Here is a 132309-nt window from a genome sequence, read left to right as displayed (position 1 = left end):
CTACAAGAGGAAAAACTTATTCCAATTCAAAATTTTAACTGGTAATATACAAATAACATCCACATTGGAATTAAACATTTGTTATATTTTACAACGTTGTGTACATAATGTGTACACATATTAGAAGGCTAAAAGAATAAAATGTACACAAATCCTCTTCCTGTCCTTGTTTCTTAGAACTCAGTTGCCAAAATAACACACCTTTCTGTGAGCCTATGAAATGGGTTAAAACTAACACAAAGGACACTAAAAACTAATGTCTTTATACTGACTGAAGAGTGACTTACCCCAAAATTTACTTACATGGTTTATTCAAATATCCTGTAAACATTTTTTAAATTTAATCCATGACTTAGAACAGGTTGAACTTGGTTTGAACAGCAGGGAATCCGGTGGTTGAATGTTAACACCAGAGGAGGAGCTAACCAGTGCTAATGCTAATCTTACTAGCAAACACCCCCTCCATGTCTGGCTTTGAAAACAATGCTAAGTAGTGGGAGATATGTCAGGATTAGTAGGAATTAGCCAGGGTTGTGCCATGAGTCTTTCCCCATTTAGATACTCATTCATACGAATACAAAAGCTGGTTAGTGGCACCAAAAATAAGGTGGAAGAGTGAGGTTCCATCTCACTCTTTTGGGAGACAAGACAATTGAAGTTTTACAGCATTTCCTCTCTTATTGGTTAATGTAAATCTAGGTCAATGTGTTATGCAATAAACTGTCCAGGCATCTTCTAAAACAGTGTTATCAAAACTTCATTATACAGCCATTACATTGTTTGCTACTTTTCTCCCTTATCTTTAAAAATGAATATGTCACTGTAACAAGATAACAATGCTCCAACCCCACTAACATATTATTAGGTCATTATACAGGACATTATCAGTGATTACCTATGCTGAGCAATTAGTCAGCCATGCAGTAGGGCCACACAGCAGGTAATTGAGCCCATGTTAGCTTAATGTACAGGATCTAAGTATCCTGCAGACGTGTTCAATAATGAATGGGACCTCTATATGTGAGAACACACCGTGACACAGCGACACAGGAGACAAGGGAGGGATACCCGTTAAATCCAAGCCCACCTCACAAACAAACCACAAGGGAATCACCCCTGGATGTGGTACTGTGTGGCTTTGTGTGTTTGTCTGTCAAAGGTTATCTAATCTGCTCTGTCTACGGCACTGACTGTCACTGCTTTTTAGGTGCACTGGGACATCTATTGAGGCCATATATTGGTCTCACTCTCTTTAGGCTAAGGCAGGAAATGATGCACTCATGTAAACAGCCAGAAAAACATAGCAAAACTAAATGTAAATAGAGCTTAAATATGAATTAGTCGTGACAGCAGCTTTCATTTGTATAAATATGGACATATACAGTGTATTAATGGATGACATATTTAGGTACATTTGTCATCAGTTGACGTAACTATAAATATTGTGTAGCACTTCTCTGCTCAATAATACAACACCAACAAAAGAAGCAGCGACAATAATGACGACGGCACTAAAACGCATCTCCATACCTTCTGTTGACAGAAGTCATCACTGTCCGCTGTAACTCCACTGATCAACTGCTACAAAATGCCAAAGGCTCTGTAGAAGTCAAAGGTAGTTCATTTGGGATTTTGCACCTCATTGAATCCTTCTCCTTATTTCTCTCTTTAGAGAACAAAAGTAAAAGCAACTCGAGCCTCCAGGAGAAACAGGAAACCCAACCACCAAGGAAAGAAAGGAGACCTGAGCTAATTTGCTGGACTAGTGAATGGGTTGAATTTTCAGTTTAACCTTAGCATGATAAAGCTTAGGGATGAAATGGATACAATGGTAAATTCTCTCAAAGAATGATATAAAAATCTATAGATCTCATCTTTCTCATCCCATTCTCTTTTGGGATAAGGATTACAGGGAGAGTTTTAACATTAGAAATGATCTTATAAATGCTAAAGATAAGTCTAGAAAAAGTGTACAAGAGTAGGTTCCTGGGCAGTTACTTTGATGATGTTTTGCAAATCCCAAACTACTGATATTTCACTATATTTCAAATGCAACAAAAGTATTTTTGATATTCAAGTAAAAAATGCATGAGATGAAATATAATAGCCTAATAGACACATTTGATAATGTAACCCATGCAGTAAAGTAGTACACATACAATCAGCATCAGAGTCTACCATGCAGTATATACCACTGACACCGTAAATGCAGTTAAAGACCTGTAATCAACTGACCTTTGATGGCAAATTCACCCGTTGTGTTGTAAAGCACTGACTTGATGAATTATGTCTGGTTTACCACACAGGCACATAAACCTAACCACATGAACCACTTTCATCAGCGCTGCCTGACACATACACCCAGTCACAGGTACACACACCACACCCAAAAACTTGTAAATCAGACATGAACAAAATAGCAAAGCTTGTGGCTGTATTTTGCTTACACAAATGTGCCTGAGTGGCCATCTAAGTCACAACAAATTAGTCAAAAAACAACCAAATTAGCACCAGTGCCGTCTCTGAAATTGTAGAGGCGGTCAAAAGCATGTTTGGTAATAATACTTATAAAATATTTAACTCTAACAGAAACCACAGCCTTGGACCCTCTATGAAACACAAAGACAAACCTTCCATTACACAATGCTTGCATCTAAGTTCTAGTCTGCAAACTTAACCAGTAACGTAGCATGGCATATAAAAGAGCAACAGTAAAATAAAATCATCCCTACTTACTGTGAGTGGCTGGATGCTCTACATGCTCAGATATTAATCCGTCATAACTGCAAGAGACAATGGAAGAGCACCGTGCATTCTGCTGCAGCCTGTCGTATCAACTCCCTTAACAATGTATAATTAATAAACAAATAGTAACACAATATTGCAGAATATGATACACTGATCAGTCCCTGACAATTACTTTAATGCTGTTGTAAATGTTTGACTTAGAGGTCTGGACAAAAACTTGGAAATATGAGTTGATGCTGATTGATTACAACAGGCTCATTCAGTGAGACCTGTTCAGGTGTAGGAGGGTGTGACTTTGTTGTTCTCATGCCAGACACAAGCTGATAGGGTGGTTTATTCTAGTATTGTGGTTTCCTCTTATGTTTAATTCTGGGAGAAAACAACTAAAAAAAAAAAAATCACAGAACAAGGGAAGTGGATTACTTATGAGAGAACCCTCACATCAAAAGTGCACCAGTTGCTCCTGCTATGGTGAATTGCTTGCTTGATGCTGCAGCTGAAGTTTTAATGACTATAGCAGTGCAACAGATGGTACAGTGATTGCACATACCACAAAGTTTTCTATACTGAAACTGCAACACATGTATCTATCTTAGAGAGACATCTAGTGACTCTATCTCCAGCACTGATAACATTATTTCCTCACACTATCCCATACATCAGTCACAGGTGAATCAATAAGGAGAAAGAAACATTTTTGTCCCTTGGTTACCTTTTTTCCCCACACTCTAATTTGTTTTACCGCTTTGATCTACAGCCATACAAAAGCTATGGAAACAGCAAGTTAAGCATTGATTTTGAGGTGATTGCACCCATTCCTAGTTTACATTGACTACATTTTAAAAACAGTGATTAAACGACCACTTAAGAAGACGTAAAAGGCAATTCATTGAAGCAGATTCCCCCAAAAAACACAAAAGTGATTTGGAAGACTCACTGATTCAGCGGCCTCTTGGGATGATCTGCGTAAGTCATTAATCTAAGTTTAATAGGTCAGCGGTTGTGTTGGTGGACTTATAACCACTCTTTGTTATAAACTTATCTAATTCCTAACTGCCCGATTCCTTTCCTTCTGGCTGAACAAGCAGTAAGTTACACCAGACAGCATCCACACCATCCTATTATTATATGATGGATTGAATGGGTATTTGGTTTCCTGTGAGTTGTGTCATGTCATCTTGTCAATCAATTTTCACAACTGTGTGGTTGGCAGTACCAAGTTCTATGTGTGTCTTGATCTGTTCCACCTGAGGAGATAGTGGTATACCTGAAGGTTTCTAGAAAGCTGAAATATTCATGGCTGCTTCTCCATTTCACTGGCTTATTATGAAGCTCCTGTGGTGCTCATTAATTCACAGCGCTTGCCCTGGGTTCAGTTTTCAAACCAGAGGAAACACAGCCATGTCACCCATTGCTGAACACATCAGTCGAACTCAACTGCCCCTCCAGAGTGTATTCTTTTTCCCTAATAGGGGTGGCTGAGGCAAACATCTTAACCCTAACAAGAGCCAAGAAGCAAGTGTCAGTGTTTTATCATTTGGAAAGAGAACCATGCGTCAGTGGGAAATGGGAGTATCACGGCCAGTCAATAATTCTGTATATGAAGTCATCGACGCCTTCGACCGCGAGGGGGGAATCCACGTCATGCATCATGATGACACACTCACCCCCCCCTACCCCATTCTAAAGACCTCTCTCCAGGGGGGTCGCATTTGATCGAACTCATGTCTTAAACACCGCTCCCTCAACTCCATCTCCTCGGCTTGGGTTACGGGGACTAAAGTGGTTAATTTCCTGCTCCGGTGATTTACAAATGGTGCAAGCCAGCCCATGGGCGGAGACACACACCGCTGTTCGTAATGAACCCATGATTAGTTTGCGCATTTCTCCATCAGCTGCCTAGACGTTTCAGTCTTAGACTTACTATTTGTACCTATTATTCTCCTTCCAGACAGGAACTAGCCAAACCTACCATGCCGCAAATCTGGAACCTTGCTGTATCATTTATTGCCTTACTTTGCAGTTATGCAGCCAATAGAAAAAAATACATAAAGTTATGACAGTGACCCTCAAATTCTCTCATTAACTTATGATGGCATCATGATACTCGAAAATTGGTATCCTACACATTACTTTGTCAGAGGTGACACCAAGGTGCTCTGAGTCATCTAAGAGGGTTATCAATAAAGCACAGTGTTTTCAGTCTGAAGCCCAAAATAGCTGCTGGTTGGAGAACGAAGTTAACATCACATACTGAACACTCAACATCAGATACAGTGTACTATCACCGAGTGCAACTCTGTACAAGAAGATTTACCTTGGCTGTAAATAAGCCTAATTCTTTAACAGGTGACCTACGTCCTGTGCTGTGTGTAATTAAAAGGAGCTCTCCCACCAACCTGGCCGTTAACCATGACCTGATAGAACTGTCTTAGCGTGAGTTAACAATATTTTAGAAGAGCATGTTATGCAGTTATGCAGATAATCACACAGATGATTAATGGACCATGATTAACTAATACCAAACATATAAATCTTAAACCCCTCAGCTAGAATGTGGGCTGTAGGAATATGTCCTTCAGCTTTATGACTCAAAATGTTGTGTCCTGTTTGCTTTTTCATCAAGGACTTGTGACAGTGTTGTGACTAGCAGTTAAAATGTGGGATGAAGCTTCTATAGAGAGGCGGCACATACTTTCATGCAAAATAACCCTATAATATTATGTTTTCACTTTCATTTTACAAACTTCAACACAAAAATTGTTCAGCTAAATGACATTTACTTCCAGGAGAAAATGGCAGTCAAAAAAACTGCAATCTAAATGTCTTTGCTCCAGTAGCCTATATCATTAGCCCAGATGCCAGATGACACATTCCCATCCTTGATTATTCCTTTCCACATTTGTGTGTGGGTTTTTTTTTTTTTTTTTGGTTTCTTTTCACAATCATGGCATCTCAGCCGGGGGCCTTTTCTATTTACATATGCTTCATGATTGTTTTCCATAAACACATGAGTGAAGTCTGTGGTGAGGCAGGTGTTTGATCTGAATGGTTCTCCCTTTGGGTAACAGCCATTTCATGCTCATCAAAGACCTCACCAGGAGCAGGGTGTCAGAGGTTAATTTAGTCACTTAAATGCCTATTTGACTTCTCTATTCATAAGACATAAAAAAAAATCATAAATAAAAGATTACATATCTGGGAGGTCTCTTATCTAAGAAAGTGAAGTCCCTTGCATCTCACACACAGACCATTTTGTCTATTGTGTGACATTAAAAAAGTAATCCAACTATCTCCTTGAAGATAAAAAAACACCTTGTTGAGGGAGATCATAACAATATAAATTTAATAATTATTTTTTAAAGACATAGAGGCCTAAGTTTGTGATTAATTTGCTCAAGCTCTGAGATGTGAAATGAATCCAGTGCATAATATCTATACAGTAAACATGTGAGCAGTCAGAATAGAACAGCAAGAAGACCATATAGGCTACACATTGCGTGATGGCTCTAATTGAATAATGCCTTTAGTACAGCTGAGACCTGGACTGGCCATCCCCGTCAAGACAGGATTAACACTCACATTTACCACCAGTCTGAGAAAATAAATATTTAAAAAAAAAGGTCTTTGACATGTCATTTGTATTCAGATTAAACAATTAATCTTTCAAAGTCACAGAATTCTGTCCAACTCAAGTTGAAAAAAAATGTTTATAATTTCAGCAGAAAATACTCATCACCAAAAATCAAAGTGCTCTTGAGGGAAAGGACTTTGTCTACTGAACATGCAAATATATTTCACTCCCACTTTTAATGACATAATAGGTATGTACACTATAACTGTTTCATGGATTTTCCTGAATACATATAAATAATCTCTGGGTAATCACTTGTGTTGCAAATTCATGCATACAATATAAAAAATGGACAAACATAGCACATTTACACATATTTTGCAATTAAAAATACACAGGGCCTAAGTAAATTTGAACTGAAGTTAATCTGAGATTTGTAAAATATACAACAATAAGAATATGTCCACAATCTCATATTTGTCACTGTAAATGCAATATTAAAACTTAATTTTAGCATTCACATTTAGAAATGTACAAGGATATATTTAAACTGTAGATCCATCGTGCAAAAATAAATTAATCATTTTACATGTTCAACAACACTACATAAACTAATTTACTGAGACAATATTAGTGATGATGATGTTGATGATATTAATGACTTAAATAATGATTTGATGATGATGATGATGATGATGATAAAACATTATGTGATATCAGTGGCAATAATGATTCATAAAGATTAAGTGATACAACAATGACTCTTACCAGAAGTCAGTTTGGCTGTGCCCAAATATGGAAATTTCTGGTGGATCAGTGTTCGGTGATTCAAATCTGTGAGGCTGCTTTTCACATAGTTATCCAACTGAGAATGTGAAAATGCAAGAAAAGTGAGAAAAGCGGCTGTGGTGGGAGAAACCTGCATGCTAGACATTGCATTATAGAGTCCTTAACCCACACACTGGATTTCTGGATCATTACAATAACAACTCACCTGTGTTTTTCCACCAGATTCAACCATGTTTTCTAACACTGAGTGAACCAGCTACAGTTTTGTGTGTACACTGTATTGTGCAGCTTTCACGTAGTTGTTCCTAGTGAGAGATGGCACGCAAACTTTGGAGACCTCTTTTGGTTCTTACTTGAAACTGGTACAGACAACTTAAATACTCTCTAGCAAAGGTTCAATACATGTGAACCTTCATGCCATTCTCTCAAGGACAAATGTGAGCACAATGGCTGATAGACCTGATGTAGGTTGTAGGCATGATAGGAGGGGGCACATACTGAGGGAAACAGTGTCGCCCTAAGATAAGATAAGATAGAACTTTATTCATCCTGAGGGAAATACTTGAATCACAATCAGCAGTACAAACCATCACTTCATTACCACGCTGTCAATAAAATCCAACATGTTATCCATTTAATTATAGTCCACCACAGGATACCAAGGGTCTAGATTAAAATATATTACTTCACTGATGACACAACAAAGTGAGGCCGATGAGGAAGCAATCGCTATGCCTGGAGGTGCTACACTTAAAAAGACCCAACCAAGGCCGCTCTCTGAAAACTGTCAGCAGTGCTGTCACAGCTGGTGCTTTGAAATGACATCGTATCCAGATTATGGCATGATTCACTGCTGATGTTGAGAAAAATCCAACAAAACAAATCAAAAATAAAAAAAAATATATACTTGAACAAAGATATCCTTTACAGAAACCTTCACCTTACAGACATACCTTGACCATTGTCTCTGTGAGACAGAGAGTGGGACACCACATGTCCACACAGATTTTCATTGACGGGTGAGACCGGCCACAGACGTTACGGCAGTGGGACGATGAGACCGCTGATGGGGGCATTGTGTTTAGGATACGTGGGCTGAATTTCCACTTGCTCTAGTGCACCCAGGGCTGGCCACCATTGTGAGAAGCTACTGAAGCATGACACTCCCAGCTGGAGCAGGCAGACACAGGGGGGGCGGCTGACTGTGCGTAGGCCACAGTCACACAAATGCTATCTTCATAAGAGCACAACCACAAATAAAAAAAAAGAAAAAAAGAAATGCCTTTAATATGCAAACTTTGCAATACTATATGCACCTAAAATTATGCAGTGTAACATATGAGATAATCACACCTGTATTTCCTTTTATTGGTTTTTCATTTTCAAAGCTGGTTTACATATTTCGGTACTACAGCTTATTGCATTTGATGTGGTTTGTTTGAAGTCATTCAGTGCCTTGATTGGATCTATATTTATAGACTGCTTTGATGTACAAATTGAATTTTCAATTTAATTTCCATATGAAGTGAAGTTCAGCTTCCACGGGAAATGATTACATTTTTAAATGACTTGATCAGACCTTTTCCTCCCACGAGTAAGGGTACAAAAAATGTTCATGTGAAACAGCACCGAACATTGCCAAGTCACTGTTAATGCATCCACAGAAAGACCAGTTTTGTGGTTTATGTTAAAGCCGGTGTTTAGGTTCATATTACCTAAGGAAGAAAAAACCTAAACAGTGAGAACATTATCCTTCTAGCATGTGCTCTACTCTGGAACGCTTTTGCTCTGGGCAGTGCTTTGTTAAACTCAGAAGTATTAATCTGATGTTTAAGTATATTAACAAGAAACTAATTGTACAGCTACCTCCAATTCATGTTGCTCCCCCACATTTAATGAAAAGCATTAGAGGCATGCTTTATATGATGGCTAGTGGCCCTCGGTAGGCAAATTAAATGTGTTATCCTGAAAGGAAAGGAAAGGAAAGGAAAGGAAAGGAAAGGAAAGGAAAGGAATGGAAAGGAAAGGAAAGGAAAGGAAAGGAAAGGAAAGGAAAGGAAAGGAAAGGAAAGGAAGAAGGCTTGCATACCATGCATAACAGTTTGGTTTGTTTTATCAGCCCACAGCAAATAAATGATCTTTATTTGCTGCCATACACTTGTATAAGGAATTAAATAAGAAAAAAAGATAATATAGGTGCTTTGGTAATGACAGTGGAGGGAGTAATAACTCCTTTTATATTCCCTTCCCTTACTCAGCTAAAATTCCACAATAATGCTTGGTGAGACGTGAGCCATTTTCCTGGGCTTTGAGCTGAACTAAAAGAGGGAAGGCTGTTGTTGTGTGTGTGTGTGTGTGTGTGTGTGTGTGTGTGGGTTACTGGCTGGCTGCTTTGTTGTGGCTGTACAGGCCTGGAGGGTAGGCTTTTCCAGCCGTCACATCCAGTGTTTGCCTGAGATGATGGGCTGACTGCGTCACCTCGCCTGAGCGCTGACTGCTGGTCCTACAGACACGCGCTTACGAAATTAATGCTCAACTTCAAATAAAGGGACCACGCTAAAGTTACGCACACAGGAAATTATTATCAGAAGACCGATGACACATAGTCATCACTGAAATTATTGATGTTGGAAAGGTAGTCTTAATTAGATTCATTTATGTTTCCATTACGTTTTATTTTAACAGGAGACAATGTATAGTGCTCTCTTAAAAATACAGGTGATCAACATTTCCTCTCAGTGGTCTCAGATGATAAGAGCAAATAGCGCTATCCACACAACTCCCTCTGTCTGGAAGAAGGATATGCTCTAACAATTCAGTCTGGCTCAGCTAAACACCTTCTCTGCTGATCGCCGGAGAATGCACCACTAAGTAATTAACATCTGCTACAATAACAGAGGTCAAAAAGAGCAGAAAAATATACACCATGGACTAATCTCTCCAAAAGTAAGACAAAACTGAAGGTGAAAAAACTCAAGCTGAAATCAGCACCAGTTACCCACTCTATCAAAGCCTTCTCAACTGTAGACCCTTACCAGAATATCTGTATCCTTACACAGCAAATCAACCAATTTTATATCTTATTTCTCAAACCTGAGACCCATCTTCTGTTTCTGGAAGGGCATTACGTCTCTGGATACTAGCAGTATCTCAGCACAAAGCCGCCACGTCTCCCTTGGATACAGCCATACCACCCATTTATCTGTGCTTGCTGATAGCATGACAGCTCTGATTGGCTGCTAATGGCAAACAATGTTTATCATTTTGGCCCCACTCTAATTTTCTCAGTCATTAACTCCTAAGAGATAGAGCAGGGGTCACACCCCAGGAGATATTCCATGGTACAGATCTCTCTCTCACAGAGGAGAGAGAGAAAAAGATTAGGTGATGTTGGGGGGGTGGGGCGGTACCCTTACACAAGATATTCAAATCAGAAGTGAACGGACAAATGCCTGATTCATACCGTGTGCATGTCCTGGCGTTTGTGCCTAGTAGGACGGGCAGAGTTTGGACGTGATGAGACTGAAAAATATGTCCACTCGTTTTATAAACTCCTCTTACATTCGTTTTCCTTTTTTTCTGTTTTGCTGACGTTTCTTTGCCCCCCCCGCCACCCTCCCGTCATGGCACTGGTAGCCAACAGGGTGGATGAAACAGAGGGGGTGTTTCATTCCCATCTTTGCGTGATGTGCATTGCATACCATCAGCTTTTCTTTGTCCTGTGGACTGCTGAGCATGGCTGTCTCGCTCATTCTCTGTTTCTCTCTCTCCATTTCTCTGTCTGTCATACTCATCACTCTCTTTCTGGCAAGAGTTTCCATTTTTTCATCATCCCACCATATCTCTGCACCATCTGGAAGGCAAAGAAAAGATCTAAGCATTGTGTCTTTGTCTAAAGTATAGTCATACATGGGACCACTGTAGAAGTTTGGGAATATGGCAGCTGATTTCGTGCCCATCTTCGCCAATTTGTATGCAGTTCTGTATCCCATCATGCACTTCTGCTAAGAAAGTTGCACCTGGGGCGTGAATAGGATCTCACAACCCTGAAAATAGAGGTTGTGTCATCTTTATATATCCCATAAGCCCCAGAGAACAGAAGCAGAACATAGAGAAGGGGTACACCCAAGGGTTCCACCCAGAGCAGAGATATGAGGCCACCAGCAAGATCCCATATCTAACAGTGTGCTTGAGCTATCCCAGTAAGACCAGATAAATTCCATAAATGGATTCTGCACATTTTTGCAGCTTCGTGTCAGAATATTTTAGTCTTTGCAAAACAAGTGATAATCACATTATTCAAAGTGAAATCTACTCAATATCTCATTAAACATAAAGAGGATTTATTCGCAAGCATGAAATAGATTTTTCACCCATTCTCCACCTCTGAGGAATCTAAGTCAGAATCAGCAGCGACTCTCTCAGGCTGCCTGTCTTCGCTTCACTGCTCTGCTTTTCCCTGAGAGAGGCCATTTTGGGTTTTATTTTCCCGCTGACTGAAATGGGAGCACAGTGTGAATCATCGGTCTCTGGCAGAAAAGGCCTTTCTGACGGCCCTCAGTGTCTGAGGCTGATTGTAGCGGGTGCTCAGCGGTGGTAGCCTGGCAGGGCCTCTCCCCCAGAATACATTATGCTAGCGCTTTTAAACTGGTGAAACTATTACCCAGCATCCCCTTGGAAGTTCTTATCAGTGGCAGCCAGATGGGAAACACGCAAGCAAAGTCAATACCTCCCGACTTGTTGATCGAGCGCCACAGCCAGGAATCTGTCACTGAAGAGAAAGATTTTGCTGCTGCAGATGCAGATTGGTATCTAAGTCAGTGTCTTAGTAAATCTTGTTAATGGCGAAGCAGTATATCATTAATATGCATGTTTGGGGGTGTAGCAGGGTAAACGCTTGTGAAGATGGGGGCCACACAGCTGTGGGTTTGGTAAATCATTGTTTGATTCATGAAAGCACCTTCTTATGTATGATGAATATTTGCAAGTGTGTGGGAGGGCTTGAGAACACAGCATTAAATTTGTACGTGTTTTTGATCTGCTCATCTCCATCTTGCCCTCCTACAGACTAAAAACTAAAAATGGGCACAACAAGCAGGTGTGCCTCTGTGCGTCATAGGTGCTTTTATTTAACGGATCACCACGAAGGATACAAGGACGCCCTCTAGTGTCCAGGACTCACTATGGACAATATATGTATCTCTCAAACCAGACAGACACCAGCAGTGTAGAAAACAACATGAGAATGGAAGGGTGAGAGTAAGTAATTGATAGGAAATAGCTATAATAGTGTTCACAGTCTGACTGCCGCAAAGCGCTCAAAGGATTTTGATCCACTTAAGAGCTTAGTCGGATCTCATGATAATAATTGGATAGTTTACATAAACACTATGGTAACACAGCATTTCAGCAACTTTTAATCACGTTGTGCAAACAATTTGTCCTTCCCTGCACTTACCGTGGATTGAATCGCCCATAATGCAACATTTGGCACTTCTGTAATCCTCTGGCATCAACTCCTGGCTCTGACCCATTAAGCAAGCAGGTTACATTAAGGCACTGGCCAGGTTCCCTGAGGTGGAACCACACAGGGTTCACTGCAGGACTTCTGTGAGTGAAGAGGCTGTCCACTGACATAGCAGGTAATTTAAGCATTCCTGACGCAATAACAAGACAATTCACCTAAATTCAACAACGCCTTAGCTCCACCAATTCAGTAATCTGTTGTAATGATACTGTGACATTAGTGTCTGACTTGCATAAAAAATAAGAGGAAATTCAATGAATATTTACAATAACCAACCACAGCATGTGAAAAAACAAATGAAAAAAAAAAAAAAACATTCTGTCTTTGCAAGGCTCCCATGGCAGGACCCCCCAAAACATACCCTGTAACATGCAGATGGATGTCATTCTGAAATCACACTTGTTTTTCACCTGAAAAATATGCAAATTTGAAAAAAAGAGAACCCTAACTCTAGAAAATATATGATTCTATGTTTAAACTGGCTTTCTTCATCGTGTGAACCTCCACATTCCTTTACTGATATGATCAAATGGAATTCCAATAAGACTTCTCTTTCATGCATTTAATTGCAGCTGCAGATGAGTTTGAGACCTTTGGGAATCAATACTGTAATGAGGATGGTCCCTTTTGAAAGTCCTAGGAGTCGCTGCTGGTTAGCTGTCTACTGCATGGAGCCAAATATCAGCTGTAAGGCTGGATTGATCACCTGTTCACCTCAGAGTGTAATACTCTCCTCAAAACTGTAAATATCTGGCAGCTTGTGTATTGAAACCGGTCGTAATGAAAAGTCTAATTATAACAAACGTAAAAATGAATTTTATTCATATTTGATGTCACTGGCCTAACTTCATCTAAGGTCTTAAGTTAGTGTAAAGTTATCAAACAAGGATTAAGTAACTTAATATCTGTGGGAGCATTAAGTTTACACACACACACACACACACACACACACACACACACACACACTACATATATATGTCACAGTTTGTGAATGACAATATATGTTTGAGTCACTATATACATACACACACGTCACTGACATACTGAATAAAATGCTGTCTTATGACAGACACGCAGCACCAAGATCAATTCGGCTTCCTGTTACACAGCAAACTAAACATTACAGAAAATAGTGTTTTATGGTAGGTCTAGCGGAGCAGGTACTTAAGTTGGCAGTGTTTATTTGTGACAGAGCATACCAAGTAAAACAAGAATATTTAAAGCAAGCTGGTATTACTCTGCTTACGCATGTCATCTCTTTCTTACATGACACGTGTTCTGTTTTTAAGTACATATGCAAACATGTCCAACATAACTGTTTATTAATAGGAACGAATAAAACCTAATTTAACTCATGACGTCTCTTGTCCTGAGACAAGTAAATCGCGCCAACAGAAATTAATAATTTCTTCAGTCTAGCCACCGGCTGCATGTGCTCTGGATTTAGCTGCCATTTAGAAAATTGTTCCGAGAGGAAAGACGTCTACGTTAAGACGCTACGGGCACACAGACTCAGGAGAGTGCCACTGCAGCTGTCACATAATCAAGTGCCCAAAAAAGATATCTGAGCAGCCACCATTTCCCGGCATCGTCAGTGCAGCTGGCCGCACACGAGTCACGTTGCTGGGGACGCTTCAGGCACCATTAGGCCCACACTATGGCTCCAGCTAATGTTGCTCGCGCCTTCATTGAACCCGCAGCGACTCACGGTCATTACTGCCAGCGCCACAGCTGCAGCTGTGAAGTGACAGCAGGTGGACACGCTATCTAACCCTCACACCATTTATTCCATTTTCCCTGAAGTCATACCACAGGAAATGGGCTAATTAGTATGACATGACGGATTTTTTTTTTTTTATATATAAATACCATAATCATACCCATTTGTTTTTAAGAGAGAGTGTAAGGTCCAAGAAATGAACGAATATATATATATATATATATATATATATATATATATAGCTGTCATCATACAGTGATGTTTCATATCTGAGAGGACACGTGTGCGAGAGAGAGAGAGAGAGAGAGAGAGAGAGAGAGAGAGAGAGAGGGGGGGGGGGCAATTGGTTCAAACATGGCTGTGTTTAGCAATTCATAGTTATACATTCACAAACTGATGAGTGTTATGACTTTACATATTTTCCATGTGCCAATGGACATAAATAACCAGAGAGACATTTTAGTGGCTGGAATTTTAGTTTACTGTAGTAGCCTGTCAGTTGTGGTAGCTGTGTTGTGGTTTAAATTGATTTTAGTTGTTTTAGGCCTGCTTTCTTCAGCTGAGTTTAGACTTGTGGTCAGTTTAAGTTCTAGAATTTTCGTACAATAAAATGCAGTTGGCCAAGGATTCAGGGGCTCAGGTTTTTTAGCGTGAGGATTTGTTCATTCTCTGGTATTATATATCCACTGTCATTTAATTCCCAAGAGCATTTGTTGTTATTGTTATTGTCTAGTTCATTTGCATTGTCAGTTGTGTAGCTCCCCGCGACCCTGATCAGGATAAGCGGCTTAGATAATGAGTGAGATGAGATGAGTTGTGTAGCTGAACATTCCAATGCCAATACATGTCCATTGGGGGTTAAGGAGGCTAAGTAAGAATTCCACCCCATCTAAAGACAAACAGCCACAGTGCATCCCTGTAATGGTTTGGCACCAGTAATTTGTCACTCCCCTTGAACAGCAAACAGCAGGGAAAGCAAGGGAGACACTTCACACTGTCACTAAACATCGCTCAAGGATGTCCTAGCAAGCAATCCCATCTGTCTCTGAAAGTGCTGCCTACTCCTCTTATCAAAGCGGCAACTAAAAATAGGCCTCTGCATTGAGAAGTTTGGGCCAAAAAAGCAGCATGACAATGAAGTCTGTGTTGTACTATTGCACAACGTAAAAGTTCCCTAGATTGTCTTAAAACAGTTCTCAGTGTTGTGTAATCTCAGTGTTCAGAGGATTCAGTGAGCAAAGCAGATGGCATTGGGTGATTCGTTTGTTGCATGCAATGCCTTGCTACCTCATGCAAATAACTAGCAGGTGAGACTTTGAAAACAAGAGTATCTGGATAATGGGAACCTCATACATTTTAAGACTTAAAGTCACAAATCCTTAATTTATTTCAGCAATTTTATTTAGTTTCCCAAAACAGTCATACATTTTGTTGTAGAGCTGAAATGGCAAAAAATAACCAACAATTATAATCATAAATCTACTATGATATTTTTACTAAATATAAAGATATATATAAAGATACAGTATACATAAAGTGACAGATCATTTAAAAGATTGTGGGGAAAAAGAAAAAAAATCCCTAAACTGTATCACCACGGAATTATTCCAGTTTCCAATACCATATACCAGAGTACGTGATCATACAGTGATATAAATCAGCATTTACTCAGTAAAAAGAAAAACTTACAAACTAACACAACAGTTGCTGTTTAAATAATTTCAAATATATTACTTTAAGTCATTCAAGCACAGTGCTACTTCATGAAGATAAAATAGTTTAGGATATATGTTAGCATGTAGTACATTCATGAATACAGTCATATTAGCAGACAGTTTAATATTAAACTAAATATGTAAATGTACAGTTTATAAAAGTCTACTATATTGCCTACATTAAAAATCTGTATCTGCAGACAAGGTAATATATGGAAGATATTTAAATAAGTCAGTTGGTTTGAATAACTTTTTCATCTTGGCATTTTATGCTACGACTTGTGCACTTTTAAGCAATGATCACAGTTCTATGACCCAGAGTACCTCAGACAAAAACTTTACCAAAAATTCAAGAGAGAAGACAAATATGCACAATGTAGGCATTTAAAGCAAAAGTAAACTGGCACAAGGGAAGTGAGTAAATACTATGGGAGAAAACAGTCCATGGATGATCTATAGCCAAACTATGAATGCCCATTCTGAATTTCACATAGCTCATTCAGAGCTCATTCATATTCTGATGCCTTAGTTAAAAGGTTTCTTTACGAATGAATGTGTTCAGACTCTGTTTCTTTCATAATGTAGTTTTCAAATATTATCTATACAGCACTTATTCTGAGAAATCCATTTAACAATGAAGTATGTTACATGTTATAGTCAAACTGTTACTGTTACATATCATTTTTCATCAATATTTATCATTATTTATTCGTGATAAATAAAACTGTGAAAACCAGACAAAACAATTTCTAAAAAAAAAAAAATCAAGAATTGAGCGTCAGAAAAGTACTGCCTCTATGCTAAACCAAAAAGAGAAGTGACAATGAACAGCATTAAGTCCATTAAAGATCTCATAGGAATATACAGCACCACCGTGTGGACACAGCACCTGGTTACATATTATCATTACCTATACATTTCTTTGTTGTACATGTAGGATCAAATGCTGTAACCAAAAGCAAATGATTTTCTCCTGAATGATTCTCACAAAACTTTGTCAGTGCTGGCCTACAGAAAATATGTATACTGTTAATGCTTAATGGTGTTGTCTGATGTGTTTATATTAACATACTTATATTACCATTGTAAAACAAGAAATTACAGTAATAAAACTGTAAAACTAGGGTTGGTGATTAAAGGACACTGAACACCAAGTTATAAAGCGTGTAATTAAAACAGGGCGCAAAGTCACAGATGCATATAAAACATCTGCAATTGCCTGTCTGACCAAATATGTAGTGTGATGCCCCCTAGTGGCCCATTAAAGAATGTACTCTGGCCCGTTTAGCTGTTATTGGCAACAGTTCACCGGCAGCCTTCATCTGCTCTATCTTCTTGGAAAGCCCTTCATCCCCCTCGATGGCCAGGGCACAGCGCTGTGCATAACTGACCAGTGTCTCTTCCCGCGGCCTGAAGAGTCCCACCAGGGGCACCATCTCTTTAGCAGCCAGGTGGAGTTCAGCAATAGGCGCTGTGTTGGCAATGGTGTTACGGTCGATGCCATAGTGACGGAAGGCCCCACTCATGCTCTTCTTCTTGTTGAAAGCAGAAAGTACCTGCTTGTAGCGATGGATGACGTACTGTACTCCAGTGGCTATGAGACAGAGAGAGGGACAAGGGCAAATTAGTGTCTGAGGCGTTGTCCAGAAACACAGAATTATTTTTGATGAGGTGGTGACATAAAAGACCTTATCATCATTTCAAGGAGTTATTCCATTTAATGAATTACAATAATAATAATAATAATAATAATAATAATAATAATAAATCAATATTTTAAAGATTGCATAACTTAATATGGATTGTGGGCTGTTTGTTTAGATTTCTAACTGGAGGCACTAACTTAAGTTTGAGATTAGAATACAGAAGAACAACAGATGTTCTTAGTAATGTTCAGATGTTAAAATTTACTGGACTTGAGAAAACGATGAAGGAAAAGTTTGAAGACCCGTATCTATGTGCCAGGCTGTTCTAAGACTAAACATGCATAGTTCTGCACCTCTCTTTCTGCTATAGTCTTTCCCTTTCCGTCCTCTCCTCTTCTCTGTGTGATGTCTCTTTTTCCTCACTTCACTGGATGCTTGTGAAGACGCGGTGGAGACTGAGCCTTCAGAGCCGCTGTCATTGCTGAGGCAGGAGCTGGAGGATGCAGTCCTCTGCCTCTTGCGTTGTTTAGGTTCTGAGTACATCGACTTGCTTGGTTTAGGACCTGAATATATGAATTGTTGTTATACACCCAACGTTTAAAAACACAGTAAATTTTAAGGAATTCCACCAAAAAACAAAAAGCACTGCTGGTTTGGGGTTTTGCGCATACCGTTTACTCCAACGGTGCATATTTCCCTCGTAATACACAAACAAGAATCTAAATGAAACACCTACATTCAAATATATACACTAAACACCATCTGGGGCCAAAAAAAAACTCATTAGTTACAAGAGGGAAGAGGACAATGATCAGATTAAGAGAAACAGTTAAACCTCAAACAATTTTCTAAACCCAGCAACCTGAATTTCTCTCTCATGCACTCTGCCATTCAAACAGGACTCCTCCACCCACCTTCAGCCATGGGGGCAAAACGAGAGCTGGTGAGATTCTCAATCTGCGTGCGGAGGAATTTGCGGTCCTGCTGTAGGTCCTCCACCTGTCTCTCCAGGGCCTGGATCCTCTCTTGCTTACTCTCCAGTAGGCACTGCAGCTTGGTAATAGTCAGCATGACACTGGGAGGTAAGCCTTCCATTGGGGTCACAGCTGAAATAAAGCAAAGTTTTCAGACCTCTACAAACATGTTTTAATATCTTTATATATGGTGACTCGTGTTATCACACATAATGTATTGCTTATGCAACTGTACTCGTACTTTTTCACTGATTAAACATTACTGTACAATGGACTGTAATGTAAGGACCTTCAGTGTGGTTGTGCAATATTCATATTCACGATGATCAGATCTGACGCTGGTGAAAGTGCTTGAAAGTCTCAGAGAGCAGGTGATCAGATGAATTCTTACTAGAGACGGCACTGCTCAGAGTGTTGTCTTGCTCAGCATCACTTGCAGCCCCAGACGTCATCGCCTCCCACTGAATCACCTCTGGCTCTCGCTCCTGCTTCAGCCAAGCCTGAGAGCTCACTCTAGCCTTCCTCCTCATGGAGCTGGAGTCGATTTCTACACTGGGAGAATACTGGGTGTGCTCCTGCTGCCACAAGGTGGACATCTCTTCCTGGGTGGACCACCTGAGGACAGAGTCTTTAAAGACAACGCACATTCCTTTTTGTATCAGTTTGTAGTAGTTCTCCTCAGTTAGGCAATAAAAGGGAAGAAGAAAAGAAAAAAGAAAGAAAGAAAAGTGTTTAACTAACCAAAGCCAATTTGCTGATTGAATACCATAGACCGTGCTGACAATTAGAAAAAAATGAATATATCTGTATGTAAGAGTATATCTGAATCTATCAGAAAGTATCCTCAGTGCCTATGATGGCAACATTTGAGTGTGATGGCATGTATCCAAGGGCCACATTCAAAGGGAAGAAGAGGGAAAATAAGGCTTAAATGCAGTAATTGCAGTCAGTGATGTCATCTTTTCCATTGAAACCCTAACCTGTTTAAACATTCTAAAAGAGTTAAATTATCTCCACAAATCATTTCACTTTCACATTTCACTTTTTGCTCAATGAGAAAATTAATGTTTAGCTAAATTAGCGCTCAAATAATTTGGTTGTAATAATTTAAGGCGTTTTCGTGAATAAATACATATATTCACAAGAGAAAACCTGGGCCAAAAAAAAAAAGAGAAGAAAGCATCAGTAGCATTACAGTTCTAAAAGCCACTATAATTAATCCAAGATGGATGCAAATGTATTTAAACTCGGCAGTGCACTCATCTACTCTGCATCCCTCTAAAAAGTCTCGTATACATACCTTCGCAGTTTTCAGCGCACAGACGCAAGGCTTTTACCGTTGCTCAACATTTGTGCTCCAGATTGAACAGTGTTCCGTCCAGCTCCAAAACGCGTGAATGTATATAAACCCGTACAGTCTACGACCATTTTTCTACACAATGCCGTGATCGTACGCTACTTTCTTTGTGGCTGGCTTAGGATGGAGAGGCCAGTGACAGCGAGGGTGTGCAATCACTTACAACACAGTATTGTACCAATCGCAAGCCTTTTTGATAACGGGGACATGCACAAGGCACACCGGGACTTTGAGTACCTTTCAGTTGGACCAGTGGATCCTTACTCGTGGTGCTAATACTGAGGAGTTAGCCTCTTAATACATACTAACATGAGATGAGAACGACGAACAGCGTGAAATCTTTAATTAAAACACGACTCATTAATTTTGCATGATTCACGCTTTATTTCAACATGTAACAAGTTATTTGGTTTTTCAGAGGCAACGTACTGATCCTTTTTCCATGTCTTTTCAAAAGATGGAGTCTGGTCCCACATATTGAATACCTTTACTGGTACAGTATCCTAATACTGAATAATTAAAACAGCAGCTAACACGCTAACGTGTTAATTGACACCAATCAATTACACAAAGTTATGTGGTTAAAAATGTCTTTTTTTGAGACTGGGTTAAAAATCAATTTCAGGTGGTTGAAAATCCAGCTGCCACAAGACAAGAATTTGTGTCAGGACGCTCAGACCATTTTTTTTTTCGTGTGTTTTACTAACACGTATACCTTTCATAGAAACTTCTAACACATATTGTAAATATAGGTCACTCTACAATATATAGTACTTTGTAAGTACATTTAGAACATATGATTCAGGTTAGTATTAGTTCACTAAAAAATATAAATAATTGACCAAGAGTGTGAAATCTGCCAAAGCATTTCTATATGTTCTGTGTGTACTGACATACAGTAAAGCTGATGAACTTCACGCACCATGTATTACACTGCGGTGTCAACAAGGAATTTTGGTACTGGCAGGAAAAAAAAATGGTTTGAAATGATCACAGTATTATTTCAAGAAATTTTCTCCGCATTATAAAAATATGTGATGCATCAGCCAACTTAAACAACATTCCTTCATATGCTGAATCACGCCTTCATTTTTTTTCTTTTTCGATTATATGCTAACACAAACACAACTGCATAGTCTGCAATTTTTTGCCAGAAACACAGGGAACATTCCTGTGGTTTAAAAGGCAACTACAAGAGAAGTCAGAGACAAACCCAAAACTCATGATTTTGAGACTCTATCATGGAAAATGATCTAGCTTTTTTTTTTTTTTTTACTGGATTTCTGTTTTGAATAGCAGCTCTGGTAATGTTATATGAACATCAAACTATATCAGGGCCCAACCTTGCACATACTGAGAATCTGACAACTTCAGATGCCCCACAAAAATGCCCTTTGTTTACGGCCTTGACTGGCTCAAAACCACAAGATTCTGTTTAACTGAAACTCTGCTGGGCCAAAGACCAAACTGGCCACAGAGCAGTCACTGTTTAGAGTTTAAGATCTATTCGCTCCATGAAGCACTGCCCAGTCGTTCCTATTACTGTGTAAAGCTAAATGAGAGATATGCCTTTGAATTACCACGATGCATCAGTGTTACTCATAACTGTGCTAAATACAAAATTATAAATACTGGACATTTTATTTAGGTTGGTAGTGTTAACCTACCCCTTTCTGTCTATAGCTTGTTGAGTGTTTCTGGACAGTAGGACCAGTTTGTTAGTACTGTTAGTTCATCCTGTCCATTAAGAGCACCCCTGGTCCTGTGTGGGCACTCCTGTGAGCTCTCTTCTTTCTCAATGGCAGATGGCCAGTAGGAGACGCTTGAAATCTCCACTGCATTCAGAGCTCAGAGCATCCTTCAGTGATACATCATACTTCTCCAAATACATGTCCTTAATGGTCTCCAAATCAATCTGGGAATTCAAAACATACATCCCTTTCAGAACATCGGCAAGAAGTATTTCATACTTTTGTGTGAGCACTTAAAAAAAAAGCTTGTAACCTTTAACGGCATGCATAGCAAAACACCTGTGCATCCTGAACGTCTAAAAACCTGACTATAATAATGCATATAAGGAGAGCAACAAAATGAGTTTTACCTCAGAGCGACACACAATGATGCGGATCAGTGTGTCCTCATCAGTACCTGCACCCTTCATAGCCGCATTCAGCCGGCGAGCAAAGAACAACTGGGGGTTCTTAGCAACTCTAACTGTGATGGTGTCAAAAGAGGAAGTCAGTCACATGGATACATGTTTCTTTTCTAAAGCAAACATCTTTTCTCATAGAATAAGGGACCAACATAACACAGCTTACAGGATTCTGTATACAATATATTCCTTTTTCAATTTAATCAGTTGTTTCTTTTTAATGAAAGACTCTACAATTTACTACAGTGTCATACAAACCAAGAGTGATGTAGCAGTCTTTCAGTGTTCCTGAGGTTTCGTTCTCAATCGCATCCAAGATCTCAGTTCCAGAAATCTACAGAAAACAAACAGATAACACCATAAAAGGTTCCATGTTATCTTTATAAAGTTGCCAGCATTAACTGTACTGTTAAGACTTAAGACAACACGATAAAAGAATTTAAAAAAAGGATTTACTCACCGCCTCATAGGCCTTGAAAGTGGCCTGCAGCTGGAGGTAGTTCCTGTTAGCCAGGATATAGCTGAAAGTTGACTCATCTGTGCCAAAGCGGCCCTCTCCAGCCTGCAGGAAGCCAAAACAGTTATGGACAAATAAGACACATGTGTAAAAAAGCAACAACACTCGCTAGCATTTAGACTGAATAAAGCATCATACCTCAAACAGAGAGACAGCATCCTGCTCAGCCAGGGCCTCATCCACGTCTTCACTTTCATCTCTGGTGCCCTGCAGGAGAGAAAGAGAAAGAGAATTTTTACTGTCCACACAGAGAAGGGAAACATACCCAAATGACTTACTCATGTTATTACATCCAGCCTGTACTTAGCTAGTTAAACAAGAGTCCTCTGAAAGCCTGTGGTGACTGTTGCTGAGTCCAAAGGGAAAGGGGAGGAGCATCAGATACAAACAGGCAGTCTGACCTTGATTTCACTCAAGATATTACAAGATGTCTAGAGTCTATATGAAGTTTGACTAAGGAGGGGTTTTTTTTTACCTGAAGGAGCATGATGAGCAGCCTCTTCACATCCCCACTTGTGTCTCCTTCAATGTCTGCCTCCAGATCCCTCTCATGGACTAAAACCCAAAGAGTTTAGATGCAAAGCAGAGGAAAGAACAGACAGAAACAGAGAGATGACCAGTATTATTGGAATTCAAACTGCATACTGTTACAGATATTTTGTCATATACAAAGTTACACAGACATGCAAATCTCCATGGACTGGCGAATTTGTCAAATATTTCCAGAATCTGGGCAGTAGCAGAATTTTTCATAGTGATTAGTCAGAGAGAAAGGTCACCAAAGCTGAAACATAATCACAAGCCAGCTGGCTTCCTGATTTTGTTTTTGAAGGAAGATGTCTCAAGGGCAAGGGAGTTCCCTTTAAACACTGATATAAGCCAATGGACAAAAGTTCGGAAAGCGTCATCTTTCAATGTTAATCACTGTTTCTTGCAATCAAGGCTGGGAGGAAACACCACACAAAGTCCAGGAACTTTTGAAATACAAGTTTTGAAATTCTGAAATTTGTGATAAAGGGTCAGTGAGAACAATAAATCGTTGATAAAATCGTTACCTTGGAGGTAAGTTTCTTTGTAAGTAACAATCTCCTGTATAAAAAAGAATGACAGACCACTGTAAATGCAGGACAATAATGTGGACTACACATAAACAGCACAGTGTCATATAAGTGTAACCATCCAACAACCTATGTGTCTGGTTGGCTGAATACGGACTGTAGGGGGTTTTGTATTTATGTTAAATAAGCACATACAGCATTGGTGGCTGTGCAGAGTATTTCCACAAGAACAGCTTCATCAGTGCCTGCTCCTTTCATGGCCTTTCTGAGCTCTTTCACAGCAAAAATGTGAGGGGGATCCAACATGGCAATGATGGCCTTTTCAAAGTTCCCTGACAGCTCACTCTTTAGCACCTCCACTAGCTCCTGTAGTGAACACACAGAGGATACAAACCTTTCAAAATAAGACTCAATTTATAGTGTGTCTGAAGTAGTTATTATGCATCAGTAAACAAAATGAATGATATGAGGTGAGGTTTTAGTTTGCTGTTTAGCTTCAAGTTTAGTATCAAACTTCACTCTGAGAAAATAAAATACTGACAAAAACATCAATTTTCAATATCAAACAGGATCGTGCATTAACATGATGAATGCTTACATCATCATATTTCTCAAAGTATGCTTGTTTTATCTCCATGCGCTGATCGGCGGAGCGGTTAGCCAATATGTCAATGATCGCTTGTTCATCAGTTCCTGGAAAAATAACACATGACATGACATAAACTGTCTCGTACAGTGACAACATCCATAGATATCAACTTCTTTACGGCTCCCTTTGGCATTTCAGAGTACTTCCATGGGACGAAAAAAACCCAACACATTTATTTGCCTGTGTGTGAAACGGTAAACGAAAACATGATGTACAATAAAACTGAACAACTCACCAAGCCCTTTGCAGGCTTTACGGATAGCTTTGATGTCGGCTACAACATCAAAATCATCGTATGGAACAATTGTAGGCTGTATTGGGAGAGGTTCATATGGTTAGATTAATATATGAATAAAATTCCAGTACTTATTATAAATATGCATGCTGCAAATTGGATTTGTAATACGTTGCTTATATTTTACTGGCACTGGTCTTTACAACATTCTTATAGAAGAATAGCTGAATTACATAGAATGGAGAGAGGCGTAGCGTGTATAAAATGACATGGCTGTCTTTGCATTCCGCGCAGCTACGGCACTAACCAAACTAGAGCATGGGTGCAGTCTCTGATGGAAGCCCCTCTATTGACAAAACAGAAACAAATCTGCGCAGCTCCCACCCCCATCCTGAAACAGCCTTACTCCGTTCCTCTGTTTAGCCTGGACTCATTCATCGTTTACACTCAGCTAACGGGATTGTGACGAATTCCGCAGAGGAGTGGCCGCTTCCTCCTGTCTTGAACTTACAATGTCACATGCATTGCATGAATTAGAAAGTATACTAAATTGAGACGGTTTTTTAAATTCCTAACGTGCGATGTTGCGCAAAATGAGATCGTTCGCTTTAGAGAAAAAAAGAACGAAAGAAAAACTAGAGCAAAGTAAAAGTCGTGTGTTAACCTGGGTAACGTTTTATTTCTCATCCGAGAGATATATTTAGTAGAGAAAACAGGAATCTGCTGTATGTCTATTTTTTTCTTGTCACACCATCAAAATCCATCTACTCTATCTTCCCGTTAAAATGAATGGTATTTTTTTATTCTCTCGAAGATGGACTACTGGCAACGTCATCCATAGGCTATAGCGTGTCAGTGATTACACAACAACGAAACAACAAGAATAAGTGTTTTCGTAATCTCCTTCATAATAGACTGAAAAAAGCACCCACTTGACAGTTTCCCATTTTGTTAGATTTGGCGGTTGTCCGTGAAAAGTTGTCTAGCCGAGTCTGCTGCGCAGCTCCTCACTAATGTCCGAAGTGCAAAGGGCCCAGCTGGGAGACACAGTATAGGTTTGACGTCATTACGTAACCAGTTAACGGAATGCGAATTAACCTTTAAATCACCATATTGAGAGACTTACTCGTTTCTTGGGGCAGATATGTTGGCAAAATAGAAAGAGTAAACTTGAAAATAAGTCGACGTGGCACATGGCACGCAACTTCGTAATGTATGATTGCAGTATATCGGCAGTAATCCAGTGTTTTTCAAGACACTGGTTAGCCTTGATACTCAGTATTGATGAAATACCAACTTATTAACAATGAAATGTGCATCCACACAGTTATATAAGGGAAAGTTGAAAGTTTACAACGTTTGTGTGTATGCATCCATCCACGATCAACCCCCAAATCCTACTGTGACATGGGACATTACCTCTGGATACATTTCTTCAGGCAAGTATTACTGTACAGAGATTGAGTGAATCTATTATATTCATGAGAGGATAGACTAGTTTTAGTTAGCAATTGATTATAATGCATTTACAGTCACAATTATATAGTCGGGCATCTTGCTTTTTAATCATAGTGTTTGGCATGCACTTTCAAACTCCAGCTGCACTAATTACTAGCTTCTTGGACAAGACAGCATGGCAGTTCTCTAAAACTGGGCCCACGCTGATGATAAAAGCACTGAATCTGTCTCAATTAAATACACCAACAGCATAGCAATTCAGCCATACAATTACAGTGTCTGACTCAGTCCTCCTCTGCATTGATGTCAGATGGTCCCTTTTGCCTTGCACAACTAACAATGATCCTTCTGCATAGTCAGCATGCCTTTGATAGTTTTTTAAAGAAAAACATTTGCTTTAAATGCGTGTTTTCTTACACACTGAAATAACTTACGTACTATTGCATCAATATAATAAATTAACTGCAAAAACTTTACAGTTTGAAATGTTTTATTCTTTTATTTTGTATTGGTCTATCCTGAATCGCGTTTACCCAGACTTAACTTCAGCCATGCCAAGGTTTTCAAACATGACATCATTTCACATCAGTGCATACGACAGCTTTGACATTTTACTTTTTCAAAAAAAAAATTGTCCTCCCACAAGATCCATCTTAAAAAAGGGTGTTTTCATTTTAGAGCGAGAGTGACCATGCTGAATGCGATTAAAGTGTGACTCATCATGGATGGCTGGCTGTTAAAAAGGCCAAGTGATAAATGAAATGTCTCAGTTTTTGTACATGACAGGGTCCTTATCTCAGTCCTACCAGTGGTGCCTGTATACATGTTCTGAAGCTAACCTTTATTTGATATGACATTCTTTGAACCAATCAATGCACCCTTCCATTCTTTACATATCAATTACTCCACCATTATCAGGCTAAATTAACAGGCAGATGGTCACAACATTAATACTCCACTGTATTAAAACTGTGTGTGTGTGTGTGTGTGTGTGTGGGTGTGTGTACATGTTGGCTGTTCAATGTGGCTGTTTCAAAGTGTTTTCTGTGCTAGTTGCAGATCCTCCTGCAGCACTGAATACAGATACACAGAATATCTTATGAAAATCTTAAACCGCTGACATTAAAAGGTCCTCAAAGGACTTTGTTATGTAAAGCACATTAATAATATGCACTTATTCATTTGATAATCAGGTCTGTACTATAAAAATATTTTTCTAATACATATAAGTGTAAATCAATAAAAATCACATGAACATCCACTGTGTGCTAAATCTTAATTTTAGAGCATAAGACTATGACTGCATTAGGAATAGCTCGGCTACAAAATGAATCGAAACCAAATGTTATGTTCGCACTGCTCACTGATTTAATTGGAGCTAAAATGCCCGGAGGGACATCCAAAAGCGATCTTCATTTGACTCGTAGACGAAATGGAACGCCAGAAAAACCTTTATACCGAAGCTGTGAAAAGGGGAGGAGAACTGTCAAGCGTTCGGTTAAGAGAAGCCTACGCTGATTTTATACTTAATGTTTGTACAGGTGAGATGAGCCGAATTATATTAACAAGTTATAACTCCGTCTGAAAGGTCATTTCAAAGGCACTAATGTGCCATTTGTTAGTGAAACAGTTCCATGGACAGAAAGAGTACAGTGTATGTTTTACTGAGAGCTCCAACCTGCTCCTGAGGCACAATTCCTGCAGAATTGAACTTTGCCCTTCTCACAGTGCCAAGGTGAAAATTAGGAGCTCCACCTCCTGGCTTCCCCCAGATACAATACTGCATTGTCTCATTATGCTACAAACACAAAAAAGACTTCACAATGACGAGTATGCACACACAATATACATGCCAATCAAATTCACCTCACTAAAGATGTTAACATGGCGCACACAGAAATTTCACTCTTTAGAACGATGCATGTATGCAGGAAGGATACATTATTTATATCATGCTTTCATTTGCCAGATTGTGTAGGTGACTCACTATCTGTTCGGCAATGGTGTCTTGCTTCCTATCCCGCACAGTTCGCTGTCTCCTTTCCTCCACCTGCTGACTCAGCTCCTCATAGTAACGCCTCTTCCTCTCCTGTTTGATAAAGTTAGGTAGACAACCTTTTCACATGACATTAATCTGTCCTCTGTTATGGAAGAGCTTTAAGTATGAGTCCTGTATAGTTAAACGGTGAGAAAAGAAAGGAATCAACAGGGCCTGTCTTCCCAGACTGACCTCTCTGATAATAGTAGAGCTCTTTCTGCAAACTGGAGGTCCACTCTTGTCAGCATCCCTCTGTGGCATGGGAAATGAGGAGTTCTAGAGATTTAAGACAGGTCAGAAAAGTTCATTTCACTCTTTGAAACTGTGGCAAAGTCATAAAGAAGTCAAAAAGTACTCCAGACACTTACTTGCCCTAATCAAGCCCCAGTCTGCAACATTACTATCTGTATTTTTATATTCACAATGAGAGCTATTCAGTCACCAAAATATGGCCTTTTATTTAACTTTTTAATACCCTAACTGTAATGCATAGAACACTGAGGAAAGTAACAACAGATGGTGCTACACTGCCCCCTTGTGACAATATTTGTAGCCTATGTCATGACTAGCGGATGATTCTAAAACTTCCCCTCAGTGCTTTCTGACTGAGATTCAGAGTTCTCACTGATTACACGCCTCTTTTACTCTGAGCATGTGAGAGAGTGAATCGCTGCTATTGCCACCATCACTGCTTATCAGGCCTCCAGTGATCTTCGTCTGGAATAAAGGCTGATGTCCTACACAACGAAATAGTATGCATGACTTTACAAAAATTGCTTGTTGCGTCTGTCACTGACCTGTAATGGTTATGAGAACGGAAAAATACGCTAATAAACTCACCCCCATCTTTCCTGAACTCTGTGGTCTCCATGAGTGAACGCTCTTGTCTCTATATGGAAAAAAAACTGGGTTATCATCTGTGAGTGTATGTGCGCATATGTGTGTGTGTGTGTGTATGTGTGTGCATATGCATGTGCATGTGTTGTAGGTGTGTGTGTGTTCCTCTTACATCATGATGTTATGTTTTATTCCTTACCTTTACGTAGCTTATTGGGGGTAGGTATGAACTGTAGCACATAACAGGTGATGTTCTCACATGCTGAGAATGATTGTAGGCAGCTGAAGTAGATCAGTAATATTGTTCAGTACAGTTTAATAAAATCAAAGGGATTTCACAGCATTCCCTGCACAATACCACATTTCTCACATAAATATAAACAGCAGCAGGGTGGTGATTCCAAAGCACACTGGTGACAAATTCTGACTAGATCAAAAATGACTAGAGGTTGTGTTCACTGTGCAGGAGATGACAGACACATTTTGAGAGATGCTAGCTGAGTATTGGACCTGTTCGCTTGTTTGCTTGTGGTCCGCCTAAGTGATCATTTAATACTGTGAAAATGACTCACCGGGTGGTTTCTTTTTCAAGTCTGTCAATGTATAATCCAAAACATGTTTTGTTTTCTGGTAAAGCACATCTCTCAGGTTTTCTGCAGGCGAGGTCAATGAAGGTGGACCTGACCTTTTCTCAGTATCTTTCACTGAAATAATGAGCAAAGCGAGACACTGATACAAGCCAGAGAGGGTCACTGTATAGACCCATTTTACATTACATGTTACTTCATTATGCTTAATTATCTTTGAAACTGGGATGGAACACTCTTAAGGGATTTGAGGGAAGGTTTTAAGATTTAATGGCCAGTTGATTAGATGTTTTGCATGGTTAACTGAAGTATAAACAGATCACAAATGGAGCTTACTGCATCTGTTTCTGAGAAAAGCTGCTTCATATCCTTCACTGAACTGCCTTGATGGAAGCTGAAAACAGGAAAAAAATGTATCAACTTCTTAGATGCGGTAGAGACTTTGCAGAGAGACACAGAGTCATTTATCTACCACATCCAATCTCTTATATGTGACCAACATTACTAAGGTAATGGAGGAATTGCATATTTGTAGTCATCTTTAAACACTCCTCCTGATGACACATCTCCTGACATTCAGTAAAATATCATGAAGATATGCAGTGAATAGAGAAAGGCAGGTGCATAACTCAGGAGAACCATAGTCACTTGATTACAATTCAGGACTTGACAATGGATAGTGACTCACCATACTCCTGTCCTTGTCTTTTAACTTCGTGATGTGGGGACCTGACACACTCGTTCCTTATCAAAGCAGAGGTTACAAACTTTGACAAATCGTACGTCACATCAGTAGATTTACGCAGACATGCTGCACTTACGTTGTACGTTCTATTTATAATTCCCAGTAGACATTACACAAATGCTGTGCAAGGATAAAGCGCAATAAGCATATAAATGACATTGTAAGTCACTATGTTTTTTATCTTTTCAAAAGTTTTACAAAAAAAAAAAAAGATTAGGGGTGATGACTACATGATGCAAGCATTTTGTGACTAACTTCTGCATCGTCAATAATCTTGTTGAGTTCAGAATACATATTAGTAAAATAAGATATATATGTTAATGCATTTACATGTAGATAGCCTTCACCTTGGAGATGAACGGATGTGATATTTTTCTGGGTCGGTTTAAAAGTCTGGAAAATAAACAAACAAATAAATAAATAAACAGAGATTGATGTTTTACTAGATATGTCACGAAATGAAAACATCATTACAAAATACCAATATTATAAAGTTCACTCATGACATGACTCACCACCTCAGACTCCTCCTCTGTACTGCGTGTATACACTGTCAACTGTGGTGACCCTGATATCACACCATTCACTCTGTCTAAACAAGGGATAAGTGGATGATAGAACGAATGACTAACTGACTCGATGAGCAAATTTCAAAGCTTTATTGTTACACATCAGATTATGAGTTTGAATTGAAATTCTGTCAATCTGTGTACCATCTGTGGTCCTGTTCTCAGGTGAGCAGACTTGACCATCCTCTTCATTATTTATAAAACCCCTGAAATGATTAATATTATCACAATGTTTAACTGTAACAAGAAATTTCAAAATACCACACACTATAGCATAGACAGGAGGTCATCAGTCTCACCTACACCTAATGCATTGTGTCTGACCAGAGGGGCCAGGATTTCGGCTGCTCTTCACGCTGCCCCCACGACATCTATTCTCACTTTCCTTCTCTTGTCTCTCATCCACAGGAAAAAAGAACTCCTCTGACACCTGCGTGACCTCCACATTCCTCCTGCCCTACAAACATGGCTGTTTTAGGTCCTCTCACTTATTTCTCACCATTTGAGAGATTTCACTGGATTTTCAGACCATTTGTAATAGGATTTTGTTTGGTTTAAAAAGAGACACAGAAGTATACCACTGCTGATCCTTGTGTGTTCTTCTCTTCTTGGGCAGGACTGAGAGGGAGACACTCATTTTCTGGTGTTACCATTCTTTATTTTTTGTGGTGGTTTGATGACTTCTGTTGTTGTTCTGTAGAAAGAAAAAAAAACAATGAGATGAGTGTATTGGGCAGTGTATTCTGGTGATTGTGAATATGCGAGTAATTCATGGTGATATTTGGAATTCTTAAAGCACAGAACAGTTATTTAGTGATTTTCCTATTAAGGGTTGCAGTACATACTAAGCGTGATTTTATATGTTCCCTATTTTTGTCAACAGATGTTTCATTAATGAGACCTACCTGGCGACACACGATGGATCGGCAGCACTGACTGAAAGAGCCGCAGTGCAATAACGAAGAAGGAATTATTGGTGCCCCTCAGCTTCTATTGACTTGCGTCACAAACATCGATTGTCATACATGACTAAGACGTGAGTGCAAGCCATGTCAACGATAATAAGATCCGTTGGACAAGATACATTAAGTCAATATTGCATATACCCACTAGGGAGCAGTGTACTGTCACTTGTACGTGCCTATCCGCCCGAGGAAATATTGAGAGATTTGCTCTTCGGCGTGCCCACTTGTGCCCATTTATTTTTATATCTCGATTTTTATCAATTATTAAAGGACAAGCAGAAATTAACTGCAGTGTCTTGAGAACTATATCTTGAGATTTTGCCCGATTAAGTGGCTTTCTCACAAAGCGTCAAGAGCATTTGTATGCTGTTAAGCGACGCAAATGTTACAAATTTTATTTCAAATTTGATCACATATTTTCTAGTATCTACGGTATTTAGTAACACATTGAAAACACCTAAGGGTGGAACCTTACGTTGAACTCTGTGACTAAGAAATATACTATGATTTACTGATACTTGTAGGCTGCGTTATGATGAATCAATGCACTAGATATTTGAAATAAAAAATGTAGCCGTTAATTGTACAGCATACCACAGAGCCAACCCTCAGCTCCGGTGGGTGTAATGGGGGAGGTGTTCTCTTGCACACGAGAGTATTTCCTGACAGCCACGCGAAAAGGAATAGCTCGCGGAAATGATGTTACGTGCAGACAGGAGGCAGAGGTCCTCTTTAATTGGGAAAGATATGTCATAAGGGCTCATATTTAATCACACCAACGAGACAGGGAAAGACTATGAAGAAGTAAGAGTCGTTTGAAATATTGCCTCAATTCAGCGTCAAATACAGACTATATAGAAGACTTTTGGAAATATGTTCTCTGTACTCTCAAGTGTGAACCTAATTGGTTTCTGAATGTGCTGTTAAGATAATTGGTCCTCCTGTGGGTGATATGGCTAACATTAAAAACCCCACTTAATGTCTGGCGTGTTCCAAAAAACTTGAGTTGGATCAGCCAGACAATTATCTCAGTTTCGGACTTAGTTCATCGTAAATCATTAGATTATTTTCTGACCAATAACTTGACCGAGGTATGTCAAAGATGGACTTTCACTAAAAGACCAGTGACATGTTTGGACAATCTTTGCAAGAGTCTCAAAACGGAAAAATCTAATTTAGATGTGCTAAGGGCAACTGAATGAGCCGATAGAGCATAACGGCGTTCATCATACGGGAGCAGACAACGGCTGATAACGTCCTCTTTGTTTATAAACTGATGTAGAATGATTAAATTTCACCCCTGAATTTCACTCAGAAGTATTACTATAGAAATGCATCGTGAGTAAGGAGTTGAACAAAATTATCAGCTGTCCTCACAAAACATGGCAGGTCACATCATAAAGGACTGCTTGCGTTCGGATCCTCCGGTTAAGGATTTATCACAGTTATGTCAACTGAAAAGTGAGAGCACGACATGATGGGAAATAAATTAAACGTTCATTCTATTCACAATACGTTGTCCTTTTCTTATTGCCGTCAATCGCGTTCCAATCTATGACGAGACGGAGGCGGTGGAGCGCAACGGAACACCTCGATGAGTCATGAACCCACCCCTACGCAACAGCGAGGCCCAGCAACAATGCTGCCAGTGGGGATGAAAGAGCAGTGTGGGTGTCCAGCCCAGGATTTAGATCCATTGCACAGTCAGAGCTACCAGGGATTTACCCACTCATGAGCTCAGTGGGCGCCAGCCCACTAACTGTGACGGTTAAAACTACATTCAAAAGCGCTCTTAAATTATTTATTCAGATAAGCCATCAAAACCTTAACAATGTCCGGCACATTGCATGAGGCACCCATTTTATGTAACTGTGGGAGAGACACTTAAAGGCTGGAGGCCAACACTTTTCTTTTCTTTTCTTTTCTTTTCTTTCTGTTGACATACTATTCAACTCAGTGGGGAAAAAAGTTTTAATCTGAAATGTAGTTAGAACGTGGGGATTGAGGTATCCTCAAATAAGTTATTGTGACACTCCAGTTCAGAACCTTGGAGAGTGAATTACTTTAACAAATGGCAAATACAGTTGCTTCGTCTAGTTGTCCTACATCTTTGTGTGGCAAATGAGTTCTATTCTTTGCTAGTGTGTAGTTAAGGATATATCTGCACTTAACATGTGACTCACAATAATTCAATAATTGTGATGTAGGATGTAGGATGGCCTCTCTGTTAACCAGTGACACCCTTGCACAACTTTTGAAAATTCACAAAAATGGAATGACCTCTAAAATGACCTATCAGTCATTGATTTGATATCTAATACCCTCAGACAGTCATGGGTCATTTTTCATGCAGTAGTTTGCTATTCCTTGAAGATATCTTTCTCCATTTAGCCCACAGTAGAGGGAGAGCAGTCTCAAAGTATTGATCGCTTGTTCATTACACTCACAAAGTGCTCTTGAAAACAGAAATCAATGTTAAAATGATTTGTTTATACTCTTTCACTGTGCTTTTACATTACATTATGGCTTGTCGTCATTCCAGATCCAGAAAAACAGAATACTGCTACACTAGCTCTGATTTAATTTACCTGTTCAGAATGGGAGAGGTGAAAAGCATTCATATCCAAAAGAAACTTTGGTACACAGTATGAAGTGATAATAAATGGCCAGATTCCCATAAACTAGTATTCAATTATATCATCAGAAATGTCCAATTTAAAATCATTATGATAGCAATAAACAGTGTTGCTCTTTGTTCCAAATGAATCTGGTGTAACTTAATAATAGCTACAGAGTAGAGATGTGTTGATATTTAAGTCTAAAACCGTTACAATGAAATGAGCTATGTAAACTAAATGATTTTAATCGCCAGCCTAAACTAACATTAGTTATGCCCTTTTAGATTAAATTCATGAGGAAATCTCCTAACATTTCTACTACACTACTTTCTAGCAGCTCTGTGATTGATGGAAGGTAGAGTCAGATATCATCTTATCCACTTTACCAAAGCCGTGCCAGGGTCCTATTGATCTTCGTCAGAAAGACTACAGCAACCTCGTAAAAGCGTTTCAGGAGCTGAGCCAAAACATGCATATGAATATCCTACTGCGGTCAGGATTCAGAGGGCTTTTAAAGGCTTTTATTTTTCTTGCTTTAGGTTGAGAGGATATTTCCACTCAGAACTGAAGATATCCTGAAAGTGTGCCTTGTCCATTTACACTGGTGCCAGAGAGCTACACTGTGCAGACAATCTTACTTTTTTTTTCTTTAATGTAAAAAAAGCAAAACAAATAATGCTGGCGAAGTTATATAATCATTAGGGTTTACCTTAATTTTATTCTGATCATGCTCTCAGATTTCTGATAATGCTCTCAGGTTTCAGGAGGAGGATTATAATAGGTTGCTAAGATGCAAATGTACAACATATTTGGGTTACACAAATATAAAGGTCCTTCTTTCAAAGTGCTTATTATGAACTGTGAAAAGTAATGTATAGGAATTTGTGATTTAAAAACAACTCAAAGTGTTCTGCAAGTTTTAAATTTGTACTGCATTTGCATATAGCAGCAACCTATTCATGCTTGTATAGTTTGGTAAACTTCTCTTCAGAAGGCAATAATAAATTCCTTTGAAGATTTGCATTTGAAGACAGCTTAAAATGACTATTTTCTCCTAATTGTTTCACATGAAAGTTAAATATATAATTTACTAGAAGTGTTAAAGGCAGGCAAGAATGATCTGATTTCAGCTGTCTCAGTCTTCTTAAAACCAACCCAATTAGCATTTTCTTTGCGCTGTCAATCAAGTCTCCAGAAAAAATTAGCATCTCTGGAAAATATTAGTATAATTATGTCAGAAGTGAAAGATATCTTGAGGACATGTTATAACTACACTACAGAACATTCAGATAGCCTACAGAACACTGCATATGGCAAAAAATGTATAAAAATGTTTCTTGATGTTGAATTTACTAAGAATCATAACAGATGATGAGTTTTATATAAATATTTATTGCAGAGGAGGTATTTGTATTTACATGCTATCACAATATAACACAATATAAATCTACCAAATTTTTTCCATATGTGTATGCTATAAGCTTGTCATAGAGCATTTATTATAACAAGCACATAATACAGTGGGTAAAGTACAGTTTCACTCACTATACAACTTGTAACAGTCCATAAAAGATCAAAGGTTATTTTTTTTTTCTATCAAGGGCAGTGAAACATCAGTCCTACTAATTTCTTGATATCATGCAGAAGCCACGAGAGCAATAGTTAAGACATTATAGCATTAAGTAGTAGTAGTAGTAGTAGTAGTAGTATTCCCATCTGGTGACAATGATTGGTCACAAGACTGGTCAAATTAAAATGAACAAGCTAAAGAATGGAGTTCACTTCCGAAAACTCCTACAACAAAAAATCTAACTGTTGCACTAGGACAATGGTGTAATCAAGGTTACCAGTAACAACGGATTGTGAGTCAAATGCTCAAGTCATATTACATAGAAACCAAACTGAAGTCCTGCAGATTCATGGACAGACTTGAAAACTAGGTAGATGCACTACAATACGACGACCATTCCCAGAAACATTCTCTATGTGACAAAGATGGCAAGAGTTTACATATCCACGTAGCAATATTTAAGGAACAGCTACAACTCATTAGCAGAAACTGTTTTTATCAGATGACTTTGAGGAAAACATGTGGGTGTTGGGGGTCTCTATTTATGGCAGTTGGGTTTAAAATTCTATGGTAGATGACAGATTATAACCTATGTTGGTAAATATAGTAGGATTTAAAGAGCCATTACAATAAATAAAAGACAATATCATTATCAGACCAATTTCAACTTGCCAATAAAGCAATAGCTCTGACACATCTGGTTCTTTGAAACTGTGAATTTAACATATCTCAGATGAGACCTAACAGTCACTGGTAGATACATCTTGTTCTCTGAGACAGAAGTGAAGAACATAATGTGTTTCTTTTCTGAAAGATCAATGCAACTTGTCTTAGCACATTATCTATCTCTTTGGTGCATAAAAATATCACAAATATTTTTGTAATTAAAAATAATATTTTGGATTTGTTTTAGGAAAGATATTTTTGTTGCTCGACATAACATAAAACGAGCGTTTACAGTATTGGTACTATTCCATCAGTCATGACAGCCAAGCAACTTATAAATGCAAATATGAACTTATATTCAAACTGAGACCCCTTATTGGCACCCAAGACCAAAATCTATAACATTCTTAGAAGCGCTTAGAGTCAAGTGTTATAAGTACTAGGCATCATACTGTTCAGCAAGTCATGCCAAATGCATCACAAAACCATAGTATGATCCTTTACTAATCTCCACACATAGATGAGGTGCAACAGGACCTAAGATACTTTAACATTCCAACAGCAATTTTCGACACATAATTTGTATACACATCAAAGGTCACTGGGGATCATCAGGAGCAAGTATTGATTAAAAGATAAATGCATTCTCAAGGAAATACCAAGCAGCAATACAATAAAATGTTGCTACTTGGTTCTAATCACTTTAAACATCAATAATACACTAAAATGTGCCAGGATGCTAATGATATTAAACTTAATGAGGCAGTGTCTCATCTTTAAACTGAGCAGTATTATCATGTGGGAGGCTGACTATAAAGAAACATTAACATAAAAACAAAATTCTGAAAATTAAAACTCTGTAAGAAACATAAATATGGTAAATTAAAGCTCTTTGTGGATATAGTTCATTAGACAATCTCCTCATCTGAAACAGAAAGATTGAAAAGTTCATATTTTGTATGTTAATGAAACTCCACTCCCTCTGCCAGGACATCACAAGGATATCCACCATATCTTACTAAAACTGAATGGCAGGATTTTATTTTGATAGTATGTCCAGCATATCAAGCATCTTCCTCAGTTTGGAAATATATTGATTTAAATGTTAATTATTTGTTTTGCTCACTGTAAAACATCAACTCTGTATATGTCTCCTTAATGTGTGGAATGTGATACAAGTCTCCTTTTTCAAAAGACAATGTTGGACTGGTACACAACTATTTAGGCACATACATGAATACATATCTGCAAACATGGAAGCATTAGAACAAAAAGAACACTAAAATGTCAGAACCTTTGGGGTCTAAACTGTGTGGCAATTAGGCACAAGTGATTTATGCCAGGACTCAAAGACAATGCAAAAGAAATTCCAAAACAAATAAGAGTGAAAATAAATTTCTTATAAATCATTGTCTTGGTGAAATATGCTATGGACTAAAGTGCTACCAGCTAATTTCCATACAAAAGAAACATACAATTTTATCTCACAACAAAACTGTAGTGTTTCGTTGTGGGCTTAACTTATTTATGTGTTATCTCCTTAAGAAATCCATCTGTCTTTGGCATTTGCTTAATGTTAGCTCCTACCCAACCCAGGTCTAAAATAGACATATTTGTTGTTCATGCACATGCTGTGCAAGTTTTGTATCAGTTTCTTAAGAGATTCCAGGTTCCTCCTGTATTACTGGGGACATGTAGTTGCACTATGTTCAATGTATGATATTTGACTTATACAGATGGCGTGAAGATGGAATTCATAAATTGCAAATATAAAAAAGATACATGTGATGAATACAGGCATGTCATCTACATTGCACATAAAGAGTTGCATAATTGTAAAACTACCATTTAATTATCTTTGACAATTCAAGAAATATTTTGTAAGAATCTGGAATGCTTGATGAGTTTGTTGCATTTCTGTACTTTTTTTCTTTCTTTTTCATTTCTTTTGTTTGTTTTGTTTTTTTTTCAAAAGCACAAACAGAAAAAAAATATTGGAAAGAAAGGCAACTTGTGTAACTTAATATTTTCCCCAAGTCACCAAAATTCATTAAAAATTTATATATCAGGATCTTTTTACGATGGAAAAAATGCACATACAATGAGAACTACATTTCATGTTCAAATGTCTCAGTTCAAATGTCATGCCTTTTTCCCTGATGTTTGGTCCTCAAAGTCCCATGGGCAAACATCTGCCATTTTGATATTACCAGAGGCTCCTACTTTGGAAACGGGACTTCTCTGTTTGCTTGTAGAGGAACCTTTACTTCTATCCATTTCTTTGCAAGACCCCGAATCCTCAAAATCCCATGGACACACATCAGCTTGCTTGCTTTTTGCTGTCACCAGATTGGCACCTCTCTGATTTTCAACTTTTACCATCTCCTGACTGCTGTCCACGTCCCAAGGACAAACCTCAGCCAATTTGGTTTGACTGACGGGTTTTTCTGTTGGTTTTCCTTGGAGAAGTTTGTCCTTGGCCTTTGTTTTTCCTTTCTCCTCATCTGTATCATTTACTTTTTCTTTTGCTTTGTCTAATGTTCTTGAAGAAGGAGTACCCTTCTTCACTAAAGAGGACTCCTTTATTTTGGTGACCTGAGTAGGACTGTGTGTCTTTTCAGTAGTAGGGGATGTTGTGAGAGCTTCATAATCCCAGGGACAGATGTCTGCCTTTGCGATGGGTGGTTGTGGTGAACTGCCTGCAGGTTTGGAGGACTCTGAGACTACACTTTTTGCTTTGCTCTCGGTAGGTGTACTCCCCTTCCCTTTCAGGTCAAGTTTAGTAGTGCCTTTCTTTGTCTTGCCTTTGTCAGGGGAGTGAGTAGAGTCTCCTGATTTGGTTGGCACCTCCTCATAATCCCATGGGCAGACCTCAGCCTTCTGGGCTTTGGCATTTTCTCCAGATGGCTGAGACTGCGCAGGTTGACTAGTTGCCTGGGACTTTGATCCTTCTGTCTGACTGCTGCTCCCATTTCCCTCCTCCCAGGGACATATGTCAGCTCTGTCAACTGGCTTCTGATTTGGACGTTGACTCACAGAGAGCGACTGATCTATCCCTTTTTGCTTCTGTGGTTTTGTCCCTTTGCTGTTGCTACCACAGACCGTAGTGGTTTCTTCTGGAGCAATGGATACATGCTTCTGAACTTTGTTTTCCGAGGGAGTGGGCAGATCCTCTACCTCCCAGGGGCATACCTCTGATAGGTTGTACAGGTCCTTGTTCTTCCCCGTCTCAGAGCAGATAGAGGGTTGGCTCCCACTCACCTGGTGTTTCATTATCCCAGTCTTGGCAGCCGTCTGCTTGTACTCTACTGACTGGCTAACAATCATCTTTGGATATCCCTCCTTATCATCTGTCTCAACTGGTGTCTTAGCTTCTTTGCTCTTTTGATTGCCCTTCCTTCCAGAGTCCTCTGCATTCTGATTCTTTCCTGTGAGGCCCAATGTTTTTTCTTTAGCACTTGCAATTACACTGAGAGATTTCTGCAGCATGGAGGTTCTTGGATGGATGGGTTTCTTGTCAGCAGTCAGGTTGTGAGCACTGGCTGACTTGCAGACCAAAGGAACAGATTCTGTTGACTCGCTAGCAGTGTCAATCTTCTCTGAGGACTTCTTCTTAACCAGTTTCTTACCCATCAGGGTATCAAGAAGTGATCCCTCAGCATTGGCAACCTCCATTTTGTCTGTTGCTGAGCTGCTGGAGTCCTCACTCTGGTCACGTACATGGTCGTAGCTGCTATGTGACTTCTTCAGAGAAAAGACTTTGCTCTTCAGAGACTCCTCCTTGGCTGGTTTTGTGGAATGTGTTGGGTCAAAGGGGTTCTTTCTGAGGCCACAGATGCTGTTACGGTTACTACCATGTTCAGTCTGATCTTTGTCCTCACGGCTGCACTGACGGCCCATGGTCTCTGGGATCTCAGTGATGCGTCTCATGAGGGAACGGCCAAGGCCCTTTTTGGAGCTGCGTTTCTTCTGTAAGTGAGGGTTGTTGGCCAGCATCTTCTTCCTTTTATAGATCTCAAGCTGGGAGTAAAGCTTCTTCAGCTCCTCCTAAGGGTTTAGAAAACACAAAAAAGCAACAAAGATGAAGCAGAAATTCATAAGCAAACCATGTATACAATTTAAGAGATGGAAACTGAAGGATTTGGAGTTACAAAAAGCAGACGTTCTATTGCACAGAGAACATGCAATACCAGTTATTACACGCAACTACAGACACTGCTTCAAAGACATTTTCACATGCTGGTTGACAAATAGTATAGACAGGACAGTCTGGGACAGTATCAAATGCGGAAACTTGTATGTTTTATTGTTAGGTCTGAAACAGCCTCTGAAGAATTGTGCTGCATTTGATGAATTTTTGACTGGGTTGTTGTCTGCACTTATTCTCCCAAAAGTAAAACATTGATTCTATCTAGCCCTTTGTTAAATTGACCTTGCCAAAGACAAGGTATTCAAGTCTTCAGCGACAGACTTCTTCAGCTCTAACAAACAAACAGAAACCTCTGCTCACGTTGGTACGTTTTTCCCAAAGACTGTCGCAAGACCTTACGCCACAGCCATTAATAGAACTGAGCTGGCCCATTTCCTCTGGTGTCTGCAATAAAAAACTGCCACCACTCAGTATTTTCGTCACATTCATAGGACAAAGAGTCGAAAGATTAGAGCAGGTTATGAAAAATGAATTTACAGATTGAGTAAAGAGCGAGGGAGAGACGGACAGTGGCTGACACTAACCCGTATGTCCTCTGGGTCAAGACTGTGTTCACTCCAGGCTGAGGTGATGCTGCTGTTCAGGTAGGATCCGGATCGTCCCATGTCCAGTTCATCTTCATAGGCCTCAGTGGCAATGTCATCTCTCATATGGGTCCCCGCAAACAAGAACTGAAAGTAACACATAATATTCATTAAACCCTAATTGGGTGACCGTTAAAAGAAAACAATGCTCTGAGTGAAATGAAAATCTAGATGTTTTACCTTTGGAACAAGCAACAGTCCAAGAGTGACAGTCACTGTCAAGTGTGTGTGAGCGAAGAAAAGCATAAGCATCCAGTCAGGGTGAAGCTCATGGGCCAGAGTAAACCTGCAGTGGGACATACAGTGGAGAAATTCAGAACCCCACACTTAAACTCACCTGAAACACACTGAGCACACTAAAGGGCAACTACACACCAAGTGCCAATAACAATCAACCCATATTTTTCTATGATCTACAGATTGTTATCATAGTTGCCCTACAAGATACCAGCAGATGCAATAAGAAGCTAGCATTTACACAGTATTCCCCAAAGAGGGCATGAAATACGATCATTTCAGACCAAACCTATGGGATATTTCTGGTGGGATTTTTTTTTTATCTTGGGTACTTCACTTTGTCTGATTTGAATAATGTCATGCAGGGTAATTAATCATACCATTCATACCTAAAGCATATTCAGGCGCAGCTTTTAGCAACAGTAAATAGGGCTTATGCTTCTAAGGATATACAATCTATTGTCATCAGTTATAGAATAACTCATACATGGCAGTAGTTTGTCAACGAAGCATTTTACATATCGCGTATGGCAATGCTTTTATAATATTATGCATCAACTGTCACTGAGTCACTGACTCGTCTACCAGAGTGACAGTGACTCAGTAGATCGTTCTGAACACATAGCACATGCTGTGTGGATTAGAGTGAATGATATTGGTAGTCTGCTGAATGAATAAGGAATGACTTAGCGAGGACAGTAAACCTCCCAGACACTGTCGACAGTGAGAGAGACAGAAACAGGATATAGCACGTTTATTTTAAGCCACTGTAGATTTATGCACTGTCTGTCTGAGCATGAACATATTTTATTCCTTGAGCTATGCGTACTGGTCTGATCGCATCGGCCTGCTAAGAGTCTTCACCTGGAAATGTGTTTACAGTGCAGAACAGTTTCACATCACATGCTACACACTATTTTTTTTCTATTGTCTTAATAAAGACTGCTGCACTGCGCCCTCTTTCTGATATTACTGATATTTGTAAGGGGGTAAAAAGGATTCTGTGACTTAGCATTAAATGCCATAAATTCAAGTGTGGATCCTACATGCAGTAAGTCAATGTTATTCTCTAACCATTATTAAACATGTATGGTTTCATACAAGGATCCAAATACTCAGTGAATGTCTGCCACAAGGATTTGCAAGGATTTGGAGTTGCTGTCTCAATGGGCTGTTCATAACTGCAACATTTCCCAACAGGGTGCAACGGATACTTGGTAATGCATGTTGACTCAACACTACACTTAAGGTCACCAATACTGTATCAAACCATACTCTTTACCCCAGTAGCGGGTTGTGGAGTAGGAGTGGAGAACTGTGGAGAATACGTTAAAAATAATCATATATATAGTGATACACACACACACACACACACACACACACACACACACATATATATGTATATATATATATATATATATATATATATATACCACCAATGCGCTAATGATTTAAGTAGGCAATTTTACTCACTTCTTTCTCAGGAATATATTATTTGCATTACACTGATCTTAATGAGGCACATGTATTGTGAGATATATATTTGGTTACACTTCCTGTCACGAGTCTCTTCTCACAGTCATATGGGTGGGAGTGCTGCAAGAACCCATAGATTTTTAGCTTGCTTTTGCATAAAGTCCTGATTGCCAGTCTAAACATTAACTGTGGTATAGACTGCGCCTGAACTGGTTGCCTTGGGAACCAGGTGCATGCTGTGACATGCAGAAGCAAGACCCTCTTAGCAACTTTTCAGTGACTTCAAGAGAAGGCCTGAAACAGGTCTGTGGTTCTGCGGGGTTGTGTTGGACTATGAGTTCATTCCAGCCCTGTCTAGAGGACAGATCCTAGGAGGTCTGGGCTTAATTGACCAAGATCAACAGCCTTAGTGGAAATCTGAACTGTTATACTGCATCAGCAGAATTATCTCTCCACAGGGCCTGAAGAAACCAATTTAAGGGAACTTTGGAGAGACACTCAGTTATCACAGCAGTGAATGTTTAATTGAAACAATGCTGCCAGTTGCCTCATATATGGACAAGGTGTCAAAATTCAAATCATAATGATGGTACTAATTTCAAAACAATGCAAATCTGATAATGAAATGTTTTCAGTTAACACTCCAACTGAGAATGTGTTTGTTGGCGTTGGCTAAAATATAAAATCTAGCGTTTTTTTAATCTCTATTAGTCAGATTTCTATAATATATGCTTAATGCTTAGAAGAAAGAATCTTTTTAAGGTATTGTGCATCATGTAAACCCAGCATCACATTTATCATTAAAAACACCCAGAGCAATTTGTAATAATAAAGCATTGGTTGTATTTTGACAAAAGCATAAATTATATGTATATTAGACTAAATGTATAAATTACATTTTCATATTAATATTAAGATTAATAAATATCACAATATTGGTAATATAATCTTCGACCAAATAAGTGAGTATAAAGTATGTGTGTTAATAATATATGTACAGTATATAGAAATGTAATGGCATTAGGCTGCTTACCTAATGACATGGAATATGGCAGAGAGGATGAGCTCATTGTGGACTGCAATTGCCATGTAACGTGGCTCATGGAAGGCTGAGGGCACTGTCCTCACACCATAACAAAGATAAACGCTCCACAGCAGGAAGAGGAACTCAGCTGTGCGTGTGTGAGAGAGAGAGAACCCAAAGAGTTAAAAGCATGACTGGAGTCAGCTCCCATAGTCCCAAAGCCCATCATCAAATGATGTGCCTGTCAAAAGCTGTCCTGCGTCCAGACCAATATAGCAGCAGACTGAAAAACACCAGCATGTTCAAAAAAATGACACATTCAATAATGCAATGAAAGCCACCTAGATTGCCTGTATTCTCTGGATGCTGCTTGACAGACAATTGTGGATGAAGCTGTAGAAGCCAGTCCAAGATTTTATAGATCTTCTCTCCCCATTGGCATCTCCTATGCAATGTTGCCCAGGCAGCCAGCCTGACAGCAATAAACATCTGCTCTTCCCATGAAAATCTGTCACCATTATGTGGATGTTTACTGGTTCTGCCCCTGTGATTGGTGAGTGTTTGCCCAGGGTAAGATCAGCATAAGTGGTAGCCCTATCCCTCATAGACATGGAAATCATTTGTCATATACAGCTGCTACAAGGTCTCTCACAATGCTCCAAAGATCCATCACTAGTCAGCCATGGGCCACTGATAAGCGCATTATGTGTATGAACAAAGAGCTGAATATAAATCAGTGGTTGGCACATACTCCACATACGATCAGATTGTGTAACCAATCACTATGTGTACACACTGATGTGTTCAGAGCTTGATTCTGTTTTACTGACTTATCGTAACATAGACTCACTCAATGTCAACACAATCGATGCTCACAAGTTGAGACTTTTACTTCACAATTATAACAATACAGTGCACTGTCTTAAGCACAGACTGCAAAGGGGTCACTTACCCACGGCCATCATATAGTCCCATCGGTCCAGCAGACACATGCTGAACTGCAGGCCCTCAGGGGTGAAACCCACACTGATGAGAGCCAAATGTTTGTTCAGATTCTGGCAAACGGCTGCAGTCCAGGCCACTAAGAACCAACAGACAATGAGAAGGATGATGCCCAGCAGGCGCAGAACCTTCCAACTTGTCATGTAAGGGATCCTCTGGGCGGTACGAGACAGGAACACCTTCAGAACCCTTGAGGGGACAAGAAGTGGCACATACTGTAGTCTGTGGTGATTTGGAGGTAGTCATAGTTATGATGATTTTACACAATATATTCGTCAACATCATTCTCATCTTAATAAATGAACAAAGAGTATAAAAAACATATACAACAGTGGTGTTTTCTTCAGCCTAATTCATTCAGGTAATGTAATACATGCTGTATTTGGTTTAGGTATTGGAGTAGACAAAGAACAGACAATAGTCTCATCAGGGGAGCTAGACTTTCTGCAGTTGGATATCACGTGCTGCCTGCAGTCATTATTACACATCCTCTTAAGTCACAATGATAAAGTGTCCTCTGCACTCTATTAATGAGAGCCATCAAAAATTGATCTCTGCAATGTGTTAACTTTCACCTCGGCAGGCGAGCTGTGCTTCTGTCCAGATTAGCCATGTAGCAATTCATCTCCATCCGCTTAATTAAGAATTTCATTAGCCCTTTTTGACATATCCACCTGACACGAACTCCACTGGAGTGATCTGAGACCATCGTTTTTTACACAGCCTTAAATACAGCTGTAAAGACCTCATTATCTCTTATTCATCATACTGATTCCCTCACTCTATCTCTATCCTCCTGCACAGTCCGCCTCTCAGAGCTAGACTCCCCTGGCTCCGCATGCAACCGCTCTCCCCATTTGTTTCCTGTCTCCCCTTGTCCCCGTCATTCGATAAAAAGTAATAAATGGAGGCCGTTTTGGCCTAAGTGCCTCTTTTTACTTGTTTTTTTTTTCCTCCCCAACAATTTAAGCAAGCATTTTTTATGTCTGGTTTAACAAGGTTCTGAATCTTTTTAAAGCATACTTTACCTCTGATGGACTAGCCAAAACAGCTATGGAAGGACCGTTACAACAATTTACAGGATGCTTACATTAAAAGTGAATGAAAAGTAATGGAAACTTTAACCGTGCTTACAGTGATCACAATCACTCAGTATGGAAATATTCTTCCAATAAATAAAACTGAAATTACTTTGGCGGGGTTGGGTTATACAGGGTATTAAACTGTAACTGTAACTGTAACTTAAACTGCAAAAGTGCATTAAAAGGTCGTTTAAATTACACTGATTTGGTTTAATTACACAAGAGTTGCTCCTGAGTTAAAAAACAAAACCTAACCAGACACATGATGAAATCAATGTCTATGGCACCAGAACCTATTCTAATAACATTCATCTACACGTAACCTGAGCAGCGACTATTTAGTATGTGAAGTGGATGTGATTAATTATGAATACAGATTCCAATGCTGAAAAAACATTTTTCCAAAGCCAACGAGACCAAATCCTGAGCAGGCTACAAAGGTCTTTTGTATAAACAGATTGGAATAGGCTATTTTGTCTCTAATGGCACTGAGACCTAGCTTTGTCCCTCTCCAACACTGACCAGTCTGTTGGCTGACATTTCCCTCTCTCCTCCCCTGCTATTGGTTTGCAGGCTTGTTCCAAGAGAAGGCTCTGAAATGGCAAAACCCAATGCAGAAACAGCCTCACAGCCCATATTAGGAAAGTGCAAGTTCTGACATTTAATAACATGACCACCCGTGAGATGCCTATGAGTCATCTAGTGTGTATGTGTGTGTATATGAATGTGTGTATGTATATTTGTGTGTATGTTTGTCTGTGTGTGTGTGTGTGTGTGTGTGTGTGTGCGTGTGTGTGTGTGCATGCGCGCGCGCCCTTGTGTGTGTGTGTGTGTGAGCAGCTGTATGTGGGCATATGCATGAGACTGTGCTTCTGTGTGTATGTGTGAGTCTGGATATCCTATTAAAGGCAAAATCAAGATAAAATTCAATTTTTATGCTCCAGATTATTTATGTTATTCCTCATTGGACTGAAAGTTCAGCCAAGTTTTGAGCTTATCTATGCATCACTCTGCAAGGTTTCAACAAGAGAGAAAAAAGAGGAGGCGAGAGGAGGGGAGAGGAGGGGAGAGCGGAAGCCAAGGCAGGCAGAGGAAAAAAAAATGCTTCAGTAAGCTCTACTTCTGATTTTTTACAGTGCTACTATGACAACCTCCCTGCTATCTGATATATTCCCTGACATACGGCCATTATTAAGTCTGGCCTGAAGGGAGTTTGCTGGAAAAGTACCTGTACAGTTTAAGCGTGACTGTTCCGTAGACCGTGGCAAAGCCAAGCAGACGGACCCATCTCAACAGGATACAGCGGAACACACTTGGCTGGAAGTACAGGATGACCACCTGGGAAAACACGGGAGAAACGGATTTAAATATATGTTCATTTTAAGACCTATATAGACCATACAACAAGTTGTTGAGCTTGAAAAAAAAAGTTGTATGACAGAGTCCGCTCGGTTCTGTCTTTGACCTTCATTCTTACAAGCACAAAAGGCTTTTTCAATTATAGTCAAAGGACAAATTGAGACATGAAGTCATCCTACATGTCATGAGCAAATTTAATGGCAATTTATAGTAAAAAGAACATAGTGTTCACTCTCAAAGGCTGACCACAATACATTTACAGCCTTGTACCTTTAGTCATCTACAGTTATCTCCAAAGTTACTGAAATCCTTTATAATGGTGAACGAAAAAGACAAAAACCAAATAAATAAGATTATGAATGATCAATACTGTAATTTTCTATCAAATGGTGTATCTGTATATTGTTCATTTATTTCAGTGGAAATAAAGACACAAAAACCAAAATACACATTTATACAATGATTCATTTGTTTATTTTCACAAAAATAATAAATGTTAGAGTAACTGGAGTGGAATAACAATTGTTTTCAGTAAATTATGCTGCATCCCTTTAGGTGGAGCAATCTTTTTTTTTCAGCAAGACTGAATTCCAGAGAAAAGATGGCCACTGTAAAATGTTGATTTTCTGGTCATCTACCCATTCATTGTTTATGTGAATATGTGCTTGCACACGGTCTTATTGAAAAAATCATCATGCAGTAATTATTTTGCAATCATACTAAAATCAGAGGGATATCACTAAAAAAAAAAAAGTGAAATGTTATCTGTGGTAGCTCGAGCTTATGCAATAGGAGAAGCAGTAGGCACTAGGCAGGAGACACTGGCTTTAATTGAAAAGGAGGAGCACAGCTGGGCCGTCCCCTCCCGCTGTGGACCTGAGCATCTGCTGCAGCCCTATGCACTCTCTCTATGTGCAAACAGGCCAGATACTCACTCTGTATAATCCAATCAATCCCGTGTGCTCACTTCGCAAGATGCAAGAATATTGGATTGATTAGGGAAAAATGTCTCTGTGCAGATGAATTGCTCCGGCACTGACTGTTCCGTCATAATTAAGTTCTGAGACACTAATGACAGACATTGAGATGCACCCCAGCAGAGCCCCCCCACCCCACCCAGCGGATCTCATACAAACCCCGTAATACATATTTTAACAGAGGAAGATGCTGGATACATTAGCACAGAAGTCTGAGATACAGAGAATTCCTTTAGGGATTCATCTGGGAAAAAAAAAAAAAATTCTGCCTGTCAGCACAACCTGCACAAAACTGCATGACTTAATTCACCAACAAAACAACAATGTTGCTGTAATATTATCAAATATTACCATGTTAACTATGCTTAGTTGGGTCTGATTGTAACTGCTTGCAAAATGTCATCATTTAAGTCTGAATATAAATCTGCATCCAAAGTATTACTTTTATTATTCTAGTTTGGAACCTTGTACCGCCAGTGTGTGTGTGTGTGTGTGTACACAGCAGCTGTAAACAGGGCAGTCTAAGGTTTAGTCACATGAGTGTACAGTTTTGATCAGGGGAACAGTAAGACAGTTGGCTTTTAACGAGAGCAGGGAGTAGAAAAGGGTCTCCAGTCCACAACTTCTATAAGCCACTGACCAAAGAAGCAGGATAATCCCTCTGAAGTTCTCACATGCTTCAGCTGTAGTCTAAGCACTATGGACTACTCATGCCAAAATGGATCTCTTAAAGCATAGCAACCAATCCTAGTACTGTCACAGTGATATTGATTGAAAAGTAATAGTGTTCTTTCAGTTGATACATCAGACACCTTATCGCTCAATTATCTCTAAGATCATTTAACTCACTGCATGAGTAATGACCCTTTACATATGCTTGCATGTTTAAGCCAAAAGAACAGATGCATCGGGGTCAGGCAAAGCATGCAAACCATGCCCAGTCAGAGAAACAACAGGGCCAGTCCCAAACATGCAAGACATGAAGAACAAACATCTGAGGCTTCATAATTATCAGTGCATTGCAGATGTGCCACGATTTCCCCTGTGGGATTGTTAATGTTAATGCGATTAGCAGAGGCATTAATAGTTTTCCCATGGCTGCAGAAAAAGATGTAGGCATGTGAGTGTTTTTCGCTTGGTAGGTTTGAGTCAGTCTGGGGACTGTGTTGTTCCATGGGGGAGTTTGAGGGCCTGAGGAACTCCATGCTGTCAGGAGCTAAGAGGCAAAACCCAGACTCCGCAAGCTCTACCGAATGAAAGATCTACAGAGTTTTACTACATGTGATACTGATCCAATGGTTGGAGAAGCCTAAAGAGCACAAACAATATCCATTTGCTCTTTCGAGTGTCAACCAGGGAACTCGAACATTACCAAACTGTAACTTTTCTGAACCTCATAGAACTGTCTAATGCAAGATCTCATCCATTGCTTTCTGCATGGATGCATTTTAGGAGAACAAGAATAAAAAGAAAACCCATAACACGGGCGATGCATAAAAGAGAATGAGGCGGAAATAATCTCAGCATGAAGCAGAAAACATTAAGCTAAAGGACAGGACAGTGGAAACTGAAATGAAAAAGCGATTGCCAAAGAGATATAGTTTTGATGTACTTTTTCAGATCTGCCTAAAGCCCTATCTTCTCTAAACATTAGTGATGAAAGGAGCATCTTAATGATGAAAGTTCCCTCCCTCAGAGAAAAAGTGAATCTTTAACTAGAAAGGCACAGAGCAGCAGTGTGACGCATGAGTGAGTCCATGGGGGAAAGACTGGGGCACATGTCGATCAGTAACACACAGGAGGAGGCCATTCTTCCTCTAACACCATGCAAAAAGTGAGAACAGGAGGAGATAACACTCATTAATGCCTCCATTGTGATACTGAGTGAGCCTAATATCTAACCATAAACACGTTAATGTACTACAGTTTGTGTTCAGTTCAGTGCAGCATGTGGAAATTTCTTCATACAATAAAAGTTCTTTATGTAAGAATGCATTGACCGTATAGGTTCACTTTTTTTTTCAGTAAATAGAGCAATAAATGCAGCATGTTTAGCTTTTCTGTCGAATGTGGATTATGACAACACATACAAATGTATGCGCATACTGCGCGAGCACGCCTACACGTACACACATGCGCTCTCACACACACACACGCATGTAGGCATGCACACCAAAGGTCTGTGTACCCCTAAGGCTTGTCTACAGTTCTGCAGAAAGCCATTAGACTGGCTGTGCAGCCTTGGCTAGCACTTCCTACAGAATCATTACTGGGAAAAAGAGGGGTGCACTGACAAGAGAAAGCAAATGCCAGCATGCATAAAGAGGAGCAGGAAGCAGTGCATCTCTCTCTCTCTCTTTCTCTCTCTATCTATCTCTCTCTTTATCTTTTTAAATACTGCATTAATAATCAATGCTAAGTGCTGTGAATCTTTGAGTGATCCCTATGAAGAAAAGAGACACTGGTGGGAAAGGCATGGTATCATGTATCATCCAAAAGGACAGCTTTGAGGACACCCGCACCCTTTCCTAATGTCCACCTTGTCCTTTCTGTTTAAACTGCAGAGAGCCCTTAGTGGGATGGCTGTATCAAAAGAGCACACAGGTCCACAGTCATATCACAAGGCTCTGCCACTGAACTGAGTGTGAAAGATGGAAACAATGATACGAGATACAAGAGCTTTGTGTTACTATGGCAACATCTAATTACCACACCACATTTTGACATCTGACTTCTGGTTCTGTCCATAAAAGCTTGTCAGGGCAATTCTTTTAAAAAAAAAAAACGCAAATTTTTCTAAAGGTTTGTTCACAATCAACAACAAACTTAAGGGCTGACATCTCCACGGTGAGAATGCGGTTGCATTTTTTTTTTCAATATTATTTAAAAAAAAAAAATATTCGACAAGATCCCATGAGTGTGGCTGCCCTGCTGCCCAGCTCATCTGTTGTCCTGTAATTCAGGTCACCTGAGGCTTCCCAATGCTCTATTCTCTCAAGTGTAAACCTCAGAGAACAGCATGTTCCTCAAACAGCAGGAGGACGTACCTCACAACCCCTCAGGAGCTCCAGCCACTCAGAAGCAACAGCTTCACAAAAGCAGTCTCTATTTACTTTTACATAATAGTCCAGGACGACTCAGCCGAACAGTTCTCTTTTCCCTCACTCTCCTTTCATGCTAGTTTTGTATACTGACAATCCTTGTTTGTTTCTTTCAAAGATGACATCCAATTACGTAATCTGTCTTTTTTTTTTTTTTTTGTCTGCGCACATTTGCGTGAATCTTTGTGCAAAAAAAAGAAAAAAGAAAAAAGAAAGGGATGGGGGAGAAGTATCAGAAGATGGGTGTTTCTGTCATTTCAACATATACACACAAATGGTAGCCAGGCAGAGTTTGAAGGCAACACAGCAGTCAATCACAGTGTATGAACATTCTCGGAGAGCCAGCACTAGCCAACTCCTCAGTGAATTGAAAAAATGGCAGGATCACCCTTTTAGTTCTGTCTTCCAATTCTCTACCACCCGCATCCAAAGACATGACTGGCAGTGGAGAGAAGACAGAACCAGAGAGGGGGGAGAGGAGAAAGACGATAATCAAACTATGGAAACCAAAAATGAACCGGTTTCCATAGTTTGATTTTCATCAGGTTAAAAAGGAACACCTATCAAGTATTTCTTTTTCAAGTAAGGAAAATATATTTGGCTTAAGCAACTGCAATGCAGACACGGGCAGTACTATAATCAATTTATTTTTAGATGTTTGTGAAGGAACATGAACATACTATAACAACAGTTTTCATGGCATATACTTGCATTATATGCACAAAAGCACCAAAAGTCTCCAAATAGAGAATCTTATAGTGTCATAAGGCCTGAGGAGAAGTGATAAAAAATTCGAAAACCTTACACACGGGTTCATCCTCTGGACCACCAGCAGAAATAAAAATGACCTGGGATAGGACGGAGCTAACCCATCTGTCAAGACCATTAAAAGCAGTCCCTTACCTACCATTTCATAACAGCCTGCTAACTGTAACAAAAAAAAAAACCCCATCCCGCTAAAAAATAAATCTTAAAGGTTGAAATCTGTTTCTTTCTTTTTTTTTAAACCTTATCTGCCCATCTCTCATCTTTTGGATTTTAATCTGCACAGGGGGACTTTTGGTCAAGGTAACTTGACTCTGTCCCTTGAGGCCGGCGCGCTCTCTCTCTTGCAGCCAGTGTTGTCGTAATGTGCTTCAGTGGAGTACATCCCTCTTGACAGAGGAGTGATGCTGTCAGCACAGCTGTGCTGTGAAAGCTCTGGGAGCGGGGATGACGTTGGTGGCCCCGGGCACAGCTGAATGGTCTTATTCATTACAGCCCTACGTACTTATTAGGTCTCACAAGCACCCCCTCCCTCCAGTCTCAATCCACTCACTATCAAAGACCACGTTAAGTCAAGTTTGGCCATGAGAGCTGCATAGAGCGCATGGAGAGAAGCCTTCAGTTATAAGAACAAGAACAAGTCACCTGTCTGAACCTCAGGAGAACAGGAATATGAGTTGAGGCTATAAGACATGGTTAGAGTTGGTTAATATAACACTGGTTAAATATTACGGTGGTTAATTAGTGGTCAAATATTACAAAAGCATAAAAGTTACACAGTGGACCACTCAAGAATACTCTTGCTCTAGGAGTATGGGTTGGGGAGCTACAGGACATGGGTAGAGTTGGTTAATATAACAGGTTCAATATTACAATGGCATACGAGTTCTACAGTGGCACAGTCAAGAATAATCACCATATTATGTGAACACAACAAACATGTAAATGTGATGAGGTTTAGTCAATAGAGTAAACAGTTTATAGAATCAGAGCAAGGATCAATAGGAAAACAAGGCTGCTTCAGCCAAGGTCAGGGCACAGACCGCCTTGGTATTGATCCATAGTTTGTTCTCTAAGATTCCACCTTATATTCTGTGAAATTACCTCAGTGGGCATTGGATAGGGCAAAAAGTGTAGGATGTGAGAGTTTGTTCAGAAAGTGTCAGATCTTGTTAAATAATTCATGATACCCTGTCCTTCAATCAAAAGGCTATTACAACAGTTTTGATCCATTAATGTAAAGGTGTAAAAAATGTTATTGTACTATTACAAATATGCTGTTCTCCAAACAAGAGTGAAAATAAGAGTAAAATACAAATCCTATCTTAATTAAAATGTTACCTCATTGTGCCTGTACTTCCTTGCTGAACTTAAATTTACGCTTGACCCTTAGGGCTTTTCTGTGATCAAATAACTGACAGACAAACACTCAGCCACCTGGGGTCATGCCTCTGTGGCATTATGGTCAAGAATTAGAGAGAGGGAACTTTTTTCAGCGACACCATAAATAATTGACTGCTGGAGGCATTTGGAGGTCTTGAGTTAGTCCTTGGGCAGCTCTAATCATAGACATGACCACTGAGGGAAGATAGGTGCCAATGGACAAAATGGGAAAAATTAACAAAATGTACTGGCTAACTGTTAGATGACACAGAAAACTATGTCCACAAGCTAAACAAGAAATCTCTCCGCTTAATGCATTAGCTGTGTACTGTACACTTCAGAAACAAGCAAAATTTAGCATCTCCCGCAATCTATTCAATCGACTCTTTGTTTACCCTTGCATATGGAAGTCACAATATATCATAATAGCTAATACAAGGGGCTCTTAACTGAAAGGTAAAGAATAAAGTTAAATTCCATGATTACATTCAAAATCATACTTTTTTTTATGTGTACGTGCGTGGACCCCCTACACACCCCCGTCTAATTCTGCCCACCTCAAGCCCTTCACAGTGTATCACACTAAATTACACCACTGTCTCTAATTAAAGGAAGAGGGGGTGATTGGAGCAGTGTGGCCTTCGGCCCGTGAAGGGCAAATTTGTGCTATGCTGTCTGAGTTCATTATAACTCACAAATCTCCAACCCAGGTGCAGTGTTCATGTATTAATGGGATTTATGTGTTTATCAGTTGTAGTTAAGGCTAACAAACCTTTTCTGGACAATTGCCTCTCCAGAAATATAAGAGTCTCATATGAAAATGATTCATGAGCTCCTATTGATTTTAGTGTATTGTTAAACTGTATTAAGGAAAACCAATGATTTTATGAGCTGTTGTTACTATACTCCTAAAATAATGTTTTTGTTTTTTTTTTTTAAATGTCAGTGCTGTGGATACCACCATAAGCTGGAGCACAAGGTGAACTATGCTTTATTGCTTGTTGCTTTTGGTTAGAAACCCTATGCAATCAGAAACAGAGCACAGTCAAAACAGAAACCAGATAACTAATTGGTCAAACAGCTGTGACAAATTTTTAATGTAAAATGCTGCTAAATCTCACAATGTATCAAATCTGTTCCATAGTTCAGGATGAGAGGGTTTTACTAGATGATCTTTAAAGGGTCAAGAGAAAAGCAATTTTTTGTTGTCTTGTCAAATAATAACTGACAACTTGTCTCAGCAGTGAAAAGAGCAAAGTACTTTTCGGCAGTAATAACACATTTCCAGTTCAGCCAGTGATAATGTGAATATTCAGTCTGCGTATACCCAATGTCATAACAATACCATCTTCACTACTCTATTATGACTGCACCCCTTCTGTTCTCTCCCTCTCTCAGCCCGAGCCCTACGTTCAGGAATGTGAAAAAAAATCAGCATGAGGATGGGCTGTGGTTGGAAGCAGAGATAACTTCAGTTTGGTCGACACCTTCTCCCCATAGACAGTGGCAGAAGTGGGAGGTAATGGCTTGGTTGTTCTGTCCCCTGAGCCTTTGCACAGTGTAAATTACATCTACTTTGGTTTTCACAGATCCAAAAACTCTCTCCATCAGAACAATGCACCACCATGACCCACAATTCCCCTCTCAGTCATCATTCAGTCCTGAGAGAGATTTCAGCCAAACGCACAGGGGAACAGTAAGTTAATAGAGATGAGACCTGTGCGTGTGTGTGTGTGTGTGTGTGTGTATGTGTCTGTGTGTGTGCATGCGTGTGTGTGTGTGTGTGTGTGTATGTGTCTGTTTGTGTGTGTGTGTGTGTGTGTGTGTGCATGCAAGTGTGCGAGCAAAATCACAACTATGTCTGTGTGTGTGCCTGTGCACATGTGTGAGTGAGTGTGTGAGTGTCTGTGCGTGTGTGTTTGTGCGTGCGTACGTGTGTGAGTGTGTGTGTTTACGTCTATGCCTAAGAATAAAAAAACAAACAGGCTGAGAAAAAAAAAACATTACGTCACCGTTGTTGATGACACAGTCAGACTGAACTGGGGCAGTGGAAGGGACAAGCACGCAAGATCCAAATCATTTCTTAAATCTTTACAGAGATCCGCATGCTTCAGTTGCAGTTGTAAACCAAAGGTGAAAATTGACTTTCAGTGATCCCTACATCAATTACTCAGTAGGTGCCTTTATCACAGGACACCACAGCAACACTTGATGGACTCTTTAAATATGCAAACTCCAAGTGCATGAAACACGGACCCATGCACTCACTGAAGACTATTATGGAGCAGCCAAAAAGCACAGGAGGATTCTGGGTTTGACAGAGGCCTTTCTTTAATCACAGTTCCTACTCTGTCCATTTTAAAAGGGAGAAATTCAATTTGACAGCACAGATTTATAAGAACATTCTCTCATCTCCAGACTTTCAGACTCCATCGTGGCTCAGTCCCCTGTCTTTTCCAGCTCACAAAATCCTCCCCCTCTCCTCTCTGTTACCCTGAAACACGGGCACAAGAACAGATAGCACTGGACCCTGACAAACAGAGGATATGCACTCAGAGGAGGAAGACACTGGTCCTAGCTTTGGTGAGGCCTGCAGAAACGAAAGCACATTTAAGAAGATCAGTGGATGCCCTATGACCCAATTTATCCACAGTGAGGTTGGCAACGTAAATTGGACAGCAGTGAGAGAGGCATAAAAACAAAAGGCTGCCGGTAATCTTGGGCTGGTCAAGATACATTAGAGACATGACCATACTATTTCTCATTAGACTCCTGGTGTCTCTGCTCTCACTGCTTGGACGATGGAAGGACAAATGAGGCAAAAATGAGGAGAAGAGAAAAAAGGAGAGGCAACTGATAGAAGAAGGAGAAGAAGAAGAAGAAGAAAATAAAGGGGGGGATCAGTAAAGGAACAAGTCACAGGGAGGCAGCATTCCTTAGGTAGCTCATATACTCAGTGAGATTGTCCCATATGCATGGCAAATCAGCCTGTTAAAAAGCCTCACGACACACAGATGACACACACACACACACACGCACACACACACACACACATACATACACACACACACAAACACACACACACACACCATTTCACACGTACACAAATCGACAACTAAACAAAGTCACAAACCGTCTACATTTTCAATATGTCAGATGCTGAGGTTATGACTATACACACACACACTATAAAAAAAAAATAAAAGAACCATGTAAAATGACATAAACGTATGCATGATATTGCTCCACCAGAATGCTGTGGAACAGATAAATCAGAAGCTCAAAACCCATCGGTTAAGCTCTTCCAGCAGACATAGAAAGCAAATCAACAAATGTGGGCAGGGAAGCTAATCCATGGATCACAGTGAAATGCACCATTGTATGTCTCCACTCCCTGCTCTTTCAGTCTAGGGGGTTAGGCTGAAAGAAAAGGCTTGAGCTTGGCTGTAATTTAGTTTCCCCTTCTGCTCGCTCCACATCCCCTGCCTTATTTTTGGCTGGGAGTGAAGTTATTGCATGTGACACGCTTAGGAGAAGGAGAGGAGCAGGAAGAAAAAAAAAAAATTGCATTACTCCACAAAGCGGAATGCCGAGGGAACATGACTAGCTGTATCTCTGCTCCTTGATAACACTGGAATTATTTAAAGAAGAGGAGGAGAGAGCGGAGAATATTTTTGAATCTATATTTAGATTCAAAGTGACGGCTTCCGGAACAGGCACGCTCCTATCTGCCTCAGATGAAATACATGGCAGGCTGTGAGCGTACAGATTTATCTGCCCTCATATTGAGGCAGGTAAAACACACACACACACACTGACACACAGACACACACATGCACAAACACACACACACACACACACACACACAAACGCACACACACAAACACACTTTTAACTGCTGATCATTCAATCCATTTTCATACCATCTATTATTAAGGTTATTGACAAGGATCTGTATTGATGTTTTAATCTGGGGATTGCCAAAGTGGAGCTGTGATGGCATTCTGAAAAGACTCATTGTCCCATTAGTGATTGTGTGAGTGTTTGGCAGCACAGTTCTCTTCAATTTTGTTTTTCTGTTTTTGTTTTTTGTTTTTTTCTTTTAAATGATCCCTCCTGAGGTAATGCTCTTTTGAAAGATCATTGTGATGGATAAGCCCATTCACTGTCCAGACGCAGCCTCTCCTCCAGAACCAAGACGGATGTGTGAATGTTCTGGCCTGAATATCCACTGGTTCTGTTCTAAGAACCCTGCCACTGCTCCAGCACAATTCCAAAGATTATTACTTTCCAGGACCTTGTCACTACTAATTGCTTTGATTACCAGGCTCTAAATCAGTTCTCTTTAATTACATTTACCCTTCACTGTTACGCCAAGCTTATAGCTCCCAATGATTGCCACTAAATTGCAATTACCGAGTGCCCGGGGCAACAACCGAATAAGGCATAACATCCAATCTGTCTAAATCAATGTTATATGGATGATCTGTAGCTGGCTCATCTTTGAAAAGAAGTTGAAAATACATCATTACCTTTGCTAGTTATCTTCATGTGCCAAAACTCAAGACTATTCAGTTGAGTTAAACATGAACATAATTCTTACACATCTTCAAATAAGCATTCTAATTCAACCATCAAATATGTCAATCACAATTTTCAAGCTGTTAAATTTCTTTTCAAAGTGCCAGATTCTTTCTAATTATATAAAAAAACATTATGGACAACCGCACTAACAGCTTAACATGAGTTTCCTTGACAAAACTCACTGAACATGTGAGCAGCATATACGTTATATTAGTCGTGTTGTGAGAGAAGTCCAAGACTTACAGGGAAGTAGAGAAGCAGTGCTCCACACAAGATGGCCTCCAACAGTACCAATCCAGATGCTCTGATACTCTGAAACAGCAGGAAACAAACACATCACAAAGGAGTCCTGATCTTAAAGACACTTCCTAAACATCAGTATTTATTGATGACAAGGATGTGAGTCATTTAAGTGCTTCATTAAGCAAAACTTGATATCCAGAGGAGCCGTGACAATGATATTCCATATCATGACTCTGTAATATTCTGATTATAAATGAACGTGGACTCTTATGCAAGCCCACAATACCATCTTAATGTAGCTCGAACATTCAAAGAGCTGAATGACTCAGATGCCCTGCAGGCTAATGGAACCTTCTTTTTTTCCCCAGAGTGCTCGGTCTGTAAATATGACACCGAACAACACGACAGAGAAAAAATTACCACAGGTCACAGAGCAGTATTCTTCGATGGACACTGCATATCTCTGCTTTCACAGTCATACAAAACAAAGCTAGAAATACACTCAGACAAGCTGATTTTGTGTTACTGCTGTGGCCTGAGGTGTTTTGGGGTTTTTTTTTGAGGGTTTTTTTTTCTAAAGAAAGAAAGAAAAAGGACACTTTTTTATGCTGATTACGTGCGGGGTTTTTTTGTATGAGAAAGCTGGTTCTCCATTGCTCCTTCTCCCTTTAAAAAAAAAAAGAAAAGAAAATGAGAAGTTCTTCAGGAAGGAAGGAATGATTACTCTAGTGGATGGCCTGACATCAGCTTTGAAATCAAATGGTCTAGAGCCGCAGCACAGGCTCCAGCTGAAATTGAACCGAAATTCCAATCCAAACACCTGTCTGCTTCACTTAGACTTTCATCCTGTTTATATATTTGCTTCATATGTTGCCAAAATAAATTTTGAAATTGAGAAAAATCAAATGCCAACATAATCAAAACAAAACAAAACAAAAAACACCCCGACATATCGACTGACTTATGGGAATGTAAAAAGACGGGATCAATACAACTTCTTTGTAGTCACAACAAATAAAAAAAAAAACAACTCTATCATATCATGCATTTGCTGTGGATAAACACATCTCCAGGCAATTTCTTCTTCTGAGTGTATGGTTTGTGACTATGCACCTGTCCACTGAATACAGGCGTCGGACAGCGGATATGTCAAGAGAAAGTCCTCAATAAATCTAATTAAAGCAGAATCTCAGTGTAGGGTTTAACACAGCAGAGAGCTCGCAGGCTGTAGTTCAAAAGGGTGCTGACCTTAGCATCACGCAATCTGTTCAGAACCGTGTGCACAAATGGCCCTGGAGTGTTGTCAGGCATGTGATTTGCATTGCAGAGTTAATCAGCATTACGCATGTTTCATTTCATTTCGCTTCATTGTTTGTAATAAACGCGTAACATTTATTTAGATGTCAGAAATATACTGAGTTAACGAAACCGAATTTGATCCTCTCTGGATTCTAAAAATAGCATGTCTCCCTGGCAGGCTGGTGAACCGTGCACAACGGCCAAGGTGTGAGAAGCCTTGAGTACAGCTCAAACATTTCTACCCAGACCACGTCTATATGACTGTAACAGTAAAAATAAAGCTACCTCGGGTACACCAAAACATTGTGCCATTTGATGTACTCATGGCTGAGCAATAATTGGTATTTTTAATCATCAGTCATTGTAAGAGGAAGAACCGATTGCATTGCTTGTATTTACGGCCAAAGAACATCCACAAGGGAAAGACAGCACTTGAATAACCAGCTAGGCTAAAAGCGAATTTTATATCATAGAGAGAGCTTCCTTTCAAACACATTTGAAGGGATTTCTTTCCTTTTCTTCGGGAGCTTTAGAGTTTTATTGTGTGTGTGTGTCTGTGTGTGTGTGTGTGTGTGCGCGTGTGTGTGTTTGTGTGGGTAGAGGAGGAGGCTGCTCTGTTTATAAAGTCATGCATGGAGGGATGCCACAAAAACACCTTTATACTGCAGCTAAATAAGCTCTAAGATAGGCAGGCCTCAGTTGAACCACTCTCTCTCTCTCTCTCTCTCTCTCTCTCCACACTCTCTCCCCCTCTCTCGCCACACTCTCTCTCTTTCTCTCTCTCCCTCTCGCTCCACACTCTCTCTCTTTCTCGCTCTCTTCCCCCCCCACCCCACCTTGCTTTCCTTTCACCCCTTCAAAACATCATCAAACCACATCTCCGCATCTTGCAGCTATAGCTCCTACCAGTTCTTTAATACTCTTCAAAGCACCTCCTTTAATCCATCAGTGCACGTCTTGTCTAATCTGACTGAACCTAACAGAACGCAACACATATCATGTCCTTACTGCTAGTCCCCCAAGCAAATAAATGGCATCAAGTTTATTTACTCATTTTATTACTCTCCTCACTGTACACGGGTATAAGCGTGGATGTGTGTTTATGAACATGTGTGAGCAGTGTTGCTTGGTGACACCTCTCCCTCTTCATTAAGAGCAGGATGTATCTGGAAGAAACAAGCCCGGTCTTAATGAGTTCCCACCTGCAGTGCTAGCTCACCTTGTTCCTGCGGAAGTGATAGATCAGCACCATGCTGATGAAGTCCACCAGCATGCACAGGCCCTGGAAGGACAGCACCGTCATACGTAGGTACCCGTCGCCATGGGCGATGCAGGGTGTGTTGTCTTTGCAGAAGGTGCAACCCTCCTGGCAGGGGAGACAGTGACTGGAGCCTTCCAGCTCATCTTTACCGTATGGCTGTCCGTAAACAATCTTTCCTTGTCCGATCTTTCCTGTGATAGGAGACAGACAAAGCTTGTTCACAAAAAACCCCGTCATTTTATGACACATGTCAGGCTAACTCTTGATTTTGTATCAAGAACAGGTAACAGTTAGCTTCTGCAAAACAAATGCCCTTCTGCTCTCTTTCGTTGTCACTGGTGACAGACGGCTGTCTGGCTATTCCATCCACTGCCTTCATGTTTGGCTCTTCACACTGTTTCATGCGCTGGCTAGGCTGAGTGGGTGTGGATGCACCATCTGTGCCATTACTTTGATGCACCAGTTGTTCAAGCCTCAGTCTTCCATTCATATCGTTTTATCTCCTCACAGACCAACCTATAACCATGTCCTTTTGTTAGCTATTCAATAAAAAAAAGAAGCTCATGTTCAGCTTGTGATGCATACTGCTTTCTCTTTTAACTGATAATGACATGAAATCAGAAATGAAATGAAGAGAGACTATGAATGGGAAATGCAGGTGAATTGTTTTATGTTGGTTAACTGTTAGTTAGCGGAGATCACATTTGAGCTCCCTATATGTACTTGCCTTTATATTTTTTTCTTTGTCATTCTCACGTCAGAGTCTCAGAAATAATGTTTCAAATATAGAAAATCCTTGTATTATATGATCACCTGCGTGTACCTAAACCAGCATGACCAATGTCTTCATCTCATCATTTAAGCATGACTTGTCATGACTGAACATGAAGAGTCTACATCATATTCCTCAGGCAAGGATTGGCATAGACCACAGGGATAATGGCTTAAAAGAGAATCAAGTGGTTTTGACAGGAAACACACACAACCTTGTGATACTTTGACAAGGACAAACTCAGCGGAGGACTCAGGCGGGAGAGCCTTGGAGAGAAGCCAAGGAAAAGCAGTGAGAGATGGAGGGGGAAAAACCCAGAGTGTTGCCCAGTTGGCTGTCCCCCGCTCTCAATGTGAACAGTATGGAGGATCCAATCTACACCTCTCTTCTCTTCTGTCACACATTCTCCCCATTAATCTTCAGGCAGAATCCTTAACCACGGACAAGACCAGCATGTCCTAGCGTTACCTGCAGAGAATGATTCCTACCTTCTAAACAGTGAGTCACTCTGAAATGGCAATTTTTCTCCTTGGTGTTTTGAAAATTTGATGAAGATTCATCAGACGGAGCTTAACATCCAAATAAGGGCTTTGAAACTCCTTTAGCATATTGTTGTTAGGATGGGAAAACCTTTTACCCTGTAGGAGGACGAGTTGAAGTGAAATAAAACTCCTCAAAACAAGCAAAGGGAAAATAAGCGGTATGCGTCCCCTTCAAAGAGTGTCAAGGATGTCCCTGTGGGGATTACGTGGCTCGGCACCGGCCCCTGTGGTGGGGCAGACAGCGGCAGAGTGCTTCTGTAATGCATTGGCCCTCTATGCCTCTAATCATATTACTACCCCCTCTCTCTGTGTGAGACCAGGCATGCTTCTGTGTTTGGAGCTCTCGCTGCACTGTCATCTGCAAGCACGAATCAGAGCGGCACCAACGGAGACGGAGAACGAGGGAGCGAGGGAGTGAGGGAAGGAGAGAGGGAGGGAGAAAAAGCAGGCTTCCTGACTGACAAAAACCACAGGGTTCAGATCTCTGCAGGGCTGGTTCTAATGAATAAAACATGAGGGACAGTGTTGGGAGGATGAGAGAGGTGGAGAGGGTGGAATTCGGAATACCAGGTTCAGCCCAGACTAACTCCGACAAAGCGCGACGCATCACGCCACTGCCTAAGACCACTGTGGAAGATACACCGTATGTGGTGCCAGTCAGCTGCTGTTATTGTTCAAAAGAAAAGGGTCTTGAACAATAAAGAGTCATTATACAACGTGCTTTTAACTCTGTGACATGTAAAAGAGACACGTCATTTTTGAAACCTTAGAGAGATGACTTACTTTTAAAGCCATTGATGGCCACTCTGTTTGGGTGGTAGAAGCCTCTTTTGCAGTGGCATTTGTATTTGCCCAACACAAAGCCATGACCTGGGATAGGCAAACACTGTGGAAGGAAAAAGAAAGAGAAAAGAGGGAGAGAAGGAGGTTAAACATAACGCACGTAGACCATCAATCAGGAATAACAGTGGAGCGAGCTCTTGTATTACCATTGCACAGCAAAAAAAAAAAAGAAAAATTTTTGATTACCAAATTAAAATCATAAATTTGGATTAAACTAAAACATGTACACACACATACACTCACTCCCTCTCTCACTCGCATACACACACACACACACACACACACACACGCCTACACTTGAGTCTGCACAATTCTCTCACCAATTACTGAATCAAACAAACCCGCACAGCACAATTCTCTGAAGCTACTGTAAATCCATTCGCAGAATATGAAAACATTACAAAAACAAAAAATACTGCTGGGGAGGGTACAGATACTAAATATTTAACATTTGATGTCTTTTTAAACACATCTTTAAAATACTCATGTAAATCTTCTGCAACCTTTAATATTTCATGAACCTTTATGATTTCATGGCACATGTTTAAACACTGATCTCATACACAAATTATATATTCACACGTGTCATCTATGAAAAGCCTCAGCCACAATCCACTCAGCTCTTTTATAATGTACTTAATATCTAAATTAAAGAACTGCATTTTTGCTGAATTCAGAAAAGACTATTAATTCTGCTTCATGGGGAGTGCAGTTAAATTATTCTTCTCTAAAAATATTTCATGAGCCATGACTAGAATACTTTTAAGAACATTTCCCCCATGAAAAGTAGAAGGCATGTTTGCAGCTTCATCAATTCAAATTATTAATGTCAGAACAAAAAACAAAAAACAAGAAAACAAAACTTCAGAGAGTATTCAACATGCTCAAAGCTTGCGTGAGCTTAACCAGTTAGGAAGGGCAGTAGTAGTAGAGATTCCCTTGATGAAGCACCAAACTGTAGGATGCTTACAGGGATCCACTTTGTCTCAAGTGGGGCCTATTTCTGGCCCCTATTCATGCCACTCAAGATCCTTTGAGAGCAATGGCTGCATTTTCAGTCTGAGTGCTGGACCAGCCCAGAAAGAATAGCTTTCCATGAAGGCATTTAAGAGGTAATTTGGCTGGTTACTATTCGTGTCCCCTTCAAATGAAACCAGCTACAGAGAGTTGGTACAATTCTATTTTTGGTAACCAAATACAATTTTACACAGTGTTAATGAAATTACTGTCAGACAAATTACGAAGAAGTACTGAAAATGTATATGCACTGCAATTCAGACTATGCAATGATTTCTGAAATTAGTCACACAAATTGTTCATTACATGTATGTGTGTGTGTGTGTGTAAATATGTACACACACACACACACACACACACACACACACACACACACACACACACACACACACATGTAATGAACAATTTGTGTGTATGTATGTATGTATGTATATATATATATATTCAATCTGATTTCATACAGTAGTAACTCATACTAATTTAAAATACTTGAATGATCCAATGATTACTAATTGATTAGGATTAATAATTCCACTCAGTAGTGTATGGCACAACCATCCCTTATAATGAATCATATAAAATGAATGAGAATTTTTCTTGTTGTTTATCTATTCTTTTTATTCTGGTGTCCTTTCACATTTACTGGGAAAGAGAGTACTACACCTAAAGGAAGGGTAAGAGATGTATGAATGAAGCACTAGCCATGAGTGACGTCAATAAGGTATAAAGCCCTGTCATACTTTTCAGTATAAAACTACCAAAGTGTCCACAGCATCAGGGAAAGCCATACACCCTGCAATAAGTAAGCTGAATGTCCTATTTATGAATCTCTTAGAGCAAGCAATGACCTGCTGAACTTATGTGAATGTGTGCAACACAGCAAGGGTAGTCACTTGCAGATTGTTGCATTCATCTGATAACACTATATCCATGCAAAAAAAAAACAAAAAAAAAAACAACAACAACAAAAAAACAACTTCTGAATTTTTCCCTCCTTTTTCTTATCCGGCCTAGTATTGGTTTTGCAGATGATGTTGATCTAAAGGGCATGGATGCTGGCCAACAGGAGACATGTTCAGACTCCTCTACTCTAATTAAGTTTGAATAGACACACACACACACACACACACACACATACACAAACTTACACACACTCCTAATTTCCACACTGACAAAACTTTAACACAGCTGGGAGGTTGTAGGATGCTTTCAGAGGGCCAGTAGCCTGTCACTTTCAATCCATTCAGTTCTCATCAACTCAGGAACGGGGCACAGGGAGGCAAACAGAGAGGGAGCGATGAAGAGAGAGACTGACTAAGTAAGGGAGAGAGAGAGAGAGACAGAGAGAGAGAGCAGTATTTTGATAGATTGAGGCTGAACAGAGGGGTTATCCCACTCACAGTTTCAGCTCAGTAAGCAACTATCATTCAACTCTGATCTCTGCTGCATTGTGTGGTTGTTAGTGCAGCACATTCTAACAACCTGAACTGGGCATTGTGGAATACATTCTCCTTTATCACTATATTGACAGCTTAGACACTAATTTATTGTGACACCATTACAGAACCACTGGAGTGATGGCTTTATTTACTCCATTTGACCTTTATCACCTACAAAGAACCTGGAACATAATTAACATCACTTCATATGCTCTTAGTCTTGCATAAAGGAAAACTATTCATCTTCTTTAGTACAGTTGGAGAAAATGCAAACCATGAAACCACATCAGCAAAAACAATAATATAAAAAATACATTAAAGACACAGAAAAAACCACAAATCTTTACAATACTATACGACTCACGGTTTGGTCGGATCAATCCAAACTGTGAATAATGAGGATTCCTGGAGCCGACATGCTCTTTGCGCATGTTGAAATGGTCTATGTTTATGTTAAAATACCAGCTGTGGCAGCTGCCAGTCACTCTGTGGCTGACATGTTAATTGCCATGGTGACATGGCTGTGACTCAGGGAGAGAGCCTTTTAATGGAGGGTGTCACGCTGTCACACCAGCAGGCCCTTCCACATATGCCACGCTTGTGTCAGAGCACAGTCTTCACAAATAACAATGTGCCTTCTGACACTGGCTCTCTCTCTCTCTCTCTCTCTCTCTCTCTCTCCCTCTTCCTCTCCCTCTCTCCTAATCTATATTACACATGCTCACAAGCTTAATGTATACTCTTGGAATTGAAATTAAACAAAAGAGCATATGCATTTACCACCTCACATAGATCACAGTATTCGCTGTTTAACCAGAATGATCATAAATCACTGTTAAAACAAGTAACCACTATGACTGGGTAATGTAAGACAAAAACCACACTTCGGTGAGGAAGGCCAAAAGTTGATGGTGACAGGCATCCCTGCGGAACATCTGTAAAGGGAAGCTACTGAGGTGTCAGAAAAGTGTGTACTTTAGTCTCACGGATGTCATAACAACATGTTTTCCGTCCTCACATATGGCTATGTTACATGGCAGCTTTGTGTTTGAGAAAACATGTCAACACAAGCTGTGAAGCTCGCTCGAGGGAAATAAGACAATGAGCTAGTAGTGAGTCTATTTTTGAGGTGCCGTAAAAACAGCAGGGGGTTGCTTTGAAAGTGTAGCTGAATATAGCTGTGTACTGTAAAGGTTCACATTGTAATAACACTGTTCGCAATCTACTCATTAGAGTCATAAACCGAGGCATATTCTGGGATCTGGTCTGGCCTGGGGTGAGTAGCCTGCACAGTGGGACAAAACACTGGCCACAGTGACGGGTCAAACGTTGGACATGGTCAAGAAGAACATGCTCTGATTTCTGGACACAGCACAACCATTAAAATCGCACTGTAACAAACACAGGAGCCTCCAGTGAGCTTAACAGCTTCACGGCCTAGAGACTGTTTCACTGCTGCAGCCACACACAGATAAGCAGACAGTGGGAACTGGGGAGAAGGAGGGAGAGAGATAGTGAGAGAAAGAGAGAGAATTCAAGAGAGTGAGAGATAGACAGAAAAACAGCGAGAGAGAGAGAGAGAAACAGTTTCATGCTTGATAATAAAGCCGAGGCTTGTCATCACAACACGACAGATGTGTCCTCCTCCGACCTTCCTCTGTGTCTGTATCTCAGAATACCTCTCCCTCATTCTTTCTTTCCTATCTTCTAGTTGGGGTTATAGTAGAGGATGTAGTTTGAAAGTCTCATCTCTGAACCAATCAATGTGCCCTTTACATGACACAGAATGAGTTATATGCAGTGTGAAAGGTGAAGCTGACAGTTATAATTTTGCCTTAATGTTAGTCGTGACTGTTCTTATCAGTGATGTTGTCAGTGAACTCATTTTGTTGTCAGTGTTGCTGAGAAAAAAACCAATGCAGTTGCCTGTGCTGACCTTCCACATTCAGCTGCCTTCTCAGCGTTATGCCTTATCAAACTCTCTTCACGTGCATGCAAAGAAGATGTGTTCACACGAGCATACTGAATCCAAGCCATATCACTGCCACTCTCTCCCGCTTAAACCTGTTCCATCAAAAACCCAGCACTTAATCTCAACGCTTTAATGGAAATCCCTACCTGACTCAAATAATGAAACCTATTTCAATGTAACTCTACATGCCGCTAAAGGATAACAGTGATCACACCCTCCCTTGTCTAAGCATATTTAAATTCAGTCCAAGCTTTGTGTCACATGTTGACGAGAGATTGACTGTGGAAGGGTGCCTCAAGGCATGTGTATTTAAGTCTTCAAAGCTTTTCCATGTAGAAATCATAGCCTGAGAATAATCCAAACACCCAATTAACGGAGTGCTGGTTCAGAGAAGGCCTTCCAGACAAGGCTGGAGGCTACACTTTAATAAAGACATGTCCTCTGATCTTCTGACAAACACCATTAGACAGTAGAGTCCAGCTTCTTTAATTGCTCCAGCATCTGGCTGTTGGCAGTATGTCCATGGGAGATTCAGTTGTGAGGAGGTGCTTTATTCTAGGATGTGTAACTGCTATTTTATGAAAACCTCTCGTTCATAATTAGTACATACAGATTGCCTTGACAACATGTATGTTTAAAAGAATGCATATATTTTGTGGGAGAAAAAGGACGATCATCAATGTGTTCTGTGAGTAGAATTCTTAAGCAATCTTTTGATCTCGACGACACTGCAGACGTTTGAAGAGGGGACAGTCATTCTATGACGTAATTAAGATTGTTCACATGTGGTATATGAGGGCGTTTTAGATTGGGTGCATCATCAGGTGACCAGCGAGAGGGGGTTCATTAAAATAGAGAGTAGGGGTGTTGGGCGATTGTCAGTAATGAGATGACGTGATGTCTTGCTGGAGCCCCGGCCACCGCATGGCAAAATGTTTAGAGCAGTGGGAAAATCTCTAGGGCGCTGAAGCAATAGCTATTTTTACAGACAGACCGGCAGCCTGGACACAATGCACTGAGCAGGTCTGAAAATGAAGCAAAATATGCGGTTTAGCGTCAAAGCTAGGGTACAGAGTTAGATAAGATATATAAAAATCAAAGAGTTTCTCCCTCAGACTATTAATCGTTACCTCTGTGAGGGCTTTTAAGAGGTGGAGACTAAAACGGTTCAGAGTGAGTTTTAAATGAGAGGCACATGTGGGTGTATGTGGTGGATGTTCTTTCATGTCTTAACATGGGCCGAGCCTCATGTTATATTAATATTTTAATCCTTCCTGCCCTGCTTGAGTGACCTCTCCTCTTCCTCGACGTCTGACTTCAGACTGAGGGAAAAAATGGGCATTGGTCTACAGCCTCCCCTTTCATGGAAGGTTTTTCCCACACTCTCATCTCTTTTGACCTGAGTCCATTAGATTTTCTGTTTACACTAGATTCACTGAGTTAGGGAGTACAAAACTATTTGATTTTTAATACAATCTTGCAGCTTCCAGTAAGTACAGCAGACAGGGAATAAGAGAGCCCAGAAGAGTGCAAAGTCATTGCCATGAACTAAGCTAATGTAATAATAGCCACTTTTAATCTATCTGCTTTTGATGTCAAAGTGCCAGTCTCCGTTCCTAAAGCTTTGCCATCAATTACATCAATTACAGACTTTTCTTTTGAGACCTGTCAAAAGTACTTTCCGGAAGACTGTAAAGAAATTAAGACTGACTTTTTTGGCAGGACATTTAAGGCAAAAGTAGTTCTTACCGTAGTACATTAAAGCACGGTTTATGCATTCAACATTATTCAAAATACAAGACTCCTCTGTCTGATTTTCTGTCTTGAGGGAGGATAAGGTACATCAATTCACAACTAGTCTTGGTCATCACTCATATCCAATGCCAACTGAAATCTGGTGAATGTGTATTGTCTAACTTACTCTGACGATTTAGTTGAATAATTCATTATTTTAAAAAAATGCTGTTCGACACACTCAACAAAGAAAATCAGCTACTGGACTTAAAGGAGCACATTAACCCTGGAGGCCTCTTTTTTTTTTTTTTTTCAACCCTAACCCCAAGGCCAAAGGTGACTTGATCAAAGTTGAACTGACAATCAATATTACACACACACACACAAATATTTCAGGTGCATAAATGAAACAATGCTAGCTTCAGAACACCCATACAGCACCCATAAGATAGTTGGGGGGAGGGGGGGGCATGTCGCCTTTGGGTGGCCACTGACATCAGATCAGATTTATACAGCATTAGCCAATTACATGGTGTTATGCTGACACCCAGTTTAATATGGCTAGAGCCAGCTGCCACTGCTGCTGCACATGGCAGATGAACTCACTCGCTGCTCTCTCTATGAAGACGAATGGCCTTACCGCTGTCGTCCAGGCCAAGCAGGGTCCCGTCGCTAAATATTAGCGTGAGACAGCTGAAGAACGTTGGTCTGAGAGTGAGCTGTGGTAGAGCAAAAGGAGGGGAAAAAAATATCACTCTGAAGAAAAAAAATGAGCTTGGCTGAGTAGGGCTCAGTCAAGCAGACTGCTGCAAAGAGCAAACAAACATGTTTATCCATGGCCATTTTCCTGCAGCTCATTAATTTAGCGTGGCCAGGACCAGAGCGGGAACATCACAGCATGATCACACAGATACTGTGAGGCTATGCTAACCTAGCAGCCAAGGTCCTGAATACTCCAGGTTCACTAAAAAAAAAAAAAGACCCAAATGAACATATCACCGGCACATTGCTAATTCCCCCAGAACGCTTGAGTAGCATCAGGGGCTTTTGATAATAAAGACACGAACGTATTTTTAAATATCTATTGCAAAAAATACTTTGCTGGCAGACTCCAATTGGCAGTACTCTGAGACGGCACTCTAGTGAGCTGTTCCGGTGCTGAAGTTACTGAGGATTCTCTATGAGCAGACTGATGGCCGGGACTCGGTGTCTCTGAGTGTGTGCCAGGCGTGAAGGTTTCCTGCCTGCGCTATGTATAAGAGGCTAATTGAGCAAGACACAGTCGGTCTTAGTCATATTCATACCAGTAAGAAACCCTGGAGCAGAAATCAGGACCCTTTCAAAGAACTGTACAGCAAACTAATGAAAGTTCTATTAGAGGAGGACGAGGAAAGTCAGACCTACAGCTAAGAGATATTTACGCTCTGGGTACATCATCCAAAATATAAATGACTTATTTTTATGGATTGGATGCTGATGTGCATCACGCAAATACAACAGTGTTGTATTAAAACTGCTATCATTCTGACACAGAATAATACACTGAACTCAAGACTGGTTAAGAATGAATAATTATTGAATTTCAAACATTTTTAGTTTTAACTGCTCAAACCCTTCATGAGATGAATTTCAGATCTGTTCATTGCGTAATGCGGTATTCAATCATTTTAAAACAGAGGCAATTTCCTCAAGTAACCACCTGCTGCACACAAAAATAAGTGCTTAGTTACTGAATGGTATTGTTGGCCTATGGCCATGAGTCCATGACCAAATTGATTGTCGTATATTGTCCTGACAGGGGAGGCCTGACTTAGTCTAAATCAGTTTGACTTATAGACTCTCTCGTGCCATACACCTGTCTCTTGGTCACTGGATTATGAAATATGTTTACTTATATATGTTTTATAAATCAACCCTCATTTCCTTCTTCCTGCGGTTGAATTATGCTGTCTATAAATAGAAAAGCTCTGATCAGAGAGCAACAGAGAGAGAGAGGAAGAGAGCAGAGAGAGAGAGCGGGAGAGAGAAACTCCACCATGAATGAGTCTGGCGTAATACATGCTGTTACTACAAACCAAATATTACAATTATCAGCTATGACTGCTGTTCTTATCACCCCCTGGGCTACTGAAAAAGAAAACTGCTGTGCAATACATTGAAGGCAGAAATTCCATGGTGTGTCCAACCTCCGAAAGTAAACCTCACTTACCACCCTTCATCACACACTCAGCATTCTCTGAACATGTATATACGTCTCTGTGCATGCAATGAGCATAAGAAGTATTTCAACCACAATGCTCCACATGTACGGTAAATCAAATGATTCTTTCATTCAGCGCAGCACAGTGATGATGAGAATAAAGAAAAGTAATTGTTCCCCTCTCATTTTAAAGCCTTATTCTGAACCATAATTTCAGTCTTTGCCTTCCTGTCAGCATTTAACATACAAACATACAGTTACATGAGGTGGAAGACCAGGCCAGAAAAAATTTAAGGAGGAAAAAGATGACATGAGAGAACAAGTGGAGAAGATCAAAATTGTTCTATACTCTGACAATATGTGCATTTTGCATATTAGAACATTTATTTTAGTTTACTCAACTTGGCATGGAAAGGTTTAGTGGATTAGGAGAGTTATAACTGTGGAAAATGATCAATGAGGACACAAAAGCTGAGTGTGCCAGTTGAGGTGGATCAATTGATGCACTTTCAGAGCGGCTCACAAAAGTAACAGAGCTACATAAAACAAATAAGCAATTCATCTTTCTGTGTCATGTTTATTTTCAGTTTTTGCTTTGGACAGACTGGGTTTCATTTTTGACATGTGCAATCAGACAGACAGTCCATCTGACTCTCCAAAATTCTGCGCCTGTTGCACGGCTGACGAGGCAAACTGTTTTTGGAGCATCACTGAGTGGATCAGCTGGGCATGCACAACAAATACAAAAACATTTCATTTTCTTACTGTCATCCAACGTTGCATCGCATTATGAAGCCCTCTTTTACAAAGAAAGCGATACACAGGCACTGACTGTAAAGCCATACAGAAAGCACACTGGTAATAGCATGTGTCACAGCTTTCACAAAGAAAAACTCACTAATTAGAGCAGCTATGCAGAGGTAGTGGAGTTTTTCATGTAAACGTAGTTCAAACCAGGTATCACACAAAACGATCTCCTAATTTCCCATTACAGGATTGAGCTTGGTTCTAGATGGATTGTTTTTGGTTCTAGATGGATTGTTTTGGTTCTAGATGGGAGTAAACAGATTTGACGAAATCTGAACAACAGCTTCAGCATCAGAGTGGCTGGATAATGAGAGAGAATTAAGGCTTGTTTGCATATGAAGGGCCTTCTGGTACAATGCGGTTTTATCACATTACAACAGTGCCGCACAAATCCTGATTACAGTGCACTCCTGAATGCTATTTATAGGCTGCATCGCTGGAGGAACCCCCCCTCCCCTCCCCTTTGTCTTCCTCCTCCTGTCTCACCTCCTCCACCTCTCCTCATTGGGTTTCTCTTCTTCACCCCCCCCCCTGCTTCTTCCACCCCTCCAGCAGACACAGCTCCTTGCATGTTTTACAGTTCAGCAGCACTGAATCATGTGAAATTGGAAGAAGACGCAAAGCAGGAAAGCACTTATGGTTCTCACACTCTCGCTCGTTCCATAGTGAAATCAGGATATAGCATATCTTTGTCTGCAAATCGGTAATAAGGTCACGTCTGGGTCTGGCACTCAGACATATACCCCGCGCACGCAGACGCCTTGATTTAAGGTCCATCAGATGGGGTAGGCCATAGACAAAGAGCATGGTTAATTATTCAGAGAGCTTACTGCTGTCCATTACATTACATACATTATGGACGAGTCAGGTCCACAGCACTTCTGTAAAATCCATCCCCTTAATAATAATAATCTTCAAACACCAGGTTTGAAGGATACAGAAGTTTCACTAAATGAATAAGTTGAAGGCCTGAAGGTAAAGTTTAGAAAGATGGCATTACTTTTTCTCAGGTTCTCCAGAGAAAGTGCAATACTCTAGAGATCACAATTTAGATAAACTGGGTGAAACTTTAGGGTTTTTTTCTGATTGATCGACTGTTTGGAAAGTTCATGCAAAGGGATTAAAACATGACCAGTAAGACCGAAGCCAAGCTATAAAATCAGTCTCAAGCATATTTTACCATATTCCCATGTAGCTGAGTGGTATCAAAAGCTGCAGATTCTTTGTGTACAGGTACATAAGAATGCACTCTGTCATATCATACATCTTTTGCACGGTCATAATAAATAAACTAGCATCACATCAGTTTAGTGCACACATTAGATGTTGAGCAGAGCATCATGTGCAATAGGCTGCTTAAACACTCGTAGACTCACCTCCGTACTGGTCAAGTTGCAAGTATGGGTCCCTGCAAACCAGCCATCAGTGGAACATTGATCAATATCCACATCCTGAAGGTTGACATCCACTCGAACCACACCCCTGAAAGGAGAGGAAATCAATGATGTCTACAGGGCTAAAAGAGATCAAGCTGAGCAGCAAGACAATTGGATAAACTTCCAAATTGACACAGGCAAACCTACGTTTCATTTTACAGTACTCTGCACATTAAAAATAGCACCTGCATCTCATGTATAGGGTAATTGTCGCAGCTGCAGTGTAAAGCTTGGAAGACTCATTATGAATTTGCAGAAGCCTTTGGGGGAAATTTGAGTACAAGCTTAACGGAAACCCTGAGTGAACACTTCTGAAAAACTAGATATGTACAACAGATGATGAAATCACACAGCTCATGAAAATGAAAAAGGCACAAGCATGCTCCGACAGTGATTGACATCTCTCTGAAGCGTAACACCTTAGAGCTCATCGACTAGCTGGATTTCCCTCCAACACACAACAGGAGCCAGTTCAATTAATCACATGAGTGCATGTTTCCATTCCACTGTTGTTGCATTAAAAAAAAAAAAAAGAAAAAAAAAACACAGGAGGGTGGAAGAAAAAAAAAGATCTAGAACACCATTAAGCATACGTTAGTGTTGTGCATTATTAGTGGTGGAAAAAGAATTAGGGTAAGTGCTGACCTGATAATAGGATGTCAGAGTGGCTGTTTATGATTTGTATTATTAATGTTTTTCACCCTTGGTGCTGCAGATCGTTAAAGATCCTTTAATGCTCTCTGCGCCATTCCAATAAAACCCAACAAGTTCCAGCTCACCACTCACCTGTAATGAAAACCCCTCTTCACACCTCCAACAATGAGGAACAACACAGAGGTGGCCTTTCTTTTCTCATTAACTCGGACCAATTGGGGGGGTTGAGGGAGGGGGCTCATTGCAATTGTAACTCTGAGAAACAAACTAGAAAGATTCCACACAACAGGCCTTTGGTACAAAGCTCTCCCCTGTGGTAATTGTACACAGGACATGACAAAGAAGGACATTACAAATGCACTACTGACTCTATTCTAGGAGTGGGAATGATCAAGTAATTATTCAGATTAATTAATGATATGATATAATTGATCGACTGGATTATTTCTGTGGAATAGAACTATTCTATGTTTAGAATGTCCAACGCAAGACGTTCCTAAAAAGGAACGGCAACACCAGCAATGCATTTGTATGTAGTTGCTTAAGGAAAAGCCTAATACAGGCAATTGGAACCACTTCCAGTTACTGTCAAAATTAAATTCATCTAAACAACTTTATCTTCAGGTAATACAAGCAGGCACAACTAACACTTCAACAAATGACAAATTACACTGAACATGTTGCTCATCAGTTTACAGTGTATGCTACATTCAAGTGGTGCTTAAATGCATCAATATGTTATACATACAAAGGCAAAGCCTAGTGTGTTGCAAAAAAAAAAAAAAAGACACAACCAGACAACCAAGACGACTTATTGCAAGAGCACATTCCTGTGACTCTCAACTTCACAGCACCCCAAATGCACAAATCTTAAACCGTCTCCTGGAACTGAAACACAGATTTCATCTTAATGCATTCCCAACTTTTCACTCAAATTTTCTGCAGTGGGAAGGATGGATTACACTACACTTTGGTTTCACAGGCTGTTTTTCATCAGGCTGAGGCTAAGGGCACAAAAAGAACGTTCTGCTGTTGATTTAGCACTTAAGCCCTGTTGCACAGAGTTTCGGTTTGGATCGCATATCTATTCAGCGTGTTTATTTTTACTGATCATCATAGGTTTGCACCTGCTTCCCAACTCCTGACTCTGCAACCAAGCTGTAAGCCTGAGAACACTGTGGTAAGAACAGCACAGAACAGTCCTTCACACAGAATCATATTCATACTCAAAGTACTAAAAAGTGGTTCAGAATGAATAACTTTGTGAAACACGGCCAGAAATCACCATCTGGTAAGTTACCTTCAATCAGAACATTTAAACGGGTCAACTAAACCACAACGACAACAGAAGGTGTGAGCTGCATGGGGTATCACGTATGAGCAGAGAGAAGGCTTCTCTTTTATTCTGGCCCTTGGTGAAGAGGGAGAACACAACCACACACACACACACACACACACACACACAACATAAACACACATACACTGCTCCATACATCTGCTGTCATGAATAACTTTGGCAGTGGCCTTGCCTGAGGGGGCCTGATCTCAGCTTATTTCACTACACCCTTGTGTTTGCACTGCACTCACTGCTGTACATACAGGAAGAGGCAGGTAAGTATAGCTGACAGAGATTTCAGAAATTATTCCAACTGTCTTCATCTTTCATTAAAATGCTTCATGAGCAGATATACGTTATTTAACTACATAAAATTGCACATTAAAATATGCCGTCATGTTCTAATTCCTCTCGTAGATATTCACCTTATACGGACTTTCTCTTTTTTAAGGACATCGTAGTGATCAATGCACGATTGTGTACAATTAAGACAATTAAGATCAATAGCGTGTGAACTAAGCTCTGTAAAACAAGCAGAGTCAAAATCTACAAAGGAGCTTTGTCTTCGGCCGTCGATACTGCATCGCTCTCTACACAGATATACCAATCAATCTGTTCAAAGTTAGAGGACGCTACAGCCATCAGTATTTCACTAGCCTGAGTGTCAGCTCTGACAAGTAGAGCTGTGGATGGACTCTCTGTGAGTGCCAAACAAACTAAGGCAGCCAAGAGGAGCCAGCACCTAAAATAACCTCCAAAATAAGCTCAGTTACCACAGCAGCTGCTGGACTCACGCCTCTCTCTCTAACCCAGAGCCTACACTGTCTGCTCAACATGTTTCAAGCGAGAAAAAACAAACATACTTTAATGTAGGATGTTTTCAGACTTATTCATCCATTTCATTTCTGCCCTCTGAGGTTCCGTCCCCGGGTTGTTTAAAGTAAGTGAGCCAAAACGGACATCTGGTACCCAAACGAGAGCATACGAGTCTGACCCCAGCAAGCCTCCAGACTCCCCCAGCCATGGTTCATATCTAGTGAATGAATGAGAGAGAGAGAGAGAGAGAGAGAGAGAGAGAGAGAGATCCCCCTACTGTGAACTATAAGATGAAGGGATACCATCATGGCTAACATCAGTCCTGGAGGCAAACTGACAGAGATCAGAGCTGACAATGCCTCAGGATCTCTCTCTCTCTCTCTCGCTCTCTCTCCCTCTCTCTCCATCCATTCATACGTTATGATTAAAAGAGTGGAATAAAAGAATGACAGGAGATTTGAGGCCCAGACTACACCCCCACTTGCCATAATTGAAGGCTTGTCCTGAGTTCTGATCTAATTTAAGTTGTGTAATTGTCAGCTATGGAACAATGTGGAATATCCTTCTGTCAAGGTTAACTGGGCTCGATAATAATGGTAAGCTGGTATTATCAAATCACAAAATCTAAAGTGGATTCATGACAGTCACATAGTTATGTTTTCTCCAGACTGATAATTGCAACCAATTTAAAACAATTATTTCCACCCACTGGACACATGACACTGGGATATAATTTCTGACCAACTTGAAGAATTACATTTAACAATTACCAATTAGCAAGCACACAAGTAGATTTCCATAAAGCACTGGAATTATGCTAATTATTCGAACAATGAAGAATGCCTGTTTCTTTTCTGACCTTGGCTAGGGGTCCCAGTTTAGGACAGCAAAAGGGACATTAAATATCCATTAGTGCAGGAATGATAGTCCATAGTTAGGAGACAGGAGTTTTTATTATTATTATTATTATTATTATTATTATTATTATTACTCAGAATCAAGCTGGACTATGGAAGTTTATATACAGCTATTCAAAAACTGTCAAAAAAGACAGAGTGACACATGCTCCAATAGGTTCAATTCAGAGATGTTCCCAAACTTAAGTAGTACTTTAGTTTTTGACCAGCATTTTGTCCAACATCAGGGCTTTGCATGAAGAGTTAGTGGCCACTAGCAGCATTTGAGACATGAGGTTGGACTTAATGCATACAGTAATAACTTCAACAGTAAAAAAACATGCCATGATATCAATGGTGATTAAAGCCCATCTGGAGTCCCCATGTAGTTTTCCCTCTGGGATTTTAATCCTGTAATGTCCTTAGATTTATCTCAGTGTAATCTCGTTTTGAGGGCTGGAGTGGAATATCGGAGAGTGTTCCAAATGTGCTTAGAGATGTGTGCTCACAGTTTGTCACTAAGGTTCAGCAATGCTCTTAATTAGAGGATCTATTACCCCATTCCACCACAGCCGTCCCTCAACTCCTTTACACAGCTCATCGTCAGATTCGGCAAAGAGATGATTGTGTGTGTACATAAACGCTTCTCCGTTCAATATTTCAGGTCGAGAGAGAGAGAGAGACAGAGACAGAGAGAGAGAGAGAGAGAATCCTCTACAGTTTAACTGCAGTTACCAATATCCAGAAATGTCAGTGACCAAAATGCTCTTTTAAAGCTGATTAATTTTTAAGTGAACTAAAATCAGTAACATCTTCAGATCGAACAGGTAATACTAGCATGCCACGCAATTCAGGCAGGTCACATTAGACATTTGGGTTTTAGACATACGCCGACTCCAGCTATCTGAGCGAACGGTTGAGAGCGGAGGGTTGCAGAGGAGCGGGTTCACGGAGTGAAATGTGAGGGCAACAAAGAGAATGCCATCAGAGCTCTCTGTGACATTAAAGTCGCCATTGGCGGGCTGTCTGCTTTGATGACCGGCAACAGAACTCGATGAAATGACCCCTGTCTTATTGCAGAGGAGACTTCATCCAGCCAGGGGCTAGAGTCACATTAGCAATGGCCCGGCCTGTCAACTTAATGCATTTCCATCACATTTCCTTCATTTCCTTTGAAATAGCTTCACAAAACTTGACATTGTGGTCATCCTAAAACATAATGCATCAGTGGCGATGATGTATTAAAAGAATGCTTTCAAGACAGTCCAACATTCATGAGAAAGATGCCTTAAAAGAGCCTGAAAAGCCTTCTGATTGGATGAATGAGTATATCTAGTGACAATTCAGTACATCCTCTATTTGTGTCATTCTTTTGCTAATCTTTTTTGTAGATGTAGATAAAGGAAGACTGTACAGGCTTTAAGTTTTGTGTGTGGTCTCTTCTTTTGTTATTGTATTGGACTTGTTAGCTAATCGATTTTATCTGACTAGTTCACCCCTCTCTTTACATTACATTAGCATAACATTGCACTGGGTTGAGCTTCATTTTCATTCTGAATGAAAGGGAGTCATTTTGCTCCCTTCACACACTCTTTTCTGCGAGCTTTCCTCTGTTTAAACCCTGTTGAAATTCAATTCAGACAGAGCCCAGCGGCGAGACACTGTGTTCATACTAATTCTGGGTAATACAGGAGATGGATGGATTTCTGCCCCTAGACAGACTTTCTTGAGACAGGAGGTCAGTGAGGACAAATGTTGATAATAGAGATTGCTATTTTTCTCCAAATAAAGACAAGATCAATATTTTTCAAATGTCCTTTTTTTCCCCATGTTGGTTAATTGTTGCAAACTGCAGATTTGATAATGCTTTCTCTAAAATGAAAACTAATGTTCATTTTGAATGAACCTGAGAGGAACTCTGAAGAATCTAGTGGGGGGGGGGGTAAACCATGGGGTATTAGCAGCCTCTGTCTTCTCCACAGTAATGAGGGATGAGTGTGTGTCTCAGTTTATCTGACTTTATTCAGACAAGATCAGCACTAGGTCCCTTTAAGATTGTGAGATGTGTCTTAATTGCCCCATCACTCCAGTCCACCTTTCCCATGGGCTTTAGTAGAGGGCTGGTGTGGAGCAGAGAACCTCCACCTGTCTGTGTAATAGACAAGAGAGGGCCCTGTTCTCTCCAGAGGCCTGGTCTGAAGGGGAAAACCTCTGTTCTCAAACGACTCTTATTCACAGTCTAGACAGCTAAAATGTAGACACACACACACACACACAACATCAAACCTTTGCATGTTCAGGTGATTCCCTGGCAAGCAATTTATGCAATTTATGGAGGCTTACACCTGGCTAGTTATCAGTGCTGTAAATAAACAGATGAACAAAGCATGTGGATTGTCAAGTCCATACCCAAACCTTAACCAACCAGTTACAAGTTCTGATCTTTATTTTCATCTAAAAAGTGAGCTGCCTTCAGATAAGACATACCGTTAGCACGCATTGTCAGATGGCATCAAACACATGGCATTCACTTGTCAGGTATCCACACAGCTTGTGAAGAAAACATCAACACAGTGCCACCAAACCAAAGCATTATACTAGTTCCATTATGAGAGGTGTTCTCACCCAGACCAAGCAGACAGGTTTGGCTTTTTAAGCAGGAGGGGAGAATGAGACACTACTATTTCTTTTTTTTCCCCAGGAGGCCTAGCACAGCTATTTTTACCATTTCTTTCTTTCTCTCTCAATATTACAACTAAGCCTCATTCACCTTACTCGGATGAATCATTTGCACTGAGGTGCACTGTGCAATTGAGAGGTACATCTAGAAAAAAACAGCAGAGCAAAGAGTTATTTCACTAAATCATATCAGAAAGCTCATTAAAAGCATAAGGTAAAAATGTAAGCATAAGTCTCTGTTTTCTCTAATATATATTCTCTCACTATTTTCTCTCATATATTCATTGGTGATTTATCCATGGATGCTATTTAAGTATCATTTAATATGATGTAACATAACTATTTCCTGGATATACAAAACATAAGCAGAATACACTAAGACTGTAACAATTCAATTCAAAGCCCATAGCCACATACATGCTATGACATGTTATCTCCCAAAAAGAAGCTTCCTGAAACGTAAAAGTCAAAGTCATAGATACTGGATTAATGTAAAAAATGTATTGAGGCTGTATTGAAATTAAGATGGCCTCAGGTTGCTGTTGTACATCTTTCATTATTTATTCATTACTGTATTGACTGTGAGTTTATCTGGAAGGGAACCCGAGAGTCAGCGCTTGAGGCAGTGCATTAGCAAACATTTTCCCTTCCTTTAAAAATATATGTGGAAGGCAAAGGGAGAAAGAACAGAAACTGTGCTGGATAGCTTAAAATCAGGTCCTGAAAACATATTGTAATATCTCACCACAAGCCAAAAGGGTCATAACACTAAACCTAATGAAAAATCTTCAGGTACTGCAATGGTAATGTGTCATGTTACACTACAAAATGAATCAGGATTTAGTCAATGCTTTCCTTTGGTGAAAGTGTTTGAGGTCCACCAACAATACATTTAAATTATAAGAATTTGCATAAACAGTGAACCAGTTTTATCAGATAAGCCCTGTAAGAGATCTTTAACTTGGTACGCTAAAAATAACATCTGGCTGTTTAGTGAGACAGATGAGGGCCACATCATTAAAATAAGGATGCAATGTACTATTGCGTTTATTATGCCTGTGTTACATAATCATTGCATTCAAACATGAATGTGGATTTACACTGTAGGTTTTTTCTAAAGATGATGATTCATGCAGAAAAACAGTTATTCTCAAAGTTGAGATGTACAGCAGAGTGCTCCAGATACCCGAGGGATTAATTAGTGAGGATGGAGGAAGCACAGCCATTGTTCCATTCTTAGCACTTGTGTTAAGGGGCACTCCCAGTGGAAGACAAACTGAGTGAAAAGTCATTCTATCCATGTTCATTTCTTCCATTCTGTCTGAGCAAGTATGAAAATCGAATAGAATGTCTTTTGGTGAATGTCAGACAACAGAAATTGGCTTTTGAAAATAGTTTCTGAGCCTGATCCACGTGGATCTGGTATTACAACACATGTTTGCAACTGAAAGGTTCTCTGTGTATCTGTCCATGCATTATGCTCTTAAACACAGACATGTAAAACCAATCAACTGCTGCACCACGAAGTGAAAGAAAGATAAAACAATCGAGAGTCTATAAACTGTATCTGAACGATTTAAGGATAAGCTTTTTGATTATAGCTGTTGTTCATATTTGTCCACTAGACTCATAATAACTCACAACACGCATGCAGACATTTATTTTCAACTTCCAAAAGACTAATCCATAAGGCATTGCTCAAATAAACAAACGGTCCGATATCAGTACCAGAGTGTCTTTGTTCCTCAAAACAAGCTGGAGTAATCTTAGCTTGGTTTAAAGATGGACAAAGTGAGCATGAATAGAAGAAATAATTAGTGAGGGCCGCAGGGTGTCTTGCAATGCAACGGAATAACATGGAAATTATTTTTAGAAGCATCCCCTACACCTGCTCTACGTGACGCTGTGGTCGAGCGTCACTCTAACAACCAACATCCGTTGAGGTTCTGACATTGAAAGAAGCACGGAGTTTTCAGACACATCTTAATTAAAGTCAAAATCTTGACTAATTTATACACAACAATTAAAAGACAAACAATTTAAAAAAAAAAAAGACTAAAAAAAACTATCACGCATGGTAACTGTTCCTGGACCTTATGTTTCCGCTCATTTAAAATAATTACAACGAAATGCAAGAAGTGTGTGCACGCCATACATACAATACTGTGGATTTCATGCTGACGTTTTAAAGTGTTAAACCAAGCTTCCCTTACCTGAAGTCAGGGTCCGAGCTGGTTTTGTGGCCATAGAACCCAGCAGATAGGGTCAAGAGCCACCGCGGGATGAAATTTCCGTTCTCACATTCCAGATAGGGCTCTGACCACTTAATGTGAGTTTTATCTGTAACATAACTCTCGCCATTTCGTAGAAAGGCGTCATGGGATGTGATATCTTGGCTGAGCACTCGCTTCTCCAAGTTGAGCTTCTTCTTACTTTTTAAATCATGGTACCATTCTGTCTCCACTGTCTTATTTCTCAATATATGATGGGCCGTGCTGGACAAATCCTGTAGAACTATCTCTTCTCCAGCCCGTGTAGCTTGCAGGAAGACGTGCGGCCCGGCGACAGAGGATTCTGTGCTGAATGTAACGACTGCTCGGTGGATCTTTGCGTCCCCCTCCAATATGCTCCTGACGAGCGCGTGGTACCACTCAATGTCTTGTCGCAGACTCCGTTCTCTTGACCTGTTGGTTTGTAACATGTTGAGGAAGTTTGTTGCATGCATTAGCGTGTCTAGCACGCTGTGCATGGAAAGATGCGTGGTTGCGTGCACCCTGCCCCGCAAAACGCTGAGCTCATATCTCCGAGAGCAGTTGGCATGTTTTAAGGTTGAGGAATTCCCTGTGTGAAGAAACGCTGTGACGACCCTCGGTAGCTGCTCCTCAATGTTCCCGACTAAGATCGGGCGATCTGTCGAGGTTCTCAAAGAATGAGGCTTCCGGAGATGTGACTGTTTGTTGTTTTGAGTGCTGTAGATGGGCTGCCTAATGTCGATGTCCCTTTTGTGTTCCGACCATTCCACATATCTATAATTTGAACCTATAACAAATCCTACTTGCAAGAGTAACGATAGACGGATTATGGCCATATCCGTAATTCTTTCACATATATTTTGTTCAGAGTTTGAGCTCACCAAAATCAAACAGACATGAAAGCAAAACAGCACTTTAGCAATCAGCAAACCATCTTTTCACCTGTAGATATTCACACGTTCCTCCCACCTGGATCTTCAGCATAAGACATCGATAGTCTCAAATCCCACGGGTGAAATCCTGTGCTTTTCTCTCAGAAGGCTGTTACATTTGGTTTGTTTGTGTGTATCCGCCTGTCGATGTTATTTAACAGCACTGACTGCGTCTCCAAGAGGCAATCCCTGTAAAACCCAAGGCAGATGTGTGGGTTGCCTGACGTGCTCCTTAGACTGCGATGCTTGGCTACAACAGACGTAACTGAGGAAGAAAAAATCCAATTTTTGGATGCACGGCGTCAGTGCTTCACACTTGGGTGACAAACACACTCCGCCCTCTTCCGTCCACAACAAGCAGTATTCGAGTTAAAGCGTAAGAACGACTGGAAACCATTTGTTCTTAAATCCCGTCTCTTTCATTATCTTATAGGGTTCCTAAAGTGCCCTTGATTCGCGTATGGTTGTTTCTTCTGTCAATCATTTCACCGGGCGAGTGTTAGGTGGAGCGGCGAAGGAGCTGTCCAGTGCTGAAATCAGTACCTTGGAAAACCAAACACGCACACGAACGCAAAAATACTACAGAACAACATTTGAATTCAGCTCGGAAAATAATTGATATTTGATACTCTACACAGTCTGATTTTGAATTACTTCCAGCATGCTAGTTTTTGTATAGAAATAACTCCACTGTACAAGTAACAAGAAACACACCTCTAAGAGAACATAAGCGATGCAGAGAAACGCGATGATGCGTGTGAATATATATGTAAATAGAGTGAAGCGATATTTTATCATGTTGAAACGTTATAGCTAATGAGCATATATTAGACTCTGTAGTTTCATAATGACATACAGTTCCCCGCTCTTCATTAATTTTTTACGTTTTCGGATTAAAAGCTGGGATATGTATTGCATGTATTCGATCACAAAAGCAGAAAAAGGATCACAGAATTAAGAGATGTTTGGTGGACATATGGACCCAGAGATGCTTCCAGTTATTTTCAGGTGATTACGTCTTGCGCATTTTAAACTGATGGGTTTAGACAAGTCTCAGTCGGCATTAGGAATAAACCACTGTCGAATATCAATCTGTGCCACACAGGCCTTTCATGTTTACTGTTACCAGAGTGCGAACGAAACGCTGCAGTAAAATTGGAAACATGGTGCAGCCCTATTCGAAAGCCCTTATAAAGTTGTGAATCATGGTGCAATGAGTCATCGCCTTACGACCGCTGAAAGCACTGGCACAGATCTGTAAACAATGTTATAATAAGACCAAACGATTTCATTTTCCCTCAGATTGTGCCCCAATGACTCAAGTGACTGGAAAATATTTTTCATATCCTAAATCACTTTTAAAACTCGGTCCGCGTCACAAAAACTATCGCATCATAATATGAAACTATAGGAAAAGAGATCGTGTAGCGCAGTTAAAATTATTTAAATCTTCGTACGGACTTCATTTATCTTGGAGAGGAGCTGCTTTCATATGAGTGCTCAATATAAATCGTTTGACCCTTTTAGCTTGAGGTAAATATTCGATTAATATGGAGTTTGTCATGCCATAGCTGGAAGAAAACGGTGACAAATATGCGTAAGAACATTCTGTGCAGTGTCATCAACAAGACGAACAGTGGGAAATCAGCGAGAGTGAGTCATTCATGTTAGAAATCTGTTAAGATCAATACATCTATTTGCTGTGTACCAAGAACTACACAGAAGAAACCAAAGCATGCGGTAGAGTAGCTTTTAATACTATTGCTCATGCTTGGTGAGTGGGTAGCTACCAAAATAAAGGAAACACCAACAGTAAATGTTTTAATAGGTTGTTGGGGTACCACAAGCTGCCAGAGCAGTTTTAATGCATTGCATAGATTTTATGACTGCTTTGAGCTGTACCAGTGGGATTAGACCCCATTCTTTCACAAGGAAGTAAATCATTTGGTGTTTTACTGATGGTGGTGACAATTGCTGTTTCATGAACCTACCTCAGAATCTTTCATAAGGGATCATATGTGTTGAGATTTGATGACAGAGATGGCTGTAACATATAGCTTATATAATTTTCATACTCATCAAACTGCTTAGCAACGACCCATGCCAGTCGATGGTGGTGTTGGCATCTTGGGGGAGGCGACTACCATCAGGATATAAATGTTTCATTAGGTTATCATTCAGATTATCTTGTTATTTATTATGGTTGACCTGGAGGGGTTGGGTTAGCCTAAATCATGCCCAGAAAATGCATCCCATGTCATAACAGAGTTGCTTGATCTTTGCAAGAACCTGTAGATTTCTATTCTGTTCATTTGTAGACAACAGGATGAGTGATGACTCATCTGACCATGTGACTTTTTCCACTGCCCAGTGGACCACTGCCTGTGCTCTTCATGGAATCTGCGCTCTCAAGTACAGCTGATCATTTCTTTCCCTCCAACCTCCATGCCAGCATCACCTTCATCACTGTTCTTTGTGAAACATTAACAAGTTGAGCGCTATCTGTCACTGTGGTCCCTGTCAAATGTGTGGTCCCACCAACCAGCCCCTAGTCAGTAAGATCTCTTCTTCACGCCATAGAAGACAAATTAATGAGTGACTGGGCTTACCAAGCATTTTTATATCGCTAAACACAGTTGAAAGCTGATTAGCTACTTAGCTCAGGAATCGTACCTGCATGGAACCACCTGACTTAGATTTGCTTTTCGCCCCCTGTTTATTCAGGTCTTTCCTTTATTTTGGCAGTTACCTGCACTGACATCCAAATCCATGTTACTTCAGCTACTTAACAGAACCTCACAGTTATATTATTGTAGTCACCAGTGAGTAAGACATGAAAAACTCACCAATATTCATAATTATATTCGTCTAGGATTAGTCCCGGTGAACCAGTTCAATACAGCGATAAGATGTGGTGTTCTTAGGGCAATACTCACCAGTTTTGCACTTATTACCTTCAACTGTATCACATAGGTAGGTCACTAGGCATTCCCCTCTTAAACTTTTATGGATCTGTAAATATTTAACATGCATTAAGTGCTTCATTAATAACTTTTCATGCTGCTAAAACAGAAAATATTGCCACAGATTTTATCAGAGGGCAATCCATTTCTTTTCCCTGCTATTTGTTAGAGTGGCTGTTTTCCATCACAACGACCTTACCTTTCTGTTTCATAATTTGTCACTATTAAATAATCATGAAAACCTATCAGACTGAATTGGAGTGTGAAATGCATTTAGAGCTCAGACAGCAAGACTCTTCCATTATGGTATAAACTTCACATGTGAGGTGAGTGACCTGCTCCATGTAGCTGCGGGTGCCGTGCTATGAGACTCCAGGAATTAACTTTCTTCTCTTTCGCTCTTTCCTTCTCTCTTGCAATGTGAATTGGAGGCATCAGGTCCTCAGAGGAAGGTGAGGGAAGACAGGCGTGACGGAAGGTGACGGGTGTCGGAGCATTCGGAGAAAGCCACAGGGGGACTGTGTCAGGCCCAGATAAACAACCAGATCACCAGGTGCGCACTGCTCCAGGACTCAGAGCTCCAGCAAGCAGCTTCCCAGCAAGCGGGGTGAGGAGTTGCTAGACGACGACAATATTTCTAAAAAATCCTCCGTAAAATAAGTCTACGTTATTCGTTGCTGTGTCCCAAAATAAGATATGATTTCTATGGAAACCAAGTGTTGACGCGTTATCTTTATGGTATGACTGTAAAGATATCCCCTTAACTGTTCACCTGAGCAAATGCAGTGTTTGGATTGGTTATCAGTATTTGCTGACCTTGTTCACTTTCTGGACTGGTAAATGTACTCATATGGATGACTTACTGCAAGCCATTCACCTTTCATTTAGATTCTTGACTTTACTATTTATTGATTGATTTATTTCTGAGTTTACCTGACATACTAAAATTTTTTGTAAAAAAATTGTTTATTACCTATGTGAAATAAAACTGTAGAATATCAAATCTGTCAAATCCTTAGAGAGTCAAATCTGATTTTGTATAATTTATGGATTATGAAACTTAAGACAGAAAAGAAAGATGAAATATATTGGTGAACTTAGTGTTTTATTAATTCTTTGTATCCCTTTGACACTCTGTCATTTGGGTGCATAATCTTAGGACAACGTTTTAACAATGTAATCTTTCCTAAACATTCTTCTTACACTATGTCTTGCAAAGATAGCTATCCAAAGCTCATATAACAGGACCTGAAATGAATTGTGGTTGTTCCCTTAAAGAGAGGCAGGCAGTTACAAAGTGCAGAATCAGAGTCAACCTAGAATATGTCCGAAAGGGGAGTGGATAAGTAAATACACACAAGATCCTGTCAAGCAAGGTCAATAGTTTTGAGTCCTAGGACCTAGGATTTCACAAGTCATGTCTACTCACTAAATAATGAATGTTTCATATAAACAAAGGAGAAAGCAAAGGAAAAATAAGAAAGAGACAAAGCAGTGAGATTGCTAAAGAACCAGCTCCAGGTAACATATATTTTATTTCAGCTATGTAAACACACCCAAAGTGTATTGTTTTCAAACTCATTGTTTTCAACAAAACATACTAGAGAAGAAATAAGGTATTTAGGAACTGTTACTCAAGAAGTTTGATTATGTTGAATATTAGTATCAAACCTTGAAAGAAAAAAAAAACATAAAACAACGTTGCAAAGTAAACAATAATTACATTATCATGTACACTATTTACAATTTTACAAATGAGACACTGTTGTACTTATTTTGTTTAGTTTTCAGGGACAGTCTGCATCTTTGATCCCGACCACACATTGTTTACAGCTTTTTATTGCATATATATGGGTCTGATGAGTACTGACAATGTGCCTGCTATGTTTATAGTCTTCTGCTACAAAAGCTTTATTGTTATAACTTACCATATGTTCCTCATAACTCAGAGCATTGGAGAAAGCATTGGGTACAATGACAGAACTACACTCTTGTTTATTTGGTTTCCCTTTGTCTTTTGATGTCTTGAATGAGAAAAAGGTCAAAAACATTGGAATAAAAACAATACCATGTATCAGTCCAAAAAGCATGACAAAAAGCATGATTTTAAAGAAAGTTCGATAGATGTGGTTTTTGGAGAAAGCTAAAACCACGACACCTATTATGGTTGACAAGGCTCCTTGTAATATAGGATAACCCAAAGAAAAGAGAGCATCAATAGCTTTCTCATTGGCGGTTGATTTTTTGCTTGATACAAACGAATAAGAGATATGGGCAGAGAAGTCCACGGTAAAGCCGATACACACAACGAGAATAATCATGGATACAATGTCTAACTTAACGTCCCATAAGGACATGAAACCAGTGACACCCACAATAACAGAGCCAATTGAGAATGTCACCCAGAGAGAGCAGAGAGGGTTTGGAATCAACAGGAGGGAGATCAGCAGCATTACAGCTGTGGTGACAGCAACATTCTGAATGGTACTGCTCACAATAACGGTATACTGATCATAGAGTATAAAGGTTGGGTGGTAAACCATTAATTTTGCAACCTGGCAGCTTTCTGCTGTGTTTCTAAGTTCATTAAACATTTTCATCTCCATACTGGCATTCGCAATGTCTACTGTTTGGATGAAAAAACGAGATGCCTGGATCTCGCCTTCAGTGATGTCGACATCAAGCCTGAACTCTGGGAAGAATTTAAAGAAGGAGGATAAGTTTGCCTTGAATATGGCCTCATCATTTAGGTTGAATGTTGTGGTGTTAGCATATGTTACATAAGAGTCAAGCCAAGATGTAAAAAGTTCCTTATCGACAAAACTAAGGTTATTTAACCCCTCCATGCAAACATCTAATTCAGACCTTCTGTTCTTATCCCAGTATGGAAATTCTTCTGTCACTATAACCATGACATTTGGACCATAACTGGAGAAATATTTCCTCTCGTCATCATAATAGTCTATTACATAGGAATCATCAGCTGCTAAATTTCTCATCTCAATGCCCTGTTGTAGGTAATAGCATCCATAAATCCCTACAGCCAAGTACCCAGCGTACAGTAAAACCACACATACTTTGGTCCATGGCTTTGTTAGGAATGGACCATAGTATGTCTTAAAAAAGTGGTTTATTGGCCACTCTACCTCAGTACCTGTTTCTCTGTCATAATCTCCTCCCACACAACACAAGCTGTATCCTTTAGACTTCTCCTCAGGTCTCTGAGATGGGACTTTCAGGCAGGTCAACCAGTGTCTGTTGCTAGCTTCTCTTTTCCCATTCAGTGCCAGAAATGCACCAAAGAAGGTTATGTTATAAATGTAACAAAATATAATGGCAGCACTGGAGTACAAGCAGAAGGCCTGCACTGCTCGAAATTCACTAAGGAGTCCAATGCAGAATCCCAGGACGTCAGTTAATGTTGTGATGGTTATAGATATGGCAGCCTCTTTGTATGTATCTGCCATTCTTTTTTCAACTGGATCTCTAACCTTTGTCTCTTGCCAGTGAGAAATCATGATGAACATGTCATCAACTCCAATTCCTAAAGAGATAGGGAAAAATCAGCTTTTCTCAAAATCATTCATTTTTTTAGATTATAATTTCTGCTAAGAGACAACTCCCTCCTTCATGTTGAATGGAAAGAAAAACATTTTCCCACCACATCTCAGGCATAAATGTTTCTTTGTTTACTGGTTGTTGATTTTTACACTTTTGAGATTGAGTTCGTTGTAAATCTTACCAAGAATCAGGAAAGGTGAGTTGACTACAGTTATGACAAAGGGAACACCAAGGTAAAGCAGTAATCCAAAACTGGACAATACAGCCAAACCAGCAGATAGTACACCAATGAAAGCCACCCACACCTTACTCCTCACATTGTCCAGTCTAAAAAAAGAGAACAGTGCACACTTCATTACCCATTTAACACAAACAGGTTAAATATATTGAACACGCAACACATCATATGTAAATAAATGTTTCAAGTACCACCTGCTTTAATCGCGTGAAGCTACTTTTTTTTTTTTACTACTACTATTTGCTTACCTCATGCAAGATATGACTGAGAATAAAATAACAAGAACATATGTAATGGAGAAATAAGGAATCCCATCAGTGGTATGTTTCTGAATCTCCTCCTCTCTTGACAATGACGTGAAGTGAGATACCTAAAAATGAAAGAAACCTCTCATTAATCAGTATTCAATCAACAGGCTGCAGAGTACTGCATACATAACATTAACATGTTAGTCTCACTTCTTTTTTTTTTTAATTTTCAAACAATTTTAATGTTTTAATGTAAAATCATGATAAGATTTATAATTTCATTAACCCTGTATGGAGGGACTGTATTACTTTTTAATAACTGCATGAACACCTCTAAAACCAGCATTACTTGATGCTTTCATTTCTATTTGAATGACAATAAGTAATCAAAGTTACATTTTTGGACTGCATTTACTGTTGTGTGTATCACATACCTTGAGTCCATTGTTGATAGTTTCGGTGGAGACTGTTTTGTGGAATTCCCGAAGCCATGGATCAACATCTGAGCTGTTGTCTAGAAAGTAAAAAAGTCTGACAGCTGCCGCACGCTGGACTATCCCTCGTGACTGAGCCACCCCTCCAATCACAGATCCAAGAAAAACAGATTTTTTTCCCAAAGTGTGCAAAGGAAAGGTTAAGTTTGTCTTTTCGATTCTTCCTGGGTTGTTTTCAATGATATCTAAGATGACATTTGAAACACAGTTTCCGTTTACCTTGGCGCAAAGATTTTGAAAGTCTAGTTGTTTTTCTTTGACTTTGACAGCTATACTATTAATTTTGTTATTAAGCCGAATTACTTCCTCAAAAGAGGCTTTTGTGAGAATATTGGTTTGACTGTTGGCTACCACTATCATTACTGCATAATTTCCCTCACTGTGAAGTCTTTGACTTGAAAATACTGAGTCATTATATGGGAAATTTTCTTTGACGAATTGTCTTGCTTCCTTGGAGACACCATTGACAGGTGTGAATTGCCTTTCAATGTCACTGTCCTCACGTTCCTTGAGAAAGTAGAAGCCCCCCCCTAAAGGTATAGAAACCAGCAGAGGAATGATGAGGAACCAGACAGGATGAGACCCAACCAAATGTCCAAGTTTCCCAAAGAGCTTTGAGAGAGGTTTTTCAATACAGTCAGTAGGGTAACACGCCATTGTGATGATCTGTGAATTTGGCTGCTCTGAGCTGAATAGGTTCAGTTCGTACTCACGTTACATTCATTCTCTCGTAAGTTTGCACAAGCACCTTCTTTTATATGTTTCTTCCAGAGGGTGTGACCCACTCCTAATGTTACAGAGCAGTTACTGTAAAGCAAGAGGTAAAGGGATCATTTCCCTGTTTGATTACTTATCTAAACAACAAAAATGACTATCAGTGACAAAAAATTCACTGAGACTGCCTCATGTTCCTCATAATTTGCTTAAGTACAGTTCTTGTCTGTAAAGTCTCAAGGACATTTCCTTATGGCATCCAAATTTTCTTTAAAGTCAACTTAACCATCCATCGACATTGTTAAATATCTTATTGCCAAAATTCATTAGCAACTAAATTCATTGGTATAATCAGTTACTCATTATTCACTTTTTACGTTACTGTTACAGTTTGTTCTTTTTTTCAGGTTAGTTTTTACAGACTGTGTCAGCAGGATTAGCCCACGATTACAGACTCTGTGCTGACTGATCTGTTTCCATAGATTGAATGTAAAGAGTAGGTCAGTGTGATAAGCAGTGAGATCCTTGGTCTGTTTTGTTCTGGGAACACCATAAAGTGTTTTTTTTTTTTTTCGGACCTGTTCACAACCATTTCAATTTTCAATTCCGCTGCATGGTTGAGTGAAGACTTGACGCCTGTAGAAGAGCTGTGTTCCACTTCTTAAACAGGCTGCAGTGGTGTGGCGGTTAACCTCTGTCAGTCAGTCAGCTGTCAGTCCCATTCGGGCATGCTCCTTGGAGACAGGGCTCATATCACATTTCACACAGACCCATCTCAGGGTCATTGATTTCCCAGATGCAATGTGAGAAAAAGATTCTCTTTTTCTCATCCCAAGGAGAGAGAGAGAGAGAGAGCTGACCCTCTGCATCCACCAAAAGCTCTAGAGATGTATGTATAGTTAAACAAAAATAGTAATTTATTAAGTCACTTTGTTCACTTTATGTAATTTTTCACTATTATTTTTTATGTAAAGCAGACTTTTTGCATATTGGACAACAGCTGTGGTGTGTGTGTGTGTGTGTGTGTGTGTGTGTGTGTGTGTGTGTGTGTGTGTGTGTGTGTTTGCAGGTGACTATTGGTTTTGTCTGTTTATGTGGGGGTGAAGGGTGGGGGGGTCACTGTTCTTTTGTCCCACATGACTGTGTCTGTGTGTATCTAATAAGAGCAGAAAGAGAGAGCTGTAGAGAACAATGGACATGTTTGAGATAAAAGAGACAAATCCACCACACATTTGAAAACATTCTCTTCACAACATGTTTCATAGCTAATTGGTATGGAGGTTTTATGCTGAAAACTTGCCTCTGCCATGCAAGGAGAGGGGTAAAGGTATGAAAAAGTTAAATGAGGTCAGTCTGTCTTTTGTCGGATATTAAATTTCACTTGAATTCAGATGAATGTGTGTGGGTGTGTGGGTGTGTGTGTGTGTGTGGGGGGGGGGGGGGGGGGGGGGGGGGGGTTGGTGTTATCCTTTTTTTATAGACTAGTTTGGGTGAAATATTATGCCAGATTGCATTTACAGACCTGTCAGGAATTGGTAACTGTAGTACAGTGATGTCGGTAATGGGCTGGCTGTTTTTATTTAACTAAAATTAGTTTAAATACGCAGTTTAGAGAATAAAATCCTGTCAAAAATGTTCCACGTTAAGTGTTTTGTTTTTTATTCATAGCAAATGACTCATCTTATCTCATGGGTAACACCGATAGAGCCTGCAGTCAAAAGTCTCAGCTTTTTAATTATGAAGATAACACAGTTTAATAGACAAATGCGACCTATTGAAGGGTGAAAGGGGAAAAAATTGTTTATTAGAACTTAGAACCTCCATTTAAATTAAGCGCTAGCTTGATTTACATTACTCTGGTCTTAGTTACAGAGTGTATTTATAATTCATACAATATACAATGTCTAAGTGCTGAGGGCTAAAGCGTGGTTTCAGTGCCTCCTTCATAGCAGTGAAATGCAGACATTGCTACTGGAGCTCTCTGGAAAATGTCAGATAGTTGTGGCTGTGTGTGTGTGTATTTCAAGATTCGCCACTGTACCAGTTTCCATTAAGTCACAGGTCTGCATTAAAGAGATGGAGACAGGCTGGCACCTGCAATTATCCCTGTTCATCCAGCCGTAGGCCTGCCACTGAGCAACAGCTGGTCAATCCTTCCACCTCTCCCCTGCTCACACTCACCTGCCTGCACAGCCTGATTAATAAGACTGCGGTCGCACACACACACGCACACACACACACAAACACACACGCACGCACACACACACACACACATGCAGAGAGACACAAAAACAAACGCACACTCTTAATCAAATATCCATGTACACAGAAACTCACTATGTATTCACACACAGTAACACACCCAATCCAATTCCCAAGTCACTTTTGTACTCTCTTGTTTCACATCGGTCGCTCAGGAATAAGGTGGATAGTTCACATTTAATAAAAGAAAAAGCCTCGTTAGATGAAATAATTAGCCTGCTATGGATAGCAGTACCTCTGCTCACGTGAGTTATCTGTTATCAGTTAGTTATCAATAGCCTGCACTTTACTCTGCATGTGAGATTAGATTGTTAACAATACGATACGCAGGAGAGGCTCACATTGTTTATGACTGTACTCACCCAAAACTGAACTGATTTTAACTACTTTCGTCAAAAAAACATTTCCAGAGACCTATGAAACTGCTGAGCTGATCTGTTTTTCTTGTCCAACACATTTCATTGTGCTGCAGACCCTGTGTTAACCTGCATATGACTAATAAAACTGAAACTGAACTGAAACTCCCTTTTTTTTAGCCTTACATGGGCTAATATAGAATAGAAAATGGACCAGACACGACTTAACAACATATCCATTCACAGAGACACATTTCTGTCCTCAGCAATGTCAGAGACACAGGGACACAGACTATTAAAAGAGTCCATCTGCTCATTTCAGCGTTTCACACAGATCAAGAGAAGAACCTAACCTTGACAAAGCAGATGCCCTCCATCTGAATAGGGTTATGCAGACATTAAGTTCTTATTCAATATGTAAAAGAGCTCATGATTATTTATTGTACATAGTATATATAACCTCCACATTTCACAAATTCTTTAATACAGACACTTTGTAGTAATATATATATATATATATATATATATATATATATATATTTATATGTGTGTGTGTGTGTGTGTATATATATATATATATATATATATATACATATATATATATATATATATATAAATGTGTGTGTGTGTGTATGTATATAGTAATAAAATATTTCCAGCAATGGAGCACATCTCTATGACCATGTCCATGTCCATGTAGTTAATTATTACTATTTTACTATTTTTTATATTATTATATTTATTTAAATATATCTTATATTGCTATATTTCTTTAAATTTATCTGAAGTATATCTTAAATTTATTTAAAAATATCTTACATGAGGATTGTAAGACTTGTAGAGTTGTAAGGTTGACCATTGTTTCTTTATAAAAGAACTTAAATATACAATATGACACAAACTTCTTTACATGAGAACGTCTGATTTATTATCACTTTTTTTCCCCTTCCTTTCCAGAATTTTCCATTGTCTGTTCCAGGAAGTCAAACTCTGAAATTTTTCCACAGGGGTCTGCACGTGAGTATTGCGGCGAGTTTAATGGTTAAGTTTATCTCCAGGACTATGTCCTGAAAAACAAAAAAGCGACAGCTGGTTAATGATTGTGAGGATGTTTAAGTTAATGTCTGGGGCATCCTTCACAAAGCATGCCTCAGTTGCATTTCAACTCATGCCCTACAATTACTGTACCAGGAAATTCAGCTCAGTCAAGCTGAGTTTTTTAGATTGGTTCTACTGTCACATGGTTAGAAAATATTGCACTCACTTTATTATTTTTTCTTCTCCATTCTGTAGTATGAGCAGATTTAGGAATATACCATTATTTTTAATTGTTTTTCCAATGACCTTTCATTACCTCTCGCATAAACTGGAAATCTGTTTGCTTCTTTCTTGTCGGTTTTATTTGTAGAACCTAATCCTGCAACTCAAGAGTCAACCCATAAGATCAATCAGCATCAACCATCTGTATGTTTAAAGAGAAAGTATCTGATCAACATTAAAATGGATGATGTACAAATAAATATAAATATTTCACATTACACAATTGTTTGTTACCTCACGATTGCCAAGATTCGATTTGATTATTTCCTTCTTTCATAATTCAGATGTTAATTACTCTGCAGACTCATGCCAGGTTTTTTTTTTTTTTGGTTAATGTTATGATGCCCTCTGCTGTAAAGGGCAGTGTATTACACTGTCTCTGCTCAACCCAACTCTGTCTGTCACAAGACGCACAATACTGGATGTAATGTGTGTGAAGCATAAGACTCCCAAGTTGAACAAAAACGTGTAACATATTTCATTTTGCTAGCCTGACTGTGACTGAATAGAACAATGACCACAACACAGAGATATACTGAGAAAAAGCTGATTTATTTCCAGTGTTTCTGCAGGTGGGTGTCAAACACCTGTATGACCGTACACAAGCAAGACAACTCCTGCTTTAAAAAAAACAAAACAAAAAAATTCTCATGCAGATTCAGCCAGTCTCTGCCAGCTTTATCAGTTAGCACTCTGGCTGCTGCATTGGTCAAATCTGACTTTGGACCAAGGGAACAACAACAACAACAACAAAACAGGTATGAATATAAACAAAACAAACAAACAAAAAAAAAAAACAACAAACTTTTAAGTTATTGTTTCAAGAAAAGTCCAAGCTGAGAACATAAAAGGACAAACAAGGAAATGAGAGGAGAGGAAAAAAAAAAAAAGAGGCCATTAGACAACTTAAGACTGGAATGCCTACATGATGGAAGCTCTGGTTCTGTTTTTTGAGTCGTTTTGTGTAAAACCTGTAAAATTATTTTAAGAGTTTGTTTTTTCCATGATAAAATTCAGTCATTCACAATACATATTTTTATGTTAAAAACAACTAAATAAAAATAAAAAAATGGCACCCTTAACTAACTGCAGAAAACAATTCAATGAGGCACTTCATAGCAAAGAAAAAAAAAAAAAACGTGATTCCGTTCAACTTGATGACGTACTTTCCCTCATTTTTGCAGTTCCAATTGTAGTGGATGATGACACCTGTCTCCGGCATCCATCCCGTAGATTAGGCTTTGGTGCAGTAGTCCAGCACCTATTCATGGGCTGATGAAGAAATATAAAATGACTTCATTTGACTGTTGTCCAACTCGGTGTCTGGCTGTCATATCACACTGTAAAAAGGCTTTCCACAGTGTACAGCGCAGAAAGTGCCCCCCAACACAGGGCTCAACGCCAAAATTAAAACACACTTCAAGTACACGAAAAAATATGTACAAATTTCATTATCTTAAATGACAATTGTAACAAGCAACTATGCGTTAGTCAATATAACAGCAAGCATATACATTCTTCATATGAGTAACACGAGGAAGGGGTTGACCGTCGTTTGTTTAGAAAAAGATCATCTTCATGATGGTGTTCTTCACCAACAGGCAGACAATGCGCTACAACCCCATTCCTGAAGATTTTGTGTTCCCTGGCTGATGAAACAGCTTGGAAACGTAATTCACACAAACCTCTTGAAAAAGGACCGCCTCATCTTTTTTCTTTTTTTTCAAACATTACTGAGGTTTTAAAGTCCAGGAGGTCAGCTTTTCTTTTCTTTTCCAGTACACAATCAGTTGAAATGAGATTACACATCAACAAATGAGATTACACATCAACAAACTGCTCCAGTTACTTCTCTTATAAGCCTATACACATATAGATATATATATATACACTTTTATATATATATTTATATATTTATTTATCTATATTCCTTTATACTTTGTAAAAAATAAAAAAAAATTGACAAAAAAAAATATATTGTGAATCAACCCTAGCTCTAAATACACACATACACATTCTCTCTGTTTCTCTCTCTCTCTCTCTTCCTCACTATCTCGTTTATTCCTTTTGCATATATCCATCCATTCACTAAGACTCGCGCGCGCACGCACACGGACATACATACAAACTTTTTTTTATTTTCATAGACACTGATAGAATCTCGAGCGGACAACTTGTGCTCCCGACAGTTTGTGCGGGTGTGCGTCGGCCCCTGTGTTGAGACTGGATTTGCTTTTGCCCTGCGGTCCTCCCCCGTTGACCTGCTCTGCGCTGGGCGGAGCTTTGGGGGAAGCTGATGGAGATGGATGTTCCCCCGGTACCGCATGAGCTTCATCTCCGTCCGCGTCGGGGACCGTCTGTGAGGCCTGGAACTCTGGATCCAGGCTGGCTTGGGAACCTCCAGCCCGGCAGCGCTCGCGGGCAATCCATTCCCCGATGGAAAGGTCCTGGGAGCTGCATTTGGGTTTGAGTCGGTCCACGGCCGAGAGCTCAGCACCCTGGTCCACCCCACCCTGTTCCCTCCAGTCATTAATGACAGCTAGTTCTGCAAAGTCCCTTTGCCCGCCCATGGTGTGCCTCCGTCTGATATTCTTCTTTTTGTAGCGCGCGTCGGGCGAGCGGTTTTTCTGGCTGCTCACTCCAAACATGTCGTCAGCAGAAGTGCGCAGGCGAAGCTTGAGCCTCTCTGTGATTTTGAGGTGCCAGGCAGGCTCAGTGCGCTCTGACTCATTTCGAGAGGAGGAGTAGAGGCTGCCGGTAGACCGACCTTTCTTCATCACCTCCAGAACGCGAGACAGCCTGGTAGGCTCTCCTTTGCCGCTCGGCTGACTCCCGCTTCCCCCGCCTCCGTCCACCGATGAATCACTGTCTGTTTTCTGCCGCCAGGACCGTCTCCTGGACAGCGTGTCACACTCAATTAGCCTATGGGAGGGGACGAGACGGCGGCTGTCCAGTTTGGGCGAGGTGTTTCCCTCTGCCCCTGCCAAATGTTCGGCCTTGTCCGGGGACGCGCGGCCGCGCGGCGACTCCAGGGCCGGGGAGACGGCTCCCCCTCTGGCGAAGACGGGAAAGTCGCACTCGCTGTCCGTCTCGATGGGCCGGCCCTCGCTGATGAGCTCGCTGCGTTCGTCGTCGGCCTCTTCTCCGCCTCTGCTCTCCGTCACGGAGTGCACCTCGGGGCTGAGCGCGCTGGACTCCGCCCCCGTCAGGAATGTGGTGGAAGAGGTGGTGGAATAATCGGAGGTGATGGAACTCACCTCCGCTGTGGCCGAGGCCCCCGCGAGCCCCGACGGAGGCAGCTCGAGGGCCGGGGACGCCGGGAAGCCCCACTTCTTAGGCCGCGCCCGAGGCACGGAGGCCCCTGAGCTCATGGTACCGAGGTCTGAGGTTGGCTCATCCAGCTGTGAGGAGGGGTCAGACAGGGAGGATTTCGGAGGGGGAGCCGTGCGGTAGTTGAAACTGGGGGAGCCTGAGTGTTTGGGTGAGGGAGATGGGGACGGGGAAGGTGCGGATGGGTGCTTCTCCTTGGAGAAGAAAGAGTTTCTGAGTTCCTTCTTGCTTTTAGGGGTCAGCTCGGCAGCTTTGCTGTTCTCTCTCTTGTCTCGTGAAGGACTCCTGGAACGTGGACTGGTTAGAGCCTGAGTCTGGACCGCCGCCTCGTGGGCGTGCTGATTCGCCCTCGGGCTCGCCAGCTCCATTTTAGGGAAAACAGAGTCCAGGTCATCATCTGAACTGCTAGGCTGCTGCTTCTCCTTGTGCTTCTTTCGTTTGCGGCTGGCTGCAGCAAAGATGGAGGAGACCAGGAGGTCTCGGCTGTACTGGTCCTTCCCGGAGCCCCAGGAACCCTGCTAACAGAGAGTGAGAGAGAGAGAGAGAGAGAGAGAGAGAGAGAGAGTGTGTGAGAGAGAGAAGAAAAGAGGGAAAGAGAGAGAGAATGAGAGCCAACTAATTAGCATGCTGGCTGCAGCGAGACTTAGCGCTAAGAAGACAGAAAATAAACGACCTAACCCCTGTCTGGGCAGGTGGCCAACTCAGTACTCCACCTGCTCCTCTGAAAGCATCACAAATCAAAGGCTAACAGAGTGAACAAAGACAGGAACATTAGTGAAGGGGCCAAAACTTAACACATAAAAGCTATTTTCTCAGCTCTACAGGAGCACAGGCAAACAGCACGCTAGCATCAGACCACAACACCACGCAAGAAAGCAACATGATCTGTGCTACATGATGTGCAAAGCTGGAGCACACAGCCACATGACAGCAGTGCACACATAAACACCATCTCTTTGCCCAGCGCAAGATGCTGATGGAATATTTTACCAGGCTGATGTATGACAGCTCTGTGCGCATTTCTGATTTGACTGAATGTAATACACGCCAAAAAATGCATGGTCTTGATGGGTTCCAAATGTACCGATCTGTCTCCCAAGGCTTTTGTGAAAATTGATTTGCATGTTTAACTAATCTGTCAGAATGGATGAGGTAGAAAGCTGACTTGGCCTAATGATCACTGCACTCACCGCCTGAACCTCATCTATGAGAGGAGAGAGAGAGTGAGCTAACACCAGGCCACCACTGCCTCCCACACACTCACCTTAGATTTAGCAGAATCACTAGTGGGTGAATCTGTGGAGGGAAAACAGAGAAGATGAAATTAGATCACGTATAGGTTTGATCACAACACAAGTTCCATGACTTTTAAAGACACAGAGAGAGAAAGAGAGAGAGAGAGAGAGGGAGGAGAGAGGGAGAGAGGGAGAGAGAAAGAGAGAGAGAGAGTGATAGAGAGAGAGAGAGTGAGAGAGAGAGAGAGAGAGAGAGAGAGAGTACTGTAAGTTAAATACAGGCAATAAATGTGACTCATGATAATGAGAACTGGATTTGAGAAGAGAGATGGACACAGGGGTAAGCACATATGGACAGACGAAAGAAGCTCATGCAAACCAATGAAAGAGCACCACTGTGTGTTACACTCAGATCCATAACCACCAGAAATGGGGACATTCTTCCAAACCATGGGAACAGTAAACATTCTGTAAATGGATGGTGAGAGCCTGAACTTCGTATTCAGAGACATCTTGTAAGTTCTCATTTATGCTGAATTCTATTGCGATGTGTTTTAACAAAGGAGCAACAGAGCTACAGATCTTAGAGACCCTGGTTATACTATGTTAATACGAATTCTCTGTAGTGATCAGACTAAGGGCTATGCATTTCCTTTAGTGATCACACTGTACCGAAGTTAATGTGAATTTCCTGTAGCGATGACTCTGTACTGAAGTTAAAGTGAATTTCCTGTGGCAATGACTCTGCACTGAAGTAAATCTGAATTTCCTGGAGCGACGGCTCTGTACTGAAGTTAATGTGAATTTCCTGTCATGGTGACTGTACTAAAGTTAATGTTAATTTCCTGTAGCGATGACACTGTACTGAAGTTAATGTTAATTTCCTGTGATTATCACACCACACTGAGATGGTAGGACTTTCCTGAAGGGGTCAGATGGGACTTAATATGCATTTTCCTGTAATGATCCTGAGTGAAACTACTGTGAGAATGAGAGACTGTGCAAACCACAGGACGAATGAATGAGATGTGACAATGAGATGCAAAATTCCCATGCAGTCAGAATCCATGTTTCTATTCTACTGGAATGGATCCATTACACAAATATCCTTCCCTATCTTACCTAACAGCCAAAAACTACAGGATTCTACTTTGTGTTCATCTGTGAATAATCAAATTTTTTTTTCTGAAATATTAAGAACAAATTCTGCATGGTATTTTGACTGAAGTAACAGTGCACATTATTTGATAACCGTCTGTACTTCTTTTTTGTATAGTTACGTATTAGTGCTGCTGACATTTGACGTTACAGCAGTTAACACGATGTATGACACCACTGTTCGAGACAATATGGAGCCTATATTACAAAACAAAAAAAAAAAAACGTCACTCACAGACAATACAAAGGAAAAGTATATGCTGAGAGAGATGCCACGTGTAACGTGTGTATATGCACAATGCAGTATGCTATGCACTATCATGACAACGGTAACATGGCGACGACAGAAATGGTCATGAAACAAACGGGACCAGAAACGACGGAGGGGGTGGGGGTGTTTTTTTGGAGGGGGGTTGGGTGGGGGGGTCAGAGAGGGGCTAGCTAAGAAGAAAGATGAAACTACGAGAAAGATAACGCCAGCAAGGAAAAAGAAAGCTAATTTCTCCACTGCTGTCTTTTTATTTTTTCCATTACGTTTTCATAGCAAAAATAAGCTAAAAGAATTTGAGGCGACATTTCTTCACTCCAAAGGCGAGCCCCCCTTGCACACCCCTTTGTGACAGATGGTGGTATGCGAGCGCACAGATACTAAAAGTGAGGAGGTATCAGAGCCGTTGACCATACCATGCTATCTCTCCTCACGGCCAGCTTCAGAGAGGGGTTGGGAGGAGACAGCAGAAAGTCTTTCAGACAGAAGCACCGTTCTGTGCCAGGTACACTCACAAACACAGCGCTCGCCACCGTTCACTGTACCCACGCTTTTGGCTGTCGTTTCTCTTTTTTTTTCTCTCTCTCTCTTTCTGTTTTTTCTCCTGTTCTCTCTCTCTCTCTCTCTTTTTTTTATCTCTTGCCTCACAAGAAGCGAGGGTGTCTGCAGATTAGGCAGCTACACTGCGGGCAACAATCCTCCTTCTTCCTACAGTTCCAGCTGTCCATCACTGACATTATAGAGTCCATCAGTGACATCATGGTGTGATAGACTCCTCCCACTTGGCCTGTGTCAAGATCAGTATGTGTGAATTCTGGGAAAGCCTTAGGACACTCGACAGAGGGGCACTAGAGACAGAAGGATCAGAGTTTGGCAAAGTTTTGTTTTTTTTTTTTCTCTTTTGGGTTTCGCTTTGTTTCTTTTGTTTCTTTTTTCCCTCTTTGGGAAATAGCATGCTGTGTTAGTGCATTAATAGGCAAGAGTTGAAGAGACAGGCCAGTGGAGTTTGAGCACACAAACACACACACACACACACACACACACAGACAAAACCACGCTTTAAGAACAGACAAATGAACGAGAGAAAGGCTTTCAACGGTGAGGAAAATCAGAGAAAGTAAATCAGAGCGATGGACACGGAGAAAAGAAACGTCATTCTCACAAAAAACCACACGGTAAACTGATCGAGCGTAGTACATGAATCTACGTCTGAGGTCGTGCGCTCACAAACTCACGCAGGCATCTTTGTTGTTTAGCCATAGCCCATAATTCACTAAGGGTGATGTCAATGGGGAGAAGCTGCCTTTTGTCTCTTCTCAAGCAAAGCAACAACTCTTAACATTCAGCAGTAATCAGCTTACAATATAAATGATTCAACACTTGTTTTCTTCATGCCCAACAACAGAATAGGATTATAACCTGCCATTTTTCAGTATTCTGAGTTTCGCAGGGGTCTTGACAGTTAACCCATTAGAGGGTGGGACTGCTCCTGGGCACACAGTACCTGACACGTCCCCCGGCGAGGTGCCCGTCCGGCCGATGTTTGTCAGCAGGTGGTCTATATTTGGCACCGGCTGAGACTCGACTGCGTTCTCCTGCTGAGGCGTGGCCTGTAGAGAAGACGGAGAGAGAGAGAGAGAGAGAGAGAGAGAGAGGGAGAGTGAGACCGCAATGAGTAGGGAAAAAAACGCATAAGTATTTAAGAAGAGTAGTTTAAAAACCGCTGTGCTCATACTCACCACTGGTTCTCCACTGTCGTCCCCAGTGAAAAACCAATCGTACTGCAACAGTAAAACGGCCATCGTTATACTCAAATCAAACACGACATTTACAAACAAGAAGCGAATAAAGGGTTTGCAGATCTGAAACAAGATGCTCGTCAGATCATGTTAATGTCACTCACTATCTGATTTGCTCTAATTGGGAGTTTTTATGTTTGTAATTCACATGTGTTTGGAAGTCTACATGAGAAGCATGTAAGTGCGCTGCGTCTGAGGCTCATGTCTGTAATGAATAATGAGGGGCTCACGTGCTGAATGAGGGTCTCCACTATCTTGTACTGATCAGGCATGTGGGTCACCATGTGTGTCATGTTGTCTTCAGATGTCCGCACCAGAGTCGGCCCAAAGACTATGGCCAAATTACGCGGCTCCATCTGACACACAGCGGGGAGGAAAAAAAAACATGAACATGAATCGGATTATACACACTCATCTGTCCGCATTATGTCTGTGGGTGAGAGGACGTGTACCTTATTCTTCTCGGAGTTTTCAGCCACGGTTTTCAGATGAGCCGAGAGGAATTTGAGCGTCTCGTAGTGATGGTCAGGCAACTCGTGAAGCTGCAAATGGCCCACGTAGTTATTAAAGCCCACGTCAAAGTCAAGAATACTTTGAATCAAAACATTCATAAATGGATATTTTTAACAAACAAACAAACAGAAACTCCCACTCACTAATCTCTTGAGCCCTTTCAGTCTCTCCACTGGATCCTCTATTCTGTTGGCCTCAATAAAATCAGCATATTTTTCTACAAAGAAGAAACAAAAAGTTCACTCAGATCAATGGTATAAGCATTTCATATGCAGACTGAGAAATGTAATTTCAGAGCACGTTAATATATGACCACTAGATGGCAGACTTTTCCATTATTTTAACCATGTTTACGTCATGATTTCTGTACTACTGATAGAAACAACTATTATGCCTTGAGGCTCTGTACTACATCTGTGCTGCACCAAGGGGATTCCATTGTGAATTTTACCATTAGTGAAGAGAGGTTCTGGGAGTTTCCGGAAGAAGGATTTCAGTAAACTGCTGATGACGTTTAGGTCCCTCCATTTCTACTCAAGGGAAGAGATAGAACATATTATAGCTAAATCAAAGAGGGGGTGTTCTAGGGGATGAATATGCAGAGAGAGAGAGAGAGAGAGAGAAGGAGGGAGGGAGGGGGAGAGAGAGAGAGAGAGAGAGAGGGAGGGGGAGACAGAGAGTGTGTTTGGTGATGACTTACATCATCCTGAATGTCAATATCTCCCATGCCCTTGTTATTGAGTTCCTCCTGCATGTTGGAGATGGCAGCGTTGTTGCCAGGCACTCTGTAGATGCCAGTGTACTCCAAACCTCTCTCCTCAACCAGCTTACAACACACCTCTACTATCAGAGGCACAAACTGCAAACAGGCAACACACGACGCACACACACACAGACACCCAGGGTTTAGTGACTATGGCAAGTACTCCTTCACCACAAAAATAACAAATATCCATAGCACCTTAGAGGTTGAAATTACATAAAAAAAAATGCAAGCATTTCAAAACAAACACCCATAGATACACAATAGCGCAGATAAAGCAAACATAACTGTTTGAAGTCAAACTCTTTGTAAGAGCTATGAGAGATGAGGCGTGAGAAAGAAAATGTGAGAGAGGTGGCTTGGTGTGATGTGTGGTGGTCCTGGTCTTACTCTGTTGGTCTGAGCAGGAGGACAGTCATCCAGCCTGACTCCAAACGTCACTCCAGGGGAGGCCTTCTTCTCAAAGGGCTTCCTCATCAAACTGGGAATACCCTTTCTCCACGTCGCCTTATCCTTGGGTGGGCTCGTCTCATCTTAAAACACACACACACACACACGCACACGCACGCACGCACACACACGCACAACAACAACACAACATCAAGGCGAATGACAATAAGTGTTCTGAGTATTGTACATATGTATGATTTTTTTGTGAGAAGAATGTCTTAGCATTCGGCTCTGTCCACTGCTCTTCTTACCTTTATGCATGGCCTTCCTGTCCTGTTCCTTATTGGGTGAGTGAGGGCTCTGGGCTTTCATCTCTCCTTTCCCCCCCAGGAGAGTCTGTCTAATACTCAACGACTGACGAGAGGGCTTTGGTGATGGCTCTGTCTTACCGCTGGTGGGACTGTGAGTGTAAGACACACACACACACACACACACACACAAACACACACACAAACACACAAAAAACATGTGAAGACACTTTGCACTTCCTATGGCTGTTTAGGTCTAATGAAGTCTGGTGGTGAGAACAGAGATTCTTCCTGTGAGTCCTCCGCTTACCTCATCAGCGTGTTGTACTCCCTTATCTTACGACTGATGAGGTCTCGACTCGTAACGGCCGCGTTCTAAAAAAAGAAAGAGGGAGACACGGAGAACAGGAACAAAAAAAAAAAAAAGACAAAACGAAAGAAAACAAAAGATGGTGTCAGATCATCAAGTGCAATGTGAGAGTGGAATCCCTCCCTCCCACCAAAGGCCTTTTGACATAATGCACTGTTATAAGATATCAGACAGAGAGAGAGAGACAGAGGCATGCTAAAGTAAAGACGTCATGCACTATGGAGGAAAGGAGATCTTTTCTTTTTTTTTTTCCTTTTTTTTTTTGAATGAACACCCGAGGTTTCACCGGCCTAGGTTAAAATAAAGGCCAACATCTTAGAGGACAACCGAATGACGGTCAGGTCGTGAGGTCCGGACCACCTGAGCCCCACTGCAAACCGCGTCTCTGCGTGGCGCTCACCTCCTCGTCCAGGTTACTGTTCTCCTGGATAACCCTGATCCATGACAGCATGTCCTCCCGGTCCTCTGCCTGAAACAGGTACTCGGAGTCTGACGTGGTCAACCGCAGCACGTTCTTCCGTTTTGTTTCGCTGTAGGAGATGTCAATCAAACACGCTTTGACGCTGATCGAGAGTGGCTCATCCTCCGTTTGGCAATTAGCGTGCGCCTGGCCGTCCTTCTTGTCTTTGTACAGGCAGAGGGTGTGGCCACGCAGCACGGCGTACACCTGTTTCCACGGTCGCATTCCACCACCCACCCGCTGTAAAGATATCCAAATAACACATGCTAAAAAACACCATTCAAATCATCCTCAAACAAAAACTATCGCTCTCTGAAATTTTCACGCAACCCTTCTGTGAAAGTTCTGGAACCTTGACAAACTGAGGAGCAGTTAAAACGGAGGAAAATGAGCAGTGGCTGGAAACAGAGCCGCGGTTAAGCACCAGACTCAACTCCGGTTTACGACCTAAAGCTAAAAATGCTGGCCTGTCGCATTTAGGTCATTCCTCATTTACTCTGATAACTGTGAAAAAAAAAAAAACAAAACAAAAACAAACACTGCAGGCTTGAAGTCATCCACATACCAGAGGCTGGCATTGGCTGATTGTCACTGTCAACAGGGCAACTATGCTGTCAAAGTATATCAGATCAAATCAGTGAGACCAGATACCATGTGCGTGTGATTGTGTGTGTATGTGGGAATGTGTGTGTACATGAGTATTGTAGTTTGTCATACCTTGCCCTTGCCCTCTGAGTTGAGCTGGCGGAAGTGAAGCGGACCTTCTTTGGTGGCATCGCTGAAGAGGTCTGAAGACGAGTCCCTCCTCGATCCGGAATCATCCGAAGACTTGTCTATTACCTTTCACACGGGAAACACATTCTTAAGCATCCAGCCAAACAGAAACTAAAAGCACAGCTTGACTCTGTTCTCACGGTTTGCAGCACTGTTAGATAGTACACACATACAGAACATCTACAGGTAAGACTCCGAGGCAATTTCTCAAGTGCCACACAACACAGACATACCAATCTCTCACTTGCTCTGTAGATGACAGACTATACATCTGCTGTCTGACCACAGATGTGACATAAACCAAACAACTCTGCACTCTGCCTCTCAGTGAAGGAGTACAGATGTAAGAACATGCATGCTCTGTCTCTCTGACCTCCAGACTCAACCCCATACAACTTTGTTCTACAATCACTCTCAATTAAAAGCACCACCAAACAAAGGGTATGAATAGCAGTAGTTGTTGACCTAACTATTGCATACCATCAACCTTTCAACTGTATAGGAGTGCTAATACACTGTTCAAACAGTGTTTTATTACATTAATGTCTAAACCTTTCTTGACCCTCATTATGGATAAAGCTCGTTATGAAATCTGCTCACACCCTTTGGGTTTGGCACACACACCGAACCCATTTTACAGCTTCAGAATAGCGTTGAGCGGAGTGACCCTTATCTTAAAACCACAGGAATGGACCAGAACACTGCTTTTGAGGTTGAAAAAGAAATATCTGAACAATGCCGACAGGAAGCTGGAAAAAAAAGCAGTGCCCAAAGCAGGTCAACAAACGTTCCCGTCATTTCGCTTGTGTGTGTATGTGCGTGCGTGTGTGCGTGCGTGTGGCTGTGTGAAAGTGTTGTAGGCCTATCTGTTATAAGGAAACTCACCTTCTTAAGGCCTTTCAGACCAGGCATAGGTTTAATAGATCTCCTGCAGAACAGAGAGTGGAGGTCAGTCATTATTTAATAAGGGCAAATATGCTGCTCATACAGTAAAACTTCAGCATTCTCATCCACTAACTACAGTCACCCACTTAACTATTATGTTACATCATTTTATGGCATAAATACATTATACTGATTTATGGCATTTATCTTAGCAGGGGGGAATGCAGCTGAGGACTTACCCTGTTCCCTCTTCACGATAATTATCCAAACCCTCATCACAGGATTTGGACCGTTCTGTTTTGGTACCAGAATCTGACTCAAAAAGGCTAAGTCGCAAGGAATCTAGAGATAATCAACAGAGAGGGGGGGGGGGGGGGGGGGGGGGGGGGGGGGGGGGGGGGGGGGTGAAGAAACCAAATAAGATAGTTAACGTAACATCATTTCCACGATTCTTACAGGAAACACTCCAAAACCCACAAAGGTCAAGGACGTAAAAAGACTATTATCGAATTTGAAAAGTTCTTTCACCTTGGTCATGTGACAGCTGTCGACGTAAGGCGGGGACTGGGGAGGTGGGGCTGGCTGGGATGGTGGTGATGATTGGTGTGCTCGATATGACAGCAGAGGCCGGAATGTGCGTGTTATCATGGTCAATGCTGGGGCTAGACGGCTCATCTGGAGAAAGCAGACATCCGACAACAACAACAATTAAGACAGTGTACGGCGCATCTTATCTCTCATCGCATAACGGGCCGCGGTATCTCAAAAAGAGATACAGTAAGAGCGGCCACAAAGCGGCAAGCTCTGTTTGAAGTCTGTAGTTAAGAACAGGAGCTTATTCATTACTGCCAGTCAACAGGCAGATAAGTCTCTCCACGCCTCTCTCAATAAACAAGCTTAAACCCAGGGGAAAGGTGCTTTATTGCTCGGTGCATCTCTAATTATGGGAGCACCGCATCACTGGGTAAGGTATCGATTATTTCAGGGAACCAGAAAACACCAATAGGCTGACAAATGAAGAGGTGAGCAAACCGAGACTAATGCGCATTTCACCTGCCGTCAACACAACATCCTAAGACTACGATCTGCAGGATGATGCACTTTAACTGACCACATAAAAGACATTTCGAAAGCAAAACCTCCATTACTTTCAATCAAATTCTTATCGTACGAAGAAAAAATTATTTTGGTAAAGCAGACTGCGTAGATTACATTTCCAATGAACTGTGCCATGCTTTAATCAGTAAAAAAGTAATTAACAGAAGAAAGAAAGAAAGATCGAAAAAAAAAAAAAAGAACAACAAAAAAATACAAACTCCGGAAATGTGACAGATTAAATTCCACTGTGCGCCGAAGTGAAACATTTCACATCAAATCTCACAAATTAATACAAACCATCTGACCTGGTTTTCAACTGCTTACAATGCTCCGGCAAATTCCCCTCCCTAAAGCGTTTGTGTGATGCCAGCAAATTGCTGCAGCAAATCAGGGCAGATGCTGACTGTGTTTCCTTAGTTATAAACTTGGCAACCCATTTTTTCAGGACAAAAAAACAAAACAAAACAAAACAAAAAAAAACAGTTGTACCATAAGAATGTGCAGATCGCTCATGACTGTTTCTCACTGTGCTGCTGACCAAGAGAATCCTGTCTCCTCTTTTCTGACTAAGTTTACCCTCTTACTCTAAAGAAAAATGGGTTCTATGAACTACTCTTAACAGTGCATAGGTATGACTGCTGGCTGAGGAGCTTCGTTAGATGCATTAATGATTAAAATTGATGCTGTGTAGACTTGACCGATTTTAGACTGGAACAGTGGAATGATACTGGTCCCTCATCAGCGTCTACAGTGAAAGTGGCTGATTACTTGATTTGCAAGCCAAACACCGGTTATGAGCGTAACTACATGATGATGATGAAATCAGCTGTGCAGCAAGGTATACTGACATCGGCACAATGATATTTAGACAAAGGTGAGCAGGTAATGAGCGACATACCAAAACCTCTTATTCAGCTTTGACACTAAAAGACCTTGCTTGCACTGCGATACTATATATAACCTACCTATACTATATATAATAACTTGACGACAGTGTATACGTCTCTGTTTGTGTGTGCGTCTGTTTATGTGTGTGTGTGTGTATTAACTGACCCATTAAGGGCTGGTGTGTATGAGCAGATGACACATGGGTACTGTTGTCAACAGGTGTTTCTGTATGGAGATGTGAGGGCCAGCTCAAGTCCTGACAGGTCTTACTGTTTATATCTGACGGGTCAACACAGGCACGTCTGACAGACTGAGACAAGCTGTGAAGCAACAGCAGCGCCGACAAAACGTGAACAAACTCACATCACACACTCTCAGACCTGCGCAATCACTTCATGCTCCGTCGAGCTCTCACAATTGCGCCTGTCATTAACACGTATTATCATACAGCGCTTAACACGCATTCTGCATGTCCACCAAATGGGGGGAAAAAATGGGAAAATGCCATTTAAAATTGCACTGTAATTTGCTTCTGATATCAACGGCTAATTCGGATCTCACTGAGAGCCGCATCTTTAAGCTCAAAAACATTCCAAATAAACCGAAGCGTTTCGACACGCGATCGCCGCCTTAAAGACAAGCCTTGAACGTGCTGTGTTTGAGAACATACTGTGTCAAGTACACGCCGTCTATCTGCCTGCACTCTCACTGTGTACATTTAACAGCCTCGATGTTATGAAATCTAACGAGGTTTCTGTTGCCAGACTGGTTTGAGTTGCGCAGCTCTTGAAGAATGGAGTTCTGTCTCGTGTTTTTGGAATACGAGTCCAGAGAAAAGGGGGATTTAGGGTGGCGTCGGAAGGGCTCTCCTCTGCCCTGCCGCTGAGGGGTTGATCTGTCATTATGTCACTCTATCTCTGTACCTTTAGACATGATGTCATGTCCCATAACCGCTCTTGTGCGAACCGCAATTGAAAGCTGCGTCCTCAAGGCTTGTCTATGTGTTTTCTCTAACTCTACTTTGAGCCAAAGAACCATCTGACTGTAACTCGCATCAATACACATGCTAACGTGCCAGGCCAGTTGTGTACACCGCCAAAGAACATTGAGTTTGTCTTAAATTAATGAGAGTTGACCCGACTGACTATTTCCCTCCATAAGAATCTACATAAACCAAATGACAGAAACGGCGCTCTGGTTTTCCCTTACATCGTCCCTCCACTCGCACAGAAGACTGTTTCATAAGTTCACCCTTCTGGAACATTCTTGGCCTTCATTCCTTGAAAAATGAATCATTTGGTTAGGCTGACACACTCCCTTTCTCTCACTCCCACAACATTTATCTACTGTCTGCTGGCCACACAGATGACACAGTCTCTGACCGCCATAAAACATCACCTCATCATAACGCAATTAAGCTTATCGTTATGTACACGGCAGCTATAAAGAACTGGCGCAATAAACTTACAGAGGTGCACAAGGGACCATTTAGGATGAGGAGTGTCGGAGCACTTTTTCGTTTGATTAATCAAAGCAATAAAAACAATTATGCTTCGTCTATTTCCGTTCCTTGCATGGCAACAGTAATCAATAAACAGTGACTAGTTTCCATTACAAACGGGAAGGTGGGCTGAGGGAGATTTGTATAAAGAGTGTCCTGGAGCTGTTTCTTTGCTTTACTGAAAACAGAGCAGGTGAAAATATTGTAAGGGTTCACGCTTTTAACCTTCTTCCTCTTGACTGAACCCATCTGCCATGGCTTAAGGTCAGTAACCGATCCACAGTAACACAGCTCCGAGAGAAAACACCTGTCCAAGCAAAGCTTTGATAAACACACACCACGCTCCAAAAATTACACAATGAGACACCGATACAGCGTCTTCCTCCCTGAAGCTAAGAAGCTGAAACTCCTGATTCTGTGAAACACTCCGCAAGCTATTGAGCCACTTAGAACATGAACACAAACCCCCCGAAACACTGTGGGGGTATTGTATAACATCCAGACCGCATTGTTATCCACATTACAGTTCAGCGACTGGTGTGACAGCTGCAGATCTCTGACATTCTAAAATAACTATATTGAATCAATGTCTGCGTGAAAATTCAATTCAACTTAGCATTCTCTCTGACATTTCTGAACAAGCCAGTTCCTCTCCACTGCCTTGTTGATATTCCCCTTGACCGTTCTTAACACAGGCAGAGAAGTCGCCATAGCAACAGCTGAGGGCTTTTTTTTTTTTTTAAAGCGAGTAATAACCGATTGATCCTTACCGATGAAAGGGATGGAGTCCAGCGAATCATTCAGGTTACTGGAACATGAAACCTTGTGCTGCTCATCTAGTCTCCTCATGTGCACCTCCCGCCGTGTGTCGTTGGGTAGCCAGCACACGTTAGCATCCGCAGCCTGCTCGCCTCTCTCCGTCTCGTTCACTGCCTGGATGTAAGAGGGATGTCGGATGGGCTGAGGGCCGATCTTTTCCCTCCGCACCACCACCACTGTAGCATCCGGCCCTTCTATACCCCCCACCTCCTTCCCGTTGGCCTTGGGCTGTGAGTCTCTAACCTTTGGCCTCTGCTCCACGGCACCATTACTGCTTAGTGCAGGGTTAGATCCACTTTGCTGAGTTCTCTCATTTTTTGATGGGGCGGAGCAGGAGGCGGATCTGACTCCATGTCCCGTCTCTCTGCTTGGGTCCTTAAGGCTCTCAGACCTCCCCCTGGGCTGTAGCTGATGCGCTGTGTGGGACAGGTGGTTGCCGATGGCACGTCTTTGGTCTTTGTCCGTGGAAGTGCTGCTACTGATGTGACTTTGCACGGAAGCCAGAGCAGAAGCTACATACGAAGAGGCAGCGGTAGAGGGGTCTGTGGCGGAGTTTTTCAGAGGCAGCCGAGAGTGCCTGCTTCCAGAGGCAGGAGTAGAAGTAGCTAGGCTGTCGGCTCTACAGCTCAGCGCCGGCTCTGAACCTTTAGACACCAGAGGGGTTATGGGAAGCCCAGAGAAATTACTGCTCCCTCCCCGCCCCTCGGGGCTGTACCCACTGGAGTTCCTGTGTGGCTGGGATACCATTCGTAATGAACCCGACTGCCTCACGGACCTGGCTTCGTCTCCCCTGTGCAGCGCCAACCTTTCCTCCACCTCCGTCCTGCCATACCTGTTCCTGTCTACAACTGGGGACAAAGCCTCACCCTGTCTGCCTAGGTAGTCACAGGAGCGCGCCCTAGGTTTCGGCAGCCCCGCGGGGGCCGAGGGGAGAGCGTCCTGGGAGGCACTTCGGGGCCAGTCCCGTGCCAGCGCCGACCGCTCGGCTCCGGTCAGCCGATCCTGCGAGGCACTTCTCAGAGGCGCCGGACCATGGCCCTGCCGCGCCCGATCATGGGATGCGCTCCTCCGCCGCCCAGACAGGTTGTGCGCTGAAGAGCTGTTCTGCTGTTTGTAATCGGCTTGGCCACGGGCAGCAGAGGCAGCTCTCAGGCTGTCGAGACGCTCCTGGATAGTCCTGCAGCCGTACATATAAAGGCGCTTGTTGTCAATATACTCCTTGTAGGTGGTGTAGTTCCTCCAGTCAATGTTCTGATGGGGGCTGCAGGGGGAGGTGGAAACGGAGGGTGGGGAAGGGTTGTAGTGGCTTGGTGAGGTGGGTGACGGGAACGTATCTCCCGATGTCGTGAGGGGCGGTCTGAGAGAATTTGGGGTTTTGTCAGGGTAGACCTGCGTAGACCTGGAGGCGCTGCAAGAGAAACCCCCCGAGGGCTCCGCTGGTCTGTTGGGGGTGTACTGTAACGGTCCCCCCGTGGAAGCGGGTGTGGTTTGAGCCCTGGGTCTGACCAAATTAGGTTCTGAGGCGGTGGAAACGGGACCGTACCGATTCTCTTCTGTCCTGTGACTGGGGCCAGCCCTGGTCGAGCGGGACGCCCTGTCCGTGGGCTCGGGCGGCACCGCTACCGTTCTCACGTTTTCGTTACACACGCACACCACAGTCTGAGTCTTGGAAGCCTGCGAGGGGGTGGGTGGAGAGGGGGGCACGGGGATTTCGACGCGGTAGCTCATGTCCGAATGGCCGGCGGCGGGACGGCGGCCTGCCCCGCGCGAAGCCTCCGCGGAAGCAGGCAGCTCTGGCACCTGGGCCATCCCAGAGGCTTTAGAGTCTATCCGTGGGTAGCATATGGGAGGTGGCTCAGGGATGTTATTGGCATTTCCACTATATGCCTCGTTTCCTTTGAGGTACGCATCATGGGAATAGGCCTGAAACGAAAAAAAGAGAGACGCAACTGATAAAAAGCGGCACGTACACAATTGGGCATGTACTGTAAAAACAAAAGAACCTGAACAGAGATTAGTCCACAGTGTGGAAAATAGCTCACGGTGTACTTGATCTGGATACAAAAGACAAATCCACAGGACTAAAAAAAAAAAAAAAAAAAAAAGGGATCGTGCCAAACCAAAAAATACAACATGACCAATGATCTTAATCACAGCAAATGATCCAGGTTATTTATCTGTTTATCGAGGTTGTTGCAACTATTTGCTTATCAAGCTTATAGAGCCGGTCGATCAGATACTTTAAAACACACCACTGTCTGTTGAAAAAAAAAAAAAAAAAAAAACACCCAGGCCTGGTCATTTCCCATTTACCTCTGTAAGCTCAAAAAACAACAGGGAAGGAGGCAGAGAGACAGAAAAGAGAGAGAGAGAGAGAGAGAGAGAGAGAGAGAGAAAGAGAGACAGACAGAGACAGAGAGAAGGCAGGATGCCAGGCCAAGAATAAAAGACAGTGACCCTGTGGAGGGATTAAGAGGCAGAGGCTTGAGGCTTACCCACCTTTGGCCAGGGAGAAAGAGTACACAGACGCGAGGAGAAAGGGAGTTGAGTACGGCGCCTCGCTGAGCAGCCTGCACCAGCTAACGATACCTCGGTGATCATTTTACTATGTCAGCTTTCACCTCTATCTCTGATTACTGTACCATACAAAACCGCTCAAAGCTCAAACTGTCCACCTCCATTTACAACCTTCCTGAACGTTCACGGTCTATAGAGCGACGTACGCAGCAAAAAAAAAAATAAAATAAAAACAAACACGCCATATTTCAAAGTACCATTTCATATGTTCAGCTGTCTGCGTGTTCAGAGCGAGAGCTCTAGAGGGACTGAAATCACAAGGGGCTGTTGGACTTTCCTCACTAGCCCTGTACCTGTGGTGTCAGATTACAATTGCAGCACAACTCCCTACACACCCAGAACTGAGTCCCTCCCTCTCTACCTGTATCGGCTCCGCGGTGAAAATACTGACGACTGAAGCACTGCTAGTTAAAGCTGTAAGGTTCAACTTCAACCGTGTCATATTCACAGTGAGATTAGCGAGCCATTACTTTGATTGTTATGCTCTCGTGTTGGCCAAATATATCACAGGTTTGCGCTCTGTATTTAGATGCCGCTGACAAATGAGAGCGAGTTTGAAGAAACTGACAATACACAGAGGAATGAGGACAAGACAGATTTAGACATGCATTGACCAGCAAAGACAGGGGCACAGACGCCGTCTTAAGAACACACGGATCACAGACGAGAGGAGAAAGTTTGGAGCCTCCTTACCAGAGCAGTGATATCCCTTGAAAACTGGAGCCAGAAGGTTAGAGAGAGTCAAAGTGGAAAGGCACAGAGAGAGAGAGAGAAAGAGAGAGAGAGAGAGAGAGAGAGAGAGAGAGAGAGAGAGAGAGAGAGAGAGAGAGAGAGAGGGAGAAAAAAGACAGAGAAATAAGAGTAGTCAAACGAAGATGTATAGATATACTTTATATGCCCACACTGGAGAGCAAACACAGCGCTGCTGTCGTTCTAGCGCAGGATAAAGCAGCTAAAAATACTCACTGCTGTGTGAGCGCTGGAGGGAGGCAGCGTAGAGAGCTGAGCAGAGCCACAGAGAGGAGAACGCAGAGGAGGAGAGGAAGGAGCGACAGGAAGAATAGGAGATTTTGTATCACCTGTCCGTTCTCCAATCTGAGGACGAGTCCCTGAACTGCTCTCTCTATTCCAGAAAGCTTCCTTTGGCCCAACCAACTCCCCCCCCCCCCCCCCACACACACACACACAGAGATTACACTGAACCCAGATAAGAGACATTCACTCCCCTCATACACTGTTGTATGCTTCAAGTGGACCACTCACGTTCGCTCCACTACAGTCAGCATCTCTCTCTCTCTCTCTCTACATCTCATATTCTGCGTCTTAACTTCTACTCATCGCCTATTGTACTGCACAGTTGACCCACGTAATTCATATGGTCACTTGTTTTGTTTACTGTGCAATTCACAACTGCCATCTACCTTCTTCAGCATTCTTTCTGCATCTTCTATCCCTCCTTATCTCTCTTTTCTCCTGCAATCTTGCGTTCCGCAGCAAACAACACGAAACGAACAGCATGCCGCCAAGCGTCTGGTCAGGCTGACTACAGCGGCTCTCCCTCCTGCAGTGCCTGTTCTGTATAAACCTCTCTATGCTGTTTTTCTGCATGCTCATGACTGGCTCTCAGTGATAGAGATATTACGGTGAAGTCATCTGTTGTGTGTGGCTGCTGCTGGCTGTTTTGCTATTCTGGCATCGTCCATAAGGACTACAGCAACTGTCTTTGCTCCTTCACACATCACTGCTTCTCCAGCTAATGGTCACCACCATGGAAACAGCTACACTATACCGAATTAAGGCTGCCAAACGGGGACGGCCAGTCCATGTGGTGTATACACAATGAACAGTCCACCTCTTAGAAAATCTCTTACGGGTAGACCGAAAACAAGCCACTCCCCCTCCTCATTGCTGAAATAACAGACATGACATTCATTCCTTAGTGCTAAACTCAGTATATGACTTGTCTCATTAATGTCATGCTAGAAGGAGGACCTCTGGGCCTCTGTGGGCAAAACAGAGCTCTACTGGTTGGCAGTGGAGGGGGCCTTCCAAAACAGCTATGCCTGGAATGTAGCATGGTACAGGGGGCTGAGTCAGAGCCCTGCTGCTCTGCCTGATAAAACCACAGCAGAGAGTCCCAGCCAGGCAACAACACCCCCACCAGCACAGCACCCACCACACACACACACACACACACACACACAGACACACACACACACACACAAGCTCCAGCATGCTGTTCTGCTCTGTTGGGCTCTGCCGGTACTGCTGTGTGGGTCACTGCTCAGCTTGGGTGACAGGAAAGAGAAAGAGGGAGCTGGCACTGTCTGGCATTCATCATCAAACTGAAACACTCACACACACAAGCACACACACACACAAACACACACACACACACGCTGGTCCTCTCTCGAGACTGAGCTATTCTCATGTATGCTGTTCACTCAGAGTGCTCTCAGCCTCCTGGTTTCTCCATAAACTCAAAATATATTCTAGGGGTTTGTCCACGCATTTAGAAACACGGAGGTGCACAAAAACACACACACACACACACACACACACACACACACACACACACACACACACACGCAGTCCTGTAAGGGTTTTGTACCTCAGGTAGGCAGAAACCGAGTTCATGTCCATATAGGCAAGAGTCCATTAAACTCTAATGGACAGGATGTACAAGACAAACCCTGGGAAGTGAGTGAAAGTGAGTAAGTGATGGCTTTCTCTCTCTGGGCCCTTACAAGTAAGAGTGTGTCTGTGTGTGTGTGTGTGTGTGTGTGTGTGTGCGCGTGCGCGTGTGTGTTTGTGTGTGTATGCATGCCTGATTGAGAGATTGTGAATGTGAGGAGAAGCAGTCGTGTTGAGGAGAAGAGAACAGACACAGACGAAAGGAAGGAATAACAGCCCGTGTTAAGTCCTAACCTTAACACAACAGACAACCAAACAAAGCACACAGTAACCAGCATTACAACATCATCACAGTCTAGTCTCACTCAGGAAAACATAAAGCATCTACAACAGTAGCTATTTCTTCACTGTTTGCTCAATATGATTCAGTGTTGGTAAAAACCACATTCGTGAAACACTCAGCAGCATGCCATGGGAACGCTGCTTTTATTTAATCATCAACCTCTGGCATTGTGAAAAATGTTGCGTCTGTATTTCCTGCTCAAAGGTTCCTGCGAGACCTTAATGTCGCTAAGAACCCAAAATCATTTCACAAAAATAAATCGAGGTTGTGGCACTGTAAGAGGCACTGAGGGGAAAAAAAAAAACCCTACCAACTGCAGAATGTCCTCATCTTTTGGCATCACACAGAGTTCCAGAGTAGTGTCACTGAAAAAGAACGAAAAAAAAAACCCAGTGGTATTATCCATACTGTAACGAGTCTAAAGAATTCTATGGTGACATTTTCAAATCAAGTTTCTCATTTTCACTCCTCTTCTTGGACTTTGCATATGGGTAAAGTGTGGAGTGGCCGACGTCACTGTTGTGTACATGCTCTCAGCAGGCTTTACAGGAGGAGTACACAAGGAAGCATTGTTTGGTGTCTTAGAGATTAAAATGAAGCCAGTGGGCAGGGCATGTTTTTTCTTAATCCATGCTCGAGCTCCAGTGACAAAATTCACTGGAACAGGTGAATGGGGAAATGAGAGGGAGATAAGGTTTGGATAGAGGAATGTGTATTAACTTGAAAAATAAAAGGAAGGTCATTCAATATTTGAATTTATCACCTTGAGAATTTGCATAGATAAAGGCATTAAGTCCTCTTCCTGGATCAGTGTCCAAATTTCTACAGAAGGATCTTAAAATAGAGTGTGGTAATCAAAGGAGCTGAAAAGGATGATAAGATAAGATTTCATACCTGTTTTGAATCAAGGCTATGACTTGGGAGTATGTCTTTCCAATTATGCTCTCTCCATTGACTTTCACAATACGGTCCCCTGAGAGAAGGAACGAGAGAGAAAGATGAAGACATTTTACTTATGTCAGCAAAGCAGATATGACAACTCGTACACATTAAAGAACCAGGGAACTGAAAAGAAACTGTTATGAAACCTTGTACACCGACAATTTTCAGTGTTTATTCTGAGGATCCTACGGGGGTTGAAAGTCTCACTGTTCAGACTCAGATCACAGGAGCCTGACCGTGTGTTTAGATGGGAATTTAGGGACGCGTTTATGGTCGATTTAAGACTGTGATATGTCTGTACAAATGTTTTGAAGTAGACATCTACAGGAAGAGGCATTTAGGATGGATGGCAGCACAAGATATAAAGAAAGGAAAGTGGATAATTGTGGGAAAATGTTTAACCTCTCCTCCTCTCTCCCCCGCTCCAGGAGAAAGATCTTTACCACCAAGACATGGAAACGCTTTGGATCCACTTATTAAGTGTCTTCATAAATGGGCGCTCAACTGTTAGAGGGAACAATACATTAGCCCACCGATATGGAGACCCCGGGTTTAAGACCGGGTGGCAGTGCTTCTAGGCCGGCCGAGCCGTATCCAGGGGCAGAAAGCTGGCAGGAAACCGTCTCCCTGTCAGCTACCGCTAGTGGGTAAGGGTGCGAGAGCAGTGGTAGGAGGACCAGAGGAGCACAGCGTGTAACTCCATGCACTCACAGCATGGGGGTTGTACAAGTGATAGGAAATAGTGAAAACAGGGGAATTGGATACTACTTAATTGCAAGGATTAAAATGTAAATGGGGACAAAGAAAGCTCCTTTTCACACAAACGCAACCACCGTGGGTATAATGTGTGTTTATACACGTTCTAAAGTTCCTCTGCTGGTCACAGGTATTTCTGAGATTGCTATCAGCCTAGACTAGACTAGACTTCCTGTGTTCGAGGATCCAGACGCGCATTACATCAGGGGGTGATGATGAGTAATTTTAGTCTAAGAGTTTTCAGCCCAAGCCTTTGGCGCTTTTGTAATCAAGGTGTGAACTTTCATCTGCGTGGAGGGGAACACGTTATAACCGTACCGGTACAGAGTCCAGCTCCGTGGGCAGGGCCTCCTTCCTTCACCTGTTTGACAAAGATGGTGTCCATTGGCTCCAGCCTATTCCGCGGTCTCCCTGGTAACAAGAAAAGAAAAGGTGTTACTTGAGAACCGGCATGCCTACACAAGCAAAGAGTCTGTGGACTAGTATAGTCATAAACCTACAATATATCAGACTTCTGTAAAAGCGCCATTAGGCATTCCTATAAGCCAAAGAGCAGTTTAAAAACACTGCATTGTTTCGAGAGTACAATTGACTTTTCACCCAGGGTTTTTTTTTTTTTTTCCAAAACACAGAGAAGGCTCTGGGCTCTTTGTGTCTGGTAGAGATGGACTTAATGCTGAAAGCTTAGTTTTTTTTGGGCAGAGTCAGTTTGCCAGATGACGCAGGGCGTGCTGAACTGACAGTGAGGCTGTGGCGTCTTTCCTGTTTTGACGCTGCAGAGGCTGCAGAGTGTGACAGAGCGAAACGAGACCGCACAAGCTTTAAATCAAGGATTACACTAATTAGTCAGGAATTTTAAGGCCAGTTATCACTGTGCGCATATATGCCTGTCTGTGGAGGTGTGTGTGTGTGTGTGTCGGACTCAGGTAGAGATTGGACAGCTTCTGTGTTTAATTAGTGTTCTCTTCAGCCAACCAACTACATACAACACATAACTTAGGAACATCTGAATGCACATACATAAAACAAAATAGCCCTACAGCACAATGCTCCCACATAGACTGTGTGTCATAGGAATACGCCTATGAATGTGTCCTTGCCTGACATCACATCGTTTCAATTTGCACAGTTCAGTTACATTTTGCATATGGAATATAATGCATTTGACATATACGTTAACAAATCATTGTGACTGTATCAGCCCTGAGCCGAAACTCACAACAAACCCTTCCCCCCTGCAGTCTACACAGAGTACAGACTAAACACAAGCGAATGTCACTTCACCTTAGAGTTAGCATGCGAGAGACAGGGAGATAGAAAGAGAGAGGGAGGGAGGGAGAGAGAGAGAGAGAGAGAGAGAGAGAGAAAAGATTTAGTCCATGCCGTCAGCCTCATGACAGCACAGTGTGTGCAATCTTTGCACGACTGGCGAAGCTGAAAATGATCCTATTCATAATGCATGGATTTCTACCAGTCCTGATATGTACACAGGAACAGCTAATACAAAGCAATGCGCCGTACTAATTATATTCAGAATAGGACCAGTCCGAGGTAAGGCCCAAACACATGCTCACAATTCAATTATATGAACAAATAACTTTTAATAGCTGTCATATGTCAGCCAGTTAGGGAGAGAGAAAGTGTGAGAGAGAAAGAGAGGAAAAGAGAGACAGAGAGAGGGAGAGAGAGAGAGAGAGAGAGAGAGAAAGAGACAGAGAGAGAGAGACAGAGAGAGAGAGAGAGAGAGAGAGAGAGAGAGAGAGAGAGAGAGAGAGAGGGGCAGAGCATGCTTGTCTGATCTCTGGGACCAATACCACACCAACACTAACTTTTATCAGCTGCCATGAAGCAGCTGGAGATTTGCATGTTTCCCAGTTCAGCATAAAGCAGTTTGGTGCAGCAGGCGAAAAGCTAATGCAAAGCAACGATGATGTGTCCTGAACTGCTAATTTTAGAGGGTCAGCAAACAGTGCATACACAACACACATACACACATTCACCTAGTGGTATGTATCCATACCTTTAGATAATAGACACATCTCTGTCTATGGTGTGTGAGAGATATGATGACGCAACTGTGTGAAAAACACTGTTGCTGTTCTCTGCTATCCTTTATTGCCCCTTGTGGCCTGAAGTGGTACTACAGGAGCTTTACACCAGCACTCTGACGCATGATGTCATCACTTGTCTGGCAGCACTGGCTTGTATTAGATGTAAAGAGGTGGCTTAGACCGGAAAGGCTTTAGAAATTATGCAATTTCATTAAATGGAATGTTTGCATACATACGTATTCTGAAAGCAAAGTCCCTTGACCAGGCATGCGGATGAATGCGAAAAACATCACAGCTATTAAGAAATGAGAATTAATATAACCATATCAGATATGTAAGTTTGTGTGTGTGTGTGTGTGTGTGTGTGTGTGTATGTGTGTGTGTGTCTGCAGAGGGCACATTCCACATAAATACTGGCTTACTGGTGAACTAGATATTCAATACAGCTGTTCAATATGACTGTCTGCACAGTTCTGTAGTTACCTCTTTACTTGTCTAATTGAGTGGATCAATCAGATTAGATCATATAGATAGTCTTTAAGGGCTTCGGGCGCTCATAGCCTGCCATGCTCCTGCGGCTCTTCCATTGCCTGACATATCCCTAAAGTATTACAAATGGGCATTTATTGCCCATGAGCGGAAATGGAAAAGAGCAGCAGCACTCAGCATTCCACTGGTGGAGTTACACAATTAAAGCCTGTTCTCCGCTTAAGCATGTGGACATCACAGTTCTATATCAGTCCCACAGCCCTGGATTCTGCAGTTCAAATCTCATTCTGCAAGTTTCTGGTCTCGCTGTCAGACGTAGTGAATTCACAGTATGGGATATAAAGCTCTTGCTGCTTTTTAATTGCAGAAACTGTAATGTGCACATTAGCTTGAACAGAACTATGCCTGTGTTCTGTATCGAGATGTCTATATTTAAAGCGAGTTGTTTATTTTGTTGTTACAAAGCATCAGTTACACAGATTTACTGACCTGTCCTTGAGATTGCTGTATCCCTAACTAAACAGATGCACAGACATAAGAAGTCCACTAGGGGGCAGAGGGCAGCAAACTGACAACAGTCTGCCCGTCTTGGTCCCTGTGTTGACATCCTCTGTGTTTGAAGGTGTTTGTGTGTAAGACCAGTGAACTATCCTCAACGTAAAATCTCTTAACAGACACAGAACACACACCACCATTCAGACAAGAGCTGCTGGAAACAAAGTTCATCTAATGGTAAATGAAGGAAACAGTCACAGTCCAATTCAAAGCTATTCCGTAGCTCTAACAGACTTCACCTGTTGTCTCTCGTACCCTCAATATTCAGCCCACTTCCTGCGTCAGGGTAACCAGACACTATGGCTCTTTTTTAAATTGACTACAAACTGACAAACTGGCGTGACAGAGCCTTTTAAGGCAGACTCGTGTCATGTATGCTACAGACTCAAAGGCGCTGTAGGTGTAGGACATCACACGGAGACCCCTGTAGAAAGCTTCATGCGTAAATGTCTCCAGACTGATGGAATGAGTGAAGCCCCCCTCTCTCTGGCCTCTGGTAAGCGCTGCGTTGTTTTGGCTGTGCACCTCTTGAGCACAGCTGGGTCAGTTTGTGTGGGCTGGGTCCTCCTGATCCTGTTGTTTTGTGTTGGATAATGTTATTCTGCAGGGGCTGGGGCGACGCCCATTCTCTTTACTGCCCCGGCCATTACGCAACGGGGTGAAATTCCTCCACATTGCAGCCCTTGGCTCTCATTTTTTTTTTTTTTTCAGTTTCAGCCTCTCGCAGACTGAAAGCGAGAGAGAGAGAGAGAGAGAGAGAGAGAGAGAAAGGAGACGGAAAGAGAAACGACTCGACTCCGTGGGATTTCCGACTCTGAAAATACCAGAGACAGAAATGATGCTGAAAGCCAACAGATGGATTTGTCTGTGACTACGAGTTCTCCAGAGAGCAGATTGGAGTAATTACAAACACATGATTTTGTGATATGATGGGGCAATTATCCGATCACATCACTTAGAGGGCAAATGAGGGGTGATGATATGCCAGATGAGTGGTGGCTGGTCACTGTTGTTCTGTGTAAAAGTCTGGACTTATATGACTCTTACAAAAAAGGGAAACCAAATGAATTCTCAAAACGAAAACGAATGCTAGTCTTTGTAAAGGCGTTCGTTTAATGAAACTCAGTGTTACCAAGGTGAAAGCACAACATCTGAACCAATGCTGGATTGTGTTTTCACCCATGGCAGAGTTTGCACTATAACACTTTCAGCCATCACTTACCCTGCCAGTTGCCTAGAAACCGTTTTTTTCCCATATCCCTGTCCACTGGCTTAGTAGCGCAAGCCGCTACCTCTGTTTAAAACATGACTCTGTGCATTGAGCAGAGCAAGAGGACAAGCAAGAATTACTGCACCGAGGTCATCAAGAGGGCATTCTCAAATACAGCTGTTAATAACTCCAGTCTTGGCCTTCATACACACTGGAATCCCCATAGACAGCACAAGTCATCAGCACAGCATTAACCCTTACCTGAAAGGTATGGCTATTATGTCATGAGACAGTGAGAATGACTGCAGAGGGACCAAAAAAAAAGAAAAAGCTTCTGGCAGCATTCCACTCCAATTCCATTAGCACTGGGTCATCTGCTTTCCAGTCAGCTCCATGATTACTTCCTTACCCCTCACCAATAACTGACATGCCTATCCTGTGACACGCAGACGGCCCCTCGACATCCCAGCGCGCGTACATGACGCATTACGGTCCTAAACGTGTTTGCTTTGAAACGGCGCTCACTTAAAAGGGCTTCGAACAGGGGATGAATTGGAGGTGTTAGGAGCCCGCGAAGGATTCAACAGCATCGGGTCCCATAGAGTGAATCAAAAACTGTAGGACAAAGCCTTGAGTCCGCAGCCTGTGGATGAAGGAGGAACACGCCTGGATTTGACTGAGGAAGGTGGGATTTTAACAGGACCTCTGAGAGATAGGGGGGAATTCTATTTGCTTGCTCTCTGTCGTTCCCTACACAATCTTCACGGAGGCCCACCAAAAAACCGACAAGAAAATAAAATGAAATATCTCCGGCGTGGAGTTTCACAGAGAACAAAAACAAATATTTGAACAGATGTCGATTTTTCTTTTTTTTTCTGTTCATGTATCTCTCTCTCTCTCTCTCTTTCTCATTTTTCCCTCAAGTACCGCGGCTTCACAAGCAAAACACAATACGCCTCATTTGTGCTTTCCCCTTCAACAGCTTAGTAAAATACACATTGAAAGAGAGGGGGAGAGAGAACCCAAGAGATGGAATGAGAGAGAAAGAGAAAGAATGAGAGAAAGGGAACCGTTTGAAATAGAACTGTCTAGTTTATATACAATCAATGTGAAAGGCAATAAACGTATGAGGACGTGCACACATGCTAACAGGCGGGCGGAGAAACGCGCTCAGTCGGCTCTTTCATGCACGTTTGGTATTTGGAGCAGCGATCTAACGAGCCCATTCGTTTGTGTCTTATGTGTTTTTTCGGTACTGGAGAAGTTCCAGCGAAAACACCCAGATTGTCAACACGTGGTGTGCAGACTTTTTTTTATCTAAACACCAAACAGTTCCATCATGGACTGGCTACAAGTCATGCAAATAAACAACTGCTGGAATGGAGCTTTCTGGAAGGGGGAGGAGATTCTGGCAAGTTTGTAACCCCCAACGCAATGACTAAGTCTGGTCACCATAGAGATGAAGAGAGAGGACCAAAGCCAATGCGGTGATGGGAAGAGTGACTTCAGCGTGCAGAGCGCGTTAGGAGTTCATCATGAACACGGAGACCCCACCTCACGGCCCCCCCACTGACAACTTCCCTCCCAACTGTGGATGGACCTGTCAGGACATGAATTAACGTGTGGCTCTCATAGAAATCTTATAATGATTTACAAAGGCTGTGTGTTGGGTTAGTGCCAAAGGGTCTCAACCCCCTCCCGCCCCCCCGCCCCACAGCCTCAGAGCAACTCAGTCACTGATCATGAATATCATTGCCATTTGACAGAGTAATGCTCATATCAACACATGACAGCACAGTCACACAGTTCCTCACACTACTTCCCTACTGGTACAATAGTGCTCATTTGTGTGTGTGTTTGTGTCTCAGGTTTCATGCCCTGAGGTAAACAAAGCATGTGGAATGCACCGCTGAGGGTCAGCAAAATGGTTACAAGACATTCTTTCAAACGAAATTTCCTCTTGGAACTTTTTTTTTTTCCCCCCATAGGCTAACGATCTGCTCCTATATGACAATTCATTGCTTTCTGAGACACTGTCAGGTCGTATTAGAAGCCTGCATGCCGTGTGAGGATATTCAACCAATGAAAGGCTGTGACTTGCAGTGGTGTCGCCATGGAGAAGCTCAGCCAATATTGGGGCAGCATTTGTGCTGAATCAATAACCTGTGCTGTCAGTGACAGAGCTGCTGCACTCTTGTCAGTACTCTATGCAGTCAATAGGGACACGTTATCGACCACTCGGTGAGTGAGCAGAGACGTCGCTTGGTACGAGACATTAGCATTGAACAGACTAAACAATGTTGACAGTATGATTGTGGTATAAAACAGAATGCCAAAAAAGATGGCTCCTCCCTGAGCTTTCTGCATCTTCTGCACAAACTGATGCCAGTTTCTTTAACGGTATGTAGCTGCAGAGAACGGATAGAATGCTGGCTGGGGACATTAATAGTCAAAAGTTTTTTAAAGGCAGGAGAGATCTAAGCAAGATGCCAAGTACGTGTGTGTGTGTGTGTGTGTGTGTGTGTGTGTGTGTGCGCACTCGGTGCAGATATTTGTGAGCGCTGCAGATGAAACTTAGCAGAGGTGGTCCCTGCTGTCATGCAGTACTGGTGGCAGACGTGAGTGGAATGGAGAGGAGCTGGATGTGGAATGGAGGAGGACCGCCAAGCCTGCTGCTCTACTCTACTGCAACAGCAACCACACAGAGAGAGGGAGAGAGAGGGAGAGAGAGGGAGAGAGAGGGGGGGGGGGGGTGGATGCTAAAAGAACGTAGAGCGCTAACGTACCACAATACACACTCCCATTCTCTGTCCTACGATATTTAAGTTCTTAATTTTATTTTTTTTTAAACTGGGATAGATGGTACTCTTTAGTACCTTCGATGCAACTGTCCGTATCATAAAACGCATGCCAAGATGGCTGATGGATATCAGTCCCCGCGCTGCTAAAGAATGCACCAGAAATCAACCTGTCATCAGAGGTCCCAGAGCATTCCAGAGCGCTGTACAATGTGTAATGCAGGCACTCTGCGTTCCTCAAAGAGCCGTCGCACTTTCTCAGCAGTAACTGAACACCGGCCTACGATTGGTCAGCGGCCAAAGAGCGCACAACACAGCCAGCTGGGAGTTTTCCTCTCCAATAATACAAACAGCAGGAGGGTCATGTACGGGGCATTAAATGCCACACCTACCAGAGAGGACCAGTTACTAATACTGTGGTCTATTACAGGAAAACATAACGAAAGTGTTGTCAAAAGCACATGATCGGCGCGATAAATATCATCACCTCGTTTCAGTAATTATCCTGTTCCTGTTTTCCCATGAATTTTATTTGACTTGTGGCTATATGCTGCTGTTGGACTTAGAGATATGAACCATGGTTGAGTGGTAGCAGTGCCAACCACAGGGTGAGCAGAGTTGTGTAATGTTGCTCTCTGTCAGGAGCCAGAGGAGGCCTGAGTAATCACCATCACTGATAACATAGGACAAATTCTCCAAACTCACCACTTCTGCCACTGTCCTCATCCTGAAAGAGAAAGCAAACGAGAAATACGTAAGTGCCAGAAACTTCACAAACTTCCTCTTTTAATTCAGAAGCTAAAGAGGAAAAGAGTGAGAGATCACTAAATGTCAGAATTAGAAACAACTTAAGACGGAAGACTAATCTGTCCAAAAAACGTTATCTGTGGAACTGGGTATGACAAGAAAGAAAAAAAATTCTTCAGATGTTTGCTCCCACCCCCCCCTCAAATCTTAGATCCTTCATTTCCTGTGAGCACTCGTTAAAACCACATGCGTGTCCTAATCTGATCCCTCCCTGCCACACATATGTTCCCTGGCAACGCTTTAAGACTCTCTCCAGACCCAGGGACAGCTTTAAGACAACCCTATCCGTCTTAATGAGAGCTGCCTTTCGCATCACTGAGGAGAATTAATGGGGGAAAGGGGGAGATGATAATCTTTTTATCTAGCATATTTCTGTGAATCGCAGAGGACAAGTCTTATAAGTTCACTACTCCAAAAAGATTTTCACAGAAACCGCAGGACTGAAAAGATGCATTCAGGTTGTTCCTTTTCCCCAAATCTCCTCAGGGCTTCTGATATAAAGCTGAATTTCATGTTTTCTGACCGTAATTAAGCTCTAAGGAGGACACTTATTCCCTGTGGCTGACGCTCCTGTGTTGGGTCGTTTTATACACAGTTTCATTTTGTGTGTGTGTGTGTGTTTCATTTTAAACTTCTGAGCTCGGGGATGTGTGTTCGTACCAGCTGTTACTGGTGAGACAACACCGCTTTAATCTCTTTACAGACCACCAATCCATACGTTGAAGGAGGTTTTGGCTTTTTCTTTTTTTTATTTTGATGTGGATGTTAATGTCCAGTAACCTCTCACAGATCACAACATTATGCACTTGAGGAGCATCTGCCCACAGTACTATCTGCAAACGCAGCATCCTCTCACTAAAAGCTCCAACAAAATCCACTGATGGTGGTGGTGGGGGCTGGGGGGGGGGGGGGGGGGGGGGGGGGGGGGCCTTGAAGAGTGAACAAAATATCCAAAACTACCATAGAAAGCACATGTATCAGCCCTGTCTCTGGAGCTTGACTGCCTGATTTATCAGTGGCTGACTAACACTTGACACTGCCAAGGTCTGAACTGAGAGAAAACGTAATCTCATTAGCCTTTGAAAAGAGATATTTAAAGAGGACCGTTTGCCATTAAGGGATCTATGGCCGTCCAAGTCAAAATCACAAGGCAATATCACACTGTTGCTGACTACACAATAGACAGCGGCAGATAAAGCTATCCTGAGAGGAGCTTTGAGGTCAGCGATGAGAAGAAGATAGTACTATGTGTGTGAGTGTGTGAGCGTAGAGAGAGCGTGTTGCCGGCTGACCTTGAGAGAGGAGTGTACGGCCGACTCCGGCGGGTAGACGATGAAGTGACGCAGCGTGAAGCCGAAACCCTGCGAGGTACGGCGCAGGTGCAGCGTTTTGGGCCCCGGCCACGAGAAAGGCTCCTCCTCCTCCCCGCCCGGAGACACCGACGCCTCACTCTGGTCCCGCCCATCCTTCTGTTTGGCCTGAACCAGAGAGAGACAGGAGAATATGAAGAGGAATGAGAGCTCTCGTAGGATCCAGACCCAACATCCATCATTTCAAGCACAGAAAGACAGGCAGAAACCAAACACCGACATCAACACAACAAAAAAGACTTTTATCGCTCATGGATAATCACTGCTCATTTTCCTTTCTTACAAAAAACTATTACAAAGAATAACAACTTCGAATTATGAGTGGAATTTAATTATTACAACTGTCGGAGAGCGAAAAGAAAATTGTTTTTCAGAGGAAATAACAAGTTGTTTTAGTTGTTTAAGACGTTTATCTTGATCTTTTCGTAGGAACTAAGTGATCATTTCTGTGCTTCTGACCCAGTGCTGACATAGGAATCAAGAGCAGAAAAGCTATCCCATGAATGTTCTTGCTCTCACTGGATGAAAAAAAAAAAAGACTGTATAAAGACAAAGCAATCTCTGTTCCTTCTAAGCAGCGAAAACATTTGGCTTTTTAACCTAGTACATTTCCCCTGTGTTTGTTTAAAAAAAGCCTCAGTTCCCTGAGAGATTTTCACAATCAACATATTGAGTTAATGCCAGGTTTACACAGCTAAAAAGCCACTCCAATAATTCACACAGTTCAGGACCCACATGCAGAACACAGCAGCTGAGCTGCAGCTATGTAAATGAGTTCATCTGAGGTCATTAACTTCTCTACGTCACCTAAGGACCAGAATACATAGGCAAGATTACACGATGCTCTGCTACCAATACAGTGACTAATTTTAACACCCTAAAGACGAGCGCAGTATCCAACTGGATACTACTTGACTAAACAGGATGAGATCTGTTTCCTCATTAATCTTTGCTAATTCCTGACTTGTCGTCTGCCAATAAGAGCACGTTTTTCTGCTTTAGAGTGTGACCTCTGACTGGTATGAGTGTGTTTAAGCATGTGTGTCACCAATCTCTGCTTTCAATTTATAACAATGGTCTCCTCCGAAGCACTAAGACACAGTATCCTGTGACTGTGTTTATAAAGCAGAGCCGGCATGGATTTCCACATGTCTCAAATGTCTGCCATGACAACGGTAATCATACCCAAAAACAAAATGACTCAACCAAGCCTTTTTTTTTCCCCAATAAGAAACACACACATACTCATACACACATACATACACAAAGTGCTATGCAAACAGGCACAGTATACAACACACACACACGCGCACACACATAAAGTGCTATGCACACAGGCACAGTATACAACACACGCACACACGCAGTGCTATGCACACTGGCACAGTATACAACACACACAAACACACGTCATAATCAGTGTTTCTCGACTCCCTTATCACCCACATTCCTTTGGCATGGAGAGGCACTCTTTCCCAGCGGTGTGTCACTAACAGGTCATTGGGAGATGTCATGCTGGGCCAAACACAGTCTGTTGTGTGCGACCCAAGTCCTCTTCATTCCTAAATAACAGCACTTAAAGCCCACTCCACCACAGGGTGTGTGTCTGCGGTCTGCTTTGACAATACCACACTGACTTCAGGTCAGTTCGCCTGCCAGAAACATTCTGCTGTGGTCACAGTGCAGTGCTCACAACAGGATATGAGCGCATATATATATATATATATATATATATATTTATTTTATCGAAAGACATGTCTCTGAATCGGGTCCAAATAAAGCGGCTCCTTCTCGGACGGACTTGGGCTGCAGCAGCTGCATTACCCTCAAGAGATTGGGCCGGGCTTTTTACATAACTCAACCTGATGAGATCACCGAGGTCCAGGATTCTGGCTCTGAACACTCCACAGTACAGAGAGAGAGAGAGAGAGAGAGAGAGAGAGAGAGCCTGTCACCAGCTCCCAGAGTGGAGGGGAGTGGCAGCAACTAAACCAAAACTGCTGCAGAGAACAGAGAAGGAAAGCAGACGCATGTAATATGGGCAGTGAACAAATCCAAATCTTACAAGAGCACTTTTTAAGAGGAGTGTTATTGTCTTTGAGGACTTTGTTTAACCGTGTCTCTACGAAACCCGTATGGCCTTACTGTCTTGCCAAACTGGCTAATCAGAACCGACGGTTGCGTCATCGTTGTCTTTTCAGGTTTTTTTTTTTTCTTTTCAGGTTTGCACCCTGATTTAAAATCTCATTTTGCATAACCCAGCCAGAACGGGCATTGAACAGTCAGAGCCTCCCCCTCCTCAGAGGATATGCTAGCCCCCCCCCCCCCCCCCCCCCCCCCCCCCCCCCCCCCCATTTCTAAATTTAACACGTTTAATTATACAGAGGGAAAAAGCACACATCTACATGGCTGAGCAGCGTCACTGCAGAGGTTTCAGAATGAGGCTGTGACGACTCTATTGGATGGTTTCTGGCGAGGGTTACTGTGACTGAAGACACTGGCAAAGCTGAGGGTCAGAGGGCAAAAATGGATGTGGTGTTGTATATATAACCTCACTGACCAGAGTGTCAGAACCTCTCTTACCGTAAAGCCACACTGGGGCATTCCCTGCATCCCCAAGCTCTACTGCCCACGATCAACACATTCTCCCACACTGCCTGTTCCAAAACAAACTACAGCCCATGCCAACACCAGGGCTTTGAAATCTGCTCCAAATAAACAGATTTTGGAGATGTCTTTCATAGTGTGCTCCATCATTTTAGTGTTTTTCCCCCATTGCCTTATAATAGGCGATTATGCTATGTTCATTTGGTGAGTTTGTGAGGTGTGTGTGTGTGTGTGCGCGCGTGTGTGTGTGTGAGACCGTTCGCCCGTGTGATGGAGAGTCAGCGCCTCTCTCTCTCTCCTTGCTCACGGTTCGGCTGTGCTAGCGTGACTCACTGCTCTGGTGGGATCATGGTTTGTGCAGAGCAGTTTTTTTTTTTTCTCTGGCCAGAGAGTTTCCCTATGCACACACACACACACACACACACACACTCCTTACTCCCCAAAAGGAAAATATGGCACCAGCAGCCCCCGCACACTGCTCCACTGCTCCATTCAGAACTTCCCCAACTGTTCGCCCAACGTCCCTGGCCGTTTGAGACCTCTTACTCACTAGCTTTCAGATTTAGCTCCCACGGAGCAGAACCTGACGTAGAGAAGTCTAAGTGGTTTACAAGGCAGACGTTTCCAATCAAAGATCTTCTGAACTACTCTGTTCCTCTGTCTGGACCAGTGTTTAGACAGGAACAGCATCTCTGACACACAGCCATAACACACAAAGGAGGAAAAAAAAACAAAAAAAAAAAACACCCTGTAAGAGTATCGAGCTTTCACAAGAGTCCTAAATGACGCACAAAACATTCCTGAGACAATGAAACAGTGTAGTCTCC

General features: G+C 41.5%; 5 protein-coding genes across 5 annotated transcripts; all 5 read right to left on the bottom strand.

Moving 5' to 3' along the window:
* Positions 1 to 17323: 17323 nt before the first annotated feature.
* Positions 17324 to 19289, bottom strand: LOC115806716 (coiled-coil domain-containing protein 106-like). Its single transcript, XM_030767582.1, has 4 exons — positions 19085 to 19289; positions 18634 to 18825; positions 18073 to 18282; positions 17324 to 17667 (listed from the first exon to the last, which is right to left on the bottom strand). The coding sequence occupies exons 1-4, from the start codon at positions 19287 to 19289 to the stop codon at positions 17324 to 17326; spliced, it is 951 nt and encodes a 316-aa protein (XP_030623442.1).
* A 1132-nt stretch (positions 19290 to 20421) lies between these two features.
* anxa13 (annexin A13) lies at positions 20422 to 25691 on the bottom strand. The gene is made up of 11 exons (XM_030768369.1): positions 25594 to 25691; positions 24662 to 24737; positions 24376 to 24470; positions 23973 to 24143; positions 23775 to 23808; positions 23195 to 23274; positions 22858 to 22926; positions 22663 to 22764; positions 22461 to 22536; positions 22152 to 22264; positions 20422 to 21965 (listed from the first exon to the last, which is right to left on the bottom strand). The coding sequence occupies exons 1-11, from the start codon at positions 25606 to 25608 to the stop codon at positions 21846 to 21848; spliced, it is 951 nt and encodes a 316-aa protein (XP_030624229.1). The 5' UTR covers positions 25609 to 25691; the 3' UTR covers positions 20422 to 21845.
* A 13165-nt stretch (positions 25692 to 38856) lies between these two features.
* Positions 38857 to 83532, bottom strand: gpr158a (G protein-coupled receptor 158a). The gene is made up of 12 exons (XM_030768368.1): positions 82658 to 83532; positions 74004 to 74109; positions 63399 to 63501; positions 61260 to 61492; positions 58742 to 58810; positions 47558 to 47667; positions 45198 to 45436; positions 44255 to 44393; positions 41689 to 41794; positions 41449 to 41595; positions 41225 to 41308; positions 38857 to 40761 (listed from the first exon to the last, which is right to left on the bottom strand). The coding sequence occupies exons 1-12, from the start codon at positions 83530 to 83532 to the stop codon at positions 38857 to 38859; spliced, it is 4116 nt and encodes a 1371-aa protein (XP_030624228.1).
* Positions 83533 to 87137: 3605 nt separating this feature from the next.
* Positions 87138 to 91789, bottom strand: LOC115806715 (patched domain-containing protein 3-like). The gene is made up of 5 exons (XM_030767581.1): positions 91073 to 91789; positions 90639 to 90760; positions 90334 to 90479; positions 88520 to 90135; positions 87138 to 87209 (listed from the first exon to the last, which is right to left on the bottom strand). The coding sequence occupies exons 1-5, from the start codon at positions 91787 to 91789 to the stop codon at positions 87138 to 87140; spliced, it is 2673 nt and encodes an 890-aa protein (XP_030623441.1).
* Positions 91790 to 97925: 6136 nt separating this feature from the next.
* On the bottom strand, positions 97926 to 119995 carry arhgap21a (Rho GTPase activating protein 21a). Its single transcript, XM_030768939.1, has 22 exons — positions 119914 to 119995; positions 118792 to 118870; positions 118208 to 118262; positions 115614 to 115637; positions 112295 to 114266; positions 108566 to 108712; positions 108277 to 108379; positions 108038 to 108080; positions 107096 to 107218; positions 106319 to 106618; positions 105859 to 105923; positions 105552 to 105700; positions 105241 to 105383; positions 104788 to 104946; positions 104539 to 104617; positions 104231 to 104304; positions 104027 to 104116; positions 103805 to 103930; positions 103515 to 103556; positions 103280 to 103385; positions 100379 to 100410; positions 97926 to 99629 (listed from the first exon to the last, which is right to left on the bottom strand). The coding sequence occupies exons 1-22, from the start codon at positions 119978 to 119980 to the stop codon at positions 97926 to 97928; spliced, it is 5682 nt and encodes a 1893-aa protein (XP_030624799.1). The 5' UTR covers positions 119981 to 119995.
* Positions 119996 to 132309: the final 12314 nt, after the last annotated feature.

The sequence above is a fragment of the Chanos chanos genome, chromosome 3 (genome assembly GCF_902362185.1).
Source record: "Chanos chanos chromosome 3, fChaCha1.1, whole genome shotgun sequence".
In the NCBI taxonomy this organism is placed as follows: Eukaryota; Metazoa; Chordata; class Actinopteri; order Gonorynchiformes; family Chanidae; genus Chanos; species Chanos chanos.
The sequence above is the reverse complement of the archived record's forward strand: the minus strand, read 5'-3'. Positions and strand labels throughout refer to the sequence as shown.

Excerpts from the sequence above, each read along its gene's own strand:
- LOC115806716 (XM_030767582.1), bottom strand. The coding sequence starts at position 19,289 with ATGTCCACCTTGTGGCAGCAGGAGCACACCCAGTATTCTCCCAGTGTA. Across the intron at positions 18,826-19,084 it reads TCTGAGCAGTGCCGTCTCTA|CTGTGACCCCAATGGAAGGC; the intron begins GTAAGAATTCAT and ends GCTTTATTTCAG. Across the intron at positions 18,283-18,633 it reads TTTTGCCCCCATGGCTGAAG|GTCCTAAACCAAGCAAGTCG; the intron begins GTGGGTGGAGGA and ends TCATATATTCAG.
- LOC115806715 (XM_030767581.1), bottom strand. The coding sequence starts at position 91,789 with ATGGCGTGTTACCCTACTGACTGTATTGAAAAACCTCTCTCAAAGCTC. Across the intron at positions 90,761-91,072 it reads CTATCAACAATGGACTCAAG|GTATCTCACTTCACGTCATT; the intron begins GTATGTGATACA and ends TTTCATTTTTAG. Across the intron at positions 87,210-88,519 it reads TGAGTTATGAGGAACATATG|CAACTCCTCACCCCGCTTGC; the intron begins GTAAGTTATAAC and ends GTCGTCGTCTAG.
- arhgap21a (XM_030768939.1), bottom strand. The coding sequence starts at position 119,980 with ATGGACACCATCTTTGTCAAACAGGTGAAGGAAGGAGGCCCTGCCCAC. Across the intron at positions 118,871-119,913 it reads CGGAGCTGGACTCTGTACCG|GGGACCGTATTGTGAAAGTC; the intron begins GTACGGTTATAA and ends TCCTTCTCTCAG. Across the intron at positions 104,947-105,240 it reads CTCCTGCTCAGACCAACAGA|TTTGTGCCTCTGATAGTAGA; the intron begins GTAAGACCAGGA and ends GCCTGTTTGCAG.
- gpr158a (XM_030768368.1), bottom strand. The coding sequence starts at position 83,532 with ATGGCCATAATCCGTCTATCGTTACTCTTGCAAGTAGGATTTGTTATA. Across the intron at positions 47,668-58,741 it reads CACTGCTTCTCTACTTCCCT|GTGGTCATCCTGTACTTCCA; the intron begins GTAAGTCTTGGA and ends GTGTTTTCCCAG. Across the intron at positions 41,309-41,448 it reads TTGACCCAGAGGACATACGG|ACACCAGAGGAAATGGGCCA; the intron begins GTTAGTGTCAGC and ends TTTTTATTGCAG.
- anxa13 (XM_030768369.1), bottom strand. Across the intron at positions 23,275-23,774 it reads CAAAGAAACTTACCTCCAAG|TCCATGAGAGGGATCTGGAG; the intron begins GTAACGATTTTA and ends TTTGGGTTTTAG. Across the intron at positions 22,265-22,460 it reads AGACTGCTACATCACTCTTG|TTAGAGTTGCTAAGAACCCC; the intron begins GTTTGTATGACA and ends ACACCATCACAG.